The 125,314-nt window shown below is 40.7% G+C and overlaps 1 protein-coding gene across 1 annotated transcript; it reads right to left on the minus strand.

Moving 5' to 3' along the window:
• Window positions 1-9,220: 9,220 nt before the first annotated feature.
• On the minus strand, window positions 9,221-76,855 carry LOC149281359 (calcium uniporter protein, mitochondrial-like). The gene is made up of 8 exons (XM_089499385.1): window positions 76,745-76,855; window positions 32,024-32,093; window positions 24,973-25,143; window positions 24,687-24,791; window positions 24,067-24,227; window positions 23,446-23,649; window positions 9,968-10,084; window positions 9,221-9,298 (listed from the first exon to the last, which is right to left on the minus strand). The coding sequence occupies exons 1-8, from the start codon at window positions 76,853-76,855 to the stop codon at window positions 9,221-9,223; spliced, it is 1,017 nt and encodes a 338-aa protein (XP_089355511.1).
• Between the last annotated feature and the right edge of the window lie 48,459 nt (window positions 76,856-125,314).

Consider the following 125,314-nt stretch of genomic DNA (forward strand, 5'->3'; position numbering starts at 1 on the left):
GTGTATGTCAATTGCTTGTCATTTTGTATTTGTCGTTATCTGTCAAATTTTTACCTTGTACAGCGCTGCGGAATCTGTTGGCGCTTTATAAATAAAGTATAATAATAATAGACCAGGGAAAAGCAGTCGATATAGCCTATCTAGATTTCAGGAAGGCATCTGACAACGTCCCACATCGAAGGTTCATAAATAAATTGCAGTGTTTGAGTTTTCAAGTTAAAATTGTTAAATGTATAAGCCAGTGGTTGAGCGACAGGAGGCAAAAGGTTGTAGTTAATTGGTCTTGTTACTGTGGAGTACCTCGGGGGTATTGGGACCAGTACTTTTTAATATTTTTATTCATGAGATTACTTAAAGGAAAAGTATGCCTTTTTGCAGATGATATAAAACGTTGCAGCAAAGTAGACATTCCTGATGGAACAAGGCAAAAAAGGCAAGTGTTTTAAGTAAATTAGATGAATGGTCACAAGTGTAAAAAATCCCAAAGAACAATACCGTATATCATTGGGGACACTGCCAGCAACAACAAAAGAGAGGGACTTGGGAGTAATTAGTCCTGAGGATTTAAAGCCAAGAAGGGAATCCAATAAGGCATCACAAAAAGCAAGCAGGCTGGGTTGTGTGTCAAGAGGCCTTAGTAGAGCAGGAATAAAGAGGTGGTTCTGTCACTTTACCGATTTCTGGTCAGACCTCACCTAGAGTATTTTGTGTAATTCTGGATACCACATCTCCAGAAAGGATAATACACTACTAAAATTGTGAGTTATAGAGATTTATTCTTGATTTGACATAGAAGTCACATTTGTAAAAGTATCTATTAGGGGAAGAGAATAACTCGTGGATCTCATTAATATTATGGAGGTTATTTACATAAACCGGAGTTTTGGTTTCCATTCCTTGGCTTTAATACACACACACACACACATTATATATATATATATATATATATATATATATATATATATATATATATAGTGACATTAGTAGGAGATTTTAAGGAGCAGTCTTTCCTTGTGACTAATGGGCATATGTGGTGAAGCACACCTCACTCCTTGCCCACTTCACTCCCTACAAAAGCTTGTGTCCCACTACGAACGCTGGACCACATAAAGGCATCCCCAGGATCTCCTACCTGCATACCACAAGAGGGGCTCCTGGTAGCCAGAGTCTAAAAGTTCCCAGGTGTGCTAATGGGTTAACTAAAACTCCAATTAACACAGCTGCCTGTAAAAAAGGCACAGTACAACAGCAAATCCAAACTGTAAAGTATGGTGGAGGGGCATTATGTTTTGGTACTGCTTTCAGTAATGTTATACAAGTAGCCTGTTGAGGGAGCTGTGGAGTTGAGAACTTCAGTCATTTTAGTTTTGAGATAAGTGGCTCAGCATGGTCGGTGTATATCTTGAAGATCTACATAATAGCATGTTTAACCCTAAACTGAGAGTGCATCAATATATGCATAGAGGTATCCAAACACTGCTTTGCTGCCACAAGGCCTGTTATCAGGCCACCTTCCCTGAAGCTCAACAAGAGTTGGGCAATGCAACAATCCAAAGCACATGAGTAGATCCATAACAACAGAATGGTTTTTAAAAAGAAAAAAAAAGAAACTATGCCTTCTATGTAGTTCAGTCAGACATACCTAGGATACTGCTGAACTGAAAGGTATTTTTTTTAAAAGAAGAATGGTTGAACATGAATGCTGAGAGTTGTATTTTTGTTATAGTCAAGTGACGACCTTTAAAGCAGTGTACATGTTACCTGGGGAATTAACAAATTTAATTTCCTGACCATTTGGTTTGGACGCAATTAGGAGAGCTTGTTTGATTTGGAAACAAAACTCAAAGCCTCTGTAAACTTCTGGATTCACCTTTCATTCGCAACAGCAGCATTTTAAAGTTTAGAAAGAGATTCAGACTTGATTTTGAATTGCAGGACCAGCAACAGTAGCCCTACACCAATGGATAGACAGTAGACTGCTCAACCAGTCACACTATTAAAGGATGGGACTTCACCACTACATTTTCTCTTGCTACTGTTAGTAGAGGCTGTTGGGGGTTTGCTGTTGGCACCAATGTCGGCAGTCCCCCCTTCATTGTGGTGGGTATGTAGGTCCTGGGACTTTACTGGACTCTAGGACGTCGCTATGTTCACGGATTGTGCCCCTCAGTTAATATTATCCAGTGACATGAAACTCTTTATTGCATTATTAATAAAAAATTATATTATTGGCTTATTTTGTAAAAGTTTGCACACGGCACTCTAAGGTCTGAGAGATAATCTAATAAAGATAATGTGTGCTCTTTATCTCCCAGACTTAGTGGTGCCGGTGTCCTGTTGCATTGTCTCCCTTCCTTTTGTCCCATAATAAACAGTTATTCCTTTTGTTGTACCTAAAGACTAGTCTCACCTGGTTATTTGGGTACAGGGTAGCAATATCCCTTTACTTTGCTTGGGGATATTGCCTACAGATTGCGATAGATTATCGTCCTGAAGGGAGAAGTTGTTTTAGACGGAAAGGGACAACCTGAGGTCCCGTCTCGCTTCCTTATGACATAACTTGCACCTTGCAGTACATCTATCTCCCATGCTTTACTAGACCCTTAACCACCAGGCAAGGAAGCAGTGGTACTAGTTTTTTTGTTTGTTTTTTCCATGACACATCAGTGATGTTGTTAGTGGTGCCATTGCTTGTAGTGCTGCTGTTTCTGCAGAGTGGAAGGAGTAACATATCTAACAGAGAAATTAATGTCCCTTGACTCCTCCTCTTCTGGCTCATAATCTAAATCAAGATCATCATCAACATTATCAGTGACCATATATTTGTCCAATTATGCACAAGGCAGAGTATTAACTACTTTTGCTTTCCTCTTCTTTATCACTTTCTTCTGCTGCCATCACCAGACAGTGTCTGTCAATTTTAGCTCTGGGGAGTGCTGGCTTTGCTTGTGGTAGTGGTTGGTACCAGTGTTGGTTGTGGTGCTTCTTCATAGAACATCTTACAAGCAATATTTGCCTTTTTTTCCCACCAGGACACCCCTGTGAGTCTTAAGTGGTAACTAAATTTGCATCTTACTTTGGTAGGTAGGGTGGACAACAAGGTTTTAGCATTGCTAGAGCCAGGATGTTTGGTGGTACTGTTTTGTTGCTGCTGCATGCGGCTCGTGGCAGTTCTTCAGGCTACTGCGGACTGAGATACCAAGGGTCACCTGACTACTTTTTTTGTACACACCAGCTCTGCCCCACTGGAATCATTCTGTCTCTCAGACATTTCCAAATTCACTGTACTTGCCAGTAAAGCAGAAAAAATGAAAATATATAATAGTGGGACCATACAAAATCAGTTATATTGGTGACTACAAACAAGAGTACTGCCGCATGTTGAAAGACTGCTAGGACAAGCAGCACACGCCTAAATAAACTATTAATAATTTAACAGCAAAATTCCCTGTGTTGCTGGTAGTGGAAACGTGACTGTATTTAACTTACTCATAAACAGTATTTTAACAATTAAAATGCACTGTGCACATGCACAGTCTAATGCCTCATTTTGTAACCACTTTTAATGATTTAACGTTTTGTGTCTGTCAAAAATTAGACGTTTTGCTGTAAGTATACTGTATGCGTATTACTATACTAAGGCACACTTACTAGGAATTAGGAACATACTTAAATTAAATTTTTTATTTATTTAATTGAAAAAAGGACCTAAAATAATTAAAATCAATAATGAACTATATACAGCTTCTCCAATCCACCTCACCCCAGTAGATTCACCCAATAGATGTGGTTGTAGATATATATATGTAGATTGGACATGTAACCCACATAGGTGATCATGCACAACAAATGTTTAGGCACACTGTGACGGCCCAGGGTTAATAGGTGTCGTTTGTATTAGTATTTGCATGATTTCTGTATTTTACCTATGTATGTGGCGTTTATTGTTTACGCTTTGTTCTCCCTCACGTCCGACCCAATCCGTGGGCCACATGCCCTGCCCACCGACTTTAACCCCTCGTAACCCTGACACCATCAACCCGACCACAGCGCTCTTTCATGGAGATAACCCACAGGTGATGGGATACAGACAAGGGGTGGTTCGGAGAGTGTTTCCCCAAATAAAGTGTTCTTCTTCCCCTGGACATTAGTCTCGTCTAATGCTTTAGGGACCCGCTATATCACCTATCGTGCTTCTTAGGACAATCTCTGCACTGCTTGTAGCTGCGCCTCAGTGAGCTGCGGGGCTATGATCGGAGGGACACCGGGCCAGTTCCTGAACGCTGCCTCGCTGGTATCGTCTAGTGCTGGGAGCAGTTTCACCCTTTTGGTCCCGGCCGGAAGCATCGCAGAACCGACGGGCGTATCCAGTCGTGGTACAAGGCTTACCCATCACACACACATAAGAAGGGCTTAAATTTGATAATTGTGATAAACAAAATATAGGTAAAAATAAACGTCCACAAGCATGGCAACCTTTCTAAGCTTCTGGTGCAATCACTTTCGGTGGGCATCGGTCCCACTATTTGTCTTGCTTCTAGCTGAAGGTGATCGCAGAAAGTCTACTTGTCAGAAGAAGGTCAACATCTGAACCGTAAATTGGTTCACGGATAGTTGTCAACCCTTTTGTGACAGCCGCAGGTTTCTTCTCATGCTGGGATAAGGAATCCAGTGGTGCGAGGATGAATTGGGCATGAAAAAGCACACAACCGTCGACTGGAACAACTACATGCGAGTCTGGGCTAACTACCTCATTGAACTACCAAAACAGAAGATTGGAGGGGGAGGCAGGATTGTCAAAATTGAGGCGCGCAAGAAGAATGCCGGCTGAGTGTTTCCTCAGCAGTGGGTATTCGTAGGAACTTTTCAGTAGATCCGCAAGTGCTTCTTAGTCAAAGTTACTGATCTCAGTGTAGCAATCCTAATGACAGCAATTTTGGAAAATATCAAAACGGGCTCTATTTACTCAGCCTTGGAAAAGGTGGAATTTGAGCACTTTTAAGTCAGTCATCGCTACACAGAGCATCAAGCAAATGTAGGGATTGGCTAAATGGCGCAACAAACAACACGTCATCATTTGGAGTATTTGGCTAAATTCATTTGCAGCACGTGGGACATGAGGACATATTTGAGTCACTGTTGGAATCAACAAAAGTCTTTTGACCTCCAAAAATCCTTAATTAGAATTGTTTTTGTGTCTCTATTGTTGCATAGATAAATAGTTTCGAAAAACAAATATGTAACAGGAAAATACCCTCTTATGTACCAAAAAAATATAAGGAGGATCTGTCAGGTTACTTAACATTTTGAAATGTTCTGTCCTACTACTTAAAAGAGGTTAGATGGTCAAATACCCAATATTATCAGGTATCAATTTTTTGGATGAGCCAGTTTCCTAGATGGAAGAGAACTACTTAAAAGTGCTGGATGACAATAAAAAGAGGTGTCAGTCAGGGGGTTGTGGAACGTAGGGAAAGAATGTGAGAGTCAGAGAGGTACTCCGCAAAATAGTATATTATATGAAAGGGCAAATCCAACAGAGTAGTCAAGGCAATCCAGAATCCAAAATGTCGAGGCAAGCAGAGTTCAAAGAGTCCAAGGACAGAAGCCAAAAGGTCAAAACCAGAAAATCATTCAAAGCGAAGCTTAAACAGAGATAGGATAAAAAGGAACAGCAACAAGGTATGTAGCTCAATTAACAAGCATTTAATGAACGGAATGCAGGTCTTTTATAGTAGAAGCAGGTGTAGACCTTACTTCCTCCCCCTTGTATATAAAAAACACTCCATCACTATTCGTAATCAGGGAGCACCTCCTCCTGTGTTGTAACACCTCCGGGTGTGAGATCACACCCCCTCACAACAAGAAGCGCACGCACGCTTGTCAAGCGCGGCGGAATCGAGGCTGAGGCCTACAACGCAGACCTGCAGTCGATCCACAAAAGGGCTTGTTGAACGGAGCTGCCCCACGAGGTGAAGAATCCCGGGACAAGATAGGAGCGGGTCTCTGACTCTGACAAGGGGTTTTTATTTAAGTAACTGGTTTAACTCATTAAATGTCCCTGGGGTACGGCAATATTATTTAATAAGGAGTTTCCAATGGGTAGCTAGGCCGTTTTTTAATTAAAAAGGCAAAGGAGGGTTTCAGTTCCCTGTACTCTCTGCCCAAGCGGTAGGAAGGCAGATGCTTCTTCAATTATCTGCCCTTCCCCAGATAACGTGGAGAAGGTAGGTGCTTCTCTGATTGGCCACCCTTCCACCACCTTGAGGGTGCGCAATATGTCTTTTCTGATTAGTTGATTTGTGTAAATCTCTGTTTATTGGTAAAAAAAATTCTGATGCTTAATTTAAATAATTATCTGTAGTTTTATCACCTTCCAATTGTTCTCCATTGTATCAAAAAAGACTGTTTTCTTCCTTATAAATCAATCCATATTCAGTAAATACAACCAGTGGTCAACTTTATTGCGGGGAAACACTTATGGGTCCCTGCAAAAGTGGTAATAATGCCTTCTCTGCTACTTCCCTACGGATGAGTGAGTACTTCTGCCGGGTGCATTACCAGATCATTCCTGAAGAACCTCAGAAGGACATTGACATGGCGGCCAGGGATCACAGTTAAAGACTCGACTCTTGTCACCACTACCGTGTACAGGATGAGATGATATAAGATGGAGACTTGTTAGCATCTGCTACTTTTATGTAAGTCTAGTAGTCCTCCAGTTTCTTTTTCTCTTTGGAAGAATTTGACTTGTCAGTGCCACACATCAGACAGCACATTCTGAATTTTCTGCTACAGGCAATGGTTAAAAAAAACCCATCACCTATACTATAGCTACCCCAATACCAGCTATATGAATTGGCAATGATGGTTAAAGAGTTATACTTGACTTTACAATACAACAAATAAACTTGCCAAATATTATAACCAATATCAGGTATACAAAATAGGGACACAATTAAAACACCCATGTTTTTACTTCAAAAAATTAATAAATGTTTATTGTTGCAGAATTATTATTTTTTTTATCTTTTATACATATTTCAGAAATGATACAGGATTTTACACATCTTTAAATATTTTTTTTTTTTTATTGATAGGACGTTCCTCCATGCTCCAAACCTTCCTACGCACTCCAACACAAACCGATCCTTTAAATACACAATTATGTTCTTATGATCTCTCGGATATCCCTTTATAAATGGGATGAAACCATCTGCAACCAGAAGGGCCACATTGTACACTGGTGCCCAGCTCCATTGGCCACAAGGGTGCAAATGGTAAAATACAATTGATGTTGAATTAGTGTTAAAAATTAAATCCTTTCAATCACCATGGTGATCCAAACATGATATATTTAAAAGGCATTAAGAAGCATCATTTCATATGTTTAAGAGATTTAGTCACTGTATATGTCACCTGAAAAATAGCTGCCCCCAACCCAAGGTTCCCTACAGGAAGCCTGATGATTGTCAATCTTGTTTCATCCATGTCAGATGGATATTAGACATTTACTTCCACCTCATGTCTGGATATGAGCTAGCAAGGACACACCTTAAGAGAACAAAAAGGCAGTATGGCAGTAGAATGTATCAGCCCCCAAACAAACCATGATAATTATACTGTAGCCTATTAAATAGATTGTTGTGGTTCACCTTGGTTCTTTAGTGAACTACCCTTTAGTGGGAGAAAAAAAAAAGAATGTCATTTTATCCGCAAAAAAAAAAAAAAAAGATCTAGTTCACACAGTTATTCATAGTGAATTCTGGCAGCTGTGTTCAGAGTGGGCGGCCTAGCTGGGCTGGCATGGAGTCCTCCATCAGATGACCACCGGCTATGCCACTTTAAATTAGAAGACAACCAATTTTTCTCTGAGTATTTTCAAGGCACCAGAAATCTGGCTTCACTTCTGTAATTTTATTCCCGAAGTAGGAGCCTTTCACAGTGGGGAGTGCTTAGAAAAAAAAGTGTCTCTGTAAAATTAATTTTGTAACCCCTTATGCCAACCCTCCCATCCAAACAGAGAGACTGCACCATTTTGATATTTAAAGTCTGTGGAAGAGCAGCATATTAAAAAACAAAAAAAACAAAAAACGAAAGAACAAAACAAATGAAAAAGAAATCCATTGAAATCTTTGGAGAACAGACAGAAGTGACATCTCTGGTTTTGCCACCCTTCAATTCTTCTGCAATACAAAGGTAAACAGAACACCGACAAAGCCAAAAGTCTGTAAAAACTTTAGAGGAAGTCCTTCTGGTGAAAACATCCCTAGGAGACTAGCCAGAACATCTCATTTAGCATTTAAATGATTATCAGAACAGAACAGAATAAGGTGGTGACCCTTCATACATTCATGCAATCTTGATTCATTACCCAAGTGAGCCTCCCATCAAGTGTGAAGGACAGCAGTAGGTCTTCTCCCCCCCCCCACCAAAACAAAACCCAAAAAGGACATAAAACCTATCATGCATCAAGCCACTGGGATATATAGCCAGGGCAATGGGAGGAGGATACAAAATAGACTTTTCAACAGTGATTACGAGAAAATCACGTGCGGTTCCTTAAAATGCATAGCAGAAGTTTTTACTGTGTCTGGAACATGAATTAAAATTGAACAGTGCTGCATCCTAACACGGAAAGGTAAGTGCACAAACCTGGAGTTGATCAAAGGACAGGGAGGCTTGATAATGCCCCAATTGCAACTACCACCTCAGAAAAATCAGAGATGAACATTATGATGAGGTTAAATCTGGACCACCATCTCTCCGTTAGAAATAATTGTGAGCTAAACTATTATTTTTTTGTCCGATTCTAATTCAGATGTGTTGTATAGGCACTCGGCCACATTCTTAACGCACGATAAAAATAAAAAACAGAAAAAATAAGTAAACAAAAATAAACATTGTATCTGGCTTTGAAACCCTCAACCATATATTTTGTAATGCATTTTCATCCATAGACAAATAAAAAGATAGATATGGTTTGAATTAGACTATTGTCCCAAAGCCCTTACAGTGTCAAGGCCCCATGCTTTGATTAGATCCCATTATTTAATTCTCACTTCTTTAACATTATTTAAAAAGGAAACTAAAAAAACAAATTATAACAAAAATAGGGGGCACATCACTCATCCCATATTGCAGCCCAGCTACCACCTGTAATGCTTTTAATTGCAAAGGCAAGAGTTATCCACAGGTTCTGCTGGGGACTGACAGATAATCAATCTTTCTCATCTATTTGTTGGACTGGGAGGTGCACCTGGAGGGGATCACGCAGTCTCTTAAGATCCAACTCAGCCTAGGAAAAAAACAAAAGAAAAATTATACTCCAAACATAAGACTAAAACTTATATTTATTTAGGTGTACACTATTTCAAAATACATATTTCTGGTATTTTTTATATGATTAGTGATACAAGAGATGTACAATGCTCAGATTAAAACAGAAAAATCTAAAGCATATACACAATAATATAAAACGTCCTTAAATATCTTAGTTTATTCAATTTGTCTAGTACAGCCATCGTCATGATGGGTTACTTCAAAGCCCTCAGAATGGATATTAGAGTTTTTAATGGTTTGTCTGCAGATGTCAAGTGAAACAAGCACCCATGTCAACATTTTGACATACTCATTTCTTTCCAATACATTTAACTACATCCTACCCTGACTCTACCCTAGAGAGAACATAAGCCTGCCTAGCAAGGGCATGTGTCAGTAGGGTTCAATCCTAAACTCTGCCACCAAAAGGTATAGGCATTGGGAGCTTTTGAACACATGTTTCTTGTGGAAGTGTAGAGATCTAGAGGTGCTAGAAGGCTTTAAGAGATAAGTGCAGCAAACAGTAGATCTGCATGTGGTGGGGGGAGTTAACACATTCCTGCCTGATCGAACAGACATTACATTAACAATATCGTCTTGGTACTGAACACCATAAAACAATCTCCATGGTCTCATAATTAGGTACCTGAGCAATAGCATTCTTGAGTCGATTATATTCTTCTATGTCAAAACGTATCTTTTTGGCTCCTTTATGGAAAAAATTTAAGTACTGTCTATCTCTGGCATCTGGATATACATATTCCTGTAGAGGAAAAAAAAGAAAAAGCATATAAATACACAAATTCTATATACCAACACCAATGACATCATAGCTCCTCAGCACAGTTACTCACGATCGGAGCCATAGCTAGCTCCTTTTTGCCTGAGGCAAGAATGGAATATCCCGGCGCTCTATAGTGATTAGGGAGAACGCAGCCGAGGTCTCCCTAATGTTGGGCTGGGTAGAGGGGGATTGTGATCTCCCCAACCAGCCCTGCTCATCGGGCGTGCACTGCTCCGCTCGCCCCTCCCCTATAAAAATTATACTTTTATTTTTTTATTTTTAGGGGCTTTGCGGTGAATCACATTGCTGGCAGCAATGTGACTCACCACAGAGTCCCTAGAATGCTGGGCCCCTGGGCAACTGCCCAACGTACCCAATGCGTTTGAATGGCAACGTAAATGTTGGTCTGGTTAGGGAGATCCGTGATCTCCCCAACCAGTCCTGGAGGCTGCAGCTGCTGATCGGGCGGCACACGCTGAACCAATGGGAACAACTATCCAAAATACGTTCATTAACTTTTCCTGATTTGGAAACCACCCTATACGCCCAGGATTATTTAGCTATAGGGCAAATGTTGCAAGGCATGGATCACGTTTTTCAAACTCAATTTTGTTTTCAGATTTGGCACGGTAAGCCAATAACTGCAATTGTGCTCACAGATAGCAATTACGCCCATACAAATGATATGTTTATAAACAGTAGTTACAAGATGTGCAACTAGGGTAATTTTGACACTTTTCAGGCAGGCATATTACCACTAACAGCTTCCAAAGTTGGTGGTACCATTATATTTTAGTGGGCCTTTTGCATATATTACAATGTTGCTTTAAATGTCATATTAGGTTTTGTATGCAATATGTGCAACTGCACAACAAAATGTGTGGGCATCACCTGCAGTGATGCCATTTTTACTCATATATTTCAATGTTGCATGGAATTTCTTGCACAGCATATGTGCAACAGTGAAAGAAAACACCACAGCCATAAGAAGTGATAAAGTCAGACTAAAAAATTTCTACTAGAATTGGCGAGGGGGAAGAGTATATAAGCCAAAGAAAAAATACAATTATGTTTTGTAACTGCCAACTGTATGATACTCCTTAACCCCTTCGTGACAAAGGCTGATTTTACTTTTTGTACCCTTCGTGACAATGGCCGTTTTAACATTTCTGCGCTGCTCGTGTTTAGCTGTAATTTTCTTCTTTCCCGTTTACTGAACCCACACACATTAGATATTGTTTTTTTCAGGACAAGAAGGGCTTTCTTTAGATGACATTGTTTTGATTGTATCATATTATTTACTACTAAAAAAAGTATAAAATATGGTGAAAAATTTAGAAAAAAATGACTGTTTCTAACTTTTAGTTGAAAAATCTTTTACTCATTTATAAAAGGTAATGAAAAAACCTGCTAAATGGATTCTACTATTTGTCCTGAGTTTAGAAATACCCAATGTTTTTATGTTTTTTTGCTTTTTTCTACCCATTATGGGGAAATAAGTACAGGTAGCCTTTTGCTATTTCAAAGCCATTTTTTCCAAATCTGGTAATTCTTTCCCCCATGTGCCATTTCGGGTATCTTTAAACCCGGCCAATGCAATTTACCCCATCAAATCATATATTTTTGAAAACTAGACAGCCCAGGGTATTTCAAATGCTAATATTTTAACTATTTCCATGCACCATATCTACCACCAGTCTTTGTCAAACTTTGTGGTAGTCATTTTTTTGCATTTGGTTTTCCACACACATTTTACTTCAGGTATGAATTAAAAAGTTCTTGTATATGTCACTATCACAAAACACCCCAATATGTGTTCAGCAACATCTCCTGAGTACAGCGATACCTCACATGAATGATTTTGCCTGGCCGTTTGGGGGCAAAAGGGCCACATTTGGGGCATGCGCATTTTTCAATGTTGAACTTTGGCATTTGGGGATCCACTGCCCATGCCCTATTTGGTACATCTTTGAGCCGGGCCATTTCAGTGTGCCCAACAAAACCATATATTTTTCAAAACTAGACACCACAGGGTATTTTAAATGCTGGTATTTTAACTCTTTGCATGTGTTATGGAACCACTATATATATATATCAGCAAGAAACACTTATTGCTTTAATGAATATAAGATGGCCTCGACCAATAAAGGGTTACACCTCACGCAAATACGTGGGAGACGCAAGTAGCAGTGTATTCAATTATCTATGTTTTACTAACCGCAAGCGCCATCCTGACTATATCTAGTTACAGGAAAGTATCTAACTGTTTTCTGCCTTTCTGCCTATTTCCGCATAGTTTCAGGATTAACCAATTAATAAACTTTACGTAACCTGACGTCCCTATTTCCGGACACTATATAATCTATAATATAAACAAAATAAAGCAGAGTGATTTTGGACCTGACCCAGAGTGTGTCGTGTGTCTTATTTCTCTCTCCGTGCACGTACATTTATATTCACATAATTTGGAGCAGTTCAACAATTGAAGAAAGGCTTTATTGGAAAGCATCCAAAACAGTTGGCGCCCAACGTGGGGCTCGAGGAAGCCGTACCTGTCGGAGGTCCCTCCCGGGGAGAGTTCACGCCGTGAGCTGACGATTAGACCCTGGGACTGCAGCCCAGTTACAAGGTAAGATCGTTTCTTATCTACCTTGTGTGTCTCTCGTTACTCACGTGTGTATTCGGAGGAGGGAACTCAGGTGGTTGACGCACCCTCGAGAGGCAATAAAAGAACCCCATGTAAATCTACTGTATAATCACTTGTTGAACTGTGGTGCCTCCCTTTTGCTGGCGAGCACACTGTTTCGGAAAGGTTTCGGAAAGTGTTTCAAGTCTACACCGGATCAACCCAGTTGCTCTGATCCCCAGACGGTGCCGTAAGACTAACACTAATTTGGACAGCCCAGTCGCCTGTCCCAAGCACACTGTAGTAGGAAGGAATCGGTAAAGTGTTTCAAGTCTACACCTGATCAACCCAGTTGCTCTGATCCCAGACGGTGCTGTAAGACTAACACTATTTTGGACAGCCCAGTCACCTGTCCCCAGTGCATAATATTACTACAGTGTGTGTGTGTGCCTTGCTCGTATCAGAAGGTTTCGGACGGTTGCGGACAAGGTTACGATATCGTTGCGGAATGGGGAACGATAACAGCGTTCCAAGTGGGTTCTGTACGCCCTCCCAATTAGTTGCCGACAGACGAGGGAAAAGATACATTAAGCAATTATCTAAGTTGGAAAAACGATATAAAGTACCTGGAGGAGGAACCTTATCAATTTGCACCTGGCAAAACCTCCTAAATGAAAAAGCAGGAAAATTAGACAACGACGGATTGAAAGATACTGTTAAAGTCTGGCTAGATTGTAGCAAAGAATTTAAATCGTTAGATGGCGAAGAAATGTATGATGAAAAGCACTCAAGATATCTGTGTAAAATTCCAATGTTTTATACGCCACAGCTCTATAATGGCGCCGAGTCGTCGGACAAGGGGTGGAGCTGCCCAGCCTGTAATGCAATGACGTCAGGAAGCCGTCGCTCTTGTCTGTACTGTGAGGCCCCCCCGCCCCCTGTCTACTCCGGCTACTGTGTCGTGTCTGACACAGACACCAGCGCCATCTTGTGACACACTTCACCAACTGTCTTCAGTGGAAAATCCCCACCAATTGCCTGCCCCGTTTTCTGTTATATCCGGTACAGGCATCGGCGCCATCTTTGTTAACTGACAACGCCCAAAATTCTGGCCTACCTCCAGCTCCGTTATCTTCTATGTCTATTCCCACAGTGTTATTGTACCCAGTAGTTAATCCGGATGGCACATTTGTATTACCTACCCAGACTACAGCACCCAGACATATGGTCCCAATTATGATAATGGCAAGCGGTGAGGAAACAAAGAAGGAAAATATATCTACTGGTGCTGTTATGCTTCCGGCCCAACACCAGGCTGAGGAATGCCTACTACTCCAGGAAGGCAAAACACTAGAAAAACCTCAAGCAGTACTATTTCCACCCACTCCTCCTGTAGTTACACCCCCGGTACCTACACCCAGCACTACTGTCCCGTTAATGATGATGGGCCCGGACGGCAGTGCAGAAGGGGAGGAAATAGATACGGCCGAGGGCGCAATAGCTGCCCCGACCCAATCCGATGCCAACAGCGGTATGGTACTTAAAAAGGGAAAAAAGTTACCTAGACCGAAACCAATAACTAAACCCCAAAGAAGAACTAAGCCCAAACACACACCCGACTCGCCACAGAAAATGCTACTCCACGAGATGGTCTCGCTTCCACGGAGCCGCGTTCCAAGTATGTAGCATTCAATCCGCAACAACTGTATACAATCGTCAAAGATCTCCCTGAACCTGATACTCATCCAATGCCATTTTATCGAAAAGTTTCACAGGCCTGGACTACCTATGGATGTACCTGGTCTGACCTTGTTAGTATTGTCCAAGCCAAAGCAGGAGATTACGCAGATCTTATTCTCAACCAAATTCTACGAGACCCATCTTATCTACCTTGTGATCCCAGATCCACTGAATCAGGTCAACAGTTTATCAAGCAACTGGAAATCTGGGCAAAGGACAGACTGTCCGAACAAACAGTATCTCTACAGGATATAACTCAAGAAAAAGGAGAGTCAGTGGAGAAATATGCCTACAGAATCAAACGACATTTTCGTGATCTAGGATTCTCACTCCAAGAAATGGCACATATTCGTATGTTGGGTCGTGCCTTTGTAGACGGCCTCCGTTCTGATCTCAACAAAGTACTCACTACCTGCCGCCCGGAATGGAGGTCAATGGAACTCGAAGTCCTTATACAGGTTGCTAAAGGATTGGAGGCAGGAAACAGCAAGAAAAAGTCCGCCATCGCGGCGGTAATGACCGGAGCCGACGCCACTAATGAATCCACGGACGGACAGCGACAACCTTGTAAATGCTATGGATGCGGAAAAGTCGGTCATTTTAAAAGAGTATGTCATAGTCGCCACCTGTGGGCCGCTTATCAAGCCCAGAACCAAAACCAGAACCAGAACACTCCTCCTCCACCTCAGCCATAGGAAATAGGCGAGCAAATGGAGGAGGGGGACTCTATTTGTATGGCCGTCTCCGCCCCTCCTTCCGGCCCTTCCCCTAAGATCACTCTTGATGTAGCCGGAAAACCTTGCTCATTTCTTGTTGATACTGGCGCTGCTCGTAGCATGCTTTGTGAGACGGATGCACACCCATCCTGGTTATCTGATATACAACTCCCCTGTAGTGGGTTAGAAGGCGTGGTTCAACACAACCCACTCACACGCCCCTTACCCGTCACAAGCTCTTCAATACATCTGCCTTCATCTACTCTAGCTCAATTTGTGGTCAGTGCCACTTGCCCTTTCAATCTTCTAGGAGCGGATTTTCTCAGCAAAATCCAAGCCAATATTACCTTCACTGACAAAGGAACTGTCACTCTCAACACTGCTCTTGCCCCTGAAGAAACCTGTATGCTTATGGCAGTAGTACATGATCCTGGTGCCGAAACCTGGGATAATCTATTTAATTCTTTGAATACTATGCTAGACCATCTTCCAGCTACCCTATGGGCCTCTGGACCTATGGACATTGGACGTCTCAATGTCCCACCGGTACAAGTTGTGCTTAAGGATCCTAATGTTCTTCCATACAAGGCCCAATATCCTTTATCAGTGGCCCAACTAGATGCAATATCTATTCAAGTAGCTGCACTCCTAGAATCCGGTGCAATAATACCTACTACCTCTCCTTGCAATACTCCGCTGTATCCAGTCAAAAAGAAGCAGATAAAAGGCCAACCTCCAGTGTACAGGATGGTACAAGATTTACGCGCTGTCAACGAAGCCACGGTTCTGGATACCCCTATTGTGCCAAATCCACATACTCTTCTATCCAGTATTCCACCTACGGCATCCTGGTTCACTGTAATTGATCTTGCTAATGCCTTTTTCTCTATTCCATTACACCCTTCGTGTCAATATCTTTTTGCATTCACACATGCTGGTCGGCAATACACCTGGACGGTGATGCCACAAGGAGCTCAAAACAGCCCGTCCAGTTTCAGCAAAGCTATGTCTTCTGTGCTTTCTTCATGGCAAGACGCTCACCCGGAAGTTGAGCTCCTGCAATACGTGGATGACCTACTTCTTTGTGCTCCAGACCCATCCATGTGTCAAGAAACTACCCTGGACCTACTCTATTTTCTAGCTACAGCTGCCTGTAAGGTCTTCAAATCGAAACTACAGTTATGTCTTCAAAAAGTGATTTTTCTGGGACACTGTATTACCAAAGGCCGTAAACATCTTACAATGGCACGGAAAAAGGCCATCCTGGAGTTGGCTCCGCCAGAAACTCCACATCAGCTACAGACCTTTCTGGGTCTCATTTCATACTGTTGTCCCTGGATTCCCGACGCTTCTGTTCTAATGCAACCACTATATGACTGTATACCTCGAGAACTACCAGCAATTTTTTTATTTAACACCAGAGGCACTGGACTCATTCGACGCTCTACAACAAATGATTGCCTCATCTCCAGCTTTAGGAATTCCGAACTATTCTCTTCCGTTCCGTCTCTATGTTATGGAACGGCAAGGCCATGCCACAGGCGTTCTCACTCAGATGCACGGTGGTCGACATCGTCCCCTCGGATTCTACTCCAAACGATTGGACCCAGTTGCTCGCGTGACACCCTCCTGTGTAAGGGCTATTCACGCTGCCAGCTGTCTTCTGGACGTCACTTCAGATATTGTCCTCGGACATCCCTTGACAATTCTAGCTCCACATGACATCTCAGCTATTTTACAACAGACCCAACCCAGACATCTCACTGCTCAGCGTCATCTTCGTCTCCAAGGGAGTCTGTTATTGCCCGACAATGTTACTATTCAACGATGCAGTGTTCTCAATCCGGCTGCCCTCCTTCCACTTCCAAGGGGGGAGTATACTGATATTCCGTCTACGGATTTTATTGATCTAGCCACAGAAGAAGATCTTCAGGAACAGCTATTGTGGCATATACAGTCATCAAATGTCGATTTTCCAGATGTACCACCCGAGGACGATCCACATGATTGTCTGACCATGATGCAAGCGGAAGTCGGTTCGCCTCCGAACATACAGGATACCCCACTCTCAAACCCAGAATGGACCCTATTTGTGGACGGCTCCAGATATGCCGATGACAAGGGTCGCTTCCATACGGGAATGGCGGTTACGACTGACACCACTGTACTCTGTGCAAAAGCTCTACGACCGGATCAGTCAGCTCAGGAAGCTGAACTAGCTGCCCTCACCGAGGCCTGCATTATGGCTAAAGATTCTACCGCAAATATCTATACGGATTCCAGGTACGCCTTCGGAGTTGTACATGATTTTGGAGTCATCTGGAAGGCAAGAGATTATATCACTGCAGCAGGGACTCCAATCAAGAACGGGAAAGCAGTTGAAGCTTTGATGACTGCGGCCCTACTCCCGAAACAAGTTGCAGTGATCAAAGTTAAGGCACACTCACGGGCTGACACTATGGAAGCAAAAGGAAACGCATTAGCAGATAGTGCAGCCAAGCAAGCAGCCCTCAATGAAGACTCAGCGGTCCCTTTAATGACGGTGACCAAGGAAGCACCAATGGAATTAGACTGGGATATTTTAATTCAATTACAACAACAAGCTTCAACCAAGGAACAAAATCAATGGATACAAGAAGGAGCATCCAAGGATGAGCGGGGAGCCTGGGCCAGAGGCCAATATCTTTGTTTACCCCGGACTTTATATCCTTTAGTCGTATCACTAGCTCATGGACCGACGCATGAGTCTAAAACCATTATGAAGGAGATTATCGAGAAAATCTGGATCGCACCAGGAATCACCCCGATGCTAGCACGAACCACCGAATCATGTTTAATCTGTGCTCAGTGCAATACCAGAAGGACAGAACCTACACCATCCAAATGTTTACCGAATGCTCAATACCCTTTCCAACGGATTCAAATTGACCACATTCAAATGCCGATGTGTCAGACATTTCAATATGTACTGGTAGTGGTCGATGTGTTTTCCGGATGGCCAGAGGCCTATCCAGTACGAAACCAAACTGCACCCACTACCGCCAAGAAACTTATTCAAGAACTTATTTGTCGCTTCGGGGTCCCTGAGGTCATAGAAAGCGACCAGGGACCTGCATTCACTGCAAATATCACCCAAGAAGTGTGGAAGATTATAGGTTCACATCTTGCTTTTCACACTCCCTACAGACCCCAGAGTAGCGGGAAAGTGGAAAGACTAAATGGCATTATCAAGTAAAAAATGTTGAAAATTACACAAGAGACTGGTCTAAATTGGGTACAATGCCTACCCATCGTGCTTTTTGCTATCAGACACACGCCAAAGGCATCACATAAACTCACTCCACATGAAATATTTTTTGGAAGTAGTCCCAGGCCAGGACAGTACTTCCCACAGCAGTTGCAAATGAATTATGAACAATTGCAAAATATGTTATTGCTTTGACTACTCAGTGATCTAATATATATGCCCAAGTTTTCTCTTCTATTCCAGATCCCAATACCCTCGAAGGTACCCATTCCCTATTGCCTGGGGAGTGGGTGGTTGTGAAGAAACATGTCCGATCCACTCTGGAACCGCAATTCGAGGGCCCTTATCAAGTGCTACTAACAATTTCTATCTCAGTAAAAGTTGAAGAGAAGCCCACGTGGATACACGCATTGCACTGCAAGAGTCAAAGGATACAATCCTCCAGCAATTGACTCCTAAAATGTATAGCCTTTGCAAAAGAGTGGGCATCCCACTATTATTATTATTATTTATTTTTCAATATATATGAGGAAAACCAACTCAAGCTACCAGTCACCAGGGGGGTCGGGTAGCCATTACAAGAAACGCACGACAAGCAGGTCCTCCCACTTTTTGGTACAATTCCAGTAGCCACATTATAAATTGTGTTTCTAAACGCTACACCAATGTATATACCGGTGTGATGACACAAGAAGGGGATACCACCGACAATTTTGACCCCGGGTATTGTGATGTTCAAATAGGAGAATGTGTTGGGTACATATGCTATGTTGGAGGGCAATGGGGGGACAACTGTAGGTATTGGGGCTCTGTTATAACTAATTCAGGTACCAAATGGGGATATAAGCCCCCTGAAGCCCTAGCCCTCAAAGATCAATATGGTAAATCATTGCTCTCACGAATGACTCTCATATCCACCGGAACTGGTGATAACCAATGATACACCCTTACTATAGAGAATCCCCGGCCAACTGATGCTCGAAAATATATTTTCGGGATTTACAAATATGGTTTTATGAGCGGCAAGGCCCCCTTCTATCTTAAAGATATGTACCATAGTTTAGAATGGAAAGAGCCACAAGGTAAACCATCAAACCAACCAGTTTCGAAACCACCAGGAATCCCATATATGGTCCAGCGTGCCATTCAACGTATGATAGCTATAGCGAATCCCACTTATGAGGATACTGTAGCCATAGAAACTGGATATAATGATATTAATCTATGGCTCGAGTGGATGCAATATTCTGCTATTAAGCACAATAAGTCCAATTGCTATGTGTGTGGTAGAGCCCGTCCACATCTGGGTACAGTACCCCTACAGTTGCCCTATCAGTCACTGTTATGTCTATTGAGTCTTTATACCAATACCAGTAACAATTTCACCAAATGTGAGAAATGGAAAAGAGAATATCCTCTATTAATCGAGGCTCCCAAGCTCAACGGAGGAATTACTATATATTCTGGCACTTACATTTGTATTTCAAACACCAAAGGAACAGGCAAATTTCTTGGTAAATTCTCTAATGGTAATTGTGCTGAATACAGCAATTTGACCGGTCCCCCCACACAGAATCAAGTATATTCTCTGGGAGACATCTATTGGCTATGTGGAGACATGAAACTGCGCACCAGATTAGAAGGTAGTTGGACTGGTGAATGTGCACTGGCCAAAGTTATAATGCCGTTATTTATAATGTCGGAAGAGCCAGAAGCTGTTGAGGCCCAGTCTACCCTGTTCCGTAAGAAACGCAGTGTCTCAAAAGCCCCCGAGGGAAGCTTCGACCCCCATGTGTATATAGATGCAATAGGAGTTCCTAGGGGGGTCCCAGATGAGTATAAAGCCCGAGATCAAGTTGTCGCTGGTTTCGAATCCATTTTTCCCATTGTTACAATAAATAAAAATGTTGACTGGATTAACTATATCTATTATAATCAGCAGAGATTTGTCAACTACACCCGAGATGCGCTCCAAGGATTTTCGGATCAATTGGAGGCCGCAACCCAGATGACTTTTCAGAATCGCATGGCACAGATATGATTCTGGCAGAAAAAGGCGGAGTCTGTCAAATAATCCAGAATGGAAAGAGCCTCAAAGTGATCCTCCACCTAATCCCCTGGCTCCAAATGCTGGCCCATCCATCCGACGTATGGTAACCATTGCCAATCCCTTTAATGCTCATGTACGATGATACTGAGCCAAGCAGTTTTGCGCCTTCTTATGAAACAGCATTTGACTCGATAGTCACCCCCAACGGTAATCCCCGCCCCGTGTAGGGACATATAGATCCGAGGGACATGTCCAAGACCTGAAACCGGGATTTTATCCAATAGGGATAATTTGTCGCCACTGCAGGTGAAGAGGATGCGGGATTATGTCCGGTAGGATCTGTCAGGATTAGGGACAGTTGGCCATTATATATTCAAGGGGGGACTGTTATGGAACCACTATATATATATATCAGCAAGAAACACTTATTGCTTTAATGAATATAAGATGGCCTCGACCAATAAAGGGTTACACCTCACGCAAATACGTGGGAGACGCAAGTAGCAGTGTATTCAATTATCTATGTTTTACTAACCGCAAGCGCCATCCTGACTATATCTAGTTACAGGAAAGTATCTAACTGTTTTCTGCCTTTCTGCCTATTTCCGCATAGTTTCAGGATTAACCAATTAATAAACTTTACGTAACCTGACGTCCCTATTTCCGGACACTATATAATCTATAATATAAACAAAATAAAGCAGAGTGATTTTGGACCTGACCCAGAGTGTGTCGTGTGTCTTATTTCTCTCTCCGTGCACGTACATTTATATTCACATAATTTGGAGCAGTTCAACAATTGAAGAAAGGCTTTATTGGAAAGCATCCACATTTTACCACCAGCATGTTTTCAAAGTTTGCAGTAGTATTTTTGTGTGTGTATTTTTCCCACACACACCTACTTTATGTATGAATTTACAGCTCCTGGTATATGCCGCTGTCACACGACACCCCAATATGTGTTCAGCAACATCTCCTGAGTGCAGTGATACCCCACATGCATGGGTTTGTCATTTTTGTGGGAACTAAAAGGCCACATTTGGTACGTGTGCATTTTTCTAATTGGAAATTAGGTGTGTGGCCATCCTTCCCCCGGTGTTAATTGGGACGTTGTTGAACCTGGCCAATTCAATTTACCTCATCAAATCATACCTTTTTTAAAAGTAGACACCCCACGGGCATTTAATATGCCAGTATTTTAACTCTTTCCATGTGAGAATTGTTTTAAGCTAATATGCTAATTTTAGGACTTGCTCACAAAAATATATTTTTTATATATATATATATATTTATTTTTTTTTTTGTCTTTTTAAAAAAAAAATTAACATTTTTTTTCAACTTGGAGGTTCCCCTGATAGTGACATCAGTGGGAAATGATTTTTACATTTTACTAGTTTTTTACTATTTTTTTTCTAATTATTATTAATTTTATTTTATTTTTTAATTTATTTTTACTAATCACACTGTGATTAGAAAGTTGGGTTCCATTGACTTGCATGGTGAATGCAGTACCTGTATTCAACCTGCAAGTGGAGCCAAAGTTCTCTAGATGGTCTGGACCATCTAGCGAACTTTTAAAATTTGTTGGTTCCTGTTACAGGGCAGCGGCCATCTTGCTTGATGGCGAAGATCATCGGCAGCTGCGGCTGTGACCGCTCTCCGGAGCGGTCACAGCCCATCGAAATGTAAGTGTTTGGTGTCGCTGGATGCCTCCTGATCGAGGCATTCCAGCGACACCATTTAAGTTTAGGAGGCGATCGTCGATCGCCTCCTAAACGCTTTTAAAACGGGCGCCATACAAAGTATGGCGGATGTTGACGCCCCGTGGAGGGGCCAGAGATGGCCCCTTCGTTCCGATCGCGGCGTTGCTGAATGCCTCGAGGTCGAGGCATTCAGCAACGTTTTTTGGGTGCAGAAAGCGAAAACAGATCGCTTTCTGCACCCGTTTAAAGACGTGCCGGTCCTGGCACGTCAATTGTCGTAAAGCACATGCTTTCCCGTGTCGTGCCAGGACCGGCAATTGTCGTTAAGGGGTTAAAAAAACAGTTGCCCATGTCCAGGCCTCACAGACTAGGCTTATCAGGACAGTAAAATATTGTGCCCTTCCTATGCCCTTTGGCATAACACACCCTGCATCATTTTTTTTGTCTTGGAATTTTTGCAAGTTGCAAGTTCGAAAGGAAAATGTGCTGCCTGAATTACCGCAGCATTCCCCGGAGACACTGAAGGGCCTTGTTCATTTTGAAGCTAAGATTTCCCTAATTAACAAGCTGAAAAGTTAGCTTTTTAGTGGGGTTTATTTTTTAAAGAAAATAAGAAGGCATTGTGAGTTAAATTGCTTGCTACCTTCTTATACCACGTACTCCATTTCCTCATGAGGTTTGGCTCTAAAAGTTGATCGGCCCAGTCAACCCCCCCCCCACATGCCTATTGTAGGTCTTGATGTAGGCCGGCTTTCTATGGACTCGTGCTTTGCCCCGGACAGGAACATCATGAATTATGCTTAACATGCACACATATCTAATTTATTCCATGTCTTGCAGTTAACAGGAAGTTAAGTGTATTGCAGGGCTTGGCAAAAGAAAAAGATATGCCTTAAAAAGAAGCATAGATATGCCGCAGACTGAATGTACGCAAGGTGTGGGGAAAGGATGTAGCAGACAATATTCTGTAAAAAACTGTTGGATTGCACAAGGAACATTTCCTTTTCAATCTAGAAACAAGATTATAAAAATGTTCGACACAACATCTGTGTTAAATATAATGTGTACAGCTATTCATTGGATTTGAGGAACCCAAGCGCCATAAATTAGTTTTAATAAAATCCCTAAAATAAACTGTCTCAGTTGAACACAGCTATTCTATGGAAACAAAACACCAGTGGACAAGCAAAAGAGTACATGATTAGGTGCTCAGTATTTAACATTACAATGCTAAACCTCATGCAGATGTTCACCTTACCTGGCGTGTTAGTACAAAATAGGCATACATGGCCATGGCACTACCGTAGGTGATAAAATATGTGACAGGCTCCATGATATCCCAAGAATATTCCCACCACGTCAGACGTGCAAGAATGCCAAACTGTGTGGCCATATACGCCAGTCCACCCCACAACACAAACGTGGTCCGCTTCTCGGCTCTTCGGCCAATCTCAAGACGAACCTATTGGAAAAACATTGTTATAGCATATGTTACGGTAAATTAGATTACCAGCACAATTCAGACTACACCAAGTACATTCCTCAGCCAATGAGAGACAAACCCATCTCATATCTCCCAATCCCTTGAATTTAAGTTAAGTTGTTTGCTAGTAGAAAACACTAAGATATTTCAGCAAAAGAAGCCTGAAACATCACATTTCTAAAAAATGGGAGGTATGAAAAGGGGAAAACTGGAGGCAAAACAGCATGTGCAAAGACAGATTAACAGGAGAAAGATAAAACCAGAAAGAAAGGAGGTAAATATAGCTACTGGGAAATTACACCACCCTGCTTGTTCGAATACATATAAAAATCTAGTAACATAAAATCTGGTCTAACTATACAACTAACATTGGCTTTGACTCTTGAACTAACTTACCTTTTCAAGAGGTTCTAGCTGCCCTCGAAGGTCCTCTAACCTTCCATTCAGCTCTCTCTCCTTATTGAGCTGATGCTCCTCAATTCGAAGTGTGCTGTACAGCTGCTGCACAAGGGTTTTCAGGTCATTCATTGTTGTTGCATCTTCATGGCTTAATAGTTCTGGATACAAATAAAGGTTCTTCCTTATTTATCTTCCTCAAATACTAATGTGAACTGGGATATACTGGCCATAAGATTCTACCAATATTTTTTAAAAACAGCTTATGCAGTGGCAATGAGCGAGGTTCCGTTACTCTCATCCTAGCATTCAGCTGTGAACCAATGTGAACTGCAAATTAGAACCTCTTTGCAACAAGGTTTTAATAATTTTTAAGTGACGTTATATACACACTGTTCAGATTTAACACACAGAACAAGTTATGTTAGCATCTGTTTACAGTGCAATACCGGATTCCACGATCTTGGCCCTATACAATGTTATGTACCTTCTTGGCTAATCCATTGCCTCTAATTTTGTTGTCCTTAAATTAGTCCTGAAGAAGTGTTATACCTGACAGATTAGTTATCACAATATTACAGAAAAACGTGGATAACCACAAGGCATATAAGTCACTGTACCTCTTTTTGGTGGCCGCACATGGTAAGTGACATCATTAACAGACAGTTTGAAATCATCCAACAAAAGAATTTCTATTGCTGTGGAAGCAGCTACACGAGCTCCATCTAGAACAAAAAGACATAGGTTTCACATAAGAAGGTGTAAAGATGCTATTTCTATGTTTTGATGAATTCTAAAAATCCAATAACCCTGGCTTGCTAACGACCTTCAAGGCCTGGCGTTTGATAGTCCTTTTCTAACAGCTGTGGTTAAGAGCATTATCTAAGTAATTCTTTATCTTTGTACCTGTTGAGTAGATTGCAACCCTGTCAATTCCCCGATCCTCTGCCTGCAGCTGCTGCAAAAACATGCCAACCGAATCAGAGATGGGCTTGAGGGTAAATCGGCATCTTTCCCGTCGGGATGGAAGGCTGATGGAAATCACAGGTAACCCGTTTTGGTAAACCACGGTGACATCTAATGGGAAAAATTTTACATAATAGATATTTTAAAGTTGACAACGTATTAGCATACATTATATAGGCCTATATGAACCCATGATAATTTTCAAGAATAACGGTTACCACCTAATAATGGTAAACTATTGGACACAAAGTAGTATCAATGCTACAAAAAAAACATTGCCTAGGAGATAGCTCATACACAAGGTTCCATCCTGTGTGAAAAGCAAATATCTAAATCCATATATAGAGCTGCTCACTTCTTATAGCATTCCGTTTAAATAGGGTAATCAAAAAATACTCCAAATAAATGTATGCTAATTCATTATAAGTGAATCAATACTGGTTGTACCAGAATGGTTTGTAAACCCCTCCATAGATTATGAGCAAGCTTGGAGTTCACACCCAGTACACATCATGGCATACCGTATTTCCCCATGTATAAGACGCGCCTTTTTTTTCAAAAAATTTGGGGTGTAAAACCAGGGTGCGCCTTATACAGTGGTTCCCCCCCCCCGCTTACCTCTGTTGCTCAGCAGCGTCTCTTGTTCCGTCGAGGAGACACAGGAATCCAGTGGAGTCACGTGACTGTACATCACATGACTCTGCTCAGTTCCTGCTCCCCTGGGCGGGACAAGAGAAGTTCACTCGGAGTTCGAGCAACGCAGAGGGAAACGAAGTCTGCGAGCGGCACCGGAAGTTCAGGAAAGGGTGGGGGAGGGTGTATGAGTCTGCGTGAATGAGGTAATGAATGGATATGTGTGTGTGTGATAGCATGGATGTGTATGTAAGGGGGCAGGGCACAGGGAGGCTGAAAGTGATGTGCATGTGTTGGCTGCTTGTGCATGATAGGAGTGTGATTGCTAAATTAAATATACATGATTGTTAACAGCAATAACACACCTATCATGCCCAGGCACACCCAGATTCCAGCACAGCTAACATCACACTCATCCTGGAACCTGGGCATGATAGAAGTGTAATTTTCCGGGCCCCAAAATTAAGGTGCGTCTTATACATCGGGAAATACGGTATGTATGCATCGTTGGATCTGCAGTTTCTGGGTCCATATCTCTGTGGCAAGCTCGAGAAAGTGGGCTCTCTGGAAGCTGAGGTTGGAGCTCTGAAGAGGCACATTGAAACACAGAGAGACTGACAATCTTGATCAGCCTTTTGCTCACTGAGCAGAGTTTAGATGGGGCCCCCAGCAGTGAGGAAGAAGACAAGACAAAGATACAAGGCACTTGGTTGGGTGACAGTTTGACATAGTTACAATGGGGGAAGGAAAAAGGGAAGAAAAATTCTGTTCTCCCCAACAGCCTAGGCAGGTTGCAGTGGTAAGGGATGCTATTAAGAGAACAAACAAACAGGGTAATGTGTGACTCTGATAGCAGCAACCAAGTCCGTCACATTACAGAGAGAGTGGGTAGATTATTGGGAGAGGCTGGAGAAGATCCCACTGTCTAGGTGCCCATTGGCGCCAATGACATATTAAAAGGAAGATGGACTCCTAAAAGGTAATTTAAGGGATTTAGGGAGTAAGATTGGGAAAAAAGGACCTCTTGTTCCATGCGCTACACCAGAAAGACAGCGGAAGATTAGACAGCATAATGCATGGCTGAAATCTTAGCGTTAGAAGGAGGGCTTTGGGTTCCAAAAGCACTGAGTGGATTTTGCTTTGGGGTACTATCTAGTCGTGATAGATTGCACCTCAATGTAAGAGGGTCCAAAGTGCTAGGATGGCTGGAGACGTTTGGTGATTTTAAACTAGGAATGGGAAGGGGGGTTAATTTATAGACCCCCTGGACAAGCAGAAGATAATAAACTAATTTAGGAAATTACTAAAATGACATTGAAGGAGGGCGTTATAATCATGGGCAATCTTCCCGATGTGAACTGGAAAACCAAAGTGGTTGTGCCATGAGTACAGATATTCCAAATTCCCTAATGGGATTATTTTATAAAGTAGCTGAGGAGCCAATTTCCAAGGAGGTCATATTAGATTTAGTGTTCACAGATTTGGAATTGTATATTACTGTAGGTGAAAGCTTCTGCCACACTGCCGAAGCACAGACGAGAAAACTGGCCAGTCAGAAAAAAAAAAAAAGTGAGGTTAAAAAAAAAAGTAAAACAAAGATTAGTTGGATTAAAACGGTCTAGCTGACTCAATGAATATTTATGTTTGGTTTTTACAGATGAAAATGAAGGAAAGGGACCTCAAACAGGAAAAAAAAAATAGTCATCTGATACATATGAGTTTATCGAAGTTCTACTTCAGCTGTCTAAGGTAAAGAAAAGTAAGTTATTAAAACAGCTTGGTGGTGTACTAACAAAACCATTAACAAACGTGGCGCCCATTAACAAGAAAGGCAGTGGGGAGGAGCCTGGAAACTATGGGCCTGTAAATCTTACATCAACAGTGGGGAAATTAACAGAAACGGTTAAAGGATAGGATTGTGGAACATCTGAACTCACATTGGTTTCAAGATCAAACACATGGGTTAATTCAGGGAGATCACGCCAAACTAATTTTATTGATTTTTTGGATTGGGTGACTGAATAATCAAGGTGTGGCAGTAGACATTGCATATCTAGATTTCAGCGACGCTATCCCACAGAAATAAACTGAAACCTGTGAGTTTGGATTCCAATATTGTTGAATGAATGCATTTGCTGAGTTACAGGGAACAGAGGAATGTAGTCAATGGACTATATTTGGAGAAATACCCGTGGGGCACCTCAAGGATCTGTATTGGACACATTCTTCTGAATATTTTCATTAGGGATTTAGAGGTACTAGTTTTAGAGGACTTAAGAGTAGACAGACAATGTAGGCATGACAGCTATGGGCAGATAAATATACAGCCTCCACAGCCAAAGAATGCTAACCTAATTTCAGCCAAAGCAATCAGCTGACCATCTGTGGCATCATGCTTATATGGCATAAAAACAACTAACAGCTAACATAAGGGAGCAAAGTACAACAAAGTGACAATATATACAGTTTATAGGAACAAGCACATTACACAGGAAGCAAGGTCAGAAAAAAGTGCAAGTGGGCATCAGGTAAAGTCTCAGATTTATGGAACAGTGAAATATGTAGGGAACAAACCTTTAAACACAGTGATGTGAAAGAGAAAGTATACCCTCTAAGTATGTCATGAGGGTAACTATACAGATGAACAACACATGATATTACACCGTGTCATGATTTATTCAACACAAATAAAGCCAAAATGGAGAAGCCATGTGTGAAAAACAAAATACACCCTTACTGCTCCCATAGGAATGAAGCTAAGTAGCAAACAGGTGCTGCTGATCAAATGAGTAAATGTGACCACCTCTATAAAAAATTACGTTTTACCAGTTTGCTAGCCTGAGGCACTCAGGTGTGTGTTAACAAAGACATCAACAATGATCTTAAAGAAGAGATTGTTTCTGCCCATCAATGTGGGAAGGGTTATAAGGCCATTTTACAGTGAGAAAGATTATTCAAAAGTGGAAAACATTCAAGACAGTTGCCAATCTTTCCAAGAGTAGACGTCCAAGCAAATTCACCCCAATGGTCAAATTGTAAAAATTCCAATAGTTACATCTCAGATTCTAAAGGCCTTAGAATGTTAAAGTTCATGACAGCGTAATAATAAAGACTGAACAAGTATGGTTTATTAGGAAGGGTTGCCAGGTGAAAGCCTCTTCTTTCTTAAAAGAACATTTCAGCACGGCCTAGGTCTTAAACCACAAGACTTCTGGAACAACATCCTTTGGACAGGCAAGAGCAAAGCATAGATGTCTGGCCATAATCTACAGAGCCATGTAGGTCGAAAATAAACATCATATTCGCACAAACACATCATACCAACTTTTCATGCACAGGATGGAGGGGTGATGATTTGGCCTTGTTCTGCAGCCACAGGACCTGGGAAGCGTGCACTCATTGAGTCGACCATGAACTTCTCTATACTAGACAATTCTAGAGTCTAATGTAAGGCCACCTGTCCCACAGCTAAAGCTTGGCCGAAAGTTGGCCATGCAACAGGACAACGAAAAAGAAAAGAATCAAGGTGTTATTCTATATCAAGTCTAGACCTCGACTCGATTGAAATGCTATGGTGAGACCTTAAGAGCTGTGCGTAATCAAATGCCTGCAAATCTCAATTAACTGAAGCAACGTTGTAAAGAGTGGGCCAAAATTGCTCTACAACAATGTGTGAGAGACTGAAAGTCATACAATAAACGATTACTTCAAGCATTGCTGCAAAAGGTACAAAGCTACTGAATCATAAGGTGTACTTGGTTTTTCAAACATGGCTTCTCCTTTTTAGCTTTATTTTTGTTGAATAAATCACGTCACAGTGTAATATATCGTGTTGTTGTTCATCTGAGGTTGTATTTACCCAATTATTAGACCTGCTAAGGTGCATATAAGTGTTATGCCCCGATATGTACAACCATAACGTTCAAGTAGAGTTTACTTTCTTTTTCACACTACTGTATGTAATCACTTCTATCTATGTATTTTTCCAAAACATTAATGCCCATCTTCAAGCTCTTCATCTAAATCAGAGCCATCTGAGTTTCCAAATCCTTATGCAACTCTAGATGTTTTTCTACACTGCCCCAACAAAAAAAGGCATAACTATTGAATAAACACGTTGGTAACAATGCAAGTTGAAACTACAAGGAGGCTATAACAGATAAGAATATAAGTTAACAGAATAAGGAGTTTTATATTAAAATGAGACTGCAAGTACAGATATTCTGTTCACTCACTGAAAACGCATAAAAGGCGTTTTTAAATATAACTAGGGCTGCAACAACTAATTGATAAAATCGATAATGAAAATAGTTGCCAACGAATTTCATTATCGATTAGTTGAATCGATTTTTATTGATTATAAAATGAGGGTTTTTTCAGAGCAAACGCTCTGAAAAATACCTCATTATATAATCTGTTTCAGTGACTCACAGCAGCAGCTCCTACTCACAAGCCCCTCCCTGTAATCACTGTGACAACTGGCCCCTCCCCTTCCTTCTCCCAGAAGGCCAGAACCACATGGCTGTGACACTCATCTAACTAAGTATAAAATTAATATTTGGGCTGCTGAACGTTAGGGGAGGTGGGGGTTAATTTAGGGGCAGTTATGGTTAATGGGGTGTTTAGGGTTAATTTAGGGGCAGTTATGGTTAATGGGGTGTTTAGGGTTAATTTAGGGGCAGTTATGGTTAATAGGGTGTTTAGGGTTAATTTAGGGGCCGCTATGGTTAATGGGGTGTTTGGGGTTAATTTGAGGCAGTTGTGGTTAATGGGGTGTTTAGGGTTAATTTAGGGGCTGTTGTGGTTGATGGGGTCTTTAGGGTTAATTTAGGGGATGCTGTGGTTAATGGGGTCTTTAGGGTTAATTTAGGGTAGTTGTGTTTGATGGGGTATTTAGAGTGTGGGCAGTAGGCAGTGTGGAGTGGTATATGTGGGAGGCAGCGTGGCAAGCCTGGGCTCAAATGTGCATAAATTGGGGGGGCTGGTTGGGAAATAAAGACAAGAAATGCATTTTATCAAAGTTTTTTTTTTTATTCTGCTGTTTGTATTTAACATCATTTGTTTATTAAATTATTTTAAATAAATTAAAAATGTACATTCATTTTTTTTTATCCGATTTATCGAAAAAATAATCGGCCAACTAATCGATTATGAAAATAATAGTTGCAGCCCTAAATATAACCCTGCATAACGCATAGTTAAATGCGATTTATTGAAAGTCCTCTCACAGGAAATGCAAGATTTGAACTGTTCAGCTCTCCTGCAACCATCCTTTATCCCTTGCGCCACAACTTTTCCCTACCCCGAACTCTTATGTCTAAATCACCCTATGCACAGTGTGAACGGGAAACCCCTTCTTGTCTCCCCTAACCAGACATGAACTGCTATGGGGTCTCTACATGCACAGAAACACTTGATGTGCCTGACGGGGACCTAGCTGCAAATTCATGGAACTGTATGGCAGCTAGGAACCGTGGTAATGCCCACAGACAATTGGAAATGCGTTGCTATGGACACTTTGCTCTTTTGAGGTTATACTGTGGTGGTGGGAAACACCTATTATGGAGAGGGAGCTCATTCGGAAACACTGGTTTTATTACCGATCTTCAGGACGGGGATTCTCCCAGCTGCGTCTATGGAATTCTGGCCCGGCTACTGCACAGATTATTCCCGGGGACGTTTCTGACGATGTCACTCAGGGTCCCTATGTCGGATCGCATCGCTTTTTGGACCATAACTTGCTTGGATCCTGAGCTCTCCATTGGTACCCCGAGATTAACACAGCTTCCTCGGAATCACCCTGAAATAGTGACTCATCAGGTGGGCATTGCTGGCCATAGAACTGTATGGCGGCGCCAGGCTATCTGGTGAGATTATACAATTAATCCTATTATGTTTTGTGTATAAATATATGTGCTAGCCTCAAACTCAGTTCTGTTTGTTCCCTAGACTAAGTTTTAGCTAGTGCTTGGTGGAATATAAATTGTTAACCGCTTGAGCAATTGAGCATTCAGCAGCAAGGAAGATCTCTATGCCAGAGCTACTCAGTTGGAATACGGGCCTCTGTCACACCGTCCATTAAAATATTACTACTGACAGACTGCCTTCCTTAAACCGACTTCTTGAAAATGAAAAAGTGAAAAAAGGAAAATCACTACAGAGGCGAGGTTGCATACTGGAAACGGACAGGAAATATAAATACAAATATTCAGATAATAAAGATAAGCGTGGCATTACAATTAATTAGTTTAGTGATTAAAACCTCGATTTTTCTTTTATAGCAAAGATTGGAAAAGTCGATATGCCGGGAGAACTATAGAGGACATAATATGAGGTTAACTGCACTGCTTCTACTCACCATCAAGGGGCGACGTTGTACTGCAAAATACTACTCTTTGGTTGAGCCACGCAGGAAGTCTCTGGTGAACCTAAAAGATAGAAACTCACATTTAAACTCCAAGGCACATGTTAAACTGCAGCTGAGCTTCAACTCTCTCAAACTTTTAGAGAGAGTAATTTTAGCAATTCCTCGATCACAAAAACGTATATACAGGTCATCATGTATAGCAATACTAGCTACTTGTATTATATCCCTTGCAATTACTAGTAACTATTCATGTCTTTAAACGCATTATATAATATGCCTGAAGAAGAGACCTAGACAGTCTTGAAAGCTTGCAATCCATTAGCTAATGTCAGCTAATAAAGTTATATCATCTTTAGTAAATTCGCTCTCTCTCCTTACATTAAACACAACAGTTTTAATTTGTCAGAACAATACCTGCAAATCTGACAGGTTCATTAAAAAAAAAAATAAAAAGATAGAAATCCTCTGAACATGTTTCAGATCTATTTGCACAACATCTCAGTTTCATAAATCTTAAGGATGAAATTTCATCCTCATCATGGTAATCATTCTCATGATAAATCATATAGATGTAACTTAGTATGAGAAAGAAAAAGAAAACACACACGCACACAAAAAAAAGAAGCTTCCCATGAACAAAAATAATTGCATAATGACCTGACATAGTTACTAAGATACCAGATCAGCGTACTTCTGGAGAGAATATTTATAGGCCTCATCTAGGAAAACAGCCCTGGAATCAGACATGTTTTTACACTTAAAAGGGCAGTCCACTTGCATCTCTTTTTACAGATGAATGCATATTAAAGTAAAACACTTGAGTACTTTAATATGACTTGTTCCAAATGAAAACAAATAAAATAAATAAATCAGTTAGCAGACTGAAGATTTGAAATCATGACTGAAAATTCTTTCATCCAGTATGATCTGAAATTTCTTGTCACTGATTGGCTGTTTAGGATGTAATTTAGTAGCAGGAAAGTGGGAATGGGAATACTTTATAAATGCGCACTGGGGTCTGCTTACAGAATTGAGCAGAGCCAGCACTGGACCCTAGGTGAATACATCTTATGCTAGGAGGCATTAAGATGCAGGGCATTTTGCCTAGCAGGGGAGGAAGGTGGGGTGGCTGATTGACCACCGGAACATTTAAAAGGGACAATGGATCGATCATATACTTTTATAATAGCTGTAGTATCCTTATCATGTACTTGATCTGTGTGAAGTAAAGATTTGTGAATTAAAAAAAAAAACATGTACGCACTAAAAATGGCATTAGACCAACAGGTAATAAGCTGACTGATAAGATCACTGCGTGTTTGCTTACAAATTCACCGTTCTCAGCATTGCGTATTAAAAATGAAAGGTCTCACGCTGCAGTGCAATGCTATGGAAACGGAGGCTTGGCGTTCTTGCCGTGGAATTCCCTTTGTGGAGTTTACATGATCCGCGTACAGAAGCCTTGGCAAGGGAATCCCTGCGAGAGAAGCAGCATTTTCCCCATCCAGATGATTACTTTGCTGGTTACCTGGGGCAGTGACTCATCTGTGTGATATTTATAACAAGGTGTGTTTCAAACACAGAAATACCTGAAAAGCAGGTACTAAGCTATGTTATTTAGTTAAAGCTGTGTGTAATAGGTGTGCAGGCCACATATTGTAACGACAACCTGTTAAATCACCTTAATTATGCTATATTCCGAACGGTAGACGCATATATGTTATACTTTTAAAAACACCTCTGAATATACCTCAGAGGGGAAAATCCAGGGGAGTTCCTTTCGAAGGAGAGAAAAACAAATCCAAAAAAGTTTTTTTTTTTTTTTTTTTTTTTTTTTTTAAGTACATTAACCCCTTCAAGACCAGGACGTACCTGGTACTTCCTGGTCAAAGGTCACCGCCAGACCGGGATGTACCCGGTACGTCATCGATGATGCTTGTTTGGATTAGAAATTGGCTTAGTGACAGGGTGCAAAGAGTGGTTGTTAATGGTAAATTCTCGAGCTGGACAACTGTGGTAAGTGGGGTGCCTCAGGGTCCTGTCTTGGGTCCAGTTCTCTTTAACTTATTTATGTTATCTTGCAATAGATAGATATCGGAGGTTACTTGTCTGTTTGCCGACACAAAATTAGGTAATTCTGACCAGGATGTAGCTTCTCTTCAGAATGATTTGGATAAACTAGGGGACTGGGTAAATAAGTGGCAGATGAGATTCAATATAGATAAGTGTAAGGTAATGCACTTTGGTATCAAAAATAAGCATGCAACTTACACTCTAAAGGCCATTGCATTGGGAATGGCAGAAGTGCAGTGCCAGTCACCAGTTGCAAAAGCCAGTAAGGTATTGGCATGCATAAAAAATATGTGGTGCAATTCTGGCCACCAGTTTTTAAGAAGGATGTTATAGAGCTGTAGAAAGTGCAGCGGCGTGCGAGAATTTTAGGTATGAAGAAAATAGAAAAACCGAACTTGTTTTTACTTGAAAAGGAGATGTCTAAGAGGGGATCTGATCACATTGTACAAATACATACGAGGTCAGTATAAACAGCGCTCTAGTGATCTATTCACCAAGAGGTCTCTACAAAAGACACAAGGTCAGCATCAGGTAGCTTTAGGAAGGGAGATTTCAGCATCAGCATAGGAAAGGGTTCTTCACAATAAGAACAATATGAATATGCCTAAGGATGTCTTATTAACTAACTCTGTGGATATTTTTAAAGTCTGGTTGCTTTTCTGGTTAAGCATAACAAAGGGCTACAGCTGTTAAAAGGACAGTAGTATTAGCAAGCTGATCCAGGGAGTAATCTGATTTGCACTATGGAATCAAGAAGGATTTTTTTCCCCTGTTGTGCCATAATTGATAATTGCCCCAAGTAGGTTTTTTTTCCCTTCTTTTGGATCAACTTTAGAACTTTATAAGTGGGTATGTGTGAAAGGTTGAACTTGATGGACTGAAGTCTTTTTTTCAACCTACTATACTATAGTAATATTTTTTTTGGGGGGGGGGGGCTGTTCCTTCATAGTATTGCCCGCTACATTGCACCCTTCCCTTTTAAGAGTTGCCCATTAAGGGAAAGTAAACATTTAACACATGAACAGGGAGGGTTATTTTTCACTCTTTGGCTAAACAATGTTCCAATTTAACATGCAAGTGTGAGCACACTGTTAATAGGAGTTGTGCCTTAAATAGACTGCAAAGTTATTATTACACAACAAATACATTTAACTGCTGAATATAATCTTTAAAGGTATACTGCGTTCAATGAATCATTTAACTTAGATGTTTCCTAAACACAGTGATTAAGTGATACATATAAGAATGTGCAGTCATTTGTTGTGCTAGCCAGTGGTAGGATACCCTTATAACCTATATGCCTTGTTAGCTTTATGACAAATTTAACATGCATGGTATGGTGGCCAGGTGGGGTCAAGCTGCATTTCGGCTGTGGTGATATTATAGCTTTCAATATATCAGGCAGTTAACTGAACAAAGTTAAAATACAGCAGTGATCTCGTCTCAAGTATAGTGAAGATATATACTGAAGATCCAAGAGTTTAATAAAACCAATGCCTGCAGTGTGTTCTATACTGTTTGTAACCGCACAGAAAAATTTATACTAAAAAGAGCCAGTATATTTTTTCTCCTTCTCCACACATCGATTTTGGCATGAAGCTTCACACCCTTCGATCCTGCAATTATCACCGAACAGCAGGCTTCCTCTTGACACACAATGATAAAAAAAAAAAAAAAAAAAAAGTCTCTGGTTTCTACCAGACAAGTAAAAAAAAAATAGAGCAGAACTGACTGTAAAGCCATTTAAAAAGATATACTGGTTAAGTGCTAATAAATAAGTAAAAGCAGTGGGATCCCAGACAAGAAAAAAATTTGTACATTGGCCCATGCCAGATACTTCTGCACAAACCTAAAATCAGGGGAGATACATTTAAAAGAATAGTTACATTTATTTTTGCTTCAAACAAAATAGCGAAGCCCCAATAACGAAAAAAGTGCAGCTTTTTTTTTTCTGGTGTTGGAAATAAAAGAACCATTTGGCTCATGAAGTCTGCCCAAGTTAAAAAGTGGTTGTAAAACTTCAAACCTTGTGTGTGGGATACTGTTTTACCCTCTACTATGTTGTTGCTTTATGATAGTCTGCCTTCCTTTGCAACAGATAAAAATATTAAAACATTATACACCGTGCCTTAGACATCTTATGCTAGCAAAGCTCCTGTGGTTTAACACTTCGTCCTGCCACAAGCATGGACATGGTCAAGGGCTTCCTGGTTATCTTCACACTTCCATGCCATGTTGTTACATGATGGAGACACGGTCGATACACTATGCAGAGCGTCCTGCTTTCAATAAAAAAAAAAAAAAAAAAAAAATTATTGGATGCCTCCTCTACGCACACATAGAGCAACCGCTCCTAATTTACTAATGAGCAAGGAGCAATAATTTATTTAACCCCTCCCCTGCCAAAAAGCAGAGAGAAGAGATTTAAGGTACAGCACAATACTGCAACGTGTGCAAAATGTTTGCCAGCAGACAGAATTGCTGTGACGGATTGTGGAAAAGAACAAGGATTACTATATTGCTTACATTTAAATAACAATATAAGAAGCCAAGTAAATTCCATTGCAGTTGCTCTTTATAAGGTTTTGAATCAGGCTGAATGCAAATGTGTCTATAAATGGCCACAGGCTCTTTCATTCAGCTGTTCTATAGAAATTTTTCTATTTATTTATATTTTAATTACTGCTGAAACAGTGCAATACAAAATAAATCATAAAACATTTATAAACATTACTCTGCAGCTTTAAGGGGCATTTTTGTAATGTCAATAACACCATAATAAACTTGACCATGTGATATAGAATCATGTCACTAGACTGAGGTCTTGCAATTCTGGACAATACAGATGTGTCCCTCAAATCTTCAAAAGCAGTAAGAGATGAAATGGAAAAGTGGGTAGCCAAGGAGTGGTATCACTCACCCCATTGCTCAATGAGCTCACATCTAAAGTATGCAAATTTTCATATATATGTGTCAAGTGATCTGAAAGCATGACTTCACTCCAAGGTAGGTTTGCACAGCTGAAAGGCATCGTAATGTCTTCAGCTATGATGTCAAAGTATCAATAGGTGGAGTGGAGATCACCAGGCTACGTAATTGCAGAAAAACAAGAACATACTTCCATCCTGTTTTCCACATGATATATACATTATGATAGCCTACTTAAGATGGCTGCTGTACTCATTTAATTCCGTTCCTGACTTTTTTTCTTCTCTTTGTTTGAATTTAGTTTTACAGCCGTAAAAGAAAAAACACCAGTAATTAGTGGTCTTGATACCCATCAATTCTCAGAGTTGAAGTATTGTTATTTTACCTTTGACTTCATTAAGAAAGAAAAAAAAACTAGAAAAACTACTACATGGTTGTCATACAAGTAACATGATTCATACAAAGGAGTCCAAAAGAAACCAACTGTCAACCAGATTGACATTTCAAGCTTACCGAAATCTCTCCACTTTCAGTGATTCTCAAAGTAAGAATGTTTTATGTGTATATTTTGGGGGGAAATATTCAACAAGCCCCCCTGGAAATATGATTGGTTCTTAATAGAATTGCAGAATTTGTTAAATTGAGTACCTTTCGTAAAAGGTTCTAAGCTTTGCATTTAATTCAGTTAGTTATTAAAGCAATTTTTTTCTGCTGGCAAAAAAAAGGAAAAACTACCCTCTCAAGTAACTTGGAAGAAAACATAGTGATTAAAAATATTCTGGCAGACACATACTAAACAAATTGAATGATTTTCACACTTTACTAAAGTATTTATAAAGTAAAACAGGAACATTTTAGGAGGCTTTATAAACAAACCATATGGACAAAAATATTGGGACTCCTGACCATTACACCAACAGGGACTTTGATGATATTGCATTCTAATATAAAAAGTTGATCCTGCCCTTTGCAGCTACAACAGTGTTTCTGTGGGACATTGTGCCATTCATCTATCAGATCACGTGTGAGGTCAGGCACTGATGTTAGATGAGAGGCCCTGGCTCTACATTCCAGTTCCTCTCAAAGGTGTTTGGTGGGGGTTGAGGTCAGGGTTCGGTGCAGGCCAGACAAGTTTTCCACCCCAGACTTATGCACCCAGGACCTTGCTTTGTGCACCGTGACACAGTCATGCTGGAATAGAAAACAGCTTTCCCCAAACTGTTGGAAGCATAGCGTTGTCCAAAGTATCTTCATATGTCCCTTTCGGCATTGAGAGCCAGGCCTTCCCGTCCAACATCAGGGCTTGACCTCACAAATGCTCTACTGGACGAATGGGCTAAATTTCCCACAGAAACACTCTAAAGTCTTGTGGAAAGCCTTCCCAGAAAAGTGCAGGCTGTTCTAACTGCAAAAAGGGGGGTCAACTACATATTAATGTCTAAGTATTTAGAATGCGAAGTCATAAAAGTCCCCATTAGTATAATGGTCAGGTGTCCCAATACTTTTGTCCATATAGCGTGGCTGTTTAAAGACTCTCTGAAGTTGTGGTTGCCAGATTCTCACGACTGTTTTGGGTGACCAAAGCCTAAATTACCTTTATTGTGGCGATTACTAATATTTATGTATACATATGTAGCATACATAGCACCTTTTAAAGTTAGAGGTGCGAGTTGTGCTCTACACAGTCATCGGCACTACAAACCTATTGTAAATAATGAAATAATCTGTCAAAACGTGTATCAATTTAAGCATCTAGCATTGGCATCCAAGTTATAAAACAAAAACAATGTAATAGATGGTGTCTTTTTCTTTAACCCCTTAATGACAATTGCCGGTCCTGGCACGGCACGGCAAAGCATGTGCTTTACGACAATTGACGTGCCAGGACCGGCACGTCTTTAAACGGGTGCAGAAAGCGATCTACTATCGCTTTCTGCACCCAAAAAGCGTTGCTGAATGCCTCGACCTCGAGGCATTCAGCAACGCCGCGATCGGCACGAAGGGGCCATCTCTGGCCCCTCCACGGGGCGTCAACATCCGCCATACTTTGTATGGCGGCGGACGCCCGTTTTAAAAGCGTTTAGGAGGCGATCGACGATCGCCTCCTAAACTTAAATGGTGTCGCTGGAATGCCTCGATCAGGAGGCATCCAGCGACACCAAACACTAACCTTTTGATGGGCTGTGACCGCTCCGGAGAGCGGTCACAGCCGCAGCTGCCGGCAATCTTCGCCATCAAGGAAGATGGCCGCCGTCCTGTAACAGGAACCACAAATTTTAAAAGTTCGCTAGATGGTCCAGACCATCTAGAGAACTTTGGCTCCACTTGCAGGTTGAATACAGGTACTGCATTCACCATGCAAGTCAATGGAAGCCAGCTTTCTAATCACAGTGTGATTAGTAAAAATAAATTAAAAAATAAAATAAAATTTATAATAATTAGAAAAAAAAATAGTAAAAAACTAGTAAAATGTAAAAATCATTTCCCACTGATGTCACTATCAGGGGAACCTCCAAGTTGAAAAAAAAATGTTAAAATTTTTTTTTTTAAAAAGACAAAAAAAAAATATATATATATAAAAAATATATTTTTGTGAGCAAGTCCTAAAATTAGCATATTAGCTTAAAACAATTCTCGCATGGAAAGAGTTAAAATACTGGCATATTAAATGCCCGTGGGGTGTCTACTTTTAAAAAATGTATGATTTGATGGGGTAAATTGAATGGGCCAGGTTCAACAACGTCCCAATTAACAAGGGGGAAAGGATGGCCACACATCTAATTTCCAATTAGAAAAATGCACACGTACCAAATGTGGCCTTTTAGTTCCCCCCAAAAATGACACACCCATGCATGTGGGGTATCGCTGTACTCGGGAGATGTTGCTGAACACATTATGGGGTGTCGTGTGACAGCGGCATATACCAGAAGCTGTAAATTCATACATAAAGTAGGTGTGTGTGGGAAAAATACACACACAAAAATATTACTGCAAACTTTGAAAAAATGCTGGTGGTAAAATATGTGCATGCAAAGAGTTAAAATACCAGCATTTAAAATACCCTGTGGTGTCTAGTTTTGAAAAATATATGGTTTTGTTGGGCACACTGAAATGGCCCGGCTCAAAGATGTACCAAATAGGGCATGGGCAGTGGATCCCAAATGCCAAAGTTCAACATTGAAAAAAGCGCATGCCCCAAATGTGGCCCTTTTGCCCCAAAACAGCCAGGCAAAATCATTCATGTGAGGTATCGCTGTACTCAGGAGATGTTGCTGAACACATATTGGGGTGTTTTGTGATAGTGACATATACGAGAACATTTTATTTCATACCTGAATTAAAATGTGTGTGGAAAACCAAATGCAAAAAAATGACTACCACAAAGTTTGACAAAGACTGGTGGTAGATATGGTGCATGGAAAGAGTTAAAATACTAGCATTTGGAATACCCTGGGCTGTCTAGTTTTCAAAAATATATGACTTGATGGGGTAAATTGCATTGGCCGGGTTCAAAGATACCCGAAATGGCACATGGGGGGAAGAATTACCAGATTTGGAAAAAATGGCTTTGAAATAGCAAAACGCTACCTGTACTTATTGCCCCATAATGGGTAGAAAAAAGCAAAAAAACATAAAAACATTGGGTATTTCTAAACTCAGGACAAATAGTAGAATCTATTTAGCAGGTTTTTTCATTACCTTTTATAGATGAGTAAAAGATTTTTCAACTAAAAGTTAGAAACAGTCATTTTTTTCTAAATTTTTCACCATATTTTATAATTTTTTTAATAGTTAATAATATGATACAATCAAAACAATGTCATCTAAAGAAAGCCCTTCTTGTCCTGAAAAAAACAATATCTAATGTGTGTGGGTTCAGTAAACGGGAAAGAAGAAAATTACAGCTAAACACAAGCAGCGCAGAAATGTTAAAAAGGCCATTGTCACAAAGGGTACAAAAAGTAAAATCAGCCTTTGTCTCGAAGGGGTTAAACTAGATCAACACAACCTATAGTTCCATTTATAAGTGGGATTTTGGCATTCGAATGTGAGATGGGTGGGTGATGGACCTTCGAGACAGGCCTTAAAGAGCATTTGCCCCAGGGATCTACTCTAATTTTCCCAATTCCGCCAGTATGCTTGCAGAGGCAGGGCTCAGGCAAGGTGTGTAGGTGTTAGATTGTTTGTGTGGTTATTTAGAAGGCATAGGGCACAAGTCGTTTTAATGAATGAATGAATCACACATTTCCTGTTGCACAGCTCCTCTTGCAGATTACAACTTTCTTGCTTGTTGTGTTTACAGTCATCTCTAAACAATGCCACATTAAACAAATACTACGGCTGTATATACAGAAACACATCAACAAAGCAAGTTAATCCGGGATCCATTACAAACACAAAAGTATGGGATAGTACTAACTAGCTATAATTTTCCACAAGTCTATTTGACAATTACATACCTATACTAAATAAACCACTTTCACTGGCAAATATCCTGAAATTGCATCCAACCACAGAAACACAGAGTCAGCAGAAACTAGTGATCCCTGTTAAATGATCAATATCCAATCTATATTGGTTGCACTGAACCATGCAGCGTTCATCATACTTAAGACTTAAGTGTAAATCAATTCATCAAAGTTTGGTTGGTCTGTATCTCTGAATAAACAGCATGAGAAGACTAATTTGTCTAAATAAAGTATTGGACAAGTCTACTGCAAGTTATCCAAATTTTGATCCACAATTTTACCAATGAACTAGAATATATACATACATACTGTATGTAGTGGCAGCACTTTAGTGGCAAAGGGAAACCCCAGTATAAAAACTACATTTATTTAGTGCTAGCAGACTGCGTAACATTGTTACAATCAGTGGAAGAATTTAAAATCACACACAATGACAAACTTTTTTGAAAGAATGTATATTAAAGTATGCAGAGTATTTTAATATGCACCCATTGTACCGCCCTATGGAATATAATGGCGCAATATAAAAAAAAAAAAAAAAAAGTAATTCTTCTATAGTGGGGGTGGGATGGATAGGAGTGGTATATGTGAGGACAAGAGGTCATAGTATAAAATGAAAAGTTCAGAGGTATAGAAGTACTTTAAGGAAGTTACAGCTTTTCAAGCTTTAGGCATGTATGATTTGGATGGAGGACAGGCCCTTGACGTAATAAGTCTGGTCTTATGTCTAATTTTCTGGGATTCCAACTCTGGGTACCAAATCCTTCAGGGCCAATCAGGAGCTATGAGAATCACCAGGGATTCTTCTTGTTTGATCTTCTTGAAGACCCTCGATATGAGAGGCAGAGGAGGACATCCTGAAATTCCCCTTCTAGACGGTGTTAAGGCTAGAGGATGGTCCTCTGTACTAACAGGGAGAGCAATAGGTCCAACTTTGTGTTTGGTGAAGCTATGAAGTCTAAATCTGGCATATCCCATTCTTCTGTAATATTCAGAAATGTAGAGTAGTCTCGTCTCTATTCGCCTTTAGTATAGACACCACGATGAGGATCTCTGCAGTTATGTTTTCCTTCCCTCTGTTGTAGACCGCTGCAAGATGAGACACATTCCCATCTACATACACATGGCCAGACGCCGCAGAATTGTAGGAGTATAGACAGCAGCTGCATGTTTACAGCAGGGCTGATTTTAATCCCCACCCCTGATTACAGTGACTGGTACAATGCTATGATTTTTACCAATTAGTTAGGTAAAAGCAAAGTATCCCAAAAATTGTTGACTTTTTGTTAAACAATTCCATGCTTTGCCTATGTCTCTAAACATTTCTATATAATAAACATTGTATACTAGAAGGCATTTCAGGTTATAGCACTAGTCTTTTATAGCATCAAGAGAAATCCTAATCCTATCATACCACACCACGAACCAAAATAAGCATGCTACAAATCGATCTTGGGGTATAAAAATATTGCTCTGAACAAATGACATTTCTAGTTATTTTCATTATCAAAAAAAAATAAAATAAAAGCTTTTATAACATACTCAGAGCTCAAATGCAGAAACATTTACAAAGCAGAAAAAAAAAACCAGTTATGATAGTTACATTATGTCTGGAATACATTCAAACATACTACAGTAGCCATTTGAGCATTTAAGCAGATACACGATACTTCCCCAAACAAATGGATTTCACAAATCTATGCAAACTATCGCTTAAGCAATGATTTATACTTCCTGTAATATATAATGAATACATACATAGAATAAAATAAATAATTGTATTATTATTAAGTGAAAGAGCACCACACTGGCAAGCCTGTCTATTTGATCTTATGGTTTGGCTGCTTGAAATTTCTTTGCAGGTAGCCAAGATGTTTTTTTTTCCCCTTGAAATCAGATACGCTACGAAAGCTGCGGCTTTTATAAAGTCAATAACCTTGAGGGTTGGGGGAACGGCTGCAAGGTTACTAGGGGGAAGCATTTCCACATCGCACGTGTGCTCTGTGCTGCTGATCATCAGTGCAGAGATGGGGGAACTACCGCAGAGAGAAACTCCTTCTGCATGCTGAGCACATCAGGAAAAAAAAAAAAAAAATAGATCACACGACTTGGGTGGGGGCGAGATGAGAAAAAAAAATAAAAAATACACGGAATTCCTGTCTATGACGAAGCAAGGATTCCGCCATAGCAGAAAAGCCTACTGAGCAATTAGGACACCGAATAAAAAGCAGCCTACATAGAAAATGGTGTCTATTATTCATACCTTTTGGGTACATCTATGTTATAAGCATTCAATTTTTATTAAACAACCAGTGAGTTGTATATGAAACACAGAATGTGGGCAAAACGAGATGTACACATAGTATGTATGTGCGGTACCAGGTGTCAGAGCACCTGGTCAAAATAAGTCACCTGTGCCAAGCCGCAGCGAGCAGCCAACAGTGACCGGTCTCAGAGGCACATGGGGTTCAGAGCCACAGCAGGGACAGCTGCTTAAGGCACTACTTACTCAATGCTTTTAAACAAACGAGTGATAACCTAAATCCTCTGCGTAGAAAAGACGAAGTTAAAAAAAAAACAGGACAAAATACGATATAACTCCTAACAAGTCTTAACATCCAATCCCTCACACCGAGATGGAATCATAGACATGTTAAAGGATTCTCCAACTGCAACTTGTCCCGTTATATGTAGCCCATATTGTTGCTTTCCTGGCATTTTTTTTTAAAGCAATTAAAAATGGATAATAGATGTTTTTTTTTTTATTATTATTCTTGGTGCATACACATTGAATACTGCAGAGAAGAGCAGAAAGAAAGTATGCAGGCACAGAAAACCACCTGCATCTATTTTTTCTCTAAATCCCTTAAGGGAACCATCATGCAATCCTTACGTGCTTAAAGGCACCAGTTATATACCGCACTCAAAGCATATCTTTACCCGAACCCTTGGCGTCCCAATGTTGCCAGCTAAATTTAGAACCTTTTGAAATACGAGTTATAAAAAAATAGCATTACCCAAACATAATATTTATTGGAAATAAACATCTGTTGTGTCATCATAACACATCAACATGAACAAAAGGCACACTTTAAACTACATCTGCCACTTATCCCAAATCCTACATTTTGCAGTTCAAACACGTGTGATGGTGGTTACAGATACAGGACATACTGGAAAATCAGATATACAATGGGAGCAGCTATCTTTACCTTCTGTTATCAGGCTATAAATGATATTCCTTCTCATTAAGTTATGTTTTCATATTTTTTTTTTTAGATGGCTTATGATTATTGTGGGAAATAATAGTTGAGGATTAAATTACACAGACTGAAAGAAAAAAAAAACCCTTAACGTTCTTGGATTAATTACTCTAACTGTAAAGGTGACAATTAATTTGCACATTGTTTTTATAACCATAGCCACTTATCAAAATTAGTGAATTAGATAAACCCATTTCGGTACCAATGACATGGGATACACAGTCATAAAAAAGTTGACCCAATGTGCCAATCATGTAACACGTATCACTGATCTCCTACTTGTAAACAAGCATGTACCATACCTCCCAACCACCCGTTTTCCTCAAGACAGTCCTGATTTTTGTGGCATGGTCCCATAGACCTAGCAAACTCGCTTTTGCAGACATCAAAATCCCCCTGACTCTCAGAACTGTAAGACTGAGATCTGTTCATTTGCAGCAGAGACCTCAATCACAGTTGTCACTTGGCCATGGTCCTGCACCAGAACCCAAAGCCAACTCGGGCCCACCTGCTCCCAACCACATGTCCCAATAGTGATTGCATTTGTGCATGTTATGAAACCCTGAACCCATCTATAACTTGCCATAAACGGTTGTATATTTGAAGGATCATCAGAACGTATAGAAAAGACTCCTTGCCCTAGCCTGCACTGTTTGTAGGCTACGCAGTATGTGGTTTTGTATCTGGTCTTCAGTCCGTGTTACAAGTAATCTTTACATATCATTACTTGGCCCAGCCAAGTGCTGACAGTGGATTTAAAAGATGCAGATGACTTCACTCGTATCTTTCAAGATGGTTGAGATCATCGACTGTGAAAGGCCCAATTCACGTGCTAAGGTCATTACAGACATGTCTGCTTTACTACTGAGAACCACTGAGCCTTCAAGCATGTGAGCAAGCATACGCCTTCTGTCTAATAGCGTCATAACAAGGAAGCCCGGATGACATAAGTATTGTCTGAAGACTGGGTTTTGAGCTACTCTATATACTTATTTATTATTCAACTTACTCAAATATTTCACCTATGGTGGGTTCATCAACGGGAACCTGTATACAAGATTAAGCTGTTTATAAATGTCACCAAAATGTAACTGAAGCAAAACTATGCTAGCTATGGTCTGGCCTCTCAAGGGGAATGTGCCCAACACAAGTGCCTGAAGATTAGAGAAAAAATGAAATTTCATAAAATTAGAAAGACAAAAGAAAACTATTTAAGGCATTTTTTTTTATTTTTTTTTTAATATAAAAACATTCTAGATTCAACAGAAACATCTACTATGCAAGTCTGCTGGCACTTCCTTCTACATCTGAGTGACATTGTTAATGTCCCAAAAACTTGAAGCAAAACAATAAATAATTTGTTGAAGGCAATAAGAAAAGAAGAAATGTCCCCTCCCCAATGAGTTGCACATCTGAAGGAAGAATCATATGTCCCTCCAGTGCAGAAATGTATTAAATACCATTAGTTTTTAAATGGTCCTTAGAAGAAGGAGAAAAAAAAAATGGATACTCGACCTGTAAACACCAAACCAGTTTTTCAAACAATTCTTAATGCAAAGAGATCAAAAAGCAGCTGTAAAATCCAAATTTAAAATCTGTGTGTGTGTGTGTGTGTGTGTGTGTGTTTAATAGTCTACTCCTGTTGGCTTTATAACGTGTCCCGGGAGATTTGTTGCAGAGGAAATATGTAGTGACCAAGGTACATGTCGTGACTGCTTTCAGGGCTTACAAATAACAATGGAATAACAAGATGTCCGTCAACAAGAAACAGAAAAATTTAAACGACAGCTACTGCTCCATTTGGACTCATACACGCACAGTCATATATTATGCACGTGTGTTAGTATGCCTACTGGTTCTTATCTGCCGTCACTTTCTAGGTTTCTATATGCCTGATTTCGCACTGTAGTTACCATCTGCTCTAAAGTAACCTATTTCAATTCTGAACAGTAAAGTGTTGATTGGGGCTGCTAAAGCATTCAAAATAAAACATGCTAAAATACATTTTTGCTTAAGAAAATTGCCCCCCCCCACCACACACTGCAAAACAAAAACAAAGTATGCTGCTAAGATTAGGTCATCTTGGGTCCAAGTAGCCTTGAGCTGCTCAATGGTAACCCACAGCCTGTACCAGAAGTGTAAGAAGGTTTCACATAAATCAGGAACTAATCAGCTACTCTGGCCCACAGATAGAGCTGTAAGGGGTTAAATATGTGTATCCCCCGCATTACTATATCTAGATATGTCTGACGCCAATCGCAGGAATCAGAGCAAGCGTTTGAACCTGAACATGTGATCCAATGCCTTTAAATAGGAATCACTATGGTAACAGAAACACAAAGGCTGCAATACACAGTTTCAGACCACAATATTAAGATAAAACACTAACATAATCAGAGTGATGGGGGAACAACAATGAAAACAAAGGGTAAAGGACAAAAACAAAAAAGTAAGATGATTGTACTCTATGAGCAGGGAGGAGCACTTGTTCACATTCACCCTCAGCCCAGGTTCTGCCTACTTCCCAGACTAGCCACATCTCTATGTGTGACTAGCCCCATTTACAACAACCATAACCCATTCCTGTCTCTTATACGGCACACGAGAGGAATAGTTTGAGGCCACCATGTCCTTGAAATGCTACTTGGACATGCACAAGCAGTGAAAGTGTGCTTACACATGCTCACAACGCATTTTGCTCACCAGCATTCATTCAGTTCTGTACACAGCTGCTCTTTATTTATCTATCCTGTTGCCAAGGAACCTAGGTAGGCGAAGGTTCTCAGGCAAACAAAGGCAGGTGTGCATACTGTTCCTCAGACACACAGAGGTTGGAAATCTCTAAACTAGTAAAGCCATCCTTTATACATAACGCATGGTATGGATACAGCACTCTCTCTATTGACGTGGTGGTAATAGCTAGAGGTTCTTTGGTGTAAAATCCCAGAAACGCTTTATACGATGGATGTACCACATTTTATGCCTATTTCTGCACAAATGTATTCTTTGTTGAGATGAAAGAAAAAAAAAAAAAAAATTCTGAAATATTGAGTTGACTTCTTAGAAAATTCTGCATTCATGATCTATTTTATAAGGGGTAGGAAAAGGGGAACCTAGAAAGAAAACCCACAAGATAGATTAAGCAGTAAAGAAATTATACAGAGTACACTCTCCGAGAAGCTGTAGCTTCCATGCTTTTTGTGTTTATACAGCTGGCAGGCTTGCTATGGTCAATTCAAGATCTAGGGCTTTCAACACACAATTTAAATAAAGCAGGGCTTCAATAATTTACAAACATCCACTACATTTCCTACAGCATTTTTGAGAATTTCCGCTGCACCATATGGTGCGAAAGTAATTCGGTTTTAACTCTATAAAAACTGAATATTGTTATCTGGGAAATGAAAATATACATGGACATCCACAGTATTATAATAGCAGAGAACACAACTTCATCCCCTATGAGTTATTAATAAAACACGATTCGGGATAAAAGTATTATTTAACTAGCTAAAAAGGCAAATACTAGTTATAGGTCTGTTTCATTCTAATTAGATACAGTGGGACTTTTCCATGCTTAAATGTGGCGTTTTGAACTTTTTTGGCTATGCTTATAAACAGATATTTATATCGGTGTCGGATTAAGACCCTCTGGCAGGGCCGGCCTGACAATGGAGCCAAGTGGGGCAACCGCTCCAGGCGGCACTTTTGAAGGGGCGGCACTTTGCCGCCCAAAGCCCTTTTTTTTTTTTTTTTTTTTTAAAGCGAAAGAGAGAAAGGGGCGCCGAGTGGTTTTCGCTTACCAAGCTGTCAGTACCCGCTCGGCGCCCCTCTCTCTCTCCTCTGCGGCGAGTCTCCCTGTACGGTCTCGGTGCCGGCTTGTAATGCTGAGTGCCGGAAGTAATGCTGAGTGCTGAAAGGTAAGTACAGGGGGGGGGGGGGGGGGGAGGGAGAGGAAGGGTAGATAAGGGGGGGCGGCATTTTAAAATTCGCCCCAGGCGGCATTTTGCCTTGGGCCGGCCCTGCCCTCTGGGGTGCGCTTGTGCACCAGCGTGCGTACAGACATACAAAAGTCTACTTCCTCTTTAGCGCTTGCCATACGGAAGCCGGCACTGGTTAAATTTAAAAGAAAGAAGAGACAAGGTGTGTTATTTCTGCCTGAATTCCCTGTTTACCTTAGCACAGACATAGCATTTACTCCTCTCCTGTAAGGCAATTAGCTGGGGGTGCAAACAAAATTTAAAGGGATAACACAGATATCATATGCATTAACGTGCATATTAGAACAAAAGATTCATACTACACAAGTTACATTTCTCAACTCACACTTATAAGGACTACATAGCGTGAACATTTTTAAACCCCATATTACAATCTCACAGAGCTTAGCATTTTCAGAATGGTCACAATGCTTGGCTTGCAAAACAAATTATATTTATATATATTTTATTTTTTTATTATGTACTAACAGCAAGAGCAGTTACCATACCTGGAAACCTACAGGACATGGCCAGCACTACTCACTGAGGTTGCAGGCAGACCCATCATTGGAAACATCATCATTTAAAAGGGGAAATTGACAGGAGTGGGGCATGTCAGGACCCCACTACCATGACCCAGAGGATTCAGGTTTCCACCCTGGAGAAATAGAGCTTCTCCCGGAGTCTCTGGCCAAAATCTGGAGAGTTCCCAGGTACGGAAGCTACATGATCAGTACAGCGGTGTACAGTCTATCAAAAGATATTTAGTAAAAGGTGCTGTTCCACCTACCCTGCTGAAACAAATTTTGCAACTGTTAGAAACATAATTTCTAGCCCTGCTGCATTCACAGACCCTTCCCAGAAATAATAATAAAATCATGTAACATTTTCCCTTATTTATGATTTAGCCAGGAACATTTAATTGTCATCTGAAAATAAGACACTGGTAGGTTATTGCTGTAGGAACCAACAACACTATACATTTGGTGAATAGGGCCCTGCTCGAAAGCTTACAATCTAGAGCGATGCAACACTGCACCAGAGCAATAGTTCCTCCCCAAATAATTCTACCATGTAAAAAAGTGTGTCATTGTTAGTCAGGTACTCCCAATAAAGTGTGTTTTCAGTATTTCCTCAGATCAGTACATGTGGATTAGGCAGCATCTCTTTAAACCAGTGATAAGGGGCTTATAACATGCTAACCGAGGCCTGTAGGGTCGGAGCTGAGGGTTTTGTGCACAGAGCTTTGCGCAGTCTGACCTTGGAGTAAGTTTGCTGGGACGTCCACTCCTGGGAAGATTGGCAAATGTCTTGCATGTTTTCCACTGTTGAATAATCTTTCTCACTGTAGAATGATGGGCTTTAAATAGTTTGGAAATTGCCTTTTAACCCTTCCCAGATTGATGGGCAACAACGATTGCTTCTCTAAGATCATTGCTGATGTAGTTCCTCATTGGCACTGTGTTTTTGATCTGAGGTTGTATTTACCTAATTTTTAGACCGGCTAAGGAACATATGTTTGTTAGGTCCCGATGTAAAACCATAGAATTCAAAGAGGCTGTAGGTTTTTTCACACAAAATGTGTGTGTAAGAGAGGAGATATAATTATTTTTTTTTTTAAATGGTATTGGGGCTAAAGGAAAATCAGTTGCTGAGCTCCTTTCCCAAATAGGAAAAAGGGGTGGGGGAAACCTATTAAGAAAATGTTCACAAAAAAAATAAAAAAAAACAAACAAACCAATACTATCCTCAGAGGGAAATGAGCTCTCAACAGTACAAAGTACTGATAATCCCACCATAAAATACACTCAGCTAAACTGTAATCTATGTAAACACACAGTACCAGGCAGCCGGGTTTACAGCGTTCTTATTGGCAGCAATACTATGTATCTCAGACAGAAGCACATTCATCGCAAGAGGTGGAATACCTAATGTCTATGTAACCAAGTATTCCTTGGAGCTAAACTAAGTATACAGGCATCTGTTCAGTGTGGCTTGAATGTATGGCCCCATCCAAACTGCAGTACTTGGCAGACAGAAGGGAGGCCTGCCCTACATATATTCAAGTTACCATAACCTTAGATCTGTACACATGACTAAAAGCTGGCTGCCTATAAGAACACCTTACTGAACGGATATAACTCCTCTAGAAGGACAAAACTGTACTCTTATAATCAATCTCCTGAACACAATCTATTTTAGTTAACGTTTTTAAGGATTAGGGAAAAAAATTATCTAACCTTCCCATTAAACTTTGAACACCTTGCAAATATTTCCCATCATTTGTTCATTATTTTTCTACAAAGATACATATTCTGTCTGTTGCCTTGTGCAGGGCTTGACAAATTTGTTATACATCTAGGAGCCAGGACTTTTTTTGCCCCTGCACCCGCACTTTGCCCCAGCACCGACACTTTGCCCTAGCACCCACACTTTGCTCAGCACTCAGTCTCACACTTTGCCCCAGCACTTTGCCCTGCACCCACACTTTGCCCAGCACTCAGTCTCACACTTTGCCCCAGCACTCGATCTCGAATTATTGATTGTTAACACCAATCACAGTCCTGCCCAGACACACCCAGGTTCCAGCATGTACTGGCTGACTTGGCATGATAGGAGTACATGCTGAAACCTGGCTTGCTTCCCCCCCCCCCCCTTGTGTATTGATGCTGCACATCACTTAGAGCCCCATGTGCCATGCTCCTCCCCCCCACTTACACAACCATGCTATCACACACACTCATTCATATACTCACTCATGCACCCTCCTTCACCCCCTTTTCCTGCACTGCAGATCTCTCACACGCAGACTTCCATAGGGGCCCTGCCGCTCCTATCCCTGACTCTCTGCACGAACTTCTCTTGTCCCGCCCACCGGGAGGAGGAACAGAGCAGTCATGTGACTCCTCTGGTTTCCTGCTTCCTGTGGCCACTCCAGCACAAGAGACGCTGCTTGCACATTAAGAGCAACGCACAGCTAAGCAGTGCGGCCCCTGCAGGGATTATTTTCGGCCGTTTTTTTTTTATTTAATTTCGGCAATTTGCCGAATGTGTGTTTCGGCCACCGGTTTGGCTCAGAAACACCTAGGCGCCAGGATTATCAGTCGCCATGGCGACCTGGGATTTGTCGAGCCCTGGCCTAGTGTATTCCTTATTTAATTATAATTATACAGCCATATAACTAAGCATTCAGCTCTGAAAATGATCTTACAGCCATTGATCAGATATTGGAATAACTTGTTCACACAGGAACAATGCATGCTGCAATTAATGCATCCACAGTCTTAAACAGAATCCATAGTGTTAACTAGCCAGCTGCATTCTGTTGTGTGCACTGTGGCCTCTCACCAACAAAGGGAGCCAATTTTAGAGAACATAAAGTTACTTTAAGGTGTACACTGTAGGAATGCTGCTAATATGTATAAGTAAAAATATGTATCTAGATTGTGTCATTCATTTTTTGCGAGCATATGGTCACCTTGTAGATGCCAGGCTTCCAGAATAGCTACTACTACCGCTGCTGCTACTAAACAAACTCCTAGTGATGTCAGTACACTGCTTGTGTAATCATCAGGAAGAGCGGTAGGCATTTCCATGGGTGGAATATTAAGGATTCCATTGTTTAAGACTATGAGACCTCCAGATAGTCCACACATTAATAAAGTGTCAAACCCATCACAAGTGATCCCCAGACTATGTGATGATGCCACCAGCTCATTGCATTTTGAAGGTTAACGCTTCAAAGAGTGCAACAGGATTTTCATGTAAGTTTACCCAGGTTTGTCCAGTATCAGATGTGAAATAGTTTAGTAACGTTTAGGTCTCAAATATATTACAAGCAAAACAAGGTTGTGTAAGCATGCACATGGATTGACTTTCTGCACCTGCTGCACAGCATGTGGTCATCAGACATGTGAAGAAAGGTTTACAGACTACCACCAGAACAGCCGGGCACGAACACACATGCCTTTGCACCGTGAATCTCGCTCTCACTGTCAGAAAAAATGGAACACAGAATTGTCCTAATAAGGAGATCCCTGCGACTGGAAGTTAAAATCGATACTTCCATAAAGGGTTTTTGGAAAAGAAAAAAAGTATTAATTTTGATAGGAAGAAAAAAAAAACCAAAACTAGAAACATTTAACCCCTTAAGGACAATGGGCGGTCCCTAAACCAATTGAAAACAATGCATTTTGAGCCCGTACATGTACAGGCTTTGTCATTAAGGGGTTACGCAGTAGTAAGAATAAAAACTAAGAAATCGGTATGGTTTATTATAAAAAAGCACTTCATTGTGTACTGAATGAAGAGCTTCTTAATGCCATGAAATACAACCCGCTATTGAGGACACCCAGAGGGTAAGAAGTGTCAGCTACAGAAGTACTTCAAAAAATGAATGCGTATTAGTGTCACAGTACCAGTCACTTTTATTCATAACCCGTTTAGTCTTTCCAGTTAGAGCTGGAGCAGGTTCCATCTTTCCAGTGGCTCGATTTAAAAATACTACAGCATAATTTAGATTTATTGCCTTGTGTCACTGTGGTTTCATTCTGAGGTTCTATCGCTGCATCAGAGTTTTAAAAGATGGGAAAGCCTTGATGTACCAGCTTAAAGTGCCACGAAATATCAAAGATAACTTTTGCTTCTATTTTAGACAGGGCCGGCCCTACAATGGGGCCGACTGGGGCACTTCAGAAGGGGCGGCACTTTGCCGCCCCAAGCGTTTTTTTTTTTGTTTTTTTTGAAGCGGAGGAGAGAGAGAGAGGGGCACCGAGTGATTTTCGCTTACCCGCTCGGCGCCCCTCTCTCTCTCCTCTGCGGCGAGTTTACCTGTTCGGTCTCGGTGCCGGCTTGTAATGCAGAGCGCCGGAAGTGACGCGAATTTCCGGCGCTCAGCATTACAAGCCGGCACCGTGGCAGCACAGGGAGACTCGCCGCAGGACTGTTTAAGGGTAAGTACCGGGGGGGGGGGTAGATAATGCCGCTCCCCCCCCCCCCCGGCGTCGGCGGGGGGTGGCATTTTAAGCTTCGCCCCAGGCGGCGTTAAGTCTTTGGCCGGCCCTGATTTTAGAACTAGCTCTACCTCTAGCAATCTATTGTGGAAACTAGTATTTCTTACTTACTTGTGGAGAAGGGACAATTAAGGGATTAACGCTGCACCATTGCTCTTAATGGAGCGATTGGGCAGCAGGGGAAGGCTGGGGCTGGTCTCCACACTCAGGTGGAGAGTAAAGAAACTTTCATCCCTGTCCCTGCTGCAGTAAATCGGCGATTGTGAGGAGGAGCCTCTGTGATCACTCCTGTAGGGGTTAAGTGAAGGGGTTAATTCCAGGTTGTAATGCAACAAAATAGGACAAAATACCAAGGGGTGAATACTTTTGCAAGGCACTGTATGTTGAAGAATCACCAATCAGCACCATGAAATGGATACTACATTTAATCTTGGCCAAGGGCCTCACACAACATCATGTTGCCTAGAGGCTAGCACAATGACTCGACAGACCACAAGTGCTGGAATAGTAAAGACAGATTGGCTAAGAAGGAGGATCTTTTCTGCACCTCTGCAAAAGGTTGGAGCCACAGGCGCAGCCTCTACCCCATGTCCTTGGAGCCAAACCAAATTTGTAACCCCATGTACTAGCATTTACAGAGGTAAGACACCACTTTTGCAGTTGTTCAGAAGTTGCTGCTACTTTTGCACACATTAAGTCCTTCATTTTTAAGAAACACTGCAAAAATTGTCAAGCCATACTATAGTCCCATTGTTTAAAGACCAGAGGAAATCACATTTACTTAGCACCAGATGATTTACACATGGTGACACTGACTTACTGGATACATTTTTGGGGGACATTGGGCAATTTAAACCCTGCTGCAAGATAACCAACTCCAACATCTTTATTGATTCTATGTTTCCTTTTCTAAATCCATTAGAAAACTATACAACAATTCTGCTGACTTGATAATCTGCCAGTCTTTAGTAGATCTCATATGATAGATTTTCATTCTAGCCAAATGTCTACGCATACAAAGAAGCACATAACATACAGCAAACCAAATATATACACAGACTTCTATAAAAGTATACAAATTAGCTTAACCCCTTCGTGACAAAGGCTGATTTTACTTTTTGTACCCTTCGTGACAATGGCCGTTTTAACATTTCTGCGCTGCTTGTGTTTAGCTGTAATTTTCTTTTTTTGAAAAAAAATGACTTTCTAACTTTTAGTTGAAAAATCTTTTACTCATCTATAAAAGGTAATGAAAAAAACCTGCTAAATAGATTCTACTATTTGTCCTGAGTTTAGAAATACCCAATGTTTTTATGTTTTTTTTGCTTTTTTCTACACGTTATGGGGCAATAAGTACAGGTAGCGTTTTGCTATTTCAAAGCCATTTTTTCCAAATCTGGTAATTCTTTGAAGCCGGCCAATGCAATTTACCCCATCAAGTCATATATTTTTGAAACCGAGACAGCCCAGGGTATTCCAAATGCTGGTATTTTAACCCTTTCCAAGCACTAATTCTACCATCAGCCTTTGTCAAACTTTATGGTAGTAAATTTTTTTGCATTTGTTTTTTCACACAGATTTTACTTCAGGTATGAATAAACAGGTTCTGGTATATGTCACTATCATAAAACACCCCAATATGTGTTTAGCAACATCTCCCGAGTACAGCGATACCTCACATAAATGATTTTGCCTGGCTGTTTGGGGGCAAAAGGGCCACATTTGGGGCATGCGCATTTTTCAATGTTGAACTTTGGCATTTGGGGATCGCCTCCTAAACGCTTTTAAAACAGGCATCCACCGCCATACAATGTATGGCGGATGTTGATGCCCCGGGGAGGGGCCAGACATGGCCCCTGGTGCCGATCGTGGCGTTGCTGAATGCCTCGAGGTCGAGGCATTACAGCAACGCCGTTTGGGTGCAGAAAGCGAAAGTAGATCGCTTTCTGCATCCGTTTAAAGACATGACGGTCCTGGCATGTCAATTGTCACTAACCTGATGTTCGTGATGACGTGCCAGAACCGGCATTTGTCATTAAGGGGTTAAGAGATACGTAGATTTCAAAGAGTTTACATCTTAAAGAACATCGACATTCAAGGACGTGTGTTTTTGCATGGTTCCAAATTAAGCATTAGTATTTTTATGACCATCTGTCCTTGCCAAGGTGTTCATTACATGATCAAGATTGTGTCTCAGTACTCCATTTAAATAAAAAATAAATTTACATTTTCCCAAATTTTTATGTATAGTATACCTAACAAACCTACATAATGATGTTTACAGAATAAAATAAGCTAACCAGCCAATAACAATGCAGCAACGCAATGCATTTAGGCATATATACCTGGTCAAGACAACTTGCTGAAGTTCAAACAGAGCATCAGAATGGGGGAGTGACTTTGAACGTTGCATGGTTGTTGGTTCCAGATGGGCTGGTCTGAGTATTTCAGAAACTGCTGATCTACTGGAATTTTCACACACAACCATCTCTAGGGTTTACAGGCAATGGTACAAAAAGAGAAAATGTCCAGTGAGTGGCAGTTGTGTGGACAAAAATACCTTGTTGATGTCAGAGGTCAATGGACAGACTGGTTCAAGATGACAGAAAGGCAACAGTAACTCAAATAACCACTCATTACAACCAAGGTATGCAGAATACCGTCTCTGAATGCACAACACATCGAACCTTGAAGCAGATGGGCTACAGCAGCAGAAGACCACACCGGGTGCCACTCCTGTCAGCCAAGGACAGGAAACTGAGGCTACAATTCATACAGACTCACCAAAATTGAACAATGGAAAACTGGGAGAACGTTGCCTGGTCTGATGAGTCAACTCCAGCTAAGACATTCAGATGACAGGGTCAGGATTTGGTGTAAACATGAAAGCATTAATCCATCCTCCCTTGTATCAATGGTTCAGACTGGTAGTGGTGGTGTAATGGTGTGAAGGACATTTTCTTGGCACACTTTGGGCCCTTTAGTATCAATTGAGCATTGCTTAAACACGCCTGAATATTGTTGCTGACCATGACCGTCTATATATAAATATATATTGTACGAAACCATCTTACTTTCTCAAACTTTTCAACAGTCCCTGTTTCCGTGGGATAATACAGATTTTTTAGGCACAATCTTGCTGTCCCAGCTGGCTGCCCCATTGAGTAATTCTGACTTTCTTATGTTAGTTATTTGGCTTAGTCATTGTTAAATGTCACAATGTGACTTGTAAACCCATTTATGCCGTTATTAATACAAATTGTGTAATTAAAATATACACTATAGTGTTAATTTATGATAAACGTGGCACATGTGAAATTTTTTGTGCGTTAGGAGTTTTACATATTTAAAGTGTCCTACAGATCAGAGGCCTTTTTAATGCCGGACAAACATAAGGAATAGGGAAAAGTGAGAGGTAGTGTGGGGTTGTATCCATATCAAAACTTGGTTTCTGCAGGCATATCTGCACTAATGTACCACAGAAAATTTTTGTGGAATGTTCAATACGCTCCAGGCACAAGATTTGAAGCAAGTCCTGGTTTTGCTCTGTTATGTGCTATACCGCCTGTGCAGCCGCTCCTTTTTCAGGAATGTATGTATGTACATCTGTGCCTGTCTTACTCGTTGCTAACCAGTTTAAATACTTTTCTGAAGCTAGAAGTCGATAGCCCTTATCCTCTTTTTGCAGGCTGCAGTCATACTTGGTTTAATTTTAATCTCGTTCTCCAATTGCATTTTTTCCCCTAAATCGTGTTAGCCCCACTGCGATTTAGCAGTGCAGTTTTTGTCTAGACAAAAAGTGTGGACTACTAACACTCATATAGTATAAATGTAATTCTCTTTTTCTACTACACTTTTCAATAACTATAAGAAATGTACTTTATTGCAACCTAGACTTCCACCGATTTCTGCTTTATTGGAAACAGCCATACATCATATGGTAAATCTGTATAACTCAGACACCCAGAGTTATTTTTGGCCAGACTCTCAGGTCTCAAAGTGAACACGTCTAACTAGATTACTGGTAGGGATTGCATTTGGGGGGTACTTCTGCACTTGTTTTTTGTATATGATTAACAATCAATATATCATAAGGGCTATAGAGTGGCTGTCCATTGTTGGTTGAGCATCTCAAACTTGTTTTTGTATGGTATTAACAGTAAATATCTTTGCAAAGCCAATCAGACCAACGACCATGTAAATCAGCCTTGGGCTCCCTACTAAAAGCTCACTGCAAAGTCAGCAAGTTACAACAAAATATTCTCAGACAAACTATAATAAAATGATAGTATGTTTGACAATATTGCCAACAAAACATTTCATAGTTTTAAGCAACCTTAGGAGTATAGAGATGGGAGATAATTTCAGGACTGGAGATAGATTAGATAACGCTTGTTTTTGGCATAGACACAAAACAGCGCTTTCATTCATTCAAAAATAAATTTTATTTAGGGATAGTTACTAGCAGGGAAGAGGTTAAAATAATGGTGCTAACACATCTTCAAGAGAAAATGCTTTATAACTCCTATGCATTTACACCAGTCAGCTATAACATTATGACAGGTGAAGTGAACACGGATAATCAGTGGCGTCGCTACAGGGGGGCAAGGGGGGGCAATTGCCCCCCCTAGGTTAATCCTTGCCCCCCCTGTTGCCCCCCTGCCGAATTTGGATCCCGTCTTTCTTTTTTTTTAATTTATTTATTTTTTTAACGCGGAGGAGAGAGAGGTGCGGCCCGAGTAAGATCGGCAGCCAAGGCAACCGATCTTATGCGGGCCGCACCTAGAGCCCTGCTACTTACCTGTGGGAGGGTCTTCTGTACTGCATAGAGGAAGCGGAACCTAGCAGAGTTCACGTGACATCACATGACTCCGCTCCAGTCCCGCTTCCTCTGTGCTTTAGCAGAGAAGGCAGAGGGAGGCCGCGCCCCCTGCTGAAGTCTGTGAGCGGCATCGAGGGAGCTGCAGTGCAGGTAAGGGGGTGGGGAGGGAGTTTGAATGAGAATGTGTGATTGAGGGAATGAATCTGTGAATTAATGATTATATGAATAAATGAGTGTGTGTGTGTGTGTGATAGCATGGATGTGTGAGTGATGGCTGACTTGGCATGATAGGACTGTGATTGCTGTTAGCAATCACACTCCTATCATGCCAAGTCAGCCAGTACATGCTGAAACCTAGCTAGCTGCCCCCCTTGTCTATGGATGCTGCCAGCAGTATGGGGTCTGCACATCACTTACAGCCACCCTGTACCAGCATGTACTGGCTGACTTGGCATGATAGGAGTGTGATTGCTAACAGCAATCACAGTCCCATCATGCCTAGATTTCAGCATTTACTGGTTGGATGTGTAAGTGCTGGAACCTAGGCATGATGGGACTTTGATTGCTGTTAGCAATCAAACTCCTATCATGCCAAGTCAGCCAGTACATGCTGAAACCTAGCTAGCTGCCCCCCTTGTGTATTGATGCTGCCAGCAGTATGGGGTCTGCACATCACTTAAAGCCACCCTGTACCAGCATGTACTGGCTGACTTGGCATGATAGGAGTGTGATTGCTAACAGCAATCATAGTCCCATCATGCCTAGGTTCCAGCATTTACTGGTTGGATGTGTAAGTGCTGGAACCTAGGCATGATGGGACTTTGATTGCTGTTAGCAATCACACTCCTATCATGCCAAGTCAGCCAGTACATGCTAAAACCTAGCTAGCTGCCCCCCTTGTGTATTGATGCTGCCAGCAGTATGGGGTCTACACATCACTTACAGCCACCCTGTACCAGCATGTACTGGCTGATCTGGCATGATAGGAGTGTGATTGCTAACAGCAATCACAGCAAGCACAGTCCCATCATGCCTAGGTACCAGCATTTACTGGTTGCCTGGGTATGATAGGAGTGTGATTGCTGTGTGGGCAGTGTGGACGGCAGGGCTGGCTTTGGGGTGTGCAACCTGTGATCTATGCCTGTAATTTAGGGGGTTTTAAATATACCTTTAATGCCGTGTTTTTATGTGAATTCCAATTGATCTTTACCTGCAAAGCTGGGTTTTTGCGTTATTCTGTAGATCCATATCTATATATTTCCATACATAATTTATGTATACCTGCAAATACAGTGTTTGTATGTCTTATTCAGTTAATACCTGCAATGCTGTTTCCATGTATTTATTTGATCTATACCTGCAATGCTACGTTTCATATACTATTGTAAACCTGCAAATACAGGATTTGTATGTCTGATTCTGTTTACTTGATATATACCTTCAGTGCTGAGATCACAAGTGAATTTCAGTTGATCTATACATGCAAAGCTTGGTTTGTGTGTTAATGTGTTGATCTATACCTGCTATCGGCAACTGGGGCTAATATTAATATATATGGGCAGCAGGGGCAAAAACACTAAAATCCATCCTGATGCAGATGTCTGTGACGTGGATTGTGTCCTGCTGTTTGTGTGTTTTTGGTTATCAGTGTAGCTGAGCCTGTCCTCGGGTGTGTGTGTATAGGTGTTGGTGTGGCAGAGCCTGTCCTGGTGTATGTTTGGGTGTTGGTGTGGCAGAGCCTGTCCTGGTGTGTGTGTTCAGTTGTCAGTGTGGCAGAGCTTGTCCTAGGGTGTGTGTTTGGGTGTCAGTGTGTCAGAGCCTGTCCGTGTGTGTGTGTGTTTGGATGTGGGTGTGGAAGAGCCTGTCCTGATGTGTGTGTTCAGTTGTCAGTGTGGTAGAGCCTGTCCTGGTGTGTGTGGGTGTCTGTGTGGCAGAGCCTGTCCTGGTGTGTGTGTGTTTGGATGTGTCAAAGCCTGTCCTGATGTGTGTGGGTGTCTGTGTGGCAGAGCCTGTCCTGGTGTGTGTGTGTTTGGATGTGGCAAAGCCTGTCCTGATGTGTGTGGGTGTCTGTGTGGCAGAGCCTGTCCTGGTGTGTGTGTGTATGTTTGGTAGTCGGTGTCGCAGAGCCTGTCCTGGTGTGTGTGTCTGAGTGTTGGTGTGACAGAGCCTGTGTTGGTGTGTGTGTCTGGGTGTTGGTGTGTGTGTTTGGTCATCTGTTCCTGACACTTAACTTACAGTAGGAATTATTTAATTTATATTTATCCAGAGATAAAACGCCCTCCTGAAGTTGTAGTGACTTCAGGGGACAAAACGTTCAAGGCCCTGAAATCATTTAGTGGAAAAGTTATTTATTGTGTTATAATATTTATTTCAAGGATTAGTCGCACTCAATTGTGGCTTCAGGCTTCCCATGTTGAATGATCAAGTATTATTTTAGCCCAATAACAAAAGTATAATTCCATAGCACATTACTTTTGGAAATTATGAATGCCCCCCCAGTTTGACTGTGATATCTTGTGTGCCCCCCCTATATATTGTTTCTAGAGTCGCCACTGCGGATAATCATGGAACCGGTCAGTGGGTGGGATATATTAGGCAGCAATTGAACATTTCATAGTCAAAGTTGATGCGTTATAGGCAGAAAAAAATTGGTCAGCGTAAGGATCCGAGTGACTTAGTGATTGCTAGATGACTAAGTCAGAGGGATCCTAAACTGCAGCTCTTGTGGGATGTTCCCGGCCTGCAGTCGTCAGTACCAAAAGTGGTCCAAGGAAGGAAAAGCAATGAACCAGCCACAGGGTCATGAACGACCAAGGCTCACTGATGCACATGGGGGGCGTAGGCTGCCCTGTGTGGTCAACTCCCAACAGCCGAGTCCCTGCCTCTCAAAATGCTGAAAAAGTTAATGCTGGTTCTGATAGAAAGGTGTGAGAACACACAGTGCATCAGTTTGTTGCATATGGGGATGCATATCCACAGACCAGTCAGGGTGTCCACTACCAAGCACCTACAATGGGAATAAGAACTGGAAGGTGGCCTGCTTTTGATTAATCACATTTTCTTTTACATCACGTGGATGGCTTGGCGCGAGACTGTGTCTTACCTGGAGAACACATGGCACCAGGCTGCATTTATGGAGGCCCCACCTTGCAATTTAAAGGACCTGCTGCTGTCTTGGGGCCAGATATCACAAAACACCTTCAGAGGTCTAGTGGAGTCCATGCTTCAACAGGTCACGGTTGTTTTGCCATCAAAAGGGGGGGGGGCCTACACAAAAGGGAGTACCTTAATGTTGCTTTTCTCCTACAAAGTTGAATAATGCATGTTAAAACGCTTACAAAGATTCATGGGACAGAATAGGCATAATGGGAGTGTTACCATTTGTGAGCAAACACTTAGATTTGGCATTAAGCAGCCACATACACTTTAATCTGGGCTGTGATGACGCCCTTCCCCATAGCATAACATGGGGAAAGTTGACGGTGCTCCGATTTTGTCCCGGTTTAAAGAAGTTACTCTCCCTGTTGGGGTCTTTTCCCCATCTTAGGGGCAAATCTTCTAATATTCATTGGTTCATGTTTGGAAGTCTGTTTATTGGTTACCTTAATCCCCCAAATTAATTGTTGTCTGCTTGTTTTATTGCCCTCCGTTGATCTGTACTGGATTAAAAAGCCCCCCCCCCCCCCATAAACAGGTCCTCTAGTTATGCCTCCTTATCCATGTCTCGGTTCTTGATGGGATACAAAAAAGCTATATTTACTTCCACAAAGCAGCAGATTTAGACAAAGTTTAGACAATTTGTGATTCAATTGAACTGCAAGCAGACAAAACCTGTAACTGTGCGCACAATTTTCCACAGCCAAATGCTTTTCTCTAAGTCGTGTCAGCTCGCTAATGAGAATCTGGTCAGTACTGATCAGAAAGACCCATGAGATAAAACATGACCTTACGGGGAGGTTACCTTTACATTATTTTTGCAGCACTTCAGTTAACTTTCAGAAGAGGAAATGGATATAACCACAAAAGATTTCCTCAGTCTACCAAACTGTTAATATTAACAAGGGATCAAAAAGCAACAACTATTTGTTCCTATAAATCGTCACCCAGGAAATTTTAGCAGTGTGACATACACCTGCATTTAAAAGAATAGTTTATAGCCCCGACTAAATAATGTTCTCTCATGACTAGGGATGTAGTACAGGGCCCTGGTTTAAAAATTCCCCCAGCTTCAACAAGCAACATGTCGCACAGTGCCACCCTAACCCCCAAACAGCATGCCTGTGCCATCTTTGTCGCAAACAGCTGGTCTGTGCCATCATTGCCTCCTGCCCCCCCCAACATACCACTCACATATACATAGACCTCTATGCTCAGACACATACATAGAGATTCATGCTCACGTACATACATTCCCCCTAACGCCTGCAGCTGCTTACTTCTGATTGCTCCTGCAGCGTTTGGTCAGCACAGCTCGCACACTGTTCAGTCCAGGTCGGCAGGACCCTTTCTGAACAATTCTGAACCAGTACAAGGAGACGGGAACAAGTGGTTGCAGGGTTCACCCCAGGTCCCCTAGAGAGACCCCCTCTAGTTATGCTACTGCTCATGACCACAATTGTACCTCATTTTGTTAAAGTGTGTGGTACAACCAGGATTTAAAAACTAGCCATAAGAGACAGTGCACACAAGAAAAACCTATGGCAGGTCAGAAACTGGGGATGGCTTAAAAAGAATGATAGACAGGCCTTTGGCAAAGATGGCTGTTAGACGAGCTAGGGTGCTGACCTCAGTAAAGGAGAGGGGCATGGCTGCCCCCACAGGAAAAGAGAGAGGATTTAAATGTCAAAAAATAAGAGGAGGAACAACAATTAGTGTCCTTCACTGAAGCAGATCTACTCAAACACATCCCAAATTCAAATTAAAAAAGGAGGTAGGTTGAGATTATTGCAAGAAAAAACACACATTTGGAAGCCTGAGAGAACTTTCGATTCCCACAAAATAAAACGCACACAAGACACCATTATTTTCAGTCAATATCAACATGTTGGTGTTACATATTGGTTACGATGGGCAGATAACAGAATGAGACAGGGGTGAATATCAGTGTCTGTCTGGGTCGTCTTTGCACGATTTTAGCAAGCCTAAGCAAACAGGTGCATTTTATAGCCTCTTCTAAAATTGAAGCAAGGAGTATCAGGTTTACTTCGTTTTGCAAATCCAGCTAGACTCACCCCTTGGCCTTATTCTAGCAGAAGTCTTTTGAACAAGGCACTCGTACTGGCTTAATTTGTGCATCATTCAGGATGTGACAAAATGTACGTAGAGCTATATACAGAAAGTCACAATCAAACCAGCAGTTTAAAGAATACAGAAAGTAAAATGATCATCTGCCATAAACAGTGGCGTCACTACAGGGGGGCAAGGGGGGGGGGCAATTGCCCCCCCTAGGATATTCCTTGCCCCCCCTGTTGCCCCCCCCGCCGAATTTGGAGTCACCCAGGACAGTCCCGCAATGGGACTTTAACCCCTTGACTGCTAACGACGGCATGGTGCCGTAGCAAGCAGTCCCAGTCAGGTGCCAACGACGGCACCATGCCGTCACTAGCACTACCCTACCTTGATGGAGGTCTGTGGACCTCCATCACCACCTACCCCGGCGATCCGCCCCTCAAACTGAAGGGCATCACCGGGGCCACTCGATCCGCCCAGTGACGTCTCGCGCAATGACGTCACCGCGCAACTTTATTAACAACTGACAATTGTCAGTTAAAGAGGTATGGGGGCATGCTGCTTAGATGCCTGTATCTCAGGCATCTAAGCAGCTACAGACCCCCAACATATACCGTTGGGAAGGTAATTCCCAACGGTATAGTGTGGACGCCAGGTAATTACTTCACCTTTCCAACGGTATATAGCTTGTAAAAAGAATAAAAAAATATTAAGTTAAAAAAATAAAAATTTAAAAAAAGTTAAAAAAATTATTTAAACATAAAGTAGTTTAACTTTAAAAATAAAAGTTTAAGTATTCTAGCTAAATGATCCACTGTGGTAGCCAATGTTACCACAGTGATCATATAGCTATAAAAAGTCACATTCCCTTTTTAAAAAAAAAATCGCCGATACTAATTTTTAATCCCATGATCCCTTTGATCATGGGGTTAAATTTAGCCAACGGTAGAGGGAGGCAATTTTTGAAATCCTGATGAACTGCAAATATTAATAAAATCAGCCATTTAGCCTGTGTGGTACGTGAGTAACCATCTTATCCCTGGAGCGCCTTGCATTTTTACTGCAAAACTTATTTTTGCTGTAAAAGTGGTTTTTTTCTCCCTTTACCATCATTTCTTTGGGATTGTAAGGGGAAAGAATGGTGTGTGCTTCTGTGAGTGAATGTATGGAAAGTATGGTGTGTGCTTCTGCGAGCGAATGGAGATATGAAAGGCGTGTGAATGATCAGTAATTAGGGTTGAAGCCTTGACGTGGCATTACTGCTCACGTAGGAAGTTAAATTATGGTACAAAAAGTACACATTTGCAAGAACTACACCCCTTGGCGCATCAAATGAGGGGCTGTATGTGTTTCTAGTGCAAACCTGGAGTGCGCAAGACACAAATGAACATGTCGCTATGGTTAGAAAAAACATATTTTCTAGCCAAAGTGACATATTCCATCATTATTTGTGCACTCAACTTTTGTCCTCTTAATACATGTAGCCCCTCATTTGAAGCTCCAAGGGGCGTAGTTTCTTAAAATGGATGAATTGTCCGAATGAGTGAGAGCATGAGTTAATATGTGGATGAGTTGTCTGAATGAGGGAGAGCATGAGTTAATATGTGGATGAACTGTCTGAATGAGGGAGAGCATGAGTTAATGTGTTTGTGTGTATCATAGATGTATAATTGTGGAAGGGCAAAGATGGCACTAGCAGGATGTTTGAGCCTTGGGGACCAAGATGGCACAGGCAGGGTGTATATGGGACAAAGATCGCAAATCTTATGTGTGTCATCTGGGTGCTGGCCAGGTTCTATGTGGGCAGTGTGGACGCCAGGGCTGACTTTGGGGTGTGCAACCTGTGATCTATGCCTGTAATTTAGGGGGTTTAAAATATACCTGTAATACTGTGTTTTTATGTGAATTCCAATTGACCTACACCTGCAAAGCTGGGTTTCTGTGTTATTCTGTAGATCCATATCTGCTATGCCATGTTTCCATACATTATTTATGTATACCTGCAAATACAGGGTTTGTATTTCTTGTTCAGTTGATTAATACCTGCAATGCTGTTTCCATGTATTTATTTGATCTATACCTGCAATGCTACATTTCATATATTATTATTGTATACCTGCAAATACAGGATTTGTATGTCTGATTCTGTTTATTTGATCTATACCTTCAGTGCTGAGATCACAAGTGAATTTCAATTGATCTATACATGCAAAGCTGGGTTTGTGTGTTAATGTGTTGATCTATACCTCCTATCAGCAGTATGTATATATATATATATATATATATATATATATATATATATATATATATATATATATATATATATATATATATATATACTGCTGATATATATATATATATATCAGCAGCAGGATCTAATATTAGGCCCTGAAATCATTTAGTGGAAAAGTTAAGGTATTGTGTTGTTTAAAGGATTTCAAGGATTAGTCGTACTAAATTGTGGCTTCAGGCTTCCCATGTTGAATGATCAAGTATTGTATTGTCCAATAACAAAAGTATCATTCCATAGCACATTACTTTTGGCAATATATATATATATGTTTTTTCAGTGGTATGATTTAATGGTGGAAATTATTAATGCCCCCCCCCCCCGTTTGACTGTGGTATCTTGTATGCCCCCCCTATATATTGTTTCTGAAGTCGCCACTGGCCATAAATATATATTTGGTTTAGTTATACACATTCAGACTACTTTAGCAATGCACCAATTACATACATCATATATATTACACACATTTTATTTGTCCAGAATCTTCCGTATGGCCCAGGTGATAAATTAGTATATACACCAAGGAGTATTTTGACATTGTAAGAAGACATATTGTTTGTTCAATTAAGCAAGAAGGGGGGAAAAACAAACAAACACATAGCTTATAAAAAAACATTGCTCAATATAAAAAATAAATAGATCAAGATTATTTGTACAAAGTAATGCACTCATACATGTCTGTAATGAGAAAAAGCAATGCTTCCATAACCTTTGCCAAGACACTGTAAGAATGCAGCAGCACTAATGTTCCATTTTCAACCCCTGCATCACTTTGCTTTTCAAGCAATTAGCCAATGCTGCAACACAACGGCTATAAAAAGCAATAAGTACACTTTACAGAAAGAAAAAATTAAACGTGACAATTGGCAGAAGAGTGATTGCAATTAGTGCATTAATTTGAGCCATCTGGATCAATCATTTACAAGTCATTGTATGCCTCGTAAAAAAAAAAAATCAAACTATGTCATTGAATAACAGTAATGAATATATTGTACTTTGGAAGCATAACACAATATTACACTAATCTCCTGAACCTTCAGCTAATAGACTTCATAAAATATAAGATTATATCTTTTTCTGAAAAAAAAAAAAAAAAAAAAAGTCTAAAGTAAAATATACTGGAGGAAATAAACTTACTTAAGGGGTTAGGACACAGTGTATATAATGCAGCCTTCTCTAGTACTTTCAAAATATATTGAGCACATGGGTAGTTTGCCAGTTTAAGATAGGTGTAAACCTTAAAAAACAATACCTTTATATAATATTATGGTGTTTTTTTATCTTTGACAGCGGCATCTGACAACAGCACTAGTGATATCTCTAGCCTGAATCATATATTTATGGAGTGACCCAGTGTCTAGACACAGCTCCATCCTGCATGGATTATTTTTGTTCTAACAATTTAACAATTACAGTTATATAAAAAGGTAGGTTTTTGTACTAGTTTTACTTGAAAATAAATAAGCAATAAAAACACAGAGCCTACTAAGCCCTCCCCTTAAGCAAAACACTGCTTGCGTCTACAACAGCATACGTAGGTACATACGTCTTTATACAAACCATGCTTCTTCTATTATTTGAAAGCAGAAAATGCATTATCTTTTCTGTTCTGGCTCACCAGAGTATATGAATTACATTTTAGCCCATGGATCAATAAATACAATACTATCAAGACGTTCTGTGTTTATCAGAACTGGCCATTTTTTTTTATGACCGTAGATACTGCGGCTAACAGTAATCATTGTAAAGAGAGCTTTATGAAAAATAATCAGAAAGCGAGGGTACAATCTGTCACGAGAAGTAAGAATCAAACCATCGGAGGGAAGCTATGGAGGGTGTAATGAAACATAATTTAATTACATGTCAGATTAAGAGAAACAGTAATCGTCACAAAACCTTACTGCCAAGTAAATTGTTATGTTACGTTGTCACAAAAAGACCACCTTCAGAAGCAGCGTGAGATTTAAAGTAGATAGACAATCCACCTGTTTTACTATAATAATCCGCGGACATCTTCATGAAGACCAAATACAAGGCGAGAAAGTTCCCTACTTAATACTGTCTGCCAGTAACATAATTTCACATGACAATCACGACTGATACAATTAGCTACTGGTCCCATTATGTATTTAATGATGGACTTGGGCACCTGTTTTTCATGATCTCTCTTACTGGGGGTGGTGGTAAATAAATGGAACAGCCTCCATCAGAAGTTGTGTAGGTTTATGGAGTGAGGGTGTGTAAACATGCATAGGATATGCACAAAGCTTTCCCGAATCTACGACAAAGGAGAGATTAAGTTCTCAATCTTTACATCAGAAAAAACAGGCAGATTAGATGGCCCAAAATGGTTTTTATCTAGCGTCAAAAGTCTATGCTTCTAAAAGATTACTGGATTTTTCTTGCAAACCATGTGGTTTCTTTTCATCCTTTTTGCCATAAGCAACTTTGGAAAGGCTATTTGTACCACCTTAGTAAGACTGTCCATTGTGCATCTAATTGTTAGGATTTTCCCTGATGGACACCAGACAAATTCTACACAGACCCAGATTTTTCTTCGTACATGCTGCTTCTTGGGTGATCTGGCCCCCCAGCATTCGGCTGCTTAGAGGGCCAGTTACAGGGGGAATCTCCCCAAACAACTCAGCACAGCCCTCAGTCTGGATTAGAAGGCGCCGTGTGCCTTTAGAACACTGAGCACAGGGATGGGACCTCATATCCAGATACTCCACGGCTCACTATTAAAGACTCCAGTCATTATTATTATAATCCGGGAATCTAAATTTGCATGCATTTATGCTCTTTCGTTTTTGTTTTTTTTTGCGGTGCATATTTGCAGGCTCTGACCAAACCTTGGGGTTGAGCAGCCCCTTTTGCCACAAAGGTGTGGCGAGAGAAGGCTTTAAATTGCATGAGAGTCACATTTGGGTTAAGATTGGGACCGAATCAGCTCCTTGGTAAGCAATACAGCCAGGAAATATTAGATAGGACTCGCCAAACTTTGGGTACTTTGACGTAGTGAGGTGCAATATATGGCCATATAGTGTGATAGACTCCACAACGTTGATGCCTTAGATTTATTTTTTTTATTAGTATTTTCTGGGTATATGCTGAATTCTTGCTTTGTTTTGAATAAAAGAATCTTCGTTATAATTCAAGAAACTGAAAATGTAACCAACACGGACTTGGAAAGCACTTAACATATAAGCCTAGATAATGATTGGAAAATATAAAGTGTGTGTGTGTTTTTTTTTCTTCTAGCTACTATAATTGAAGTTTAATGTGTTCATTGCTGAAAATGCACAAATTGGAAAGACAACAAGTGACCTGAATCTTTGAAGATGCTCTTCTATTTTGTGTCATTAAGGCATTTGTGTGGTTGTCAGCAGCGAGATGAAAAGTTGGCTGCAAACCAAAGAGCCAAAGTGCAGCATGCACAGTACAAAATTAAAAAGGAAAAAAAAAGTTATGCTCTTAGGTAGGTCATTGAACTAAGGCATGACTACTGAATGGGTTGACTTTGTAACAGGAAAAACAAAAAAAACAAAACATAGTATAGTTTTTAATTGAGGTTGTTTTGGGACAAATAATGTAGGAGAAAAATTATGATGATATACGATAAAGGGAAAGATAAAAATGGGAAAAAGGAGCATATCCTGAATTGTGGTGTTCAGTAAGTGAAAAGGGCCAACGCAAAAAGAATGCTAGATTTTGTGTGTGCATATGACATGAGAAACAAAGACACATGATAAGGAGACAGACAACGACAGATACAAGAAAGAAGACAATGAGAGAGCGACAGACACACAATGAGAAGGAGAGAGAACCCACACACGCACAAGACATGACAAATACAGAGAGACAGACACAAGAACGAGAGAAAAACCAAGAGAGACACAGAAATGAGAGAGGAGGAATAAGAGAACAGAAAAAAAAAAAAAAAAAAAAAAAAAAAAGAACACACTAGAATATTTATCACCAGGTCCCAAATTTAATAAAATCATAGTGGCAGTGCAGAAGAAAAAAAAACCCCTCAACATTCCAGTTCCTTACTCTTCATAAACGTCCCAGGAGGGTCAAAACTTCAGATTTTCTTCTGCAATGCCCCTATGACTTGAAACAGACCCTTGGTGTGCATTTTTTTCTGCCCACTCAGTCTCAATATACAATGTGCCGAGTTTTTTTTCAACTGTATGTAAGCATTTATAATATATATCATACAGAGAGTATATGCACACAGGCTATAAGCTTGTTAATTATGATTCTATAGGTTTGTCAAAGGTCTACAAAAAAGTAAGCTTTTTCATTGTGCAAACAAACTTGGTAAAATTCTGTTGTTGCAGATCCTTATCTCTACATCACACTTCAAATAAACTCCATTTGTTCACAGCATATATTAGCATCAGCTGTATATTTAATAAAAACCTATTATATTAAAGAGAAGGGACAGTAAGAGCGCGCGCACTTACTCAACATTGCATTATCTTTAACACACAGATTCTCAAGCAAGCCAACATCAAGATAACTAAAAGCAGTTTGCAGGCTTAACCAATTACAAATGCCTGCATTTGAATTTGGAGATGAGGGACAGCTTCTTTATCAAAACGAACAAATGCATAACATTATAAACGCCGTGGAATAATCATAAGTGTCTTGTACACAAGAGGAGGTTAAAACAACTGCATCCCTGTTAATCCCCTAAAGTGGGATTATACTGCATATGCATAGCTTGCTTTATTCTGTTAACGTTACTACCCAACTAGCTGTAGGATATAAACACGTTATTGGAGTATACTCCGCTTCAAAATCTTGGAAAATGGTTAAAGAAATAAATATTTTGACAGCGGTCTTCATAACTACATACTTGTCCTTTTTTATTAACTTATAAAATCTAAAAAAGAAAAAATCCCCGCTATATAAATAAAAAAAAACAAAAAAAAAAAAAACTAGGCCAACACAGACATGCCCTCGCCAGAAAGCAAAATTTCATCACAACTTGTACAATCAAAACTGGAAAATGCAGTTATAATTCATTACACAGCAGAAAATCACCCTAAACAACAGCTATCACACTTACTGCTTCCACACTACATAAATATTCAACTGAGCTGGGTGTGTAATAATAACATTAGAAAACGACGCCACAGTGTTAATGCACTACAGTGACGTGCAAATGAAATAAACAGCAAAGAGGAAGAACTCGACAGGTGAGCGTTAAGACTAAAGCTGCACACTGTCTCTTAGAATTAAGTACAGTATGCTAGTTTATCATTAATGCTATAGCTGACCTAGCTCCTTATTTATTAGTAAAAGTAAAGACACGATGGTTCAAAATGTTGTATAAACATGTCCAGTTGATGTTTCTGTTTATTGCTTCACACTTGTGTGGGAGGTATGCTAGGAAGACAACACATTATGCAAAAAGATATGGTTGTATTACAAAATTGTGTTTTCAACATATGCTTGAAAGGACTATTTTCTTGAAAAATACATTAAAAACATCCTGTTGGACCATCAGAATTGGCCAAGTCTGACTTCTGACAATCCCACAGACAGACCCTTTATAAATCTTATCAGAAGTATTATTATCCTATTAAAAAGATACCAACCAGTGGAATACATGGCTTTCTTAATAAATGTAACTGTAGATTGCAATAACAAAACATAATATGCAATACTAATAATAAAAATTCTTGACAAAATGTTTGATTAGACACTATATTGCCAACTCCCTGTACTTTGTTTGTGTAAGCCCAAGTACCAAGTGTAAGTGTAAGTACTCATTGTACAGCACCGTGGAATATGATAGTTTTAAAATCATAAATAACATTTATTCTTCTTATTAGTTTGTGTTATGACATTACATAAAGGTGCCACAAAAAAAAAAGCAGATATTTATAACTGCTTTCCACGTAGAGCAATACACACGTATTTATTCTACAACGCTACGGAATTTGATGGCGCGATATAAAGTAAATAATAATAATACAAACAATCTGTAGATGACCAACCTAGTTCAAAACCAATAAAACAACAAGAGTCTGCAACATTTTAGATCTCAAAAGTGTAGGATTTCAGAAAAGTTACAGGTTTACAAACCCCCCAAAAAACAATAGAAAATATAGAAATCTGAGATATGTTATGGTCACAAAGATCAACTTGAACACCGAAGGGTTGGATTGCATTGTTAACCTAATTAGAAAAAGGAAACATTAAACAGGAATTGTAGCACTCCATATTAGTAACAGGAGCCGTATCATGGCAACAGTCTGACTGTATAGAAAATCTGAGGAATCACAAGATACTGTATTTAAGATGAACAGAACAGTTCACATTCATCAAAAACAGTGTAAATGATATTTGTTCTAAAATTGAAGAAAAAATTCCCAAATTTGACCATGTTCAGCAATACAGGAGAATCCATCAATTTTTATTTCTTTCCACCTTCAGTGGAACATATTACGTTGATGATGCTGTCCGGAGGAACATTCAGAAGCTTTTGCATACCTGTCAGAGAGCCTACAGCTAGACAGCTTTCCGAAGACAATTGGCAATGCTGCAAACGGATACACAACTATTTTTAAACTCACAATCTGGGAGGAGTGGAGGTGGAATAATGTTACAATGTTCTGCAACAAAATAAGACTAGTTCTTTATTTTCAGATTTGTAGCAGTAAGAGGAATCCATACAGGTCAAAAGATGTTGGCATTTTGGAAAAGCCTTTTCAGTTAATGCTAATTAATGTTAGGTGATTAAGAAATATATATTTGTAATAGTTTATATAAAGTATGCTAGGAAAAAAATAATAATAAAAAAGACTACCTCCAACATCATCCCTACAGAGGTACCAAAACCTAGTCTAAGGGAGGTAGATAAATTAGAGGTTGAAGGATGTAAGTAAATATTTTCTTTTAAAGATCTAGCATGATTTTTAGACTTTTGCCAACATATGGAACATTGCACGTAGTGCAGGACTTGATTCTTGTTCAGTAAAAACGTACATTCATCATCAGGCTCCTAACCCATCTCTTACACCCAATATTTTTAAAAATATTCTGTAATTGGTGTCCAAGAATTCTGACATTATATCGCATTATGACATTTCAACAAATCCATCACAGAGTCTTACTCTGGTGACAGTTAAACATATAGAACTCCCACACATAAGATATTTTTGCCTCTTATTATGCAAGCGCCACTCCTGCTTAGTGTATTCACAGTATGTCCCAATGTATTCCATCTTGGAGGACATGCAGGATATCCCCATCTCTAATACGGAGATACAGTATCTCAGAAAAGTGAGTAGACCCCTCACATTTTTTGTAAATATTTTATTATATCTTTTCATGCGACAACACTGAAGAAATGACCCTCTGCTACAATGTAAAGTAGTGTACAGCCTGTATAAGTGTAAGTTTGCTGTCCCCTCAAAATAACTCAACACACAGCCATTAAAGTCTAAACCTTGGCAACAAAAGTGAGTCCACCCCTAAGTGGAAATGTCCAAATTGGGCCCAAAGTGTCAATATTTTGTGTGGCCACCATTATTTTGTATAATTTTTGGTCACCAGAGCTTCACGGGTTGCCACTGGAGTCCTCTTCCACTCCTCCATGACAACATCACAGAGCTAGTGGATGTTAGAGACCTTGCGCTCCCCCACCTTCCGTTTGAGGATGCCCCACAGATGCTCAATAGGGTTTAGGTCTGGAGACATGCTTGACCAGTCCATCACCTTTACCCTCAGCTTCTTTAGCAAGGCAGGGGTCGTCTTGGAGGTGTGTTTGGGGTCGTTATGTTGGAATACTGCCCTGCTGCCCAGTCTCCAAAGGGAGGGGATCATGCTCTGCTTCAGTATGTCACAGTACATGTTGGCATTCATGGTTCCCTCAAAGAACTGTAGCTCCCCAGTGCCAGCAGCACTCATGCAGGCCCAGACCATGACATTCCCACCACCATGCTTGACTGTAGGCAAGATACACTTGTATTCCTTTGTACTCCTCTCACCTGTGTGTGCCGCCACACACTTGACACCATCTGAACCAAATAAGTTTATCTTGGTCTCAACGGACCACAGGACATGGTTCCAGTAATCCATGTCCTTAGTCTGCTTGTCTTCAGCAAGCTGTCCTGTGAAACTGCTGTATGGCCTTGCCTACCGTGCTGCAGCTCAGTTTCAGGGTCTTGGCAATCTTCTTATAGCCTAGGCCACAATTCTTTTTTTCAGATTCTCAGAGAGTTCTTTGCCATGAGGTGCCACGTGAACTTCCAGTGACCAGTATAAGAAAGTGTGAGAGCGATAGCACCAAATTTAACGCACATGCTCCCCATTCACACCTGAGACCTTGTAACACTAACGAGTCACATGACACCGAGGAGGGGAAATGGCTAACTGGGCCCAATTTAGACATTTCCTCTTAGGGGTGTACTCACTTTTGTTGGCAAGGTTTAGACATCAATGGCTGTGTGATGAATTATTTTGAGGTGACAGCAAATTTACACTGTTATACAGGCTCTACACTCACTACTTTACATTGTAGCAGAGAGTCATTTCTTCAGTGTTGTCACATGAAAAGATATAATAAAATATTTACAAAGATGCGAGGGATGTACTCACTTTTGTGAGATACTGTATATGGTACTGTTTGGGCTGTCAGCAGAATTAAAACATATAAAGTACTAATAAGCTTACAGCTTACGGCTTTGACTCATCTTTTGCTCTTATCCTACTTGCAATACACTTCCTGCCAGCTCCACAGAAGCCAACGGTTCCATCAGATGCCTACAGATTTCTGCTCATTCAGTAACATAAGTCTCCAAAAAGATATTCCGTATTAACAATGTGATATTTTATTAATGAGATGCTTCCTACCAAAAATAGCACTGGAGTGAAGTCGCTTTTGCCACCTGTTCAGTTTACTATTAAAACAGCCATCAATGCTTGCAAAAAAAGGTATCTATTGATGCAAAATATATTATAATAGGATTATTATGGTTAATGGCAGAGTACATAATTGAACACATATTCTAAAAGAGAAAATGCTAGAAAAATGTTTTAATGTAAAAAGTAGAGGCTCTTCAAAATTACTAGAATTTAGTAACCTGCATTTTCTTGGTGAAGATATACACACTATGACACTTACACCCCAAGGTAGACAAAGTACCAATTATGATAAGCAGTAATGTCAATAATATACCCAAGGGTTAGCCACACAATTATAGGTAATCACAGAAGCAATGCATCCATCTCGCACCTACAGGTCTAGATCTATCTGGGTGAATACTTAGTGTTAGAACATGACAGAAGAGGAAAGGATCGGACCAAGGTATACAACCATTAAGAATGATGGCTTGACTCAGTATGTCATCTAAGACAGGAGGTTAAAGAAGAAAAAAAAAAAAAAAGATACACAAATGTGTTTTTTCAGACTGAAAATAAAACATTTGAACAAGCACTATCCCATTTCCACAATATTCCAAAGATACGCAGCACCTTACAAATTTAACGTCAAGCCATAATATAAAGAGCACACCATTAGTAACATACATCAAAGTGTAGCATCCGGAAACAAATATAGGGCTCATTACATACTTACATTATATATATATATATATATATATATATATATATATACACACGCATACCAAATACGAAAAAATTACTGGAATGGAGCATGTGATCATACAACCTAAACTCCTCCAGATTACATTATTAATATCACCAATTAATATTAAATGACCTAAAAAATCCCTTTATACACAATAAAAATATATATATATTTTATTATTATTAAATTTATTTATTTATTTTTTTTTTTTAGAGATCACTCAATGATTTACCCAACATGCCTTATATGTCAAAATCAGAAATCATGTTAAAAATGTTTTTTTTTTAAATCATCCAGCGCGTATGACTCTATGATTAAAAGCATATGTATAAAGCCATATCCCAGAGACTAGTTGCTGAGCAGTATGTGCTACAGAAAACTGCAGGAAAAGCCCTTTTATGGAATAAGGGTGGGAAAAAGGTGCATTCCCTCTCTCAGGGTTTGCGTGTAATGCTGGAGATCCTCCCTCTACCAGCTCCTACCCAGAAAAGCTAAGTAACTGCCCCTATGCTGGGGTGACTACGGTATCCAGGGGCTACAAGTGCTAAGGCTCATGTTCCGCTGTGACAGTCACTGCACCATTTCCCCTGTCCTGATGCACAAAGTTTGTCCCTTGTGTGTGGCAGAGGGTGCTCCTCATTAGGGCAAAGGGGGCGCAAGTCTGGTCACTTAGTGGATCACATGTCAGATTAAGTGTGCGGGATCCCCCAGCAGGCTGCTCAGATTTGCAGATGACACTGCGGGTTTTTGTACAACTGAGGTGAAGGAGGCACACTGTCCCAGTGCAATGCAGACAAACGGGCACTTTCAGTACAAGGCAAGTGTCTTTAGCCAATGCCCAGAGTGCGGCTACCCTGCGGAAAGAGGGTGTCACCTCCCACTATAAGGGCAGATAAGATCGGGAGAACACCAAGGTAATGGTTGCAGAAGCCAGGAGTTTCCTACACACCCCGCCCCAGCCAGCTCCTTCCTGGTCCCGATATAATGTAGACATTTTCCTCCCTGAAGCCAGTCAGGAAAAGCGTTCTCGGTCACTTACCGTCCTGTGAGGACGATGCCTGCTGACACCCAGTCCGGGGAAGCCCGCTGTCAGCCCCCCACCACTCCTTGACAGCAGCAGCAGCCGGGATCTACCTGCAGTGGCCGCCATCTCTCAACTGGAAGCGCTCCGGAGCCGGACGCGCTGCGGCGCTCGCCGGGCGGGGCTAAAACACGCCGCTCAAAACAGGACAAGCCAATCGAAGTACGATATAAGTATAAGGGGCGCGGTAAATCGCAGACTGGGCCGCCTTGCAATACTAGGTTTCCGGGACTGTAATGAAATGGGCTGTGGAAGGCAGCTGTCAATTATTCATGAGCCCTCCCACAGGGGGCAGGGCTCTAGGACTGTCAAGCAGTCTGCATGTATACGTTAAGAAGGAGAGGCTGAGTTTCTTTAGAGCTCAGCAGGCGCTGGAGATTCTTAATGACCTACTATTTAGCGTTATTATTTGTCACCCTTATGCATGTCTTGCATTCACTGATTATTTATTTATCCCTCTTACAGGGAGCAGATAAAGCACATAAAATGCAACACTTTGCATAACTCATTCAATTCTAAAACAGTTTTTGGGTTTGAAATTGGAAAGTTAGTATATCAATCCAGCCTTTGAGGTTCTTAATAGATTGTAAGCTCACAAGACCAGAGCTGCCTTATTCTGTAGCGGTATGTCAAGGACAGGTAGATGAATGCTGTCCCCTTTCTGATATTTCTAGCATGTTTAACTCAGGGAGTGTGATTTTGTGGAACCCACGCAGGCTCCAGATCAAACAGCATCCAGATTATAAACCAGCTGCATAGTTGTCCTTATGCTTTTTTATACTTTAATCTTAACGTGAGTGTCTCCCCTCCTTCAGGTACTCACTCTTCTGCAATATCGCTACTTAAAATATTAAAGAGAACGGGTCCAAGTACAGATCCCTGAGGTACCCCAGTGGTAACAAAACCTTGCTCTGAATATACACCATTGACTACAACCCTCTCCCTAATCCATTCAACCATATTGGGATCTAAACGCAGTTTATTGATAATTCTTCTATGTGGAACAGTGTCAAAAGCCTTACTGAAATCCAGATAGGTCTATCGTACCACCTTGATCAGTTACTTTAGTTGCCCAATCAAAAAAATCAATAAAAATCCATGTTGTTTTTGATCTTGAAACCCGTGTGACTTCAGATGTTCAACAATCCTGTACTTTAATATAGTTTCCATTAGTTTCCCCACTACAGATGTACGACTTACTGGCCTCGAGTTGTCCAACACCCCCCTACTGCCTTTTTTTTTTTTTGTGTGAGTGGGCACATCATTCGCTAATTTCCAATCTTCTGGGAAGACTCCCATTAACAATGATTCGGTAAATAAATCTGGTAACGGTTTTGCCAGTATACCACCAAGCACTTTTAATAACTTGGGGTGTATCCCATCAGGCCCCATCGACTTATTTGTCTTTACCTTAAACAACTAATGTAGACCCTCGACATGTATCAAATTACTCAGTTTTTTTTCTTAACTGAGGTACCTTTCCTTCATGTTCATCTGTAAAAACTGAACAGAAATATTCACTGAGGCAGTCAGCTAGACCTTTATACTCTTCTACATACCTTCCTTCTTTTGTTTTTAATCTTACCACTCCTTGTTTTACTTTCCTTTTCTCATTTATATATCTAAAAATGTTTTATCTCCCTTTTTTACTGACAGGGCAATTCTCTCTTCTGTGTATGATTTGGCAGCTCTCTTATAACTTGTTTTGCTTCTTTCTGCCTAATCTTATAGATCTGCCTACCTTCCTCACTTTGGTTTTTTTTTGTATTGACTAAAGGCTAACTTCTTGTTTTTTACGATTTTGGCCACTTCTGTACTGTGGAGTTCCGACCAGCGCTCTGACTTTAAAGAAGCCGCTGAGCGAGAGAAAGCCATAGCTAGCTCTTTTTTGCACGGGTTCTGCACTGTGGATCCTCGGCTACTGATCCTGACTATCCCTGGCCGTTACAATCTTTGGGGGAAACTACCACTGAGAAGGACTTAGGAATAACAGTTGAAAACAGACTTGACAACAGTGTGCAACGCCAGCAAGCAACTGCGAGGGCCAATAAGGTTGTAGCATGCATAAAAAGAGGTATTGATTCAAGGGAGGAGGATATTATCTTTACAGGTAATTGTTAAGACCTCACCTCGAATATGCGATACAATTCTGGGCACCGGTCCTTAAAAAAGGTCATTATGGAATTAGAAAAAGTGCAAAGGAGGGCTACGAAATTACTGTATTTGCTCGATTATAAGACGACCCCCCAAATCTGAATATTAATTTAGGAAAAAAAAGAAAAGGCCTGAATATAAGACGACCCTATGGGAAAAAAGTTTTACCAGTAAATGTTAATTCATCTAAACTATTTTTTTTAAATAAAAGCTATGATTGAGAAAAATATTTTGGTTTTATTTCCTTCTATTTTCCAACCTGCCCCCCAGTTATGCACATCTGCCCCAGAAATGCCTTATACCCCCTATATGCCACTGTGCCCCATGATATGCCTTTTAACCCTCTAAATGCTACTGTGCCCCATGATATGCCTTTTAACCCTATATGCCACTGTGCCCCATGATATGCCTTTTGACCCCCTATGTGCCACTCTGCCTCCAGAAATGCCTTATACCCCTATATGCCACTCTGGCATTTAGAGGGTGAAAAGGCATATTATGGGGAAGAGTGGCATATAGGGAGGTTTAAGGCATTCAGGAGACAGAGTGGCGTATAGAGGGTTAAAAAGGCATTTCTGGAGGCAGAGTGGCATTAAGGGGAATAAAAGGCATTTCACAGAGCACTCTGCCTTCAGAAATGCCTTATGCCCCCCATTTAACACTCCCCCGGCCCCCCCCAACTTACCGGTGCTTCTGACTTCCCTGTCATGTAGACGGGGCAGCGTGTAGATCCCACGCACTTACGCTGCAGCCGGAAGGAGGCGTGGCTAGCAGCGGGGGTTGTCTGCGTCCATCATACAGACCTTCCCCGACTCTCAGAGATCAGAGTTCCCTGCACCGATGCGGGGAACTCTGATCTCTGACAGCCGGGGAAGGTCTGCGCGATGGACGCAGACAACCCCCGCTGCTAGCCACACCTCCTTCCTGCTGCAGCGGAAGTTGTCTACGTGAATCGCGTAGACATCTACACGCTGCCCCAGCTACACACCAGGGACTCAGAAGTACCGGTAAGTGGGGCGGGGGGGTGGGGAGACAGCAGGTCCCCTGCAGCTGCGGGGGATCTGGATCTTAGTCGTCTCATAGTCAGACCTATTTGAGGTCTGATTATAAGACGACCCTGATTATAAGACGAGGGGTCTTTTTCAGAGCATTTGCTCTGAAAAAACCTCGTCTTATAATCGAACAAATACGGTAATTGGGGAGGGATGGGGAAAGACTGATGTAAACAACATCTTAGTGCACCATGGGGCGGGGGAGGGTCAGCCATTAAACAGATTGACTGAAACAATAATTTGTCACTCCCTGGTTGCAACCTGGCTGTCCCCTCTGAAGACAATATACTTCTGGGGGTAGCTGAAAACATGGAGAGACACAGGGAAAAGTTATGACATCCAATAAATAATTGCAAAACATCATCTGTGTTTGCAAAGTACAGGACCAATCCCAAAACAATATCAGTGCACCACAGTCCCCAGAGTCTCTAATATTTATGGAATATGGAAAAACCTGTACTGGGGAAAAATCAGCAGAAACAGACCCCCTGTGCCTACAGGGAGGAGGATGGCTCTCAGGCCTCTCCAGGGGTGATGAAGGGTTCCGTCACATTGATGTTTCACCTTGTCTCAAAGATCTATTTTATTGAACAAAAACCTCCTTTCTCTCTCGCTTCAATCCATGGTCTCATTTTTCAATTTCTTGTTTTCTTGTTTAATTATTATTATTTTGATCTCAAAGCCTTCCTTTTCCCCATTTCTTTACTGCAAACAGAAATAGCCATGCGAAGTCCCACTGGCAGATGTTTCTTAGGTGATCGCCTAATCCCTAAGGCTACTGAGTAGAGGGCTCTATCTACAACAGTTGTAGGCAAATCTCTCTAAACATGCCTTACTGTAAAGTAAAATGATACGCTCTGCCGCAGAGAATTATATCTTTACTGGGAGCCAAATGTAAGTGACCCAGAATAAAATGTCTGTGCAAGTAGGGTTGCTGTACATTTGATACTAAACTCTCAATAAACAACTGATATTGGTGTACTTCTATCTGGATAGTCAGTGATTTTTATAAAAATAATAATAATTGGTTCTCTTATTTAAAAATGTATACATGGTGGTACAATCAGTGGTGCATCTAGGCCTGACATAGGGCATCACCCCGCTGCCCCCAACACTCACCTTTGCACCTCCATCCTCTCTGGAGAAGGCTTACACTCCTAAGCCTGGTCCAGCCAAATGACCCAGTAATAAACAGCTCAAGACATACACTATATGACCAAAAGTAAGTGGACACTTGACCATCACACCCATATAAGTTTGTTGGGCATCCCAACGAGAAAACCATGGACATTAATGGGCTATAACAGCTTCAACTCTTCTGTCACTGATATTGGACAAGAAAGCTTGGCTTACGAACTGTGTTTCAGTTCATCTCAAAGGTGTGCAATAGTGATAACACATGATAAGCAATTTTGTTTGGACCTTGCTTTGTGCATTGGGGTGCAGTGATGCTGGAACAGGAAAGTGTCTTCCTCAAACCGGCGCCACAAAGATGAAAGCATACAATTGTTTAAAATGTCTTTGTATGCGGTAGCATCAACATTACAGTTTTTAGTCGAACTAAGGGGCCTAATACAAACTTTGACAAACAGATTTGTTCTTCTAGATAATGAAGCATGATTTATCACTCCAGAGAACACATTCCCAGTGCTCCAGATTTTAGTGGCAGTGTACTTTACACCACTTACGTGCAGCTGCTTGGCCATGGAAACTCATTTCATAATGCTCCTGACGCAAGGTGCTTGTTATGAGAAACATCATTTTTATGTTTCTATATCATTTGTGATCCCAAGCTGAACCAGATAAAATCATAATTAATCAAATGTTGCCTGCTCTATGAATGTGCATAACTGAAAGGACTCAGCTGACCTCTAGCCTCTAGATAAGATGCCTGGACGATAGTAAACTGTGATGGGAACAACCTGTACCCCTACTGGGTACACCCGACAGACATTGCCTTCTGCCTATTCCTGTCACCAGGAATACAGGACTTGGATCATCAGGTGCAAATAGCGTAGAAGACAGCAGGAAACACAGCATTTCTGGAACCTTGGTGGCACTGTAACATAGCAATACAGTGCTTTACTGTCCTGTCAAGGACAGCAACGGGGCTTACCTCAATAACAAGACAGTATTAAACAGTATTACAGTATTAAAGTAAAACAGGAACTGCCTTTATTAGGAAAAGCACAACAATCAGACAGCCCGGCACCTCCATACAGTTCTATGGCCAGCAATGGCCACCTAACAAAAAGTCCCTATTTTTGGAGAGTTTAGGGTCCAATGATGTTATGTTCGAAAAAGCGACTTGATCTGACTTTGAGACCCTGAGCGACAACGTCAGAAACATCCCCGGGAATAGTCTGGTGGAAGTCAGGCCACAGTTCCATAGCCGTGGCTGAGTAAACCGCAGTCCTAAATATAATTAAAGTTATAAAACTGTCATGGACTGCCTTGCCTGTTCATTCAGCATGTTCTCCTTCGATTGTGATTAAAGACTGCTTCCTACTTCTACTCTCCATCTATGTGAATGATTGGAACACAATTTACAGAAGACAAAGATTATTATCTAACATTGTGTTGATATTGCTTCCAGAGGCAGTTTAGAATTATGTAGTAAGTGATGCTATGTAGGACGTGTGGTCCTTATGTGCTACGTGCTTCAGCACCACATCTGCATTGTCTACAGCTTCATGGCTGAGCTGTTGTTACTCCTAGATGCTTCCACTTCACTATAACACTTACAGTGGACCAGGGAAGATCTAGCATTATATACTAGCAGGGCAGAGATGTCACAAACTGACTTGTGGCATCATATGACCATGTTTAAAGTCAATCAGCACTTGTTCTACTGTCAATGTTTGTCTATGGAAATGGCATGCCTATGTGTTAATTTTTTGTTACAAAACCCGGAGCCTTCCCTTGCGGGACGCGGCCAGGACTGCCCACTGACGTCAGCGAGCGGTCCGGTGACGTTGGTGGGAGTCCCCACTGACATCAGTGGGAGGTCCCGCAGACGTAGGGGGCATTCCCGCTGACAAAAATGTTATGTAAAAAGGGACTGGCATTCTTACTTGAAATCACCTTAAGAGTTTATAAGGTCATTCATAAGAACATAACTTTTAATAATATTACAAAATAACAAATCAGTGATAGATTACTATCCCTAAATATACCGGTCATAGGGAATAATGATATTTCAGCACTTTCCTTTCCCTTTAATTTCTACTGCTGTTGGTGTACCTTGTTATATGAAATACGAGATCACTGTCACTTAAAGAAGTTAAGCGTGACTCACCTGTCTATGGAGACGGTGTGTCCTGGCCTACAAATCATATGCATTTGTTCAAACAAAAATGACAAAGCATGATTTATGCAGCCACACCCAGTTCTAGAGTAGGATTGCCGCAAATCAGACTAACTGCATATGATAATGTTTTGACTGAATTCTAAAAATAATTGAATAATATTCACATATATTCCGTACACCTATTCAACATAGAATCCTTTATTAAATATGAACAAAATACTCTTATTTTACTGTCAATCAGAGAATATAGCAGCGCCTACACTTAAGAGGCCCCTACGAAGTTTCATGGGTGGCCAAAGAACGTGGTAAGGGGGATAGTTTCCCACTCACCCCCTTTCCTCTGGAATTTCCTGTGGATACAGACACGCGCCTTTTTTTGTTTATTTTTCTGCATGCAACACATAGAGCATTACTTATTCACATAATGTATTTTTTCAGTATTTAATGGATAGTTAACTTGTATTATTTATTTTTAGGGTTTTTGGAATGTAAGTCCCACAACATCTGCTGGATTTTGGCTTTACCACACCAGGTAAAAAGTCAGGCTTCCATTCAGAAGGCATGTAGTTGTTTTGTGTGTACCTGTTCATTTAATAGGCTTCTTTTTACTCTGAAAGGTTTTTGCTCAAAGATTTCTAGGAACGTTATTATAATTATTATCTTTTATTTATATAGTGCCAACAGTTTACGCAGCGCTTAATACAATACATAAATTCAAGGGGTATGACAAGACAAGAATTGACAGACTAAGACAAACCGATACATTAGGTGGAGAGATGTCACCAATGTCCCCCATCGAGTTAGAGTCTAAAATATACTGTAGTCAATTATGCTGTAGCTGAATGCTATAATTGTTTATTATAATAAACAAATTCACCTTAAATAAAACAAACAAACAACATACTGGGTATCAAATTTAAAGACACATTATGATCAAAACAAATGACCTCAGGACATTAGTTCCAGTTCCAGAACACAGCAGTATTTTAGAGAACAATGAAAAATGCCCCTATATATCATAATTTGGAGCTAGCCGGAACTGATCATCTGTTTTTATACTAAAATGCAAGTAAATTTCCTTTACAATGGCTAATGTTAGCAGTGGCTTAAAGCATTCTTGATTTACAATACCAGGTGAATACAAATCTAGTAACGATCAGGATTCAAATGTTACTGATACTAAAACAAACCTTTGAGAGATTAAAGTTCACTTTTATTGAACCAGAAGAGTTCAGTTGTGCATGACGTGGGGTTAACATTTCTAATACTCATAGCTGAGAAAGAGCAGCAAAAACCAGCATACTATTTCAGGAAAGATAGCCGACACACCCAAACTGACTTTATATACTGCTATTTTCTGCTTTTTGCCACAAATTCGAGAGGTGAGTTTACTTTGGTAGCTCCAGTAGGGCTGTTCATTACCTGGCTGATCTTCAAAAAAAAGATGGTGTTTTGACTCAACTCACTCACCACACGCCTCGTCTACCTCTGCTCATTCTCCAGACCAACTGTAGCCATCATTAATGTCCAAGTATTCCTTCCCAATAGCCATATGGAGCACACTTAGATATTTCCCCAATGTGCATGCAAGCAAATTATAATTGCTAACAAAACAAACTATAGAACGTAAATATATTTAGCATACACCATGTCTCTTTCTGCAAGAAATGGCACATAGCTGAATGTTAACCATACGATTCTCTTTTGGTACAAGGCATTCGTTTTAGTCCTATGTTTATAAAACTTTTATCCAGAAATGGAGAAAAAAAACCTGTTGAATTATATACCAAATATTCCTGCTGCAAAATAATGTATTCATTGTGAGGCCATAACGTTAAATAAGATAAGGAGAGTTTTAGTCAAAGGCAACGCAACAAAGGTTTCTATGGATTGAAGTTGCAGATAGAGAAGGTGTGGTTAAGCCATTAAAGCTGAAGAAAGATGTCAGATTGATGTGAAATGTCAAATTTTATTACTAGTAAGGAAGAGAAAGTATTTTGCAGTTCAACACACTTATTTAAACCCATGTAGTATTGTTTACAGTTGAAAAGAAAATCACATGTAAATCAAATGTAAATATCACTTGGAGCAGCCATAACCAAACTTCCTGTTCTTAGAATTTGTCTATATAGAATTCATACCCATTCAGCCAAAAAGAGGATTTGTGAGGTTAGGCACTGTGTGACAGGGCCAGGCTAGCTGGCTCATGTGTCATATGAAGTTTAGCCGGGTCACGGAGCACTTTTGTGTCCGGTTCTGTATACCGTGACCCGGTAATATATTATATTGTGTTTATTGTGTAACCGACCCAGAGACTGATGTGGATTCAGCCCCAGCCTTCAAAGAGACGATCCTATAATCTGGCTGGGGCTCTTAATCAGCCAGCACAGCCCTATCTGCCCAGACGGCACCCGCACTACAGGGGGGATAACACAGGTGGGGGAAACCATTGTATCCCTTAATCCCCTCACCTGATACATCCCCTGTATACTGATGGGATTTGTGATGGGATGTGGCTGATGGGATTGGGGGTTGGGTTCGGTACACATTGCATTGAGAGTGTATAAAGTTCTGTGTGTTTGTAAATAAAAGAGTTCTTCTTGGTTTACTGTGAATGGTGGTCTGGATGATCCGTGGATAGCTGAGTGCTATCCGTATGAGGGACTGACTGGAGATTCTTCAGCCCTCAAACAGGGGGACCCAGCCTTGGGTACGGTGACCCTGTAACATTGGTTGGCAGCGGTGGGAAGAATCCCACGATTTGGGTGAAATCCAAACCACCAACTGGGATTGCAGACGAGAGACACCAAGAGAGCTCCTGGAGGTTTGTAGCAAAGGAAAGGCTACTCTGATTGCGGACTGCAGAGAGATGGACCGGCACCAGGATGCCCCAGAGGAGAGCCTCGGACTGAGTGCTCTACAAAAGAACATTCTATGGCACCTATCCCTGTACCCAGGAGGGGCTACATCGGAGCAAGTGACGGCGGTGATTAAAATGTGTCACCAGGAACTGAGCCAGAGTGGGTCTGTATCTCCCAGACTAGGGGAACAGACCACCAAAATATTGCACCAGGATATCCAACCCTTCCGAGACCCAGAGGATGAGACAGACCGGGTTACAGCCGAGGTGTGTGAGCTTGAACACCAGCAATGGCAGTTAGAGTCTGCGCCTGCAGACTGGAGGGATGATTTCTCCCATCCCCACTTTGAAACGTACTGGGCACAGTACTGGACAATGTGGGATCTACGAGTTCCATTCCTGGGGGAGAACCCGTTGCCGGAGTGGGAAGACGAATTGAGGGGTCTCATATATGCAGAGCTCGACCTCCAGAGCCGCTACCAGGGATTCTCCCAGCAGTTAGCAGGTGAAGACCACAGCGACCCTCTGATGCTGTATAGCCCCATCGACCCAGGACTGATATATGATGCCTTCCAATTTGACTCGTCCTTCGGAAGCCCCTGCCAGTACCGCAGGGATACAATCTGGGACAACCGTGCAGAAGTCCTGGTTTATGCTATTCCCCCCGAGCTGGAGGCTGTTATGGATTGCCTGGTCCAAGAGGAATGGCAGCTCGAGAGGGACTATAAAGAATTGCTGCAGAGAGTGGAGCTCCAGGAGTTACAAGGAGACTGGGAGCATGGTACTACAACTTGCGGGAGTGGGACCGAGGTCCTCTTCACCTACTCCGCGGCCCCTGCCCTGGCGAGAAGAACCGAGGTCCTCGCCAGCAAAAAGAAGCGGAGGAGGAAGCCAAAAGCTTCGACCCATGTCCCCACCAACAACCCTGGCTGCTCTACCCCGGCAGAAGAGATGACTGTCCCCACCGCCCGAGTAAGTGGCACAATCCCCCTCACCAAACCCCTAGCTATTCCCGTAGAAGCCAGGGCCCCAGATTGTCCCCCTGATTTGCCGAGTGTCCTGGAAGAAGTCCGGGTCACTGCCCCAAAGGTTCCCTGTGAAGTCCCCGGTGACCCGGTAGAGGCACCGTTCCCTAACCTAGTGAGGACACCAGAGGGGCTGCCGAGTTCCCTGGGTCCTCTCAGTAGCCTGGCGCAGGCCCTGGTTCCTATCCCTGTGTTCTCCGAAGTGATCCCTGGTTCCCCAAGTGTCCTCCTAGAAGCCCAGGTCACTGTCCCAGAGTGTTCCTCTGACTCTCTCCATGCCCAGGCAGAGGCACCTGTCCCAGAGAGGAAGATCGAGGGTCTGCTTAACACTCCCGGTGGTCCAGTATTGGCACCTGTCCCTGCCCCGGAGTATTCCCCTGGGTCCCCTGAGTACCCCGCAGAGCTGCTTAGCTCGCCCAATAACCCTGTAAGGGCACCTGTTCCTGTCCCAGAGTGTCCCCTAGGTCACTCCAGTGTCCCGGTAGAGGCCTCGCTTACTACCTCTACGTGTTTCCCTGGTTCCCCGAGTGTCCCCGGCCCGATCAGCAGGGTTTTCCTTCCATGCAACCACCCTGGCCTGGCAGCTGCCCCAGACTCAGTTCCCAAGACTAGGGAGCAAGAGTCTCCACGTGCCCCTGTTACCCGGGTGAGGGGGATAGCCATGTGCCCCCGGCTGAGCTGGGACCGTCCTCCAATTCACAGAGGACTATTGACTATCCTTTTGGGCGACCAGGGCCCTGGCCCACCTTCAATGGATGCTTCTGACAAAGGGGGCCATGAACTAAGGCCTGCACCTTTGAACTTTGTCCACTCGGACAGCCTGCAGCAGACCCGTGTGGATCTGCCTGGTCTGCCGGACCGTTGGTCAAGGGGCAGATCTGTGACAGGGCCAGGCTAGCTGGCTCATGTGTCATATGAAGTTTAGCCGGGTCACGGAGCACTTTTGTGTCCGGTTCTGTATACCGTGACCCGGTAATATATTATATTGTGTTTATTGTGTAACCGACCCAGAGACTGATGTGGATTCAGCCCCAGCCTTCAAAGAGACGATCCTATAATCTGGCTGGGGCTCTTAATCAGCCAGCACAGCCCTATCTGCCCAGACGGCACCCGCACTACAGGGGGGATAACACAGGTGGGGGAAACCATTGTATCCCTTAATCCCCTCACCTGATACATCCCCTGTATACTGATGGGATTTGTGATGGGATGTGGCTGATGGGATTGGGGGTTGGGTTCGGTACACATTGCATTGAGAGTGTATAAAGTTCTGTGTGTTTGTAAATAAAAGAGTTCTTTTTGGTTTACTACGAATGGTGGTCTGGATGATCCGTGGATAGCTGAGTGCTATCCGTATGAGGGACTGACTGGTGATTCCTCAGCCCTCAAACAGGGGGACCCAGCCTTGGGTACGGTGACCCTGTAACACACTGATGTTAGGTTTTACCAATTCATCCAAAGGTGTTTAGTGGGGTTAAGGTCAGGGCAGGGGCGTGCTGGGCCGGGGGGCAGGGGGGAAATTGCCCCCCAGGCCGCCCTGAATCCGGGCCGGCGGGCTGGCCGGCAGACGAACATTCATGGTAGCCGCAAAGTTAAAAACTAAGCGGCTGCCACCGGGACTGTCCGCCGTGCCAAAAACGATGCGCGAGGCAACTGTGGCTGTGCGTCGGGACTTGATGTCAAATCCCGGCGCACAACACTGATGCCACGCCCACCGTCTTCCGCGCTCTCTGCACCGGAAGGATGGGACAAAGAAGAGGAAGAATGAAGAGGAGGAGGAAAAGTGCCAAGGCCAGAGGAAAGGTAGGAAAATATTAGTAAGTATGTGAGAGTGATGGGTGTTATGCTATAGTTTATGATGAATGTTTATGAATGAGGGTTTGAGATTGCATGGAAGTGTGGGGGGATAGCATGGCATAGGGAGGCTGTCTAGGCATGATAGGAGTGTGATTGCTGTTATCAATTTTTTTTTGTCCAACTGTGGTGTGTTAACAACACTTTTATTAAAAGTAAATTACATACCAAAATTGGACAGAAAAATTAAATAACAGTATTAATAGATATATATGATTGCAAACAGCAATCACACGCCTATCATGCTATGTCAGCCAGTACATGCTAGAACCTGGGTATGATAGGATTGTGATTGCTGTTAATTATATATATGTATATATATGTATATATATGTATATATATATATTAATATTGTTATTGATTTATTTTTTTTTGTCTAATTTTGGTGTGTTACTTTTAATAAATTTTATTTTTTGTTGTTTTTGGCCAAATGAACGCAGAATTTTCAGTTTCGGTCCAGAATTTTCATTTCAGTGCATTCCTACTATGTACTAAGCCAGTCACTGAAGTGTTAGGCCTACACCACATCAATGTTTGGCTTAGTATATAGTGATAGGAGTTGTACTGCAGTATTGTCAGTGTTTGGCTCAAAGTATAGGCACACATTGACGGTGGTACAGCATAATCCCTAAGTATATAATGATAACAGTTATGCTGTACCACCGTCAATGTGTGCCTCAGTATATAATGATAACAATTTTGCTGTACCCCTGTCAATGTTTGCCTAACCATATAAACTATGCAGTTTTAAAGTGTGTGTGTGTGGGGGTGCCACATACAGGATCTGCCACAGGTGCCAAATACTCTAGGTACGCCCCTGCAACGTGCGGCAGTCAGGCCCAATGGCCATTCCTCAGCTCTACGTCCCACGCCTTAAAAGGGGTGGGATAAAGAGCTGAGGCACGGCTATTGGGCGGCGCGGTGCGTGCACGCCGGCCGCTTTGATTTCATTAGGCGCCGGTAGAGTGACTGCCGCACGACGGCCGCTTTCAATGACGCTCGCAGCCGCTTTGGTGGCGCAATGGGTCACTTGACTAGACTTGCCCCCCAGGCCTTAGGCTGCCAGCCCTCCCCTGGGTCAGGGCACTGTGCAGGCCACTTGAGTTCCTCCATGCCACACTCATCAAATCATGTCTTTATGGACCTAGCTTTGTGCACAAGGGGACAGTCATGCTGGAACAGGAAAGGGCCCTCACTAAACTGGTGCTACAAAGTCTAAAATATCTTTGTATGCTTTGGCATTAACGTTACCATTCATTGGAACTAAGGGACCTAACCAAAACCCTGGAAAACAGCCACAGACCATTATCTCTCCTCGACCAACCTTTACAGTAGACACTATTCATTCCGATAGGTAGCTTTCTCCTGGCATCCACCAAACCAGATGAATTTATCAGGCTTCCAGATTTATCACTCCAGACAGAGCCGGCCTTAATTGTTCTGGTGCCCTGTGCGGACTACTCCTCTGGCGCTCCCCCATCCCCCAAAAAAGAAAGGAAAAAAATCTCCCCCCTCTGCCCCTTCTCACTGCCCCCCCCCCCCTATCCTTACTTACCTTGTTGCCGGAGTCCTGCGGTGGGAGCGGGAGGCGTCCGTCTTCCTGCTCTGCTGCGATGCACGCTTCACAGCTGAGCGCCAGAATAATTCTGGCACTCAGCACGAAACGCCGGCACTGCAACGGAGTCACGGAGAGTGAGGGGCGCCGAGCGGTTGCTGAAAACTTCACGAGCAACCACTCTGCGCCCCTGCCCGGGACTTAAATGAAAACACCGTTTTTTTTGTTTAACTTTATTTAACATCCTCCATGTTAAATAAAGTTAAAAAAAACTTTATTTAACATGGAGGATGTTAAATAAAGTTACAAAAAAAACAAACGATGTTATAATTTAAGTCCCAGACGGCGCCCCTGTTGCCATGGTGCCCTGTGCGGCCGCACAGGTCGCACACCCCTAAGGCCGGCCCTGACTCCAGAGCAGGCCCGGACTGGCCATCGGGCACACCGGCCCCTACCTTAAAATAGGCCCAGTCAGGACCGGACTGACTGGGCCTATGCGGCCGTTAACGCATTAACCTGCCCCTTAAGCCCGCTGCGACCGGATCCGCCACTCTAAGGGGCCAGGAAGCCCCCACCAGGGCCGGCCTTATGGGTGTGCGGCCGCACAGGGTTTAAATTAAAACATCGGGGGGGGGTTTCTTGTTTTTTTTTTTACTTTACTTAACATCCTCCATGTTAAATAAAGTTTTTGTTAACTTTATTTAACATGGAGGATGTTAAATAAAGTTTTAAAAAAACCCCGATGTTTTAATTTAAGCCATGTGCAACCGCGGACCCCTAAGGCTGGCCCTGGTGGGGACCTCCCGGCCCCTTATAGTGGCGGACCCGGCCGCATAGGCCCAGTCAGTCCGGTCCTGACTGGGCCTATTTTAAGGTAGGGGCCTGGAGCTGCAGCTCCATCAGCCCCTAAATCAGTCTGGCCCTGCCACGGGCCCCGTCACAGTTGCTGCTTGCTCCGGCAACAAGGTAAGTAGGGTGAGGGAGGGGGGTGCAGTGAGAAGGGGCAGAGGGGGGTTAGATAGTGAGAAATGGGGAGAGGGGATAGATAGTGAGAGGGGGTACATATTGAAAAGTGGGGAAGGGGGTACATAGTGAAAGGGGGAACATAGTGAGAAGGGGCAAATAAGATGGGGAGAGGGGGTAGTGTGAATGCGTATGAGAATGAATGAATAAATGTGTGGATGAATTGTGTGAATGCGTATGACAATTCATGAATTCATGTGTGGATGAATTGCTTGAATGATTTGTGTGACTGAGTGAGTAAATGCAAAGATGGTACATGAAGGGTGGGCTTTAACAATAAAAAAATGGGCTGCTCAGGCTTAAATGCCCGGGCCTATTTTTTTGTCCCAGTCCGGGCCTGCTCCAGAGTATGTTTTCACCACCCCAGAGTCAATGGCAGTGTGCAGTTGCTTGGCATAGAAACTGATTTCATGAAGATCCCAAAGCATAATGCGTGTGCAAATGTTGCTTCCAGAGGCAGTCTGACCATTTATAGTAAGTGATGCTACAAAGAACAGGCAATTTTTATGCAATACACATTTCTGTACTCAGCAGCACCGCTCTGTGAGTGTGCATGGTCTGCTGCTTTGAGGCTGAGCAGTGGTTACTCTCAGATGCTTCCACTTCCCAGTAATAGCACTTGAAGTGGACTGGGGCAGATCTAGCAGGGCAGACATTTTAGGAATTGACTTGTGGTAAAGGTGGTTTCCTATGACAGTGCCACATTTAAAGTCACTGAGTTCTGCTGATGTCTATGGAGATGGCATGCATATGTTCTTGATTTTTTCATACACCTGCAATGGGTGTGGCTGAAACACCTAAACTCAATAATTAGACGAGGTGTTGTCACATCTTTTCTAAATTCTTGAACCTAAGGGTGGAGATAGGTGTCACGACCACCACCACACTGGCACTTACCGCTGAAGTTTTTCTACCCAAAGTACTACTGCTAAAGGAGAAGCCCCCGGCGGCAGCACCCAAGGATTTAGAGGATCCCAACAGTAAGGAGGCCAGGTAGAGGTAGGTAATATTGGAACGGAGTTGGATCAACAAGGTACTGGAAAAGCATAGAAGGATCTGATAAAGGATCCCACAGGGTGGAGATGATGCCAAAACGATAGTCAGGAAAGCCGGGTCGGAGCTCCAAAATCGGGTAGTCATACAAGCCGTGGTCAAAATCCAGAGAGGGTAGTCGAACAAGCCGGGGTCAAAATCCATAGAGGGTAGTCAGACGAGCCAAATCGGAAGCCAAATCGGAGAAGGTAGCGGTACAAAATCAGCAGGCAAGAGAGACGTCAGGCAAGCAAAGGGTCAAAATACTCAGGAGACTAAACAGCACGGTGCACACAGCAAAGACCACAACAGGGTAACTGGGAGGAGGATTTCCGGATTTTTAAATCCAGCGCCAGACCTAAGCTCCACTGAATGACATCACTGATGCAGCTTCAGCCGGCCCTCAAGACCACGCCTCCAGCTATGCTGTGACGACACGCCGCCGTCTTCTACACAGGAACCATGGATGTGCCGAGATCAGGTAAGTACTTGTCTCTGGGGGTCTCCACCTCGTGGTGCCTGTCGCGCACGGGCATTAGCTTGCCCGTGCCGACCGGGACCCGGAGAAGCTACACCAGTCCCCGATACCCATCATGCGCGGGCATTAGGCTGCTCGTGCTTGCTGGGACCCGGGACTTGTGACAATAGGCATCTACAGGAGGTATGAAGAGAACACTGGAGCCACAAAGAGAGGTCACGATACCAGCCAGGTCAGATTCAGGAACCACTAAAGCAATTGGAAAGGTACTTAATACTGATGAAAAAATGGGTATCTTACAAAATCAATTCATTTTAAAATGTATCAGGTTTATACTTACTCACAATTACTTTTCATTTGACAAACAATTTTATTTACAAAAATGTGGAACTGCCATGGGGACCAGATTTGCACCAAGTTATGCGAACTTATATGTCGCAGACTGGGAAGCTAGTTCCATCGAATCCCAGCATCCTTTTGGTGCAAATCTGGTCCTCTGGAAACGCTACATTGATGACGTTTTAATCATTTGGAAGGGACCGGTAGAAGGTTTAGAACAATTTATAACATATATAAATCAAAATGAGTATAATTTAACCTTTACCTCAAATATTAATAAAGAACAGATTAATGTTTTAGATCTTGTTTTAATTGGTAAAGATAATGAGCAAATAGGTTCAAAAACCTTCTTTAAACCCACAGATGGAAATGGATATATCGACTTTTCTAGCCGTCATCACCCACAATGGTTAAGAAATATACCTAAAGGTCAATTAGCAAGGATACGCAGAAACTGCACTCAAGAAGCAGATTTTCTCTCTCAAGGTCAAGATTTGATAGAGAAATTTGAAGAGAGAAATTACCCTAAAAAACTCTTGAAAGAAAGTTTCTTACAAGTTAAAAATACAGAAAGGGGCGCCCTGTTACAAAATAAATGTAAATCACAAAAAAATGAAGATTTTCACTTTGCTTTTAGCACTCAATATAATGACAGAGCATGGCAAATCAGACGGGCCATTAAGAAATGTTGGCCAATTTTACAGGGGGACAATATTTTACAAAAACACTTGCCAGAAGAACCTAAAATTATATATAAAAAATTAAATAATCTAAAAAACATTATGGCTCCTAGTGCCCTCCCAGAGATAAAAAAGGAGGAACATTTTTTATCACAAAAACCTCCAGGATTTTTTCATTGTGGAGTATGTAAATTTTGCAAAATATGTCATACACAAAATAAGAAAATGAAATTCGCCATTTTATACACTGTAAATCCAAAAACATTATCTATTTGTTAGAGTGTGCGTGCGGCATACAATATATCGGCCGCACGTCAAGAGAACTAAAAATTAGGGGCCTTGAACACTTGGGAGGTATTCGAAATAAAAACCTAAAACACAGTGTCCCTAGACACTGTGTAAATTGCACTAAATTCTCCCTCTCAGATTTTAAGATGATAGGTATAGATAAAGTATCTCCTCATTGGAGAGGTGGAGATATAAAAGAAATTTTAGCTAAGAGGGAAACAGAGTGGATTTATAAGTTTCAAACATATTAAAAAGAAGGTCTAAATGTCGAATTGGATATATTAATTTTTATGTAATTTGGTAATTTCTTAATGTCTTAATTACTTTTTATATCCATTTACATACTTCTGTTTTTTAAACATATTTTAAATACATCTCATTACACCTTTTATTTTCATTTTTATTTTTATTTATTTACATATATTTTTTTCATTATATTTTTCATTATTATAATTTTTTATCAATATTTTTTATTATTATTTTTTATTCATATTTATATTTATATTTATTTTTATTTATTTTCATATTTATTTTTATTTTTATAATTATTTATTCTTATATGTATATTTCTTTTTTATTTTATTTCTATTAGGGCTAGGGTTAGGGTTAGAGTTAGGGTTTAGATTAGGGATAGTTTTTAGGGTTAGTGTTAGGGTTAGGGTTAGGGTTAGTTTTTTAGGTTAGGGTTAGTGTTAGGGTTTAGTATTAGGGTTAGGGTTAGGGTTAATGATAGGTTTAGTGTTAGGGTGAGGAGTAGGGTCAATGTTTGTTGTCTTGTAGTCATTTTTTATTTATTTATTTATTTATTTATTTTTATATTTTTTTTATTATATATTTATATATATACATGTATTTTAATTACACTATACATTTACATACATATATTATTTATATTTAATATTTATATATATTATCTATACATAGTATAATATATACATATGTTTATATATCTACACATTTCATATAGTATTTAATTATTTATTTACATCATCATATCTTCTTTTTTATATTTTTTATATCTATTTATATCTCCAATTCACCATAGTATGTTAGACCTTCTTTTTTCCCTCCTTTTAGGGATCACTTTTTATGGTATTCTTTTTATAATATCCCTATGGTATTTTTTATAGATACTTTTTTCCTCTTTATATTAATTAGACATTTATATATACATTTAATAATAGTCAAGACATATATTTATTTAGGTTGTATATATTTTTATTGATTATATTTGCCCTTGTCCGGGGGCCGTTCTTTTTACATGTCCGAGTCCTATTTGCGGGGAAAGAGGAACATATACCTTCATTTGAATGAACTTTATTAAACATTTCACGGACGCAGTGATTAGCATGGATGATGGGATGACACGTACGTATTCGCGTTTACATACGCGATGACGCGACCTACATGCACGCGATCGGGGAGATACAACAGAGTTCTTCCCGACGATATGAACGTGATTGCGCTAATACGGCGCAGCGCGATGACGCGCAAGCAGCCGTGAGGACGTCAACGGGACATCTTTAAAAGCCGGAAGTAGAGGCTATATCGCTACGGACTATATATTTTTTATCCATTTGGATTCTATTTTACTATTATTTTCTCCTGAAGAAGCCAACGAAGTTTGGCGAAACGCGTTGAGACTGTCGTCATTATTATCTTTCGTTGGAGATTGATAATACCACTTCTATTCGTTGGACATTGTATTTTGTGCCTTTTAGCATAACATTATCCGTTATGCCAACATTCTTGTGAGTTTACCAGCTTTTTTTCATTAAACATAAGCTCTGTTATACTGCACCATTGGTTTCCTTATTTGCTTTCCAGACTTCAAGAAGATTATCTTCCATATGATGGGCCTTCTTTACATATCACTTTTGTGAGTGCAATATATTATTTATCACATTATTATATTTTTGATTGTATTACACTATTGTGTTGTTATTTTTCTCCACATGTTTATGCGCCCCTCTTTCTGATATATTGTTGCTGTACACTTGTGAGGAGTGTTGTTCCAGGGAGCTGCAGAACGTGTAGGAGTATATTTATTATTATTATTTTTATTCACATTATTTCACGTGAAGGTGTTTTTTCTTTTTTTCATACCAGGATGACAGGACAGAGGCCAAAACGATATGCATAAGCAAATTGAGGAAAAAGCCGGATTAATAATAATAATGCTGTACAGCCATCAGTATCTGGATCACTATAAAGTAATGGGTTTTATGCTGTATAACGTATGTCAGGCTCACTTAGCGCTTATGCTCATTATGAGCTGCACTGTATCATATCTATGTCTGGCTAACTGTATGCTGATGAGGGCCATGCTATAACACCTGCACGTACATAATGGGGATTATAGTACACAACAGCTAGAGTGCCAAGGGTTACTTTATTGTTCCTAACATTCTATCAAGCTCACGCAAAACACTTAGTCAGGCCCTGACCAGCAAAAAATGCAAATGAATCACTGGGTTTCATTCTCTGCACTTCTAATATCATTAACTTGCTTGTTATTTATTTATTTATATATGTACTTTCCTCAGTATAACACCTGTAAAGGTGATACAATTCACCTGTCTGATATAGATGCTGCAATTTTAGATGTGATCAGCACTAAGCACTCATTTCAACTCAAGATACACATGGTATATCATTGATCCTTGATATTGGAAGTGCTTGTTAAAAGTAAATGAATTGGAACCTAAAGCATTGTACATTAAAAAAAAAGTGAGAAAGCTGCAGTCCCCTACTCTTGGCCTGTGCCGAACCAGGCTTTGACTCAGGCTGCAAGGAGAAAGCAACTAGAACAACCTATGCCGATATTCACTGCTTCCCTGCACACCAAATGTGTTTTTGTGCCAGCAAAGACACAGTGCTAACATGACACAGAAAATGTTTCTAAGGCTTGAGAAAGACCTGTGCGTCGAAACGTTGCCTGTGTGAAATAAACTCACCTTATCATTTGAGTGCTGAGCCTTTGCTTCTTTATTTTGGACATATTACAATTAGACAGTAAATCTCTGCTTGGAGCAGATGTGTTCTAAAAATGTTAAAAAAAATATCTCAGAATTCGGCCTTTAAAATATTATATTAGGAAACAAAATCATACAGTATACCATGTTATTAGATCATGTGCTTACATTGCAGTAATATGTGGAGTACAGAATATTCAGAATATATTTTTGACACAATGAACTAAAGATAAGAAAAACATCCTAGAGGTTTGTGTAAATGTTTTGAAGAGTAGGAAACGCTCACCCCATATCTTCAATTCACAGAACATCTGCTTCCTTTGATAATTTGAGATCTGTGGCTCTATGCTTGTATCACTTTAAATTTTCATGTAATATTACTGAAAAAAGGAAAAAATATATTTTATGTGTTTCTAATGCATTAATGATAGCCCACTACAGCCCGTTAACCACATTTGATTAACAACCATGTCAGCTTACACTGTTTCAAATGCTATGTTTCAAAACAGGAATTCTTTCTAAACATAATTTGCATCCACCGATCTGTGTAATGAAAGTTACAAAGGTAAATATATTTTTAACAAATTATATGATGTTTTGAAACAAAATAGCATTCCATAATTATGAGGTACTGGTTAAAATAAAATAAAAAAAATAAGGGTAATTTCACAATAACCTAATATGTTAATTAATTAAAAAATATTTTGACTAGAACACAGGAGACAGAGGCATAACTAAACATAAGCAGGACAAGCTCTAGAGTTTCTACTGCTATGCCTTCTCTCCCACTTATATGTGCATCAAGGGTGCCTGATATCATCATGACACAATGATTGAATGAGGCACGCAGTCACACATATGTGGAAAAAAGTGTGGTTTCAAATGGGATTACCACCTAAAAATCATTTTAATCAATTCAACACAATAGCACAAATTATATGTTTCATGGTTTTAATTTTTTAGGTTAGTAAAAGATTAATTGTTTGGGACTGGTTGTGATTTATCACTCTAATTATACAAAAGAAGCTAATATCGCCTGCAGAATATATTACTTTTCTTTTTTACAGAGCATTTACATAACTGGTTTGTCATCTTTTATTAATTAAAATTTTGTGATTCCAATCACACTATTTGGATTGTGTACCATAAAGTTATATTGCTATATTACTAATCATATATTGTCTTTAAAGGCACATAGGTATAAGTGATATTCCAAGCATCCATGGCAGGAAAACTACATGTTTCATTGCACCAATATTTTTTAATAATAATATTTGTAAAATAACAATGCTGTGTTACCAGGGACAGGTAAAAAATTTTAGAAAAAATGTAATAAAAAACTAAATGAGGGATGAGATAAAGACTATTTAAAGTCAGGCAAAAATAATAGAATTTTTTTTTTCCATTAGTTACACAGCATTATATTATTTATTTTATGATATACCTAGTGTTCAACACATGCAATATTTAGTAACACAGTAATCTCAAGATAAAATGTGCAGTTGTTTTGGGGGGATTTGTTCTCTTGACAACATCAGATTGTGTATTTAAAAATCACATATTGCTTATATATAGAACTAGAACTGGTAGACGAAATAAAACAGCACACTGGATCATTAAAAGACATCCTGAGGACATCCATGGAATTCAATCCGGATACCCTAAATTTACAGCGAGCCCTTGGGTCACTTAAATGCAATCTGAGAGTGATAATACAGTGGCTGTAATATTTTTTTTGTTTTAAACAACTTTGCAAAGGCCTTTAAAATGAGCATTGGAACTCCAAGCTTTAATGAAACCAACAACACACGTCAGACGTATCAAAATAGCTAAACCTCCATAAAAAGTATCTTCCTTGTTATAGATTGCACCAAATGTAAATATGTTATGGAAACATGGTCAAAACATGCAGTATATCCCACCAGAATTTCAGGTTACACACCGTGTATGACTTAATACCTTATATTTCTTTCATACCCTACGCTAAAAATAAAAATATGTTAATGTAGACAGAGTGTGCTGTCACCGAATGAGTAAATTATTAGTTAGTTAGTTATTTAAATGCTGAATCCTCTAGTTCCAATTAGTTTAGTGTGCCACCCTTTCCGCTTACTTGATTTAGTAATTTTCTTATAGTTCTGAAACTATAATAAGTTTTGTCTCAAATTGTGCAGTAAACTGCACAATTTTATTAACCTTATTCGGTAGTAATTAGGGTTACAGTTTTTTAGGATTGTCATAGTGGGTGCCAGAATATATTTCTATAATTTACAATTAACTGAATTATAGGAATGTTTCAATGTGTGTGAAAAAAAGTGAATACATTTTTACACATGTTTAGAGAGAGCAATATTTAATAAGATTCTGATATAATAAGTTAGGTATAGCTTTGCTAGTAAAAACTATAAGGATTCATCACAAAGGATCCATACATGATACCTAGCCTAGCGAACAGAATCTTAATTGAACTATAGTCTTAGATATGAAAAAATAAAGTCAGTCATATTGTGTCAGAGTTGAAAAAAAATCGATCCTAGTATATAGAGAGGAACTAAATACATGCGCTTTACAGAAGTGCAGTAATATAATGCAGGACCATCCCAACAGTGGACTTGTGTACTACTGCACATTGACCTGCTCAATGTTAAAATTTTAATTTATGAGACTGTGGGCCAGGGCCTCCACCAGTGGTGTACAGCTGTTGTAGTAGGCCCTGCTAAGCGGGGGCCCGTCCCTTAAGGAGGGCTTATAGGAGTATCATAAGGTATGGAAATAGGCGGAATATGGCTGGAGCAATGAGGGGACAATTGGACATGGGGCAGGCTGATGAAAAGAACATGGGGGCCCACGCTTTAAGACCGTACTGGGCACCAAGACTTGTGATGACGGCCCTCCTATGGGTAATTCTGTTTTGGAAATGTATTTAGAATTAATTGTGTGGAGTACTATGATATGTATTAGACTTTCTCTTAAAGTCATCGTTTTGGACATAAATATAAGATGATCAAATAGAAAAAACTTTTTTTGGTTTTAGTCTCTTTATGAAGCCTTTAGTCAATCCATCCACATGACATAATAGTTTAGGGTGCAGTAGAGAGATCGTGTTTGGATCCACTGATGAAGAATTGCTTTTCTCTCTGCTGTAACAAAAAGTTGTTTTATAGACCTTACAATACGAAAGCAATGTAACTATATACAAATAAAACAAACCTGGATGAAAAAATATTAATCTCCACAATAGATCCGAAGCATAGAAATATTTGCCTGGAGAGAATTGAGCATGGGTTGTGAGAGTGAATTGCAAATCTATATTTATTGTAAACACCCTACTTCCTGAGCATAGAAATATACATTTAAGAGCAAGCGGCATCTGCTGCTGCCACCACCAATGTGTTTATCCAAAAATCTAATTTAAAACACTGTGGGGCATAATGAACCCTACTTTTTTCAGTCCCAGTATAACATTAGATTGTATTTGATCAAATTAAAAATTCACATAATATCATAATAATCTAAAGAAGTATGTGATATTTTTAGGTGGCAAGGAATTGGACAGACTGGATGGGACGAATGGTTCTTAGCTGCCAACTCATACTATGTTGTCTTTTGAGGTCTTGAATATTATATAGTTTTACACCTTACTTTGTGAATGTTGGTACTCAAAAAGGTATTATATATGTACACAGTCTGTCTGTTACAAGTTACACAATATTAATTTTGCTGTCACAAGTCTGTATGAGGGATCAGCAAATGTAGGTTAATGTTAATATAAATGATATATTGGGTGTTCAAAAAATGCAAGTATTTTTGGTGTTATTATTATTTATGGTTTTATATAGCACCTCCATACTCTGAAGCGCTGCACAATATGTAGACAGGACATAACAAGTGGTGTATAACATAACAATTTGACTTACATAAACAACAGGACCCTGCTCAAATGAGCTTACAATGTAGAGTAGAGGTATTGTAGCTCATAGTACATCTTAGGAGTCCCCAGGTATTAAAGACTACTAAGCTCCTGTCTACTGAAAAAATAAACATTTTGTAGGATACAGGCAGGAACTGTAAACATCATGAGTAGTTTGATCCGATGTGGGAAAGAGAACAAAAGTCTGTTCCCTAACTTGGTGCCATGTTTGCCTTATTAGAATCCAGCACAGGTTGTGTAGCACATGGTACATTGTTAGCCAAACCAAACAAAAATGTTAACAACCATGCAATGTTACATGATATAAAATATAATACTTATTCCGATGATCTCCCTTTCTCTACGGTCTGGGAGGCCCACAAAGCTGTGATTAGAGGGCATTTTATCAACCTGGGCGCCGCCCTTAAAAAGATTCGTCTTGCTGACATACTCGCCCTTACTACCCAGATACACCGCCTGGAGCAGTCCCATAAAGCCACACTCGCTCCTGATATTATTCCTCAATTACAGGCCCTCAGGGAGCAGCTTGCCACCCTCCTAGATAGTAAGATCAGGCGCTCCTTTCTGCTGACACGGAAATTGTTTTATGAATGGGGTGATAAGCCAGGCAAATTACTAGCCAGAGCCCTCAGGGCTCAGAGGACTTCCTCATTTATTTCTAAAATTAGGGCTCCCGACGGTTCACTTCAACATGAATCCACCGGGATTGCCAAATGTTTCCATGCCTATTACAAATCTTTGTATAGCTTACCCGCACCGGGGCATTCCCCGTCTCGCCTCACGGACTCTATCCGCTCATATCTACGTAAATACATGCCGGGGCGGCTGACCCCGGAGGCCTTAGCCTCTTTGAATTCCCCGATTACGTGCGAAGAGGTCGGCGCTGCGTTGAAACTTACCCCTAAAGGTAAAAGTCCGGGTCCCGACGGCCTCACTAGTGGTTATTACAGCCGCTTTTTCTCGGTGCTGGGTTCACCCTTAACGAAACTCTTTAACTCGTTTGCTGAGGGTCACATCCCTGACCCCCACTCTAACCTCGCCCACATCGTAGTCATCCCCAAGCCAGGGAAAGATGCGGAATACTGCTCGAACTATCGCCCCATCTCATTGATTAACACCGATCTTAAGTTGCTGGCTAAAGTGATGGCCCTGCGCTTCCAACCGTTTGTTTCCTCTCTCATCCATAGGGATCAGGTCGGTTTCGTCCCTGGGAGGGAGGCTAGGGACAATACCATCAGGGTTTTAAACTTAATCACGTATGCTAATACGCATGATCTTCCTCTTGCCCTGGTATCTATGGACGCCGAAAAGGCGTTCGATAGGGTGGCCTGGCCCTTTCTATTTCAAACCCTAGCCTCTATTGGCTTACGCGGCAATTTCCTTAATCAAATTAGGGCTTTATATGCTAATCCCTCGGCCCAGATCAATTATTAAAGCAAATAAACAAGGCAGCTAATCACAATGAGGTGGTTATTATGGGGGACTTTAACTATCCCGACATAAACTGGGAAAGCGAGACCTGTGAATCTCATAAAGGAAACCGGTTTCTGACTATAAGTAAGGATAATTATCTGTCCCAAATGGTACAGGACCCGACCAGAGGGGGCGCCCTACTGGACTTAATATTAACCAACAGACCTGACAGAGTAACTAATGTGCAGGTCAGGGGACATCTAGGAAATAGTGATCACAATATGATACATTATAACTTGTCCTTCAATAAGGGAACTCTTAGAGGAGCCACAAGAACTATGAACTTTAGGAGGGCAAAGTTTGATCAACTAAGAGAAGCCCTTAACACTGTAAATTGGGAAAATGTCCTCAAAAACAAGAGTACAGACACTCAATGGGAGATTTTTAAGAATATCTTAAATTCTCACTGTGAAAGGTACATACCGTATGGGAATAAAAGAGTCAGGAACAAGAGAAAACCAATGTGGATAAATAAAAATGTAAAGGGGGCAATAAATGGCAAAAAAAAGGCATTTAAGCTACTAAAACAGGAAGGCAGTGAGGAAGCACTAAAAAGCTATCGGGAAAAAAATAAAATATGTAAAAATCAGATAAAAGCAGCAAAATTGGAGACAGAAAGACTCATTGCCAAAGAGAGTAAAACAAACCCCAAAATGTTCTTTAACTATATAAATAGTAAAAAGGTTAAAAATGAAAGCGTTGGCCCCTTAAAAAGTAATGAGGGAGAAGTTATAGATGGGGATCAGGAAAAAGCTAATCTATTAAATATATTCTTCTCTGCTGTATTCACAGAGGAAAATGAAATGCCAGGTAATATACAGCAGGATGAGATAAATGCCTCAGTACATGTCGCCTGTCTAACGCAGGAAGAAGTGCAGTGCCGCCTAAAAAAAATCAAAATAGACAAATCACCAGGTCCAGATGGCATTCACCCCCGCGTTCTAAGAGTTAAGTAATGTACTAGACAGACCCCTATTTCTAATATTCAAGGACTCTATAGTGACAGGGTCTGTTCCCCAGGACTGGCGCATAGCAAATGTTGTGCCAATATTCAAAAAGGGGACAAAAAGTGACCCGGGGAATTATAGGCCTGTTAGTTTAACTTCTGTTGTGTGTAAACTGTTTGAGGGTTTCCTAAGAGATGCTATTTTGGAGTATCTCAATGAAAATAAATGTATGACTCCATATCAGCATGGGTTTACAAGGGATCGGTCCTGTCAAACTAACCTGATCAGCTTTTATGAGGAGGTGAGCTCAAGACTGGATCGGGGTGAATCGCTTGATGTCGTATATCTTGATTTTTCCAAAGCATTTGATACGGTGCCACATAAAAGGCTGGTACATAAAATGAGAATGCTTGGGCTGGGGGAGAATGTGTGTATGTGGGTAAGTAACTGGCTCAGTGATAGGAAACAGAGGGTGGTTATTAATGGTACATACTCTGAGTGGGTGACTGTTGCTAGTGGGGTACCACAGGGGTCAGTTTTGGGTCCTATTCTTTTTAATATATTTATTAATGACCTTGTAGAGGGATTGCATAGTAAAGTATCAATCTTTGCAGACGATACTAAGCTCTGTAACGTGGTTAACACAATAGAGGACAGCGCACGATTACAAATGGATCTGCATAGGTTGGAGGCTTGGGCTGGGATGTGGCAGATGAGGTTCAACACAGATAAATGTAAGGTTATGCACATGGGGAAGAAAAATCCAGGCTGGGAATATGTATTAAATGGGAAAACACTGGGGACGACTGACATGGAAAAGGACTTAGGAGTTTTAGTTAACAGTAAATTTACTTGTAGCGACCAGTGTCAGGCAGCGGCTGCTAAGGCAAATAAAATCATGGGGTGCATCAAAAGGGGCATAGATGCCCACGACAAGGAAATAATTCTACCACTGTACAAGTCACTAGTCAGACCACACATGGAATACTGTGTACAGTACTGGGCACCAGTGTACAAGAAAGATATAGTGGAGCTGGAGAGGGTTCAAAGACGGGCAACCAGAGTAATAAGGGGAATGGGAGGACTACAGTACCCAGAAAGATTATCAGAATTGGGGTTATTTAGTTTGGAAAAAAGACGGCTTAGGGGGGACTTAATAACTATGTATAAATATATAAGGGGACAGTACAGAGATCACTCCCAGGACCTATTTATACCCAGGACTGTATCTATAACAAGGGGACATCCTCTACGGCTGGAGGAAAGAAGGTTTCTACACCAGCACAGACGGGGGTTCTTTACAGTAAGAGCGGTGAGATTATGGAACTCTCTGCCAGAGGAAGTGGTGATGGTAAACTCAATAAAAGAGTTCAAAAGGAGCCTGGACGTGTTTCTTGAAAGCAATAATATTACAAGTTATGGATATTAGATTAATAGGGACAGAACGTTGATCCAGGGATTTATTCTGATTGCCATATTTGGAGTCGGGAAGGAATTTTCCCCCTGGTATGGGGCAATTGGCATCTGCTTCATAAGGGTTTTTTGCCTTCCTCTGGATCAACACAGTAGGGACACAATATGTATATAGGTTGAACTTGATGGACTTTGGTCTTTTTTCAACCTTATGAACTATGTTACTATGTTACTATGTTACTATGTTACTAAAGTGAATGGCATTTTGTCTGACTCCTTGCACATTATGAATGGCACGAGGCAGGGTTGCCCTTTGTCCCCACTGTTGTTCATCCTGACGATGGAACCCCTCGCCTGCGCGCTTCGGGCTAATCCGGATATCGTCGGCCTTCCCATAGCTAACCATACTCATAAATTGGCCATTTATGCTGATGATATGTTATGCATAACGACGCATCCTCGCTCCTCCCTTGAACATATCATTAAGGAACTCCACACATTTCAGGGGATCTCCAATTATAAAATAAACTTCCAGAAGTCTGAAATTTTGGGGATCAACATCCCCAATGCGCTTCGAGATCGACTGGCTAGGCGGTTCCCCTTTAAATGGCAGCCCTCGGCGATTAAGTACCTGGGCATTTGGCTCCCTGCTGATCTGTCACACCTGCGTCGCCTGAACTATGAGGCTTTATTGTCTTCGGTCCTGGTGGACCTTCGTAGATGGGCGGTTCCGCACATATCGTGGTTTGGTCGCATGGGGGTACTCAAAATGTCCATCCTCCCGAAATTTCTTTACCTCCTCCAATGTGTGCCGATCTTCCTCCCTAGGGCTTATTTTAAGCCATAGGCTTTTTCGGCGATATATATGGGGCGATCGTAACCCTAGGCTGTCATTCCTACACCTGGTACGGCCTAAACGCAGGGGTGGCCTCGGTGTCCCCAACATTGAGTGGTACTGGATGGCGTCTCACCTTCGTCGCGTTGTGGAGTGGTCGTTGGAGGTCCCGAAGCTGTGGGTTTCCCTAGAGGACTCTTTTATGCTGCATCACATTTCGGCGGTTCCTTGGCTGCCGACCCCCCTTTGGCGCCTGGTGCCACCGACCCATCCCACGATTTCGGCTTCATTGCGTGTCTTGTTGAAGCTGGCCTCCCGGGGCCTTCTCACGACATCGCCCAGTCCGTTGTTTCCCATTACACATAATCCTGCCTTCCCCTCTGCCACTCAAACTCATCTTAAGGCTCTCTGTGCACAGCTCAAGGTTAAACGTATCAGGCTACATCTGCTTCTTCAGGGTGCGGAATTTCGGCCCCTGAGGGACTTGCTCCATAAGGCTCCTCCCTCCTTTCAGCTTACCTTCTTACTCCACCAACTTAAACACTACGCCTCCACTCTTTTACCGAATGCTCTTCTTACCAGGCCTCTGACTCCCTTTGAAAACCTCTGTGTATCGGCTACTGAGCCACCCCACCTTCTTTCACATATTTTTGCACTATTGACTGACGCATTCTGTACTGGCAAACCGTTTTTCCTTAGCCTATGGGAAAGAGACTTGTCCATTCAGTTCGAGGAATCTGACTGGGATCGAATCTTTCTGCTCACGCACAAGGGGTCTATTTCTAGCAAGGTTCAGGAGGGCTCCTTTAAGCTGTTGTCCCGTTGGTACAAGGTCCCACAGGATTTGCACCATTATTTGCCCCAAATTTCTCCGCAATGTTGGAGGTGTGAGGCCGCGGACGGCTCTTATTTGCATCTCTGGTGGGATTGCCGTGACATCCGCTCCTTCTGGGAGACGGTTAGTGCGATAATTAGGGAGGTGGCTGACCCCGATTTTGAGCCTTCCCCCGCGTTATTCCTCCTAAATCATACCCAGTCCTCCTTTGGCTCCTATAGACGGTCCCTGACCTTACAACTGATACAAGCCGCAAAGTCCGTCATCCCTCGCTTTTGGAAAACCCCGGGCCCTCCCCCCATTGGTGCCTGGTTTGCTAGGGTTAATTATATCTACCTTATGGAGGATTTGGTGGCCGTTTCCAGGGGTTGGGAGTACAAAAACAGCCTCAAGTGGCTCCCGTGGACGACCTTTCTCTCTTCTCCTCGTATGCTTGACCTGGGTTTCGGTGCTTTTTTGCGGTCTTAATACCTCTGCCATTTTTTCCTGTCATTGGGTCCCCATCCGCTGGGGTTCCTGTTTCCATTGTTGCCTTTCCTCTGTTGGGCTCACCGTCTGGCCTTCTTTTGACCGGTCTACTACTGGCACTTCGGCTGTGCAGTGTATCTGTTTTGTTTTGTTTTTTCCATTTGTTTTCATTGTTGTTTTGTTCTCTCCTTATTGCAACTGGACATTGTGTTTGTGCGGTCCTCCCGCACCTTGATTTTTTCTTTGCTCCTTGCTCCTCATGTGCGCATGTGCTGTAATTGCTAACCCAGGCATGTTGTACAACTCGGGACCCCGTTAGGCTTCCATTGTTATACTTCCTGTATGATGTTCTTCCACGGGTCCTCAATTGCGCATTTTCTCAACTTTGTATTGTGTTGTGCATTTTACACTGTGATGCCACGATGTGTATCTACTCTGTCAGTATGCATATTTTCAATAAAGGAGAATTGACTAAAATATATATATATATATTGTAGAGAACAGCTCACGCATGGGGCGGCAATGACAGTCTTCACACAGGTTTCAAATGTAAAGCGTGTTTATTTAGATGCTGTAGGCACAGAGCACCTTGTAAACAAAACAAACTCTAAGCCTGCCCGGCTCTAACTAAACATCCGGATACCTCTCTACAAGCCTACGGTCTGGCACAAAGCAAAATAACAGGTTTAGCACGGGTAAAGCTTCATACCTGGTGGGCTGCAGCGCTGGCTGTAGCTGCTCCTTCACTCAGTTTCTCCTTCCCCTGCAAACCTAACAGCCCTCTCTTTTAAGGCTTCCTCCCCAGTAACGAGCTTAGAAAGCCTCACCTGTGAGCACCTGGGTTTGCTACCATGCCTGGCTGAGGAAACCAGGTGAGATATATATCCCATCAACCACTCTCCCATACACTTTACCACATAATATATATATATAAAGAGAGATTTAAAAAAAAATAAAAAAAATATATAATACTTATGAACACAGCAGCATACCACAAGCCCTTACAGCCCCTGTGGTGCAGAGGTGGAGCCCCAATTCTTATTACTGAGCATATAGAAAGTGTTTGTTAACATACCACTGGATCATATTTTAAGTAACATCAGACCCGGCCGGGCTACTTATAAAAGGGCCTGTCCGACTTGACCCGGCACACTCGCTGAAGAGGCATAAACTAGGCGTAATTTGGCATTACGTGACCCTGTGATAAAAGTGTGTCTGCTCACAGAATGTGTGCAAGTAACTAGAAGGAAGATTCCAAGACAATAGGTGAAGGGAGGAAGGGGAGGGGTGAAAAAAACGGTGAGGGATGGAATGAGAGAGAGGATAAGGGAGTTAGGGAGTCAGTATATATGTATGTTAGAGTGTGTGTTTATGTGTACGTGTCTATGTGTTAGGGTGAGAGAGTGTGTGTTGGCATGGATGTGTACGCATGTGTACGCATGTGTGTGTTACAGGGTGTATATGTGTTAGCATGAATGTGTTTGTGTGTGTGTGTAAGAGGGAGTGTGTTAGCATGAGACTTTATGTGTACAGTAAGTGTGTAAGCATAATTGCTTGTGTTTTAGCATGGGTTTGTATGTGTAATTGTTTGTGTGTAGCATGTGTGTGTTAGTGTGTACGGGTAAAGATTTGTGCAAGTGGTTACATTAATAAACATGGATAAGGGACCAATGGGGCCACTAGGTTTTACCTTCAACAGGGTATATGATCCCTTAACACAGGTCTTGAGGAGGTTGGGATTTTGTGTTATGCTACTGGAGAAAGAGTAATCATTCCCTTCATTTGCTTTGTCTCCCATTGTCTTTCACTAGACACAGAGTAGACTATTGAGGTTTTACTATCTACCATAAATGTTACAAGCAAGGCCTCATCATCCATTAAAATGCAAGGTCTGCTTTTAGAGACAGGGATTCTAATCAGAGGGAGGTGCTAGGGTGTATTTTGCAAGTTAACAGGTAAGATGTGGCAGTTATTGTAAAGAAAGGTCCAATTAAAAAAAATCTTCTTGGGCTAACCTATGTCCTGAGGAAACCTGATTCCTTAAGGACACAGACTACCAATTTATCGTTATTTATCATACTTGATCATGCATTTCTTTTGATTATTATTAACAATGAGTCTTATCATAGGGCTGGGTTGGATCAAAGTCATCAACACACAGCTAGAAACATCTCACTCACAATAAAAGTTAGCATTCAAATTAAATAAACCAAAATAAAAATCGACTAGTATAACATTGTTAGGGATATTAATGAGACAAAATAGGCAAAACCAATATTTCGTCACACACACAAAATAACGACGCTACCAAATATTGTAGTACCACATCCACAATATTAATTTAAGGAGATACCTTATATTTTATCTCCGATCCTAAATTCTTTCAGCCAAAAATTATAATTCAAATTAGATAGATATCGCCACGATAGTCAATAAAAATATTATTTATTGTAAATACAATTTATAAAATATCTATGAGTCACACAGTGCATAATATAAAACACAAAATTCTTAAAACATGTCAAAAATGAATCAATTCAAATACAGTACATTATCGATAGTTATCAATATGAATTGTTATTTTATGAGTCTAACACACAATTAATTTCCAGTCCACTCAGCAACCAAAAATTGATAATAATCAGGGCAGTAATAAAGATATCACTATCTCTCTTATATTAGTTTAACTAATATAATAAATTAAAAATAATTTGTTTGTGTCTAAGAGTATTAGTGAAGTTCCTAATAGATGCAAATAATGTCAAACTTCATCTATAGGTAAAAATACCTTTTCATTATTGTTATTATCACGGGTCATAAGCTGCAGTCTCACAAGCCGTCATATACAATAATGCAATATACTATTTCCCAGAAACAGGGAATTCTATACGAAGAAGACAAAATTCACCTCTATTCTGAATAATAAAACAATTATAATTACCACCACTTGTTGCTGTTGTCCAACTGGTCCTTGTAGAAATGAATCCAGGTTCATTGGCAAGAAATTAAATGGGCAAGAATATAACTTTCTACAAATTATATAGGCTAGGACTTCAAGTAACTCTAAGAGTGAAATATGGTGCCAGGATCTTAAGATTCCAATTCTCTGGGGTAAATTTGGTGAATAAGTCTGTCAGGGTCTGTCTATTTCAGGGTGCGATCTTTTTCTTTTTTTCTTTTTTTTTTTTATTTAAGACATAAGCTTTTAAAGAAAGGGCTTATTATCATAGCCTCCACCTTTTGTTTGGAATTCTCCAATCATAATGGTGGGTTTTACCCATTATAATTAGGATTTTTACTCATATTTACACCGTTGTAATTTCTTAATATACCTGTGAGAGACGTTCTGGTCTAAGAATTAACTTAAAACCATTACATATGTGTTTGGAATTTATCCTTGGTCACCCTAATCGCCAAATGTTACTTCCTAGATAGTAACTCAGGTCTTGGTAGTCTTCCCATGTATCCCCCATTCCAAGTTACATTTCTAAAGATATGCAGTGTCTACTCCTTAACTTTCTCATGGAAGATAACATTAATTGTATCATATATACACTGAAACATCATTATACATGAATACTCCTTTGTTCTCAATTATAGAGGGAACAAGGACAAAAAGAAATAATCACTATATGATTAAATAAAATAAAATGGCTCTAACTCCATTTTGTGTAAAATCACAGAATATAGAAATACATGTTTTCTGTGATAAAATATCTGACAACATGTCCAGGAGAACGCCTTAGTGTTATATTTGAAGTCATACACAATTAAGTGTATCAGTGCAAAGATATGTAGGCCTTCTCTAGAAAGACATGGGTGTGGCTTACCGTACTTATAACATTGCTAGGCACCTGCTGTTTCAGACAGTAAGCAACTCTAGGACTATCATTTCTTGTGTCAGTTCTTTTCTTCTAAAGGATTCTGTCACGGAAGCCTCCGTGCCATGAGCTCCTGGAGGGGACTGAGTGCCAGCCTCCTTCCTACAGACTATGGGCCCTGGTACAGAATGCCACGTTTCACAAAGTACAAGAGACTCTAAAGACTGTGGAGCTTGGACAGATTTGGGGTTCCTGCATTTTGGGAGGGGTTTATGGGTGTTTTACTCTCCATCAGGTCAGGACTTACAGGACAGAGACCTCTACGGCCAGTATGTATACCTGGTTTCAGCCAGAAGTCAGGGAAACGCCTGTGTTTACCATCCTCCCCACAGACTACAATAGCGACCCCCTACTGGGCTGAGTGCAAATACTGAGCCGTGTTCAAAGGAGGACCTGATGGAGAACTGTGTGTTGCTTGTTGTGTCTATTGTATGTGAATACAACAACTTCAACATGAGTGTTGTCTGATGCTTGGGGTGGGGTGCTATGATCCTTTATTGTGCTTTTCAGGACAGTAGCCACACTGTGTAGCTAAGCTTTCGGCTAGCCACAGTGCAGCGACATCCCCCCTTCTATCTACAACACTGGTTCTGTCTGGCGCTGAAGGGGTTAATTGTTGGTGTCCCGGCAGGAGGAAGCAACCTTTGTCGGGAGTACCCAGTTGGGGTACAGGACTTCCAGTCACAGATTCCATTCTAGAAATTTAATATTGCAAAACTCCAATCTAATAAATAGCAACAGTTTTAATTAAATTATGAATCAAGCACAACGTAATTAAGCGGATAATTAATTTTTTTCCCCTAATACAGTGGTTAATATATTTAAACTGTCTTATGGTACACCAGAAACATTAATTTCCTGACCATAAGACTGCAAGATACCATTACATCTTGCATGTTTTTTAGTGTCATACTTTTGTATTCCTGTTTTTCCACTCACATCAATTCATACCTGTTATTACCTCTTCACAGATATTAAACGCAAAACCTAGGAGAGTCTCATGGCCTATTGTGCCATTCCAAGATTTTGTTTCCAGCCAGGAATACAGTTTGGAGGGACAAGAACCAAATCTGCTTTGAACAGACTAGAATTCCAAGGACAGAATACAAACAGAATAATATATGACAAGCAATGTGGTTGGCCAAATGGAAAACATGCTTAGCTAATATCTTAATAGGAAAAAAGTCTTTAGATCAGTACTGTTATGCAAAGCAAAAACACCTCAAACAATTAGATCCATGTTCAAATACTGAAGGATTGGGATGATGCTATTGAAACATAGGGGAAGCCATGTTAGCAATGAAGCATTAAATATTTTGACCCAGGTTACGGAGCTATAGTCCTGCTTTGAACACTAACAGAAGCGCCACCAAGCCTATTCGCCAAAAATGGTGGCAGGGTATTTAAGGGAAAACAAAATCCCTAACTTACAATATACCTGAAATACAGAAATGTTGCGGATTGGCTTTTTGTTTGTTGATTTTGTTTTGTTTTATTTCATTGTTTGTTTCTTTTTTATTCACCTGTGCTATAGGGTTTTTACTATTACTGCAGCTATGAGAGGGGATTGTCCCGTGATATATGTCTATCTTACATACCGAAATTAACAATTCGGGGGTGGTATTAGGAATGGTAGCAAGATCTCTTCTACTTATAGATTATATTCACCCCAGGATTCTAGGAGCAGTTACTTGGTGTTTTTCAGCTTTATTCCTGCTTTGCCCATGCTTATTGATCATGGTGACCCTTTGCAGACTGTATTGAATTTGTTTAACTTGGTTAGTGCTGTTCAGTTATGATTATTATACTGTAAATAGACTGTTTCTGTCTGGTTAATTTTAGATTGAGTTTGTTTCTATTTGTTCCTCTGATATACATGCCATCTGTAAAACAAAGCTTACCCACTGTGTCAGTAGTTAATGCAACTCATTAATGAATCTTAACAAGGAATTTTGTGACTTGTTTCATAATAACAAGATTACACATGTAACATTACAGAGTATGACATTTCTTCAAAGATGCGGAATTACCAGCACTGATTACTTGAAAGGCATTTCACTTCTGGTTAACAAGTTATGGATCAGTTCTTTAGTAATCAAAGGAACCTCGGCAATAAAGATCTGAAGATAATTAATGCAGTTAGAATCAGTTAGCACTGATTAAGAAGGAATCCTCAATTTCATGTTTGTAATAGGTTCTGTGTTTGTATGGCAAACATGGGCCAGAACCAGAAAATCATATTTTTTATGTAAAATAAGTACCAGCATATGCACTTAGTTTAGTATCCTTTTTATAACTGTGCACTGTTTTTGTTTTCTCATAGCTGGATTTACTTTTTAAAACATTTAAAGACTCATAGGCAGAGATACCCTTAGGAAGGGCCAAGAGGGGCTCCCAATCTGCACTCTATACTTAGGAGGACCATACAGAGCTGTGGCTTGTCACTCTCCATGACACTTATGGTTTCTACAGGCCAGCGTAAAGAAGAATAGTGAGATAGGATGTCAAATTATGAAGAAGATTGGCCTACTTACCTAAAGGTGAACCTGGCAATTTTTTTCACTGCAGAAAAAAATGCAAATTACATAAAAAGTATTTGTGTGAATTGTAAAAGAGCTATTTTTGCAGCCTGAAGTACTGAGGCAATAATTTGTCAATGATCTATCCCACAGGTGATCAAAAACTGAGTATGATATAAAAGGACAACACTTTCAAATTCACCAGGAATGGAATCACTAAGCACCCCCTGACTCTTTAGCCCTTTTCATGACTGGAGTTTTTTTTGTCATTTCTACCATATGTTTGTTATTGATGTTATTGCTCTTTTCCATATTTGATCTACCCACACAAATTACATATCTAAAATAACTAGAAATACATGAAACATAATAATGATTACTAATAATTTGTAACAACCTGTTCTAAAATAGAAAATAAAACACATTTTTGCAATTTGGCCTATGATATCTTCTACATAGCAGTTACAACTGCTAAATAATGACTCAATTTTTGTTTGGCAACATCCCCTGATTACAGTAATACTCTGTATCCTGTTAGTTCTGATAGAGATACAAAATCCTAGAAGTCCATTGTAATAAAATAAAACCGTCTTCTTGGTCGGATCAAAACCTTCAGATATTCTCTTCATTTGCAGTGTATCTTCTCACAGATGGAAAGTCTTGCCAAAGATTAACGACTATGCGCTCCAGGGTCCATTCGTCCACCTCAGAACCAGTAAGTTCCTTGATTCAAGTGAAAGGAGAGACAGACCACCACTAGCGTAATAACATTTGAACAACTTTATTGATAGATTACAAAAAAATGCAAGCGTAAGTAGAGAACATGCACATCAGAATGGATACATAGTATCTCCTTACATCGATGGGTTGCAAAATAGAAGACGTGATCTAGATAGTTAAAACAAAGTAACAGCAGACATGAAATACATATCTAGAGAACAGCCCTACGTGTTTCGTGGTTTGTGAACCACTTCCTCAGGGGCATCTACAGGGAACTCAGTTGAAGTGGATTATAAAGCCCCATTAATTAAGATAATGTTCAACTACCAAAAAAAATTCAATTGATAAATCAAAACACAAAACATCAAAGCCACTTAAATTAAAAAAGATAAATGATCGTAATAGCTTAGAACAGATAAAAAAAATTATATTATTTACAAAACACAAAGAGTTTTAATAAAAAAATTATCAAATAATCAGTAGTTCATTAGCATAAAAATAAAATATAAATAGTTAAAAATAACATGAAATAAAATGTATCAATTTATAAATAAATAAATATATATCAATATAATAAATACATAAAATTGACAAATAGGTACAATTATTCCATAAATATCTATATAAATACAATGAACCAGAAAAAAATAGAAATCTGCAAAACAATAACATTATTTCAGGAAAGGTTTGAGGCCATTCAGTTGCAATGTTTGTACGGTAATTTAAAAATCCAAAATGCCCATCTTCTGTTTAGATGAGCACAAAAATCACCCCCTCTGCAGTTTTTTGGTACCAATTCCATTGCCATGAATTCTAAACCACTTGGATTCCGAAACAAAGGGGTTTGACACATAAGGGTGGATCAGCAGCAGCGCTGTGGCAAAGGATTGTTTGAGCTGACTGGAGTTTGGAGTGCCTCTTCAGAGCAGTGTTTGCAATTCACCACTTTCTTGGCCATGAAAGGGTCAACAATCTTACAAAACATTTTGATGAATTTTCTGTAATAGTTGTCGAATGCCTAGGAAGTGTCGGAGGGGTTTTAGAGCCCTGGAATCTTCTTAGGATCCATTTTGGAACCAGAAGTCACAATGATGTATCCCAGGAATGGAACACAAGAAACTTCAAACAGACACTTCTCCAGCTTGGTTTAAGATTTTGAAGTAAGCGTTTGAAAATAATACGGAGATGTTTTCTCAGTGTCTCCATCCAGTTACACTATCACAAACTGGAGTGCAATGACACAGAATATGGCATTAATAAACTCCCGGAATAATGGAGGAGAGTTGCACAGGTCAAATGCCATTACTGTGTACTTGTAATTCCCCATTCATTGTAATGCAATGAAGTGTATAAACCCTTACCCCAAACAAGGCATCAAAGAGTTAAAGCCCCTAAACAAGGGGCAAGGAATGAGTTCTGTCTGCAGTGGACAGGTAGGAGATGCTCAAGTGGATGATGGAGACTAATCACTTGGTCTAAAACATGCTCCAGGTTCTTACTGGATGACACCTGATGGATTTTCAACAGAACAGTCATGGAAGTGATTTTTACAGCCTCCTATGTGTTAGAATTGTTTTTCTTTTATTTACAAGCTGTGACTCTCTAAAAGTCCGTGAAATAAAACGGACTTTATTTTGTGTCCTGTACTGCCGTGAGAGTACGCTGCCATACGTGTATGCCCCTCTAAGAAGCCAACAAACAGTTCTGATATATAGGGGGATACTTGTTTTTAACTGTGATGTGGTTAAGACCACGATAATATGTACAATGGGTAGAGAGTTCCTCTGCTTGCTTTTTGTCAAAGCAAGACATCTTGCTATTTTCTAGGTGAACTAGGCAATTAAGAACATGTAACAGAGGAAATAGACATGGAATTGCTTATAACTTTCTGTAGGCAGCGTGAATTGCATGAATCTCCCCAGGATTTGATATTTCCCATCTTCCAATTGATCAAGGGATTATGCAACTGCAGCCACAGGAGGCCCAAAACTATGGGGCATCTGGGAAACAAAATGATGTGAGACAGACGTCATAGATTCCTGGTGAAGCAACTTCACATAAAGGATTAGAGGAGTGGTTTGCTGGGTAATGGTAACCGGGTACAAGGGGTGTCAATCGATAGCAGATACTGGAATAGGCCATGTAATGTTGCCGGGACCTGGTGCCAGTGATGTCCTATGTGGTCCAGGCAATCACAGCCTTCTGCGCATACTCAAATGCAGGAAAATACTGTATGTGCGTCTATGACACTCAGCAGGAGCTGCCCCTGTGATGCAGGTCAAGCTGGGCACTGGATTTAATACCCTGTTGAGGTTCAGCTTTTTCGTTTGCCGAGTTGGAGGTGGTGTTTGCTCTATGTACCGTACTCTGGCTTGTATGACTACCAGCTGTGTCTGACCATCAATTGTGTGTTAACCCCCGGCATCCTCTGTCACCCAGCTGTGACTCCAGCCTGAAGTTTACCTGTACGGGTATCTAGATCCGTCTTTACTGTTGGCTACTGCACTCAGTGCCAAAATTTACCCACACCTGAGCCTCCTCACTGTTAGGTTGTATGTTACTGTTTGTCATGGTAACTACCTGAGGCTGAGGACACATGGGGGTAGGTTTGAGTTTGGGAGGGGGGCCGTGACAGATTAATGGACTGACTCCTTACCTGCCTGCCCAATTCCAATCTAAGTCACGCTGTGCTCATTGGGGAAACCCTGTCTGGTCAGCCCTAAACAGACTTCCATGGACTAGCCGGCTATAGGGGCCTTACATGGCCAGAAACGCTTCATGCGCCTGGCCAGGACCTAGCTGCAAATCCATGGAATTGCGGAGATGCCTGCCAACATTTGGAACTAAGTTGCTACGGACATACGTTATCCCACCTTGTCGCTCTTTTAGGGTTATATTGTGCTCGTGGTGGACGACAATTTTTCCGGATAACATTAGCGCTGTGTAGCTATGCTCTGGCTAGCCACAGTGTCAGCGCCGCTCCATTGTATTGTGGTTCCGCTTTGTCTTGCCAGCCCTAGTCTCATCCAGCGCTGAAGGGGTTAACAGCTGGTATCTTGGCAGAATAAAGCACGATTTGGTGGGTGTACCCAGTTGGGGTACAGTGTGTCCCATCACACTGTCCGCTTAGCTTGGGTCTCAACTCCTTGTTAGACGATTCAGGAATAAATTCTATGATGAGTGCATATTCAGTGATGGTGTTAACAGCAAAACTATATAAAAACGTAGTGAGTCTCCTCGTTATCACCAGTCCAGCCTTGAGCCTGTATTTGTACTTTGATTTGTACTTTGTTCTTACTATTATCGTAAAACCCTTAATTACATTTTAATACAAAAAATTCCAAGAAGACAGGAAAGTAACCATGTGGCTGCAAGAGAAAGTGTAAGAAAGGATGTATTGGTGTGCAAGTGTATGTATTGCAGACATTTGAAAAGGCAGTGAATATGTGTGTATTTTGACAGTGTATGCATTACTAATGCTATTTTGGGCCTAATAGGGTGCTATATAGTATAAATTGAATTTAATTAAGTCCAGCAACTGTGATGAAATATCCACCATTAACCATGTCCATCCCTATCCCTGGTGAAAATCTGTATATGTGTGTGTCAGTGTACAGGGTTAAAATAAGTGTGTGTTTTCAAAGAGAACAGAGAGGAATTGCAGTGTATATTTCAAATCAATTGTGTTTTAATGAAAATTCCAGTTTAGTGATGAAAACAAATAAACAAAATTATATAATCTATACTGAATTAAAGGCTTGTACTCTGATCACTATAATTTTCAAATATTTAGACTAAAAGTTATGTTGCTAAAACAGTACATCTGCAATAAAGCATAATAAAAGCATAAGGAATAATTGTAGTCTTTAATTAAACCAATAATATGGGCTCACTTTGATGACCTTTCTAATGTACAGGCTTTTGCTTAAAATAAAGATCATATTCACGAGTAAGCAATTCAAGACATAAATCAAAAAACAATGGCTGCTCTAATGTACACTATATGATCAGGCACTGATGTTGGACGATAAGTCCTCACTTGCAATTGGCGTTCCAATTTATCCCAAAGGTGTTCAGTGGGGTTAAGGTTGGGGCTCTGTGCAGGCCACGCGAGCTTCTTCACACCAAACTTGTCAAACAATGTCTTTATCGACCTTACTTTGTGCATAGAGGCACAATCATGCTGGAACAGGACAGGGCCTTCCCCAAACTGGCATCACAATTTTGCAAGCAATTTCCTAAAATGTCTTTGTATGCGTTGGAAATAACGGGCCTACCCCAAACCCTGTAAAACAGTACAAGATCAGACTTGAGCATTCGTTTTCGTGCCAAACTTTACCGTTTCGTCCATCGGTCCAAATAATGAACTGACGAAAGTAACATTGGAGTAACAAAGAAATGAAAAACGAATGTGCGCAATACGAAAATCTTCATTCATTTGTTCCGTCACCGAGGCCGCCATTTAACTACACTAAGTAGAGGAGAAACTCAACATTTTGCCTGCACTAAGAGGAGGGTCATTGAGTCAGCTGATCTTCGTTAGTCCAATCAGCTCACTCCTGTCACACGATGCTGAGGGCTTGACAGGCAAATTTTACTCAAGAACTGACTTGTGGCAACGGTGGCATCTTATGATTTTTAACAAGCTCTTCAGTATGACCCATTCTACTGTCAATGTTTGTCTATGACGATGGCGTGTCTATGTGCGGGATTTTATATACCTGTCAGCAATGGGGGTGGCTGCATACTCTTGGTTACATAAACATTTAGCAGACATAACTATAATCACAGCCCAGCATGCTGAAGCCACTGAGCAACCTAGTTACAAAAATTACAAACGTCTTAACTTATTATATGTTTGCTGATGTTGATGTAAATATGTGATTAGATAAGACTTCATCCTTATAGGAGTGATATAAATGTATATAAATGAAGTACTAATTATTATGCATTTAATTTATTGAAGGAGCATAGTGCTTTATTTTTAATGCTACATTCCAATTGTTGGGGTTGGAAGGGTTAAATTATCACCATCATTCTAGACAATTTTATTGTCTGGAATGTTTGCATAAGAATGCGACCTCTTTAGACGTCCATTGATTTAGTAGCCATTTAAGTTTTTTATAAATGTAATTTCAGTTTTCAATTTTGTCAGTTGAATCGCAAACCATGCATGTTCCACCAGTGTACACACTTATTGTAGTTTAGATGGTATATTGAATAGAGTCCCATAAGGGTCACTGCCCTTACTGCCCAACCGGAACAAAATAAAACACTAAAGGGAGTTGTCAGTGGTGTATCCTGCCCTAGGCCAACTAGGCCTAGTGTGGCCGGTCCAGAGAGGCGGTAGTGCATCTGCTGCATAATAGGGAGAGAAATGCGCGCTGGTAGTGGTATCACAACAGCTTTTAGAAAAGCTAAAGTAAATTACAAAAAATACCTATAGCTTGCATGTTTCTTTTGCAATCAATATAACTGATTTGGAGGCATATGGTTGGGAACTAAAGGACTGTTTTAACTTATGGAAGCTGAGAGGTATGTGGCTAAAATTGTCAATATTGCATGACCCCACAGTAGTTGAGAGACAGCTCACACTGGGAGTAGCATTGAAGACAGATGCTTCTGACGGTAATTAGCGTGCGTTTATGTTTGTGTGTATGTCTGGGTATGTTAGTGTGTGAGTCTCTGGGTGTGTTTGTTAGTGTGAGTGAGCACATGTGTTGAGTGAATGGTTATGTTAACGTGAGCATTTGGATGGGTATTGTGACAAACCCTGTAGCATGAGGGCCATAAATGTCACAGTTAGGGGTCTTAAGCACAGTCCCCTAAGACAATCAGAGTAAGGAACACCAGCTTGTTGCAAAAACAGTGCTTTATTTTTAACTGCTCAAACACAAAACCAAATCATAAAAAGAAAAACCTAGCTCCCAATTGGAGCCCTCTCTAACTAAACTACGCTGGCCCAGACTGACCAGCCTAATCACCCACTACCTCAACCTCCCAGCCAGACCCAGCTACGCCAGACTCTGGAAAACCTCCCCCAGACAGCACACAAAAGGTCCAGGTAGGTAATGCCTCACTTTGCTCAGTGATGGTCTTCTTCAGGGCCTCTCCCTGACCTGAGAGCACAGGGAAACTTCCTCTTCCCCCAACAGTCTCTCGGATTATCAGGCTCCAGGGGGGTTTAATAGGATCCCGGAACAGATTCTGCAGACTTCTAGCCTCTTGGAAAAGCCGGTATTGAATTTTCCACAGAATGGGGAGAGAGATCATTGGCCCACACTGCTCTCCAATTGCTCCACCCCAGGGACCCATATGTATGATATACATAGCACCTGTACCCAAATGCCATGCTAATCATCTCCCTGGGGTTTACAGCCTCACAGTATGTTATTGTGAGTGTCTAGGTGTGTTAGTGTAAGTGTCTAGGTGTGTGTTTACATTTTCACATCAACTTATTCATTAGCTTTTACAATACTTTGAATTTTCGCTGGTTGGCTCCACGGATGAGCTTAGCCACTTTTCATACATAACCCCCATTATTCTTGTGTTCACAAAACAGAATACTTTACTTTCTTGCATGTATTATGTCTCCTACCCTGCTTAGTAAGAAAAAATTATATTGTCATGCATCCATCTGGAGTATTAGATGGAAAAAACATCTGAGGTCCCTAAAGCTAATGTAGCATATTTTTTTTCTTCAATGAAAGGTATGAACCTCGAATAAAGACTTCACTCTGCTTAGTAATCATTTAAAGACTATTGTTTCACACAGTCAAAAAGTACAAGAATCTACAGCGACAAAAGATTTAAAAAGGTCTAGTGGCAAAGAATGAGACATCTACTATAAAGCATCAATAATGACAATGAGGATTTCATATAACAAGCCAATCTGGTGCAATGTTTGAAAAGTGACCTTACTAATTGGACTATTCCATTTCTTGCTACAGCCATGAGGCCACTTTACATATATTTGTTTCAGAATAGCTTTTTATGAATAATCTTAGCGGTGTTCGAACATAGAAGATCACTTTGTATGTTGAGATTCACATATATGTTTATTAAGGTGCCCTCCTCTTGCTAGACTGTATACCTGGTATTCACCAGAAATTGCTCAACATAACATTGCATTTCTCTGGCATGTGGAAACAAGTCTGAAAGTTCTAAATGTATTTTCTATTGTGTCCTTTTATGGAAACATTCACGTTCTGGATGTTATACTATGTTATGTATAAGATGATTAATTGTTTATGATTTCAATACAGTCCTGCCTTAAAAAATGATGGATCCCACTACTGATTTATGGACCTGACCCCTACTATTTCAGCCTCCTGTTCTTTCCTATCTCTTGTCTACTCACTCTCCTTTTCAGCCCTAACCCCTCCCTATGCTTCTCGGCTTGTCTCTCCATCTTGTTCTTTTTAGCCTCAAAAATCCACATGTAAGGCATGTTGAGTAGTAGACAGTATAATTTCCAAAAAAAATCTGGCAAGCAATACATTCCATTTAACAACATATATTTCAATGTGCTTTCCCTCGGTCAATGTAACATTAAATGATACAATTAATCTGGATCTGATGTGCACTTGGAGAATTCAATTTGATTTTATTAGGGTTGGCACTAAGAAACCCTTCTTGCAAGATACATTTTACATGTAATGCTTTATTCTCTTCAAATCTACAGAAAAGAGTGGATTTGTAGGGTCCGGAAGTGTAGACTGCATTTGTTACAGACATGCTAAAAATGATAGATAATATCTCAAGGACAAAAGGGACAGTAGAAAAGAAAGATATATACGTGTGTCTGGGCCATGATGGATTATGTGCTGCAGGTAGACTTAACAGACTTTTCCTGTAGCAGTTTTTCCAGCCACAGGTCTCAGCCCGCTAGAATTCTTAAGGGATACTTAAAGGAGACATTTAATGCAAAACACAGAGGTGCTGAACTGGGACTTATGTGACTCTGCGGTATGTATTATGTCTGTAACAATAGCTAGCAATAATTATACCAACATTTTTTGTTGTGGATGGGTCCAACAACTTGTGGAAGTTTTTCCTTACTTTTTCACTCTGGCCAATCAGCATTTACAAGGGGTAGGAACAAACATTGCATATGTAAGTGTGCTGACGGCATTTAAACTTGTCACTAGCAGCAGTTACAGCTTAGCAGAGCTAATTGCTCACCTATCATACTGAAAGTTAATAAATGTATTTATTTCAGTGCAGGAAATTTACTGTTGTAGAGGGGGGGGTTAGAGAAACTGTAGTGACTACTGTAGTGTATTACAGGGACTGCAGCAGACATTTTTCCCCTGTGAGTAGAGTTTAGTTGATAAACACAGTTGCCCATTTATACTACTAGCCAACCAAACAGCACAATACGGAGCGCATATATATGAGGGAAAGAAAAATAAACACAATAGTGTAATATGTAAAAATCACAATATAAAATATGAATATAAGAACCACTCACAAATAAATTTTTTGTGAGTGGTTCTTATATTCATATTTTATATTGTGATTTTTACATATTACACTATTGTGTTTATTTTTCTTTCCCTCATATATATGCGCTCCGTATTGTGCTGTTTGGTTGTATATACACTTTGAGGAAGAGTGGTTTTGGAAGCTGCTATTTTGAGGAAAGTATTTATTTATTTTGTTAATATTACACACGTGAGATTTTTGGCTTTTTCTTCTTTTATACTACTAGCCAAACCTGTAATTTGTAGACACGTTATTCTTTGTATTATTAAATTTCTATGATATCATCTATTAATGAATGAATATTGGTGACAATAAATATTGGTGACAATATAATATGTATAATATTGGGGAAATTCAGTCCTTTGGCTGCTTCTATCATCTCCCAGTGTCTGCCTGCCCACGCCTTTACTACTGCTGCACTTTTTTGATTTTTCTTAATCCAGTGGAACCTTTTTTTTTTTTTTTTTTTAATCTATAATATTGTGATGCAAATTCAGTCTGCCTGCCCAGTCCCAGTGCTCTACTACTACTGCTGCACCTCTTTGATCGTCCTCAGTCTAGGGGAACCTTTTTTTATAAACATTTCTATAATCTTGTGGTGGAAATTCAGTCCTGCTCCACTTTGGGAGGACCTTTTTAAAAAAATAAATAAATGGGGGATTTGGAAAGTGATATACTGTATCAAGGAGTTTTCTGGAAGAAAGAAAGAGTCATCTGATCTAAGAAAAGCTCCAGTACTGGTTTTGCAAACACTGGAGGCCTGGTTCACATGCGTGTGCACATGTGTGGAAAATCAGTAGACTTGTCAGACTATGGAGGAGGAGAGCAGTACATTTATTTTTGAAAAATTCATATTAAAGTACTCATAGAATGGGTGCACAGAGGTCTCACTCTCGTGCTCCTCATAGGAGACAAGGTGGCAGAGCTAGGTGTGTATTGGTATAGAGCTAGCTTAAATTTGTAGGGATGAGAAATGGTTGGAGAGTATGATGACTTGGGTGTAATCTGGGTGGGAAGTGGGCATGACAAAACACTGCATCCACATCTGGAAATTTCAGTATGGGTAAATAATGCAAAATTTCTAGATGTAACTATCAACCTAGCAAACACAACATGGTAGATCCTAGATTATTCCCTGCACTGGAACAGCCACGGGTGCATATGTTATGACTGAGGTCTAAGGATATAAAATTTTACATAGGCTCTTTCCACTCCAAAATTTAAAGGGAAAGTTCCCGTATCTAGATTTTGATAACGTAACAAGGCATCTGCCATTACAATTGGCTCTATATGCTGTATGTGGATGGAGATGGGAGGGCCATGCACCACAAAGAGGTTTGGGGAGTCTTCAATATTTATGAAAAATAACTAGTAATATCACTCTCCCATTAATTCATAAAAGAATGCCATGTTTCGATTAGCCTGATTTTTCAGGATTATTTTTTTATTTTGATCATTAGGCATGCTTTTTGGCAGAATTTTTAATAGCGATAGATCACTGTAATTTTCTGTGCCGATAAATAAATATTTAATTTTCCATTCCATTTTAGGACTGCACACTAATCACTGAAGCGGGTTAATTAACTTGCTAATCTATACAATTGATGTTTCTCTTGCAGTTTAAGATTTTTCTTTCTTCATTTTTATTAGCATTCTATTACATTGATTCCTTTTCCTACCAACATTTGGTTCGGAAGAGTAAACCCTTCTGGACCAATAATACTCCCCCAATTGGTGGATCAGGGAGATGATGTCACAGCAAGCGCTGCCATTTTGGCAAACATTCCTGCCAGGTGATTTCCACAGAGATGAAAGAAGGTAACAGATTAAAGACAAAGAAGATGAGCATTAGTTATGCAATACTGTGGAAATGACAATGGACTATTGATTCATAGCAACATAGATTTTATAGCAAAAGCTGACTGTAGAGGTGATAATAATTATCGCTGTTTACGGCACCTTCATACAATCTGAGGATCGAAGCAAGGCAAACTTATTATCTAAAGGATGCATTTGCATTAGAATTGGATGCCTACATTTATTTGGTAAAGCAAAAAATATGATTGAAAACAGAAAGATCACAACCAAAACCAAAGATAAAAACACACTGGAACATTCAAGGCATGGTGAGTAAACTGATCTGGGAGAGGTTGTTAATGGTCAATGGGTAGGATAGATAAGGTCTCATGGATCTTCCTAGAAGGGATGAGGCAAGGGGCAAAGATTCATCATTGTTATTGACAGAGGTCAAGCCATTACTGCTAGGTTAAGAAAACTGATATATTGAGCTTCTCTTCAATATTGAAATTAGACTCTGAACCACTTACTCTGTAGCTGACCTTTGAAATCATTACTTATCAAGATATCAGTGGTTGTGCAAACAGGGAGACTGAG

The sequence above is a fragment of the Sceloporus occidentalis genome, unplaced genomic scaffold, assembly GCF_023333645.1.
Source record: "Sceloporus occidentalis isolate IW3139 unplaced genomic scaffold, rSceOcc1.0.p SCAF_134, whole genome shotgun sequence".
Classification (NCBI taxonomy): domain Eukaryota; kingdom Metazoa; phylum Chordata; class Lepidosauria; order Squamata; family Phrynosomatidae; genus Sceloporus; species Sceloporus occidentalis.

Coding starts and splice junctions, on each gene's coding strand:
- LOC149281359 (XM_089499385.1), bottom strand. CDS start 76,855: ATGGCGGCCACTGCAGGTAGATCCCGGCTGCTGCTGCTGTCAAGGAGT. Junction 24,792..24,972: donor GGTTGCAATCTACTCAACAG/GTACAAAGATAA, acceptor TTTTTGTTCTAG/ATGGAGCTCGTGTAGCTGCT. Junction 10,085..23,445: donor ATTTTGTACTAACACGCCAG/GTAAGGTGAACA, acceptor TTTCCTCTACAG/GAATATGTATATCCAGATGC.